This window comes from Scleropages formosus, chromosome 7 (assembly GCF_900964775.1).
Source record: "Scleropages formosus chromosome 7, fSclFor1.1, whole genome shotgun sequence".
NCBI classification, from domain to species: domain Eukaryota; kingdom Metazoa; phylum Chordata; class Actinopteri; order Osteoglossiformes; family Osteoglossidae; genus Scleropages; species Scleropages formosus.
The window spans coordinates 28,284,989-28,429,167 of record NC_041812.1 but is presented as its reverse complement, the minus strand read 5'-3'; the positions used below and the strand labels follow the sequence as shown (position 1 = coordinate 28,429,167).

At 44.0% G+C, this 144,179-nt stretch overlaps 1 protein-coding gene across 3 annotated transcripts; it reads right to left on the bottom strand.

Moving 5' to 3' along the window:
• Window positions 1–63,534: 63,534 nt before the first annotated feature.
• On the bottom strand, window positions 63,535–140,282 carry dusp3a (dual specificity phosphatase 3a). Of its 3 annotated transcripts, XM_018752783.2 has the most exons (3): window positions 139,846–140,282; window positions 124,343–124,575; window positions 118,384–118,852 (listed from the first exon to the last, which is right to left on the bottom strand). In XM_018752783.2, the coding sequence occupies exons 1-3, from the start codon at window positions 140,016–140,018 to the stop codon at window positions 118,644–118,646; spliced, it is 615 nt and encodes a 204-aa protein (XP_018608299.1). In that variant the 5' UTR covers window positions 140,019–140,282; the 3' UTR covers window positions 118,384–118,643. The 3 variants fall into 3 exon arrangements, with proteins under 3 accessions (XP_018608298.1, XP_029109454.1, XP_018608299.1); XM_018752782.1 differs by lacking the exons at window positions 118,384–118,852; window positions 124,343–124,575; window positions 139,846–140,282 and adding exons at window positions 63,535–64,982; window positions 68,956–69,248; XM_029253621.1 differs by lacking the exons at window positions 118,384–118,852; window positions 124,343–124,575; window positions 139,846–140,282 and adding exons at window positions 63,535–64,982; window positions 69,044–69,248.
• Window positions 140,283–144,179: the final 3,897 nt, after the last annotated feature.

Below are 144,179 nucleotides of genomic sequence, written 5' to 3'. Positions count from 1 at the left end.
TATACAGGCTAATGTGTCTCAAAATAAACAAAAGGAGTCAATTCAATTTATTGTTATAGACCGCTCTACTCATACAGTGTAAATAACCCCAGTTTATGTTAAAAAAACTTACCTTCCTTCAATGTCTTCCTCCGTGAATGCCTTTTGTCAAATTTGTTTCCCTTTTGCATTCTATTCCTTTATTTTATCATGTTAGTGTAACAGCACATGGCAATCAAGGGGGGCTTTTTATTTTTACACAGTATCATTATCCTAAATACTTTGCATTCAAGATTGCTGGTAATAGATTAATGCGGTTGAAACTCAGATGCAACTTAGACCAGTCTGTGAATAGTTACACGCTGCTAAAACAAAAGGAATTTGTTTAATACTGTGGCGCACAGCGCCGTGGGTTTGGATGGGGCATAGAAGGATGCATAGGCAGCGTTTATTTGAACACCAGCACACAGAGAAATAATGCTCCCTGTCTGAGGACCCTGTTTCCTCCAGGATCTGTGCTTCAAGCCAGCCTTCCCAGCTCGCTTGGTACGAGACACTGGCAAACAAGGACACCCCATCATTTCCCTAGAGGTTTATTTACAATAAACATTTTCCCAGTTAGAAACGCAGTAATGCAGGTTGTTGCATCGCCCCCCATCAAAAAAATAGCAGCGTCCCTGCTGCTGCCTGTCCCACAAATTTTCCTCTGTCCGGGCTGTCTCATGTGCTTCCGGTCAGGAGTACAGGTCCCGGACGCTCAGCGCTGGTTGGGGAATAACCCGCCATGATGATGCCCTTGCGAGCTGAGGCAGTCATCCTTCTCTCTTGTCCGCCCAGCCTTGGTCCCAACACAGCTCCTTCACGCGCACACTGTGCTAACCAGACTTGGTGGCTCACACATGGTTTTAACCGACCACCTTCTACTGCCTGGAGCTGACCAGCTCTCGCAGGACTGTCAGGTCCATGCTCCGGGCTGCCCCAACTCTGCTGTCAGTTGTGAACACCCCTCCTGCTCACCTGGCCGTCTCACTGCACGGTCACGTTTTGGCGGAGGACCCGGGCAAGGCGGCATGCTTGCCGCTCACATCTCTGCCACCTCGCTGCACACAGAGTCTACTGCAATGCTTGTGAGACCGGCTGTTTCTTTTTGTGCAGCCCTTCCACTTTTGTGGGGTTTGCTCCACCACTCCACCCTTTTAGAAAGCTCGTTGGAGCATCAGGCAGGGTGGGCACTTTCTCCACGAAAACTGCAAAATCTTCATTAGCAGGCAAATTCGCGTTTGTGGGTTCACTCACATCTGCCACGAAGCCCTTCCTGTCCAGCCCGTTGTCCAACCTCCTCAGGAAAGTGTTGCTCTCCGCAGGGTGACTTTTCTCAGCATCTGTGCTCAGCGGTGGTTCACTGCCACGGTTTCTCACTGGGCAGGGAGACCCCAGTGGACCTGCTTGCCCCTCTCCAGCAGCACTTGACAGCTCTTCTCTGCTGTCTTCACCACAGTGTGCACTTCCCCCAGGGTGTCCCTGGACACCCGTGCTTTCCAACAGCTCCTCCACTTTGACATCTACCATCACAGGCTCTTCATTCACCAGATGCTGTCAGGCTTCTGTTCTGGCACTGATTTCCCATTCTTCATCTTGGGTGTTCAAGTGCTTCCAATCCAACTTCTCACCATCCTGCCCCATCCCACTCTGACACCACTGCAGCACAGATTTGGATGGGGTGAGAAAGGATGTAGAATACACTGTAGCATCCCCCCATGGAGCTACTAGAAACTGGCTTGACAGACAGAGTAAAAGAAATGTGCTCTTTATTGAGAGTGTACATATCTCCAACAGCAGTCTTAACAAAGACACTTCAGACAGTACAAGACATAGAACACCTCAGAATCCCCCTGGGTCACTCCCAGCCCCCCCTGCTGCACCCTATGGTTAAGGGGTTCCCCCCGGGACTCCCCAGAATCCCACTCTCAAACACTGAACATAAATAGGACGACAACCAATCAGAAACCACACACAACTATGTACACACACATAAACACTAATGCCAACTATTTACACATTTACTCCCCTCAGCGCTGTTACAATACTGACTGTATATTAAAATGTGGTTGTTCAAGGAAGGAATGGAAAAGTTAAATGTTAAACATCTGTATCACCTTTTTTTCTTACACCAGCTCTTACACTGGTCGAAGTTAACAAGTTAAAGTTCCAATAAATCAACTAACACTATCAGTCAAGTCTTAGACATCACTCAAGTGGATCTGCTGCAGTGACAGAGCATTGAACAAAGGCATAAGACAAATTGACAGATAGTTGTCTGTATGTTCAATGACTACAGCATCCGTGCAGTTATTTAAGCTATAAGTATGCCTACTGGCCACGAAGGAAAGGAACAGAAAACTTCCAACCCAAAGGCAAGAGAGGAAAAAAAAAATAGGCTGAAGATCAGTCAGGTTGAAGTGCAGCATTATGCTGACACTACAAAGTCTTAGCAGTTCTTTAGTTCCATCACGGCTGTTTATGGTCCTCCCAATCCTAGGACTACTCACCTTCTTGTCTCTGACAGCATGATCCTGCTAAAGAACAGAGGCAATCTCACAGAGAGGTGGAGGAAACATTACACCACCTTGCTCAACAGACTCTCCACGGTTGACCAAGCTGCACCTGACCAGATCTCACAGATGTCAACACTCAACCAGCTTGATTTTCCTGTAACGTTGGATTCTAGAAGGCCATCGGCCAGATGAGTACAGACAAGGCATCAGGAAGTGATGGCATCCCTGCAGAGCTCTACAAATCTGCAGGTCCAGAAGACATACATGCTTTCCACAGTATCCTGACCAGCATCAATGAGTTAATGCCTGATCACTTTTGCAATGCTACTATTGTCTTCTTGTACAAAAACAATGGCAACAAGGTCCTCAATCCTGTATGATGAATCACTACATCATCAAGCTGTCTACCAAGATACTGCACCAGATCATAGTACTCACTAGCCTGCTATATGGATGGAAAATGTGGACACTGTACGGAAAGCAAATCTGGCAATTTGAAAAATTCCACGTGTTCCCTATGCTTCATCATGGGGATTCAATGGCAGGACAGAGTGATCAACTCAGAGGTGCTGGACAGGGCTGAGCTAACCAGTGTTGAGGCCATGATCATGAAACCTCAGTTGCAGTGGTCTGGCCACATCATCCACATGGATGAATCACATTTGCCGTGTCAGGTCCTCTGTGGTATGCTGGCACAGAGTAGCAGGAATCCTGGTCATGCCAGGAAACACTTTAAGGACTGTCTGAACGAGCACCTCCAGTATTCTGGGATGCCTCAAAAGAAACTCAAGGTTCAAGCCAACAACAGAGTCAGTTGGACAGCAGTCCCGGAAGAAGCGGTGGCTGACTTTGATTTCAGCTGATGGCGCTAACTTGCCAGTGCAAGGGAGAAGAGGAAAATCCTCTCCTGGGTGTGTCCCTTCGGCCTTGTGCCCTGTGTTGCCAGGTTAGGCTCTGGTTTGCCGTGACCCTGCTCAGGAAAAGCAGTTCAGACAATGTGTGCATGTGTGAACTCATTGATTGATAGTTACATATGTGTTTTACAGCATTTTAGTGATATTTGCAGAAATGGGTTAGACATCAGAGGATGCAGTGGTGCAATGGGTTTGACGGGGTCCTCCTCTCTGGTGGGTCTGGGGTTCAAGCCCTGCATGGGGTGCTGTGCGATGGACTGACGTCCCGTCCTGCGTGTGTCCCCTCCCTCTCCAGCCTTGTGTTCTGTGTTGCCAGGTTAGGCTCTGGTTTGCCGCGACCCCGCTCAGGACAAGCAGTTTCAGACAATGTGTGTATGTGTGAACTCAATAGCTGATAGTTACATACATGTTTTGCGGTGTTTTAGTGATATTTGCAGAAATGAGTTTGACGTTTCCAGGTGGGCTGAAATAAAATAATAATGATAATGAGAAATAAGCAGTCATTTTTCAAAATTTTGTTATCCACATTGTTTTCAGGAAGAGATTAATTTCACAGATCAAGGGATTGCTGTACTTGGATATTATCATTTTATTTCAGTGCCTATGTCATAATTATTAGAGTATTTTGTCTTTTTGAAATCTCTACCAAAAAGAGGAATGACTGGTGGGGAACCAATAGCAAGACATTTTTACTGTGGCAATCATCAAGCAACAAATCCAATTTTATATGTAGTGACAAAATAGATTTTGTTTAATTTTTTGTTCTGGAAATTTACTGTAGTACTTTTTTTAATTATGAATACCTGGATATGTAACTTACGTAACAAAGTCAATAGCTTAATAATAATGGATCTTCCAACAAAAGCCAAATCAACTGACTGAAACTCCAACAGTACAATTTTTGTTTGAAGGTTTCACAACTGATTTTTCCACTTCAGATCTAAAGACCCTATCAAAGTTGTCAGCAAATTGGCTGTACAGAAGCTCTAATTTATGGCTCTCCTGGTTTCAATAACTCTGCAAGCTGCAGCAGGCATCCTTTCATCTGTTCCCTGAGTCCATTCATACTGAAAAATAGGGGACAGGCATTTTTGTCATATGCAAATTGAGGTAAACACCAATGGTTATGCATATATGTGCCTTCATCTGCTTTCTTAGAGCTCATTATGGGGTGATGACAGCAGAGCAGCATTTATTGCTGCTGGCGATCTGCAAAGCACTAACCTTAGACTTCCTCAAGAAAAAGTAAACAGCATGTGGTTCTATTCAATACCTAATGTAGGAAAACTGAGGATTAGATGCCTTCTGGAGTAAGTACTTCTACACCTCTCCCTCATTAATTCCTTGCACTAGAAACTATAAAATACAAATGCACACATATTGACTGAAGCCGCTTGTCCCAAGTGGGGTCACGGCAAGCCAGAGCCTAACCCAGCAACACAGGGCACAATGCTGGAGGGGGAGAGGACGGGATGCCAGTCCATCCCAAGGCACCCCAAGCGGGACTCAAACCCCCGACCCACCAGACAGCAGGCACATGCCAAACCCACTCCACCACCACACCCTCGAAACTATTAAACAGAGAGCTGAAATTAAAATATATATATATCTACTCAGGGGTGCGGTGGCGCAGTGGGTTGGACCACAGTCCTGCTCTCCGGTGGGTCTGGGGTTCGAGTCCCGCTTGGGGTGCCTTGCGGCGGACTGGCGTCCCGTCCTGGGTGTGTCCCCTCCCCCTCTGGCCTTACGCCCTGTGTTGCCGGGTAGGCTCCGGTTCCCCGTGACCCCGTAAGGGACAAGCGGTTCTGAAAATGTGTGTGTGTATATCTACTCATCTCTCAGACAACTGCAATGAAGGCAGAAAGAACAGGAGTCATGAATATTTAATTCTCTAGCAGAAAACAGTTTTCCAGATTTCAGTTAACCAGTTTGCAGCTGATCGAAAGACTATATATTAATTTTTATGGTGTGCTACATTTGTAAAGTAAAAAGAGTTGGAATTTGAAGAATGCCGTGATAAGGGACCAAAAACAACTAAATATAGACCACTAGGCTGGAATCAAATTCAGTTCTGTCAAGTGCAGTAGAAAACTTTTAGAACATCACTGTGCACCAGCTGGAATATTTCACCCTAGTCATATTACATACTCTTGTACAGTGACCAAGTTAGGTCAAGTTGCAGCTGGGGAAAAAAAAAAAAAAACACAGATGTAAACTGATCCTTTCGGACTTTCTCTACCGCCAGCGTCTAAAATTGAACTCTATTTGCCCTCTGTGAATATCAGGGGTGTCTTAATGTAAAATACACTCATTAGGCTTATAATCCACACTGCTAGGTAATGGGAGCTGCTTAAATTTAAGTACCCATCCAATATTTTGGGATTGACCAGACAGTGCTGAGGGGAAGCATGACATACGTTAAGCAGTCTAAATGGCTTCCATCATATGTAAAGCAAACACCATGCAAGTAGGTGACTACAGACAATACAGATTCTCCTTTCTTTCTGGTCTGGTGGTAACCCTGAAGGACTGTGACACAGGACAACAGAACTTGAGAAAAAGAGGCTTTATTTGGAACAAAAGCATGACAAAACACAAATCAGATGACTTCCAGGCAGAAGCACTCAAACAAAACCTAGCCTCCCCCCATACCCAGAATGTCTACAATCGCATGTCCCGTGTGGGGTTGGGGCAAACCAGAACCTAACCCAGCAGTGCAGATCATGGGGCTGAGAATGGAGAGGACATGCCCCAGACAGGATGCCAATCTACTGCAAGGCACTCCAAGCAGGACTTAGACCCCAGACCCACCACAGAGCAGGCCCCTGCCAACCTCAATGTAATCCCCCTCCCTTCTCCAACACACTACTCAATAAATAAAAAAAAAGCCAACCAAAACACCATTCTCCTATTCCTCAAGCCAGCTGCCTTTATTCCCAGCTCATTAGTCCATTAGTGGGTGCAGCTGGCAGTCATTATTCAATTCAGACTGGAACAGGTCCCTGGGAGCTATTCATCACAATACTCCCCCCTCATACCATGCAGCAACTACCAGCTCAAAGTATATTTTTCACTGCTATTAAAAATCATCCCAAAACTCTATGATGGTTTTATTGATAGTGCTGATAACAGTGATTACATTTACTCACTTAGTAGACACTTTTCTCCAAAGCAACTTACAATGGATACTATGTAGTGATACCTGCCCACACACCTTATTTACCACAGTGACTTATACTGCAGGATACACTACTTACAATCGGTCACTCATTGATACATCAGTGAAATATACTCTCTCTGTGTCACTCATACACTATGGGGGAACCTGAACAACATGTCTTTGGAGTGTGGGAGGAAACCAGAGCAAACCCCTGCAGACACAAGGAGAACATGCAAACTCCACACGGACTGAGAAGGGATCAAACCCATGTTTTCTCACTCTATCCAGGCACTGTGAGACAGCAGCACTACTTGCTGTGCTACTGTGATTTCTGCAACCTTTTATTTCTTGCTGGTCATGGTGATGATAGTTTAGCTATAGTGGTGATGGCTTTGTATGGTAATATTGTCAGCAGCTTGCTTGTTTGAGAATAAACATTTTGGCAACACTTTAGAATATGGTTCCATACTTAATAGGTAGTTATGCAGGAACTAATGCAGAACTAATAGGTACATTAACACTGCATTTACTACTGATAACTAATAAGGAAGAGTGATTAACTAATCAGTAGGTAATGTTTAGGGTGTATAACAATTACATAATTATTACTTTAGTAGTTACTAATTAGTAAATGTATGCCTCCTAGAGTGATACACATTAACTGAGGTTCATTTAAAATAGCTATGAATTAACTATTCATCAACAGTCACATACAGCTATCTATGGTGAGAAACAGCCTATATATGGTCCTGTATATTATTAACAATTCAATTTTTAGATTACTCTTTTACCTCAGGAGGTTGATCAGAGTATTTTGAACCTTGTATATCCCCTATCACCAAAATAAGGGAAATGTGGTGTTGTAGTGGGCTGGACTGGTGCCTCCCTGTATGGCAGGTCTGAGATTCAAGCCCTGTTAGGGGTGTATGGCAGCTCTATATTTCCCCTGTGTTTGCCTTCCCCCAATGTGCAGAGAGAAGACCTGGCAACCCCCTTGCCTTAAAAACCATGCAAGTGTCCACTATGGGCTGGGTTTCACTCGGCATCTTGCATGCACTACTGTACTGAATAGACTAAATAACTCATTAAGATTGTATATTGCCATCAATTAAATGTTGTTCTTTAACCAGAAATAAACCCCCTGTTAATTGTGTCTTGTGGAAAATCATCACTCGCCAGCTGACCTCGTAAAAACTATACAGGTTCCATGTGTTATACCTCCATTTTCTTTGGAACATCTCCTTATTATGCTTAATGAGTAAATTAGATAATGGCTGAAGGTTAGATTTTTATTATTGACTACTAAGAAAACCCTGGTAACCTATTAGTAATTACTGAGTAGTTACCACACCGGTCTTCAGGAATTACTTATAATCTCTCTCTCTCCCTCTCTCTCTCCCCCCTAATTAAGTATGGAACAGTATTCTAAACTGTTGCAAGTATATTTTTTTATTTTATTTTATTTTATAAAACTTTACACAGTATTTGCATTGTCATTATTTAACAAATAACTTGTTTAACATTTGTCCCTTGCAGCAACCCAGAATTTTGTTCTGTTTAATAAGTAACAGTGTTCCTTTCAATGTGTTATTTGTTTAAAGCTGCCTCTAATGTTTCTAAAAGTCATAGTGTAATAAAACCACAGTGCATTTTATGTAGCCTATATTTTACACTGAATCATTACTCTATTTAAATTAAACTAAATTAGGCTTTCACTCACCAAATAAACACCTTAATCCTTTGAGCCACATAACTACTCAAAAATACTAAAATTCTGTCTAGGGTGAAAGTGAATGATATGGATTATGTGATACCTTCACTGTAATTTCTATACAGATTATTTCCTGTTGGTATTGTCCTCAATAATAGTTTGAAATAATAATAGGATGCAACCCATCACTGCTAAGTTTGGTCGTAGCTCTTCAATTATCTTTAAGAAATGTTTATGAAAATTTATGCAAATTTAAGGGGAACTTGATTTACTGTGTTTCATCAAAACGCAAGGAATGTGCTCTATTTTCATTATTTTTTAATTATTTAAAATTTTGAATAGTTGAAAGCTGTAGGGGGGTGTGGTGGCACAGTGGGTTCGAGCAGTACCTGCTGTGTAGCCGCTCTCGAGCTTAAGCCCTGCTTGGGGTTCTTTACGACAGACTGGTATCCCGCCCAGGGCGTATCCCCTCCCCTCATCCGCCCTGCGCCCTGTGTTGCCGGGCGAGTCTCCGGCTCACCAAAACTGGGCTTGGGACAAGCGGTTGTTGACGATGGATGTAAGATGTAGGTAGCTGGATTTATGATTTAATTTAAGTCAACCTGGTCCTAACCATGAAGTATTCACCATTCACTGTATGCCTGATGAACAGTGTGAAACTGTAATCTAATTTATGGGCCCTTCTCCTTCTCTTATCATGCATACCCCCTACCCTCTATATGATGCAGCCTGTCTCAGGGGTACCACTGAAATGCAGCTTTAGGACATTAGCCTGAATGATCCTGGTGAGGTATGTGCCCTAACCTTGCCACCTGGGGAGTGGAGAGCTAGTAGAATTGTTGTCTCATGATGCTTTTCTTCAGTGCCCCACAGAGGTGACCCTGGAAGGAATCCTGAGATGGAGGCCAACCCAATCAGGTCTCCCCCTCACTGCATCTTGCAGATATGTTTTCCAGTGACTAAGCACCACCGTAACAAGAGAATGACATTGGTGCTGTTTGTTGGTCTTTCTCTTCAGTCATGTTTGTTTTGAATTTTATTTTTAGTTTCCTCTACTTCCTCCTGGGTTTATAATTATGGTGTGGGAACTAAACACTTGACAACTTACTGTGCAGTCTTGACTGCTGGTCAGTATCAGGGGAAACAATGAAGCCCATCGATCCTTCTGAATTCCTGGTGGAGAACCATTGATCAGAAGGGCTAGCTACTACTTGATGACTGCACCTTGGCAGCTGTGCTTTAATTCCTTGCCTGATACCCTTTGCTGGCATGGCAACAGCAGTGTTCTTCCCCAAACTTATCTCTGTTTTTTTTTTTTTTTTTTTTTTTTTTTAACAACAGAACAGAATTGGGTCACAAAAAAGACTGAGTTTGCTTTCCTTTCCTGGTGGGAAATGTTATGTTGACACACAGCATCTGTTGTTGTTTGCAACAATGTCATGTTTATGTTTTCATGACACTATATTACAGCACTGAGTTGTCTATGCCGATTTTCCAGCCAACTTGAGTTAGTTCTGTGACATGCAGAATGAATGGCAAATGAGTTCAGTTTACCAAAGAAGTCCCTATCTTTTGGTAACACAACTAGAGAGGTATTGATAAAACTTTTTGTTAAACATCTTTTGAATACTTTAATGAATAACATTTTAGTAAGCTTTTATCAGATTACATTCCCAGAATAAATGTAACAAAGTATCCTGGCAAAAACTTATTCTGAGAACAACTCGGGCAGAAATATCCTGTGAAGATGTAATGCATTAAAATAACATCTGTGAATCAACTAGAAATAAACATGATATTTTTATTAATGAAAATTGCAGTATTCATTGTTATTGTAATTCTATTGTTAAAACTAAAGGAAGGAATATAAGTAGCCCGTTATTTGTTTTAAATGCTCTGTTGAGCAGATATGGATTTCTTGGAGCAATGCAATGACTTTTAAGGTTTTTGGGGCACCTGGTAGCCTAGAGGCTAGTGCTGTTGCCTTTGGACCCAAAGGTTGCATGTTTGAATCTTCCCTCTGGCTGTAGTACCCTTGAACAAGTTACTTACACTGCTTTGCTCCAGTAGAATGGTGTAAATGGGTAAATAACTAGATAGACTAATATAGTAAGCGATATCAACTAAATATGAGAATATTAAAATTATTTTTCCCTTAAAAATGGTAGTAGTTTAAATGTGAACCTCATGTTTTTACTGAAATAGAAAAGTTCAACAATGGAAACAAAGTCTATAATATTAATAAAAACAACAAAAATGACCCAGTGCAACATAATGAAGAAAGGAAGAGAAAGAATAACTACCTACTGCTATCTACCCTGAGCAAAGAAAACTGAACTCTGCAAAAACCCCAACATCTTTTCACCAGAACAGTAACAGTTTTATTTGTGGGTCCCAGGTGGAGACTGAACAGTTGTCTCAAAAGCCACTATAATTAAAATAAAGTAAAATTCCCTCATCAAAAAACAGAAATCGAGTATTCGTCTTGAAAGTCTGATTTTTAAAGCTATTCTCACTATCAGTTATAATATAACTATCTGTAGTATACTACAGAAAATTTCAGTAATCACAAAAGAGGTCTAAAGTTTATTCAGTTTGGCACTGACATTTGACAGCAGAGTTTTTGCATCATCTGGTGAAATATAACTCTGATTTGGCCAAGTATCTCTTTCATTCATAATACAAACTGTTTATTTGACACTGTGGAAGAAATTCGACATAAGTCAAACAAAAGAAGCTAGACAGGAGAAAGAAGCTTACTTTATTTCACCCCAGCTGGATGGAGAGTCACCATTCCCTATGCTAGAGTCTAAGGAGTCTCGTCAAACATCCAATACAGACATATTATACAGTTCAAAAAACACATGTGACATCTATAAGAACATTTGTCATTGGCTTTCTTTCTGCACGATAACCATGTGCTCAGCTCATGTATGCTTCTGATTTGTTACTTATCTACTACATTTCGTATTCTTACATTGTCATTTAGCAGACGCTTTCTCAAAAGCAATGCACATCTGCATTACATTAGCAAAAAGAGACTTAGATGCAGATGTGTGATTGTAAAGTACAGTTATTGTGTTACTTTCCATTGAAAGAATCAATGTACATCACACGAGAAGCTGCATAAAACTTTATCCAAATATCGTCAGTTTCTCATCACATGCATAATAATGTAAACATTCACATTACATTACAGGAGTAGCTGTGTGAAGGTTTATCCACTGAGTAACAGTTATGATGACAAATTTATAGTGCATCAATATTTACACATTACATGAACTTAAGAGATCATTGGTGAAGTGAGTCTGGAAGAGATGAGTTTTATAAACTTTTTTAAATGTGGACAGAGATTTAGCAATTCTGAGTGAGAGGGGGAGGTTGTCCCACTACGTTGGAGCCAGAACCAAGAACCTTCACGCTTTTGCTTTTCAACCTTTTGCGCATGGGACCACCAATCAAGCAGAGGTAGAGGAACGTAGCAGTCTGGTGGGGTGTAGTGGATGATCAGGTCTTGCAGATATCTGGGAGCAGTTCTATATATGCTTTTGTAAGCCATAACCAGAGTCTTGAATTTGATCCGGGCAGCTATAGGAAGCCAGTGCAGAGAGGCGAGGACTGGAGATATCTCAGAACACTTCAGCAAGTCAAAAACAACTCATGCAGCAGCGTTCTATATCAGCTGTACAGGTTTGATGGCAGTACATGGATGGCCAGACAGGACAGAGTTGCAGTAATACAGATGGGATATCACCATGGCCCAGAAAACTAGTTGCGCAAAGTCTATTGTTAGATAAGAATGGATCCTGTGGATGTTATGCAGGATGTATCTGCAGGCTGGAGTTGTGACTTCGATGTGCTGAGAGAAAGACAGACTTGAGTCAATCATTACTGCCAGACTCTTAGCTGCTTCAGCTTCTCTCAGCCTGCCAGCATTATTTATTTTTTTTAGTTCCAGCTAGTGTTGGTTACGAGAGCGCGGTGGTGCGGTGGGTTGCACCACAGTCCTGCTCTCTGGTGGGTCTGGGGTTCGAGTCCCGCTTGGGGTGCCTTGCGACGGATTGGCGTCCCGTCCTGGGTGTGTCCCCTCCCTCTCTGGCCTTACGCCCTGAGTTGCTGGGTAGGCTCTGGTTCCCCGTGACCCTGTATGGGACAAGTGGCTCTGGAAATGTGTGTGTGTGTAGTGTTGGTTACCCTTTACAATTGGGAGTGCAATTTCAGTACATCCAGCTTCTTGCACAATGGGCTTTCTGCAGCAGTTACAGTACACATCAGTTTTACATTTAACGCATATCATCAAAAAGTATGACTGCAAGTTGGTCTCTTTTCTTTAGCTCCTTTTTTCTGGCCAGTTGTGTTTCTGAGAGCATGAGCACACACACACACACACACACACACACACTTTCAGAACCGCTTATCCCATACGGGGTCGCGGGGAACTGGAGCCCACCCGGTAACACAGGGCAGAAGGGACACACCCAGGACAGGACGCCAGTCTGTCGCAAGGCACCCCAAGCAGGACTTAAACCCCAGACCCACCGGAGAGCAGGACTGTGGTCCAACCCACTGCGCCACTGCACCCCCAGCTTCTCTGAGAGTGCATTGTAGATAAAATCAGATGCCCTTGGACTGAGACATGGCAAAATTTCATCTGAATTTTCTTTCTTCTTTTTTTCTCTTTTCAACAAAGGAAGGGAATGAAAAATCAAAATGATGGATTTCTATGACAGAAAAATTCAGAGACTGTCCTTGGTCAACACCAAACAGCAACTTTCTCTGTTTTTTGATGACTGGTTTCACTTGTAAAAAATTTGAGATTGACTTGGAAACAACCAGCCAACATCAACTACCACTTGTCTCAAGTGGGGTCGTGGTAAACCCAAGCTTACCTGGCAACACGCTGGTAGCGTTGCTGTCTCACAGCGCCTGCGTGGTGTGAGAAGCCGTGGGTTTGATCCCTGCTCAGTCTGTGTGGAGTTTGCATGTTCTGCCTGTGTCTGCATGGGTTTCCTCCCACAGTCTAAAGACACAGTGTATGGATGAGTGACCCATTGTAAGTAATGTATCTAGCAGTGTAAGTCACCTTGGTGAATAAGGTGTGTGGGCTAGTAACACTACATAGTGTTCATTGTTAGTTGCTTTGGAGAAAAGTGTCCGCTAAGCAAGTAAATGTAACACAGGGTGCAAGGCTGAAGGGGGAGGGGACACACTCAGGATGGGATACCAGTCTGTCGCAGAGCACCCTGAAGCAGGGCTCAAACCTCAGACCCACCACATAGCAGGCACCTGCCAAACCACACTGCACTGCCTCACCCACTTGACTTAAAGACAGTTCCTGGTTTTAAAGGCGGAATTTGTTCTGTAAAAACTGGATTTCTGGGGTATGAAGTACATACTGAGTTTCATCACAGCTTCAAACAAAAGTTTTGCTTTTTCATCCAAATTTTCATATACAATTAATATATAAAAACTCAAGTGATTTGTTTCTGATTTGGAAAACACTTAAGTTTTTATTTTCTTCTCAACTAAGTAATATAAATTTGTTTTACAAAATGGAAAGAAGTGGACTTTGTAGAGGTAAATTTCATGTCATATTTCAGTTTTAATGCTGAATTTAAGGGAAGCCAGCCAGCTGTACTGATTCTGATTGTCAGAAAAAGTGTTGTGTCAAATCAAATCAAATCAAATCACTTTATTGTCAACCACAAGTGTACAGGTGGTGAAAATCTTATGTGTGTTCACTGCAGCTGTTCAGCATAATTTACAGATATACAGACATTCGCCCCCTCTGCGTTCACAACCTGCATCTCTTGTCCTTTACCCTGTGTCTGTCTTCTCACCCCATATCCTGATGTCCTAACCTTGACCACGGCTCCAACCTGCGACCACAACCTGGGATCATCCTTTCGTATGACGCTTGCACCTCAATTCATTGACACAAGCTCATCCCAGACCATAAACATTGTCTCGTCCTTCAGAAAAGTAATAAAACAATCCTACACTTGGGTTCTACCTCTGGTCTCCTGCACTCATGTCCCTGACAGTTACCACTGTCATCCAAAGTACTATAAAGAACAGTACTGCCAACAGAGCCAAGATCTTTCAGAGGGAAAGAAATAGTACTGGTTTAACTGTGAATATTTGAAGTGCAACTTACCTGTGAATTATATGTAATGACTTCAAACCACTAAGATTAAGCAAGATAATTGAGTTTGACCACTTTTAAAGTGATGAGGAGTGAAGTTCCATGGGATCGCAGAATCACTGAGACACCATTTATTTCTCTGTGGATATTTAAATGGAATCAATTAAAATCTGGTACACACCAGGTGTACCAGGCAGTGGGAAAGGGCGGAGTGGTTCATGGCGTTGCGGGCCCTCGCGATAGAAACTGGCTCTTGGCACATGGAATCTAGCCTCACTTCGGGGAAGGAGCCGGAATTGGTGTGGGAGGTTGAGAAACACCAACTAGATATAGATGGGCTCCCTTTCATTCACAGTGTTGGCTCTGGAACCAAACTCCTCAATAGGGGGTGGTCCCTCTCATACTCAGGAGTTGCATGGGGTGAGAGGCGCCGAGCGGGTGTGGGGATACTCACAAGCCCCCGGCTGGCTGCCAAACAGTTGGAATTTGTCCCGGTGGACGAGAGGGTCGCAGAGAGGACAACTTTGACTGTTGTGTGTGCTTATGCACCAAACAGCAGTTCAGAGTATTTGGCCTTCTTGGATAGGGTGGGTGGAGTTCTGGACAGGACTCCACCAACCATTGGAGCATTAACATTGTTATTAACATTAACCATTAGCCTGTTAATATTATTATTAACAGTATTATTGTAGTCTTTACTGTGTATTTCACTGTGTATGGGATATTTTACTGTGTACTATGTGTGTGTTTTGTATCTATTGTGCATTTTATTCTTGTTCCCCCCTTTCTTAAAGTATTTGTTCCCTGTTTTTAATAGTATTTCCTCCTTTTTTAGTATTTACCTTCTCTATTAATGTAGTAGTTTTATTTATTGTATTGTTGTAGTTTTATTTATTGAAGTTTTAGAGTATTTATTGTGTACATGTTGCTTATATGTTTGACTCTTTCAGCATCGCACAAGAATTCCTATGTGCCCAGACCATGTGTATGTGTACAAATAGCAAATAAAGTTCTATTCTATTCTATTCTATTCTACAGACTCCATAGTCCTGCTGGGGGACTTCAACGCTCATGTTGGCAATGACTGGGAAATCTGGCAGGGGTGACTGGGAAGAATGGCTTGGCCGATCTGAACCCAAATGGTGAAATGTTATTGGACTTCTGTGCTAGTCATGGTTTGTTCATAAGAAACATCATGTTAGAACACAAAGATGCTCATAAGTATATTTGGTACAAGAGCTCCTTGGGCCAAAGGTCAATGATCAACTTTGTAGTCATTTCAACTGACTTGAGGCCACATGTTCTGGACACTCGAGTGAAGAAAGGTGCTGAGCTGTCAACCGATCACCATCTGGTGGTAAGTTGGATCAGATGGCGGGGAAACTGATGGGCAGCCCCGGTAAGCCCAAATGTTTAATGAGGGTGTGCTGGGAACAACTGTCAGAGGACCTTGTCCAGAATGATTTTAACTCACACCTCTGGGAGAGCTTCTCCCAAGTCCCGGAGGAGGTAAGAGACATGGAGTCTGAATGGACCCTGTTCAAAACCTCCATTGTGGAAGCAGCTAGGCACAGCTATGGCCAAAAGCTTGTTGGTCCCAGTCAGGGCGGCAACCCAAGAACCCGCTGGTGGACACCAGTGGTGAGGGAAACCGTCAAGCTGAAGAAGGAGGCCTTTAGGCTCTGGTTGGCTCTGGGGGCTCCTGACTCAGCAGACAGGTACTGGCAGGTGAAAAAGGCAGTAGCAGCTGCGGTTGCAGAAGCAAAATCTGGGGCATGGGAGGAGTTTGGAGAGGCCATGGAAAACGACTCAGAAAGGTTCTGGAGAACCAGCCGGTAGGTCAGAAGGGGTCGGAGGAGCTTCACTCAGGCTGTCCTCAGCAAGAATGGAGAAACTCTGACTTCTTATGAGGACGTTGTCAGGAGGTGGAAGGAGCACTTTAAGGAACTCCTAAACCCGAGAGATGTAACTCTCTAACAGGAGTCAGGGCCAGCAGTTTCCACGATATCAGTGTCCATTTCCCTGGTGGAAGTCACTGAGGTAGTAGGAAAGCTCCATGGTGGCAAAACACCGGGGGTGGATGAGATCCACCCAGAACTGCTTAAGGCCCTGGATGTTGTGGGGCTGTCATTGTTGACACGCCTCTGCAATGTAGCATGGACCATGGGGAAAGTGCCTTTGGATAGGCAAACAGAGGTGGTGGTCCCTATCTTTAAGAAAGGGGACAAGAGAGTGTGTGCCAACTATCGGGGTATCACACTTCTCAGCCTCCCTGGGAAAGTCTATGCCAGGGTGCTGGGAAGGAGGCTCCGGCCAGTAGTTAAACCTTGGATTGAAGAAGAACAATATGGATTCCACCCTGGCCGTGGAACAGTGGACTAGCTTTTTACCCTCTCACAGATAATTAGAGGGGCATGGGAGTTTGCTAATCCAGTCTGCATGTGCTTTATGGACTTGGAGAAGGCTTATGACCAGGTTCCCCGAGAAATTCTGTGGGAGATGCTTCCAAAGTATGGGGTACCGGGGCCACCCATTCGGTCTCTGTACTTATGGAGCGAAAGCTGTGTCCGCATACTTGGCATTAAGTCAAGCCTGTTCAGTGTGGGTTTTGGACTCCACCACAGTAATGCAGTCACTGTACTGGACTGTAGTGGTGAAGGGGGAGCAGAGCCATAAGGCGAAAGTCACCATTTACTGGTCGATCTGCATCTGTCGTGGATACAAGCGGCTGAAATGAGTTTTCTCTGCTGGGTATTGGGACTCACTCTCCGTAATAGGGTGAGGAGTTCAGACATCCAAAAGGAACTCAGAGTAGAGCCGCTACTCCTCCACGTTGAGAGGATCCAGCTAAGGTGGTTCGGGCATCTCCCTTTAGAGGTATACCAGGCAAGGTCAACTGGGACAAGGCCCCGAGGTTGGTCCAGGACCCGCTGGAGGGATTATATCTCCCAGTTGGCCTGGGAATGGCTGGGGATCCCCCAGGCTGAGCTGGAGAAAGTTGCAGGGGACAGGGGCGGCTGGGCCTCTCTGCTCTCCCTGCTGCCACCGCAACCCTATTGGGACAAGAGGGATAGAAAATGGATGGATGGATGAAGACAATTAAAATCTAAAGAATTTGTGTTGCAGAGCAGTCATTCAGTCACTCTCAGATCCATTGTTTCACCTGTCTTCATATTTTCTCTTAAGAAAATTTCTTGATAGCCATGGTGAAGATAAGTACCATAGTAAAATGTCCATAGGTAGAGGGGTGGTAGTTTTGATGGAAAGGATATCCAAATTTCACAGGTATAACCAAATATTAATTTTTAACTCATCTTGTCCCAAAGGGGAGGTTGATCTGAAAGTTTGCATGAGCTGGAAATATATTACGCTATCATATCCTGCAAGAAATTCTGAAAGGTCCCTGTGCAAGCCCCAGTTAGACAATGTATTAACATAAATTTCTTAATTAATTAAAATTTATTAATATAAATGTCAAGTCTGACTGTAGTTTCAAATAAGTTACAAAAGTTGATGTCATGATTCCGTCCGGGAAGAGGGTCATCAGACCCCAATGCAGCGCAGAGGCGCACAGACTGAGGGAAGGATCCGAGAGTCGTTGTCGAGAAACTAGCGAGAGTCACATGTTGTTACGAGAAGAATCCGGAAACCTTGAGTTGAAGAGCTGGCGATGGGTCGAGGGAGATGAAGAGGATGAGGAGATTCAGGAGGAGGAGGGACAAGGAAAGAGGAATAAGAATGAGGCAGACAGGGAAGAGGTAAGCAAATCAATCCAAGAAGTGTGAGCGAAGAGCAAGGCTGAACAAGATTCCGCATCTTCCAGCGCTCTGGGCTGTCCTTTTAAGTGCCCGGACCCTGATCAGCCACAAATGTTCCTGGTTGCTGAGGCAGAGGGCGTGACGGTTGAACTTTTTTAAATTTCTCAAAATTTCCAACCACTTCAAAGTTCCAAACATTTTCTATGCAACTTTTCCAAAATTTCACAAAACATTTCCACTCTTTGCAACCCAATGAAGCATTTGCATTCAGCATATTACCGCTCAGCAAATCAGTTATGAACTTGAAATGTCTCTCTTGGTCTGTTTCCAAGACTGGTGACCAGTGGAAAAAAAAACATGTAAAATGACTGTCATTTACATTTATTCGTTAAGAAGACAATTTTCCCAAAAAATAACTTACATCTCAACGAACAGCACCACCCCTACAGAAGGAGAGCTCTAGATGCAAGTGTGATTTTTGAGTACAATCTTTATTATTACATAGTTCTTAAAATCCTGTAGTATTTACATGAAGGCACTATCATTCCTAATTTTGTATACATTTCCAAAGTTTCAGCCGTTGTCATGAATTAACATAGAAAGTATAGATAAAAGAACACATTTTAACATTCTAGCATAAATATACTGTTAAAATAAATAAGCTGTTAACAGCATGTACAGGGTGTATTTTAAATATCCTGGCCCTATAGTATAGTCCCAATAAGCAGTCTTGATTGTCTAGTAGCATCATGTGGTTTGGCATGCTTCAAAAAAATTTGTACGAGAAAAGGATCATGGGCAAACAATCCAAAGGGAAGCTGATGTCAGAACTTGGGCACGTAAACGTTATTTAACTTCCATGCTTTAGTCTCACATCTCTGTGAGACTGAGAGAGTTTCTCGCAATTAAAATAACATAACCAGAGCCTGGACAAGAGTTAAGTCCTGAAGGAATTTCCAAAGCATGCTCCAGAACCAGTGACCCAGAGCCTTGAATGAAAATATTTTGCCTTAACGACTTTGACACCAGTTCACCTGTATTTGGGTTTGCTAAAAGAGTGAAGGATGATACCCAGCTCTTCCTGCCCTTTCCACCTGGAGCATCAAGCATTTCCACATGCATTGCTGCCTGCCTGTCAGACATCTTTGCATGGATGTCTGCTCACCACCTCCAACTCAACCTCTCCAAAACAGAGATTCTTCACCTCCCAGCTAACCTGTCCTACTGTCACAATCTATTGATCAAACTGGACAACTCACTCATTTTGCCTACCTCCTTGGCTAGGAATCTGGGAGTGACGATTGACTCAAGTTAACCTTTCTCTCAGCACATCGAAGCCACGACCTGGTCCTACAGATACATCCTGTATGATATTTGCAGGATCCGTCCTTACAGTCACAACTGACTCTGCCCAACTACATAAACCAGGTCATGGTGACATCCCGTCTGGACTACTGCAACTTTTTCCTGTGTGCCCTTCCCGCTACTGCTATCAAACCTCTGCAGCTGATACACAATGCTGCTGCACAAGTTGTATTTCACTTGCCAAAGCGTTCCCATGTATCTCTTCTATTCATTTCTCTGCACTGGCTTACATTTACATTTACATTTATTCATTTAGCATATGCTTTTGTCCAAAGCGACATACATCTCAGCAAAAGTACAATTTATGCATTGCATTGAGAGAAGGAGACATAGCTGCAGACATGAAAGTCTCAAGCAAACCTAGTTTGTTCCCCACCACTTGCTACACCGAGGTTATTGTTCAAGTAGGTGCATAAGACACAGACAAATCCCGATACCCACACCAATTTTTTTTTTTTTAATTTTTTTTTTTTTTTATTAAATATTATAAGATACACAAATGAGCAGTACAATACCAGAGTAAAGGCTGAATAAAGGTTGTATCTGGGGATGCTTCTGGAGTTACGATGCGTGAACAGTTACACCATAGATGATCTGAAGAGATCTTGGGCAAAGTGGATCTGGAAAAGGTGGGTTTTCAGACCCTTCTTGAAAGCAGACAGAGTTTCTGCAGTTCTGAGTGACAGGGGAAGGTCATTCCACCACAACGGACCCAGAACCGAGAACCGCCGAGCTTTGCCTTTCACGCGCGGGACCACCAAGCGAGCAGAAGTAGATGAGCGAAGGGGCCTGGCGGGGGGGGTACCGGTCGATCAAGTCCTGTAAATAGCCAGGAGCAGTTCTATTGATGGATTTGTACACAGTAACCAGGGTTTTGAATTTGATACGGGCAGCTATAGGAAGCCGGAGCAGAGAGATGAGTAGAGGAGATACATGGGAGCGCTTTGGCAAATTAAACACAACTCATACAGCAGCATTCTGTAGAAGCTGCAGAGGTTTGATGGCATTAGCCGGAAGGCCACACAGAAGAGAGTTGCAGTAGTCCAGACGGGAAGTCACCATGGCCTGGACAAGTAGTTGGGCAGAGTCAGTAGTGAGGTAGGGAGGGATCCTACGAATATTATGCAGGATGTATCTGCAGGACTGGGTTGTGACTTCAATATGTTGAGAGAATTACAGACTCGCATCAATCGTAACTCCCAGATTCTTAGCAAAGGAGCTAGGCGAAATGAATAAGTTGTCCAGTTTGATCAAGAGGTCGTGACAGGAGGATAGGCCAACTGAGAGGTAAAGAATCTCTGTTTTGGAGAGGTTGAGTTGGGGGTGGTGATCATACATGCATGAAGAGATGTCCGACAGGCAGGCAGCAATGCGTACGGAGATGTCTGACGCACCAGGTGGAAAGGAAAGGAAGAGCTGGGTATCATCAACATAGCAGTGGTATTTGAATCCATGGGAGGCTATGACCGGACCGAGGGAGGAGGTGTAGATGGAGAAGAGAAGAGGACCCAATACCAAGCCCTGCGGAACACCAGTAGAGAGAGGCAGAGGAGAAGAATGAGAGCTCCGCCAGACCGCTTGATAGGATCTGTCAGAGAGGTAGGACTCAAACCATCTGAGTGCCGTACCTTTGATCCCAAGCTGGTTAAGAGAGGAGAGTAGAATCCGGTGATTTATAGTGTCAAATGCTGCAGACAGATCAAGGAGGATGAGGACCGCGGAGAGGGAGGCAGCTCTAGCAGCTTGGAGAGCACTAGAAAGGCGGTCTCAGTAGAGTGACTGACTTTGAAACCAGACTGATAACCATCAAGGAGATGGTTCAGGGTGAGGAAATTGGACAGTTGATCACAGGCTGCCTGCTCAAGGGTTTTAGACAGGAAGAAGAGGAGGGAGACCGGTCTGTAATTTTCAACCAGATTGGGGTCCAGGGAGTATTTTTTTTAACAGAGGTGAAAGAAGATGTGCTGTCCTGATCTAGAAGCGCTCTTCATCAACTGTAAGCCTTTCTACTCGCCGCGGGAGTTTTCCTCATTCATTTCGTAAGTGTTTATATTCCACTGCAAGCGTGTGTGAACACAGCGCTGAAATAGCTGGCCAATCAAATCACAGACACAGAGCAACAACACCCGGACTCTGTTATAATCATTCTCGGGGACTTTAATAAAGCAAATCTCTCCCGTGAACTGCCAAAATACAGACAGCATATTACATGTCCCACCAGAGACAGTAAAATACTGGACCACTGCTACACCACAGTAAAGGATGCATATCACTCTGTTCCACGGGCAGCTTTGGGGCTCTCTGATCACTGCCTGGTTCATCTTATACCGACCTACAGGCAGAAACTGAAATCAGCTAAACCTGTAATAAGGACTGTTAAAAGATGGACTGAGGAAGCAGAGCAGGACTTACAAGCCTGCTTCGAGTGCACTGATTGGAGTGTTTTTGAGGCTGCTGCTAGCGATCTAGATGAGCTCACAGACTCTGTAACATCATATATCAGTTTCTGTGAGGATATGTGCATCCCTACCAGGACCCATTTAACATACAACAATGACAAACCGTGGTTCACTGCAAAACTCAGACAGCTTCGTCAGGCCAAAGAAGATGCCTACAAGAACGGGGACGGAGTCTTCTATAAACAGACCAAAAACACACTGGCAAAGGAGATCAGAGTGGCTAAGAGAAACTACTCTGAAAACCTGAAGAAACAGTTTTCAGCCAACGATCCTGCATCAGTGTGGAAAGGCCTGAAAGACATTACAAATTACAAGACACCATCCCCCAGCACCGTGTCAACTCAACAACTGGCCGACGATTTGAATGAGTTTTATTGCAGGTTTGAAAAACCCTGTCTCACACCCCACACCCACTCTGACCCTCTCTCCACGAATCAATTAACACCTCCAGTAACCCCCACCTTCCCCCCTCCTGCACCTTTGATCTGTGAAGAGGAGGTGCATTGGGTCTTCGTCAAACAGAAGACAAGGAAAGCACCAGGCCCAGACGGTGTCTCACCGGCCTGCCTAAAAACCTGTGCTGACCAGCTGGCCCCTATCTTCACAAAGATCTTCAACAGATCACTGGAGATGTGCGAAGTTCCTTCCTGCTTCAAACGCTCCACCATCATCCCCATCCCAAAGAAACCCAAAATCACAGGACTTAATGACTACAGACCTGTTGCCTTAATGTCTGTGGTCATGAAGTCACTTGAAAAACTGGTGTTGGACTATCTGAAAGACATCACTGGACCCTTGCTGGACCCCCTGCAGTTTGCTTACCGAGCAAACAGGTCTGTGGATGATGCAGTCAACATGGGACTGCACTACATCCTGAAACATCTGGACAAACCAGGGACTTATGCGAGAATCCTGTTCGTGGACTTCAGCTCAGCCTTCAACACCATCATCCCACACCTCCTCCTGTCCAAATTAACCCAACTCTCTGTGCCCACCTCCATCTGTCAGTGGATCACCAACTTTCTGACAGACAGGCAGCAGATAGTGAGGCTGGGAAAATTCTCATCCAATACTCGTAGGATCAGTACTGGCGCCCCCCAGGGATGTGTGCTCTCCCCACTGCTCTTCTCCCTGTACACCAACGACTGCACCGCTAAAGACCCCTCTGTCAAACTCCTGAAGTTCGCAGACGACACCACACTCATTGGTCTCATCCGGGATGGTGACGAGTCTGCTTACAGACAGGAGGTCCAAGAGCTGGCTGTCTGGTGCAGTCATAACAACCTGGAGCTGAACACCTTCAAAACAGTGGAGATGATCGTAGACTTCAGGAGAAACACCTCAGCATTACCCCCACTCACCATCATGAACAGCACTGTGGCAACAGTGGAGTCATTCAGGTTCCTGGGCACCACCATCTCACAGGACCTGAAGTGGGAGCCCCACATAGACTCCATTGTGAAGAAGGCCCAGCAGGGGTTGTACTTCCTTCACCAGCTGAGGAAGTTCAACCTGCCACAGGAGCTACTGATGCAATTCTACTCCGCAGTCATTGAGTCTGTCCTCTGCACCTCTATAACTGTCTGGTTCGGCTCAGCTACGAAGTCAGACATCAGAAGACTACAGCAGATAGTTCGGACTGCTGGAAGAATCATCGGCACATCCCCCCCAGCTCTCCAAGAACTGCACTCGTCCAGAGTCAGTAAAAGGGCTAGCAAAATCATTCTAGACCCCTCACATCTGGGCCACTTCCTCTTCGAACCCTTGCCATCTGGCCGGCGCTACAGAGCACTGAGCACCAGGACACCCAGGCATAAGAAAAATTTCTTTCCTCAGGCCATCTACCTCACGAACACCTAAATCTCTCCCCTAGAGAGTAAACCAGTGCAATACATAATGCTATTTATATTTATAACTTTTTATCACATCATATCTCTTCTCACACTCCCTTGCATTTGTAACTAGTGACTATTTTTGTATATAATATTGGGTACTGTATATTTTTATATATTTTTCACCCCTTATTCACATATTTTATCTTCTCATCTATCTTGCCACTGTCATTCTGTCTGTGCTGTGGAAGTTCCTGTCACCAAGACAAATTCCTTGTATGTGTGAACATACTTGGCAATAAAGCTCGTTCTGATTCTGATATTGACAATTCAACCATTTTGTCTCAACATTTCCCGACTAAAGACTTACATGTTTCCCCCAACCTTCAGTTGTGTCACGCAGAACACAGGGAGCCGGGATGGCTGAACCCAAGTGCAGCGTTGTTCGTCAGAAATTGAGGGGAGAGGCGAGTTCTCAAAACCAGGGACAGGCGAAGGGTTGGTCGATCAGCGAACAGGACAGGAACGAGGATTATTCTGTCCTCAGTGCGTGTCTAACGCAAATCGACAGATAGCTAACAAGCTTCCAGAGAAAGTCAGAGGCTGGAGTAAAGTTGAATGCCTTTACTGTTGTCTTCCTTCTCATGAAAGTACAGTCTTTTTTGTAAAACTAAAACAATACAAAGCGACACTAATTACTAAACGTTATTTACATATCGTTACATACAAATACCCATAAATACACAAATAATGTCTACACTATTAACATAACGTAAATATTACATTCACGCTACTATAATTTACTAAAAACGTAAATGCAACTTACAAGCGATGCTTTCCAAGGCACAAACAAGGAGGGAAGGCGCTGGAGCCGCAAGCCGACCGCATGGCACACATCGACTGAAAACACTTCCCGATTCTTAAACCATATCTATGCCTGTGTCACATGGCCCATCCATCCAATAATGTAACAGTACGAAATAACGTAAAGAATAACGTTACTCTCCTAAATGACCACTAGGTGGCAGAAACCCAAAACAAATCTAAAAATATCTCACAGAACAGTACACTCCCCGCCTGGTATTAAAGAAATACCACTATCTAGAACAAGGGGAATAAAGGTTAGTCTGTTGCTTCAGCACTCCTGAGTAGGACTATCTCAGAGACAGGCCTCAGAAAGGTCTTAGCTGACCCAGATCTTGCGACCTTGAGTTCCACCTTTCTGACCTTCCCATCCTGGTCGGGGAAGGTTCTTGTCACCAAGGCCATGGGCCACTCATTCCGCTTCACCTGGCTATCCTTAAGCAGGACCAAGTCACCGTCTTTAAGATTAGGCCGTGCATCCTGCCACTTGGCCCGGCTTTGCAGAGTCGGAAGGTACTCGCGCCTCCATCTGCTCCAAAAGGTGTTAGCTAAATGTTGCACCTGCCTCCACTGTTGACGGTGGAGATCTTTGGCGTCAAAGTGCCCTGGAGGTGGAGGGTACATACACGACTTTTGTGTTAGGAGAGAAGCAGGAGTCAAAAGAAAAGGCGACTCTGGATCTAGCTGTGGTATTCTGTGAGCAATGGGCTTAAGATGACTGTGGTGCTGTGCGACTTCTGGAGTTGGAATCTCTGACCGATCATCTGGCATGTGATTGCACTCAATGAGTGTGGGGAGCACGACACTTGTCTTACCATCCAATGATTCCGCCATGAATCCTGTGGCTCTCCTCCCAAATGTCTCGGTGATTCCTGAGCATGTGCGGAGAGTATATGGTGAGTGTGACCCACCGATGTGGAAGAGGTTAAAGAATTCAGATTTTGCCAATGATCTATTACTCTGGTCGTCCAGAATAACATAGACTTTAATGGCCTTTCCTTGGTGTCAAATGAGATAGATCTTCACCAAACAGATTTTAGAGCAAGATCTAGGTCCTTTAGCTTCATCACAGACCTCTGTGCACGTCAAGGTGACCACGGACTGAGAAGGCTCTTGTTCACCCTCCCCGCCATGCTCTGAGGAGGGGTCTGCTACATTCCACGGAGGCGGTCCAGGGTGAAGCGCAGAAATGTGAGCGTCACTATCACATTCTTTACACTTTAAAGCTGCCTTACAGTTTTTTGCCAGGTGAGTAGTAGAAGAACAGCATCTGAAACAGATACTGTGTTCCTTAAGAAAGGTCTTGCACTCTTCAAGTGGTTTGCTCCGAAAACCTCTGCACTTTTTTAGAGGATGAAGTTTCTTGTGAATAGGACATTGTTTGTCGACGTCACTCGGCTTTCCACTTCAGCCATCTTGCTGAGAAGCCTGTTGATGTGATGTGACTTCAGTCTTGTGAGCAGAAACCTGAGTCTTGAAATATCCCGATCTCCTCTCTCCTCGTTCGTGTTTTGGTGATCCTGATGAAAACCTGTAGGAACTGTCTGGCGGAGTGGTAGAGACTGTTGAGAGAGTAAAGCTAGGGTCATTCCTTCTGCGTGCTTCACTACATACAAAGTTCGTGAAGAATGAAAATGGAGGAAATGAAACATTGTACTCTTCTTTGTATAATGAGCCTTGAACTAACCACCTCTCTCGAAGACCAGGTGGCAACTTTTCCACTATGGGGTTGACGCCCTTGGCGGTGTCTAGGTAGGAGAGCCCAGGCAAATAGCCTTCAGACTTAGCAGACTCTAGCTCCTTAAGCAGGTCTCCTAATTCCCTGAGCTTTAAGGGATCCTTGTGACTGACTTTAGGAAAACTCTCTATCCTGTCAAAAAGAGCTCTTTAAATTACTTCGGGGGACCCATAGCACTCCTCTAGGCGTTCCCAGGCCATCTTCAATCCTGTAGAAGGGCTGGCAACATGCACGGAACGGACTCGCATTACGTGCTCTGAAGACTGTGGGCCTAACCATTTTTGTTAAGAGGTTGAGCTCCTCGCTAGCAGTTAAGTTTAGCCCTCCAATGGTGTTGCAGAATGAAGACCTCCATGCCCAATAATTTTCTGGTCGATCGTTGAACTTGATGAGACCAGAATTCACAAGCTCTCGGCGTACCAGGTAAGTTGCGATGTCACTCATACCAGTCCTGTCGTCCTGCAGCTGGAATGAGGTTCTGTTGAAAGAGGGAGGCTGCAAATGAGCAGAAGGGTACTGACGATTGGGATGGTGATGAACTGCAGGCGTTGGTCCTTCAGGTAGCTGTACCCTGTGGTTGTCGTTGTCCCTCGTGATGTGTTGACAAGCCACTGGTGTTGACCTCTCAGGCTGCCTTGCTGCATGTTTAGGTAATGTGTGAGGAGCTCTGCTGTGATCAGGAGTCTGCTGCTGTGCACCTGATGTAGCTTCGGGTTTGGTGTTGGGCAAAGGAGATGGTGAAAATGGCTGAAGCGTTGGGGGTTCTGTATCACTATCAGATAGCTGGGAATGTTGTTTGACATAGTCGCGGGCACGCTGCATGGCAACACGAGCCGTTGCATGGTAACTCCCGCCGTCCTCTCGACCCTCCATCTCTGCTGCTGCCTCAAAGACTTCAGCTTCTGCTACAGCTACTGCAACTTCTTTCTCCTGCGCCAGTGCTGACAGCTCGGCAGCTATGCGTGCTTCTCGGACTTTCAACTCGGCCTCGTGCTGAATGAAAGCTGCATGAGCGCGTGCACCTTCAACTTTGGCACGAGCTCTGACTGCAGCTAAGCTGGCTGAGGAAGATTCGGATGAAGTAGAACGTTGTGATTTTGTTTCACACACATTGTCCCATCATGAAATGCCCTCATTGGCAATGGACAATCGTTCAAGTTCGGCTACTGGGGTGTGCGACATCATGAGCTGCGTTTCCCTTGCTTTCCCGTTACTGTAGTGCCCACTGTGAAGTCGCTTTTTTACTATTCTGTCCTCAGTGCGTGTCTAACGCAAATCGACAGATAGCTAACAAGCTTCCAGAGAAAGTCAGAGGCTGGAGTAAAGTTGAATGCCTTTACTGTTGTCTTCCTTCTCATGAAAGTACAGTCTTTTTTGTAAAACTAAAACAATACAAAGCGACACTAATTACTAAACGTTATTTACATATCGTTACATACAAATACCCATAAATACACAAATAATGTCTACACTATTAACATAACGTAAATATTACATTCACGCTACTATAATTTACTAAAAACGTAAATGCAACTTACAAGCGATGCTTTCCAAGGCACAAACAAGGAGGGAAGGCGCTGGAGCCGCAAGCCGACCGCATGGCACACATCGACTGAAAACACTTCCCGATTCTTAAACCATATCTATGCCTGTGTCACATGGCCCATCCATCCAATAATGTAACAGTACGAAATAACGTAAAGAATAACGTTACTCTCCTAAATGACCACTAGGTGGCAGAAACCCAAAACAAATCTAAAAATATCTCACAGAGCAGTACAAGGATCCATGGACGTAGTCGGAGAACGAAGGAAGGAGTCAAAAAAACCGGAGATCGTGAACAGAGCAAGAGTGGGTGTAGTAACACGAAAAAAAGGCAGTTGTCCCAAACGAGATTCCGCAGCGGTACGGGAGCTGAAGAGGGTCTTTATAAGATGAGTGATTACTCATGAGTTAGTGCAGAGTCAGATGTTGTTGCTTGTGCTGTGGGCGTGGACAGGACAAGTTGGGAATTTTTTTCCTTTCCCTGGTGGCCAGTAGGTATACTTATAGCTCTGTAATAAGTTCTTCATTATGGTAGCCATTGGTTGAATGTCTTCTTTGTTTGTATTTGTTTTTCTTGTTTTATGCCTGTGTTAAAATACTCTGTGTCACTGCGTGAGAAGAGCGCTCTAAAAAAATAAATTGAATTGAATTGAATTGCTCCTGGGGTTGGGTGCGGTGGCGCACTGGGTTGGATCGGGTCCTGCTCTCTGGTGAGTCTTGGGCTCGAGTCCCGCTTTGGGGTGCCTTGCGACAGACTGGCGTCCTGTCCTGGGTGTGTCCCCTCCCCCTCCAGCCTTATGCTCTGAGCTGCCGGGTTAGGCTCCAGTTCCCTGCGACCCCGTATGGGACAAGTGGTTCAGACAGTGAATTGAATTGCTGCCAGGGAGGGTGCGGGGGCGTAGTGGATTGGACCGAGTCCTGCTCTCCAGTGGGTCTGGGGTTCGAGTCATGCTTGGGGTGCCTTGCGACGGACTGGCGTCCTGTCCTGGGTGTGTCCCCTCCCCCTCCGGCCCCACGCCCTGAGTTGCCGGGTTAGGCTCCGGTTCCCTGCGACCCCGTATGGGATGAGCAGTTCAGAAAATGTGTGTGTGTGTGTGTGTGTGAATTGCTGCCTGAGCAGCAGCCTGCAACAACTGCTCAGTGAGTTTTTAAGCATCATTTTGTTTCTGTTTTTGTCTTTTTTTTTTTTGGAAGGGTGCATTGTTTCTGATTTATCATTCTTCAACGGTTTTTAATAGCAAAATATCTCAATGTACTTTTTCAAAACAGTGGTTCAATGGATATATTTATTTATTTATTTATTTATTTATCCATCCATCCATCCATGTTCTGTCCCGCTTGTCCTAAAAGGGTCGCGGTGGCAGCAGGGAGAGCAGACAGGCCCAGCTGTCCCTGTCCCCTGCAACTTCCTCCAGCTCAGCCTGGGGGATCCCCAGCCGTTCCCAGGCCAACTGTGAGATATAATCCCTTCAGCGGGTCCTGGGCCAACCTTGGGGCCTCATCCCAGTTGGCCGTGCCTGGTATACCTCCAAAGGGAGCCGTCCAGGGGGCATCCTTATCAGATGCCCGAACCACCTCAACTGGCTCCTCTCAATGTGAAAGAGTAGCGGCTCTACTCTGAGTCCCTCCCAGATGTCCGAACTCCTCACCCTGTCAAGAGAGTGAGTCCCAACAACCTGCGGAGAAAACTCATTTCGGCTCCTTGTATTCGCGATCTTATTCTTTCAGTCATCACCCAGAGTTCATGACCATAGGTGAGGGAAGGGACATAGATCAACCAGTAAATGGAGAGCTTCGCTTTATGGCTCAGCTCTCCCTTCACCACTACAGTCCGGTACAATGACTGCATTACTGCCGCCGCTGCTCCCAGTCTGTGGCCGATCTCACGCTCCCTTCTTCCCTCACTCGTGAACAGCACCCTAAGATACTTGAACTCCTTCACGTGGGGCAAAAACTCTCCCCTTAGCTGGAGGGGGCATACCATCCTTTTTCCGTGAGAGAACCATGGACTGAGACTTTGAAGTGCTGATCTTCATCTCCACCGCTTCACACTGAGCTGCAAACTGTTCCAGTGCGTGCTGGAGGCAACCATGTGACAGTGCCAAAGGGCCAACATCATCCGCAAAAAACAGAGACGTCACCTTTCGACTCCCACACAGAATGCCCTCCTGACCTTGACTGCGCCTTGATATCCTGTCCATGAAAACCACAAACCGGAGTGGAGACAAGGCACAACCTTGCCCAACACCCACATTGAACAGGCTTGACTTAATGCCCAGTATGCAGACACAGCTTTCGCTCTGTATGTACAGAGACCAAATGGCCCACAGTAGTGGCCTCGGTACCTCATACTTCCTAAGCACCTCCCACAGAATTTCCCAGGGAGAACGGTCATAGGCCTTCTCCAAGTCCACAAAACACATGTAGACTGGATTAGCAAATTCCCATGCCCCTCTAATTATCTGTGAGAGGGTAAAAAGCTGGTTCACTGTTCCACGGCCAGGGCAGAATCCGCATTGTTCTCCTTCAACCTAAGGTTCAACTATCTGCCGGAGCCTCCTCTCCAGCACCCTGGCATAGACTTTCCCAGGGAGGCTGAGAAGTGTGATACCCCGATAGTTGGCACACACTCCCTTGTCCCCTTTCTTAAAGATAGGGACCACCACTTCAGTTTGCCAATCCAAGGGCACTGTTCCCGAGGTCCATGCAACATTGCAGAGGCGTGTCAACCATGACAGGCCTGCAACATCCAGGGCCTTAGGAATTTCCAGGTGGATCTCATCCACCTCCGGTGCTTTGCCACTGTGGTGCTTACCAACTACCTCAGTGACTTCCACCAGGGAAAAGGACTCTGATAGCCCAAAAGCCTCTTGCCCTGAATGTTGTAAGGGAGGCATATGACTCGGGTTTAAGAGTTCTTCAAAGTGCTCCTTCCACCTCCCAACAATGTCCTCATCAGCTTGACGGCTTCCTTGACCACAGGTGTCCACCAGCAGGTTATCGGGTTGTCGCCCCGGCTGGCACCCATAAGCTTTTGGCCACAGCTGTGCCTGGCTGCTTCCACAATGGAGGATTTGAACAGGGTCCATTCAGACTCCATGTCCCCTACCTTCTCCGGGACATGGGAGAAGCTCTCCTGGAGGTGCGAGTTAAAATCATTCTGGACAAGGTCCTCCGACAGTCGTTCCCAGCACACCCTCACTAAACTCCTGGGCCTACCGGGTCTGTCCATCAGTTTTCCTCGCCATCTGATCCAACTCACCACCAGATTGTGATCGGTTGACAGCTCAGTGCCTCTCTTCATGCGAGTGTCCAGAACATGTGGCCTCAAGTCAGATGAAACAACTACAGAGTTGATCCTTGACCTTTGTCCCAAGGAGCTCTGGTGGGAAGTATACTTATGAGCATCCTTGTGTTCAAACATTGTGTTTGCTATGGACAAACCATGGCTAATACAGAAGTCCAATAACATTTCACCATTCGGGTTCAGATCGGGCAGGCCGTTCTTCCCAATCACCTCCCGCTAGATTTCCCAGTCATTGCCAACGTGAGCGTTGAAGTCCCCCAGCAGGACTGTAGAGTCTGTAGGTGAAGCCCTCTCCAGAACCCCCCCACCTTCTCCATCCAAGAAGGCCGAGTACTCTGAACTGCTGTTTGGTGCATAAGCACACACAACAGTCAAAGTTTTCCTCTCTGTGACCCTAAGTCATATTGAGGCAACCCTCTCGTTCACCGGGGCAAACTCCAACTGTATGGCAGCCAGCCAGGGGCTTGTGAGTATCTCCACACCCGCCCGGCGCCTCTCACCCCATGCAACTCTTTAGTATGAGAGGGACCACCCCCTATCGAGGAGTTTGATTCCAGAGCCAACACTGTGAGTGGAGGTGAGCCCAACTATATCTAATTTGTATTTCTCAACCTCCCGTACCAGTTCTGGCTCCTTCCTTCCGAGTGAAGTGTCATTCCATCTGCTAAGACCCAGTTTTCATCGCGAGGGGCCAGGACCCCATGCGCAACCCCGCCCCCTCACACCAGCAGGTATACATTGCACCCGACCCCCATGCTGGACCTTGCAGGTGGTGGGCCTACATGGACCCCCACGATGCCTTTTTGGACTGATCCCGGCCAGGCTACGTGGGCTGCCCGACCACCAGGCACTCGCCTAGGAACACTACCCCCAGGCCTGGCTCCAGGGGTAGGTCCCGGTGACCATATTCCTGGCAAGGTAAACGTTCTCTTGTTTACTTTTTTCATGGAGGTTTTTGGATCGTGTTAGTCTGGATATTCACTCCAGACCTGTTCGCCTTGGGAGACCCTACCAGGAGTATAATGCTCCCAACGACATTGCTCTGGAGATCCCTAGATCACGCAAGCCCTTCTGCCACGCCAAGGCCCCGATCCAGGAAGGGTCAATGGATTTATTGTCTAGTACAATTATAAGTTGTAAATGCTGATCATATTTGTCATCATTATCTTTTTTGGCATAACTGTGAACCTTGTTACATGCTGCATTGAGCTTCTGAAGTATGTGAATTTATCTGCAGGGATTAATAAAGTACCATTCTATCCTAACTTTTCTGTTTGGTTTTGCTTATTTCTTTTTTCTTTTAATATGTGTCTAGTGACATGTTTAGTTCTTTCGGTCTCTGTGCATGTGACAGAATAGGTTTTTGTGTCTTAAAATAAATGTCTCATGAACATTGAAACAAATGAAACAGTACTTATCTCTCAACTTGCTGTGTTTAAAATTAAAATACATTAATAGATTGTAGCAATGGGGGAGAGGGACTTCCCATCACCCCTTACTGCTTTTTATGTATTGTGTTTTAAAAGCACGGGGGTGCGGTGGTGCAGTGGGTTGGACCACAGTCCTGCTCTCTGGTGGGTCTGGGGTTCGAGTCCTGCTTGGGGTGCCTTGCGACGGACTGGCGTTCTGTCCTGGGTGTGTCCCCCTCCCCCCTCCGGTCTTATGCCCTGTGTTACCGGGTTGGCTCTGGTTCCCTGCGACCCTGTATGGGACAAGTGGTTCTGGAAGTGTGTGTGTTTTAAAAGTATTCTGATATGTTTGTAGTACTGAGCTTAATGTGACTGACTGTTGTGCTGATGAGAATTACTGGGTGGTAAATTTGGCACATGTTTTACCAATGTTGTATTCCCAACTGTTCTTTTTTGTTTCATTGCCTGTCCTGACCCCCCTGAGTTGTGGTCTAGCTGGTGGATATGAAACTACTGCCTACACTACAGTCTTATATAAATTAGTATAAGTCCTATTTTTGAAATAAATGAATGGCTATTACTTTTCTTGAATTCTTCAGCATTTTAATATGAATCTTATTAGCTATACAGTATAGTAATACCTGAGGATATATCATGTCTTTCATGTCTTCTTCTCTTAATGTAATGCATAAATTGTAGTGTTGCTGAGATGTATGTCGCTTTAGACAAAAGCGTCTGCTAAATGAATAAATGTAAATGTAAATGTATAGGTGACAGCATCCATTTTCTTATACACAACAATACTTTCAACTAATTTAAAATGTACTGAAGTACTAGCAGTCAGATGAGTTAATTGTGTCTGTTACATGTCGGGTCTGGGGAGTGACCACAGATGTGGCAGCACACAATAGACTTAAACGATTTTATTATTCCCACCCATATTTGTAAAACTAAACAAAAATTGCACAAAATAATTAAATCACCCATCCAACACTAATAATATGAAAGGGTCAACAAAAACTAATCAAACATTGGCAGAACTAAAAAGTAAAACCCCTTTGTTAGACCATTATGCTTATAAATCACCCATATTCGATCTTGAAAAACTTCTTCTAAATCAAATATATATCATAACTTTCCAGCTGACTGTTCCCCAGTCTTCCCTTCAGGAGACTTGAGGTTTATTTCCTGCACCTGGTGCTTGTTCTTCCTTAATTTGTTCTGTCCAGGTGCAGCCATTAGTCATAAGCCGGTGGGGGAATTATTTTTTCCTCAACCTTCTACATCATAATCACTTTATTTTCCTTTAACATTCAGTTCTTGAATACCGTTTATTCAATGAAATTCATTCAATTTATTCTATTCTTTTACAGTGCTTTTGTCACACAGAGTGCTGAAGAAAGGATCAGTATACAAATACAAAGGACACATTATAGAAATAAAATGTTGGTAATACAATACATTACTACAGTTTATTAAATCCCCCCCAATGGTTGCACACTTTATTGACATTTTTCCTATTATACAACTGTTTACAATAAACGCATTCCCTATTTGAACTCGCAGTAATGTGGGTGGCTACATTGTCCCCCGTCAAACAGAATAGCAGTGTCCCTGCTGCTGCCTGCCCCAGAAATGTCGTACAGTCTGGCAGTGTCTTTCACGTGCCTCTGGGCACAAGTGCAGGTCCTGGATGCTCAACGCTGGTTGTTGGGGCAGGGAAAATTGAAAGAGCTTGCCATGGCAGTACGCTTGGGGATCGAGGCAGGCATCCTCGTCCCTTGTATGCCTGGTCTTTGTCCCAACACAGCTCTTTCACATGCACATGGCACCTACCAGACTTGGTGCCCACGTGGTTTTTGGCGACTGCCCTGTGCTTACCATAGCTGATAGGCTTTTGCAAGACTGTTGAGTCCATTCTCCGCAGCTGCTCCACGCTGCCCCAACTCCACCATCAGTTGCGAACACCATCCCTGTGGCGTGCCTGGTCGTCTCACTGTGCTTCCCGCCATTCGATCACCTTTTGGTGGAGGACCCGGGCAGGCCATCCTGCTCACCACTTACATCTCTGCTGCTTTGGTGCATGCCGAGTCCGCCGCAATGCTCATAGAACCTGCTGCTTCTTGTTGCGCAGCACCCCTGCTTTTGCAACGTTATAAATTGGTCTGCTCGTTGGGCCTTCAGGCAGGTTGGGTGCTTGCTCCACAAATGGGGTGATATCTTTACCCATGAGCAAATTCATGTTCGAAAATTCGCTCACCTTGATTACATAGCCCTGCCTGTCCATTGTTGAAGTACTCTGTTCCACGTTATCCAGCATGTTGTCCAACCTCCTCAGGAAAGCATCACTCCCCATGGGGCAACTTTCCCCAGCACCCACACTTGGCTTCAATTTGCTGCCTCCTTCTGCTGTGTTTTCCCTGGGTGCAGGGAGACCCCACTCAACCTGCTCTCCCCCCTCCAGTGGCACCTCGTAGCTCTTCTCCACCATCTTTGCTACAGCATGCACTTCCCCGAGGTCCCCCTAGACACCCATGCTCTGTAACAGTTCCTCCGCCTTGACCTCCACAGTTGACCTATTCTTGTGCCGGATGCTATTCCATCATCCCGGTGGTTTCTCTCCTCACGCCATTTTCCTCTTTTCTGTTTTTAGTATTGCACAACTCCTGCATCCTGCCTCATTCCACTCTGGCACCAATGTGGTGAGCAGCACTCTGGGTTTGGAAAGAGCAAAGAAGGATGCACAGGCAGAACTCATGTTCAACATTTTATTAGAACACTAGCACACAAGAAAATAATGCTCTTGGTCCAAGGACCCTGTTACCTCAAGGACCTGCCCTTCAAGCCAGCCTTCCCAGTCTATCTAGCACCACCCACCCACTTTCTCTCCTTTCCCTGACCAACAAGATCACCACTTTATTTTGCCCATAAGTTCCCTCAGTGGTTGCACACTTTATTCACATCTTTTCCCATAATGCAACTATTTACAATAAATGCATTCCCCACTCAAACTTGCAGTAACGTGGGCTGTTCCAATATGTTCTGTTTGTGTATGTGTTGAACGTTTATGCATTATATAAAGAATATAGCCAACTCAGTGTGGGCACCAACTGACTTAACTTAATGAATGAGGGATTTTTCTCATGACCCCTGCTGTGTGTTGTAATGTGTTAAACCTGGGTTTTAAAGCTGAGACAGACTGAGCACACACACACACTTTCTGAACCGCTTGTCCCATACGGGGTCGCGGGGAACCGGAGCCTACCCGGCAACACAGGGCGTACGGCCAGAGGGGGAGGGGACACACCCAGGACAGGACACCAGTCCGCCACAAGGCACCCCAAGCCGGACTCGAACCCCAAACCCACTAGACAGCAGGACCTGGTCCAACCCACTGTGCCCTCCTACAGGCTGAGCATTCATAACAATTGGCAGATTATTACAAAGTAATAGCTAAAAAGCCCGCCTTCCTACAGTGACCTTTTAGCTCTTTAACTAAAAGCATGTCCTCCTTCAGAGACCTTATCGATCACAAGTATTTTAAGGAAATCCACATCCACTGAACAAACACAGTGTTCTGGGCAAGAAAAATCAAAAATCTCACTAAATTAAGCAGGAGCAATGCCATTTACTGCCTTGGTCAAAAGTAAGTTTTTTGTAATCTATTCCAGACTTAACTGGAAGCCAATGCAGTGATTTCAGAAACGGTGTTATATGGTCATACTTCTTAGTTCTTGTTAAAATTCTAATAGCAGCATTGTGTGTTAACTAACTTGGATACAGTCTAGTGAGAACAACCCAGTAACAGAGCATTACAATATCCCACCTTACTCAAAACTCAAATCAGTTTCTCAGCATCCTGCTTTTGTAAAAATCGTCTCTATTTAGCTCTGTTTCTTAACTGATGGAAGCATGACCTAGTCCAAGCAGCAACATTAGACATGAATGACAGGCTCCATTTCCAACAAGAAAACCCAAGTCTTCAACACATTTAATATGCATGAAGCTTAATCCATGAGTGGTAAAGATTGATCTGACTGTGTAAAGGGTTTCAGTACCCTCATCCACAGAGCAAATACATCTATTTTATTGGCATTCAGAGAAATCTATATATACACATGCATACTTAAATATATATTAGTAAAACAATTTGCAGAAGACAAATATGTGATAGGTCATCAGCATGCAAGTGAAAACTTACATTATGCTTACAAGTAATACCACACAATGGTAATATACAGAGAGAAAGCAGTAACTCACCCTGCACAGAGGCCAATCTTCATAAGAACGAGCCAGGGTACCAGGCTTCCCATTAAGAATACTGAAGCCTGCAAGGGCAGACGATGATTTAAAGACTATGGAGGTGTCGGGACACATTGACTCCAAGCAGGTCTCTGTCTCTCATAGAGATCAAATTCTCTATGTACCCCTTTAAATCGCAGACTTTCTGTATCAAGCCATGTTTGCAACACATTTTGAGTTTGCAAAATTATTAATACTAACTAACCAGCAAATACATTGGAGCCATACATATTACAGGACACACAATGCATAAAGCATCTGACAATACGTTCAGGATGGAGCTCACACACGCACACACACACACACAATGTCTACAACGTCTTCTCCCAAGCAGGGTCTTGGCAAGCCAGAGTCTAACCCAGTAATACAGGGCACAAGACCAAAGGGGGAGGAGACACACCCCAAACAGGATACCAGTCTGCCGCAAGACACCCCAAGCAGAACTCGAACCACAGACGCGCCACAAAGCAGGCCCTGGCCAAACCTGCTACCCCACTGTGCCTAGGATGGAGCTGATATTATATAAGGATTCCATCATTCCTTAGACACCCACTCAGCATACAGTGCTCAGCTTGCAGCTGAGGTTCATTGAATGTTGTGCTCTCGGGCACTCTGCCTCGCTCTCGCATAAATCTCGTAACCAGATGGGACCGTCTGTAATATCAAGTGTTGTTTAATTACAGAAATTGTTTTCAGTCACTGAAAATTTTTAAAAATATTGAATGAATATATTTATATTTATTTGCCAGAATATTTTCTATTAATTATGCAAAAACTAGGGGGGTGCGGTGGCGCAGTGGGTTGGACCGCAGTCCTGCTCTCCGGTGGGTCTGGGGTTCAAGTCCCGCTTGGGGTGCCTTGCGGCGGACTGGCGTCCCGTCCTGGGTGTGTCCCCTTCCCCCTCCGGCCTTACGCCCTGTGTTGCCGGGTAGGCTCCGGTTCCCCGTGACCCCGTAAGGGACAAGCGGTTCTGAAAATGTGTGTGTGTGTATGCAAAAACTAACAGATTTAAGAGGAAAACCTTAGTTCAAATCCCACAGAGCAGCTCTGACAAGAAGTTGTTTCTGTCATTGTGCAGTCATATTATTTAAAGATGAACATGCTTACAAGATGCTTAGTGGACGTCCCCAAAAAGTCTAAGTATCCCACCTGAACCAGATAGATGATTGCCCCCTGTAATTTTTCCATGTACTATGCCACAAGCATTTAGTATTTCTGCCTCTTCTTGTCATGGGCTGCCTCTAAGCTTTATGACTGTTCTGACTGTTTTAGACAGTACCAGGATATCTGGCCTTAGAGTGGTCTTAGTGATTTTTGTGGAAAACCGGAGTTGCTGATCAAGATCTACCCTCATATACCAGTTGTTCCTAAAAAAGATTGTGAAACTCTGAGCTACCTCAGCAAGTAACACATGCACAATCCAGACACATTAACAAATACCTGATGATTCCATATTATGGACAAACCCCTCACTGACACACCAACCCTTATAGAAGTTTGTATGGTCGACAATCAGTCAAAAGCTCATCACTACTACAACCTACAAAGAGAACTGAAGTCCTCCACTCCTGGACACTTGGTAGTCCTGATGACACAAGCTCTGAAATCTAAAGTCTATAAGTTCTGTCTTTTACATTTATTCACTTTACAGACACTTCCAAAGTGACGTGCATCTCGTAGAAAATACGTGTGCATTACATTTGTAGAAACAGACTGAGATACAGAAACGTGATTGTAAAGCAGAGTTCATTTGTTACTTTCCACCATATGAACCTATGTACATCACACAAGTAGCTGCATAAAAGTTCATCTGAATTTCAATAATTCCTAATCACAGTCCAAATTTATTATTTTTTTTTTAAGCATTTACATTACATTACATGGGAGGGGGGAAGCAGGTTCAGCCGATGCCTGCTGTGTGGGGGGGTCTGGGATTCAAGCCCTGCTTGGGGTGCCTTGCGACGGACTGGTGTCCAGTCCTGGGTCTCCCCTCTCCACCTCAGCCCTGCGCCTTGTGTTGCCAGATAGGACAAGTAGTTGTTGATAATGGATGGCTAGAGGGATTACATTACACACGGAGATGTGTGAAGGTTAACTTGTTGTTTAACAGGTATGACCTCAAATTATAAAGCATGAACATTTACACATTACATTAACATAAGAAATCATGGGAGAAGTGAGTCTGGAAAAGATGAGATTTAAGACCCTTTTTAAATGTAGACAGGGATTCAGCAGTTCTGAGTGAGATGGGGGAGATCATTCCATCACATTGGAGCCAGAACGGAGAACTTTTGTGCTTTTGGATCTTTTGTATCTAGAACCACCAAGTGGGCAGATGTGGAGGAGCATAACAGTCTGGTTGGAGTAGAGCGGATGATCTGGTCTTGTAGATATCTGGGAGCTGTTCCATTTATGCTTTTGTAGGCCATAACCAGAGTCTTGAATTTTATTTGGGTGGCTATAGGAAGCCAATGCAGAAAGTTGAGGAGGTGAAATATGTGGAAACCCTTCAGCAAGTCAAACTCAACTTGTACAGCAACGTTCTGTATCAGCTGTAAAGGTTAGATGGCAGTAGCTGGAAGGCCAGGTGGGGGAGTTGCAGTAGTCTAGGCAGGATATCATCATGGTTTGAACAAGTAGTTGCACAGAGTCAGTTGTTAGATAGGGATGGATCCTACAGATGTTATACAGGATTCACTGTATCTGCAGGTCCGAGTTGTGGTTTTGATGCGCTGAGAGAAAGACATACATGAGCCAAGGTGGTAGGCAAAATCAGTGAGCTGTCCGGTTTGATAAAGAGTTCATGACAGGAAGACAGACCAGCTGTAGCGTTTATTTGCAATTCTGTAGCCAAAACTGAAATACCAGCTTGCTTTGATTTTGTGTGCTTACCGTACATGACTGTTGGACAAATTACATGTCATTAACCGGAATATATCTCCCTTCCAATGGTCCAATGATGGATAGAGTGCCTTCTTCTGACTTGGACTGATGTGATATTGTTTAATGCTCAGTACTGGAGTACCAGTGAACGAAACTGATTTAATCAGAAGAACTGAACTTTCATCAAGTGATTTTCAAGATGGTGGCACTCAAAGATTTAGCCGCTACTCATGTCTAAAATGGCTAGTAGGAGCACTCAAAAATGGTGTGAGAATGCTATGGTAGTCCTCAAGCACTGTTCATCAGTGGTAGAATTTGTTGTCAGGAAGTGCTGGCCTTATTATCTGCTCAAGGAGTTTACAGTGGTTGTGATTGTGATTGTATACTTGCGTCTGAGTGCTAACATGTCAGAGGAACTAAGCAAACTCCATGGTGACATTACTGAGCAGCAAACAACACACCTCAATAGTGTCATGCCCACAAGCCAAGCAGCCGCACCTGATGGTAATCAAGACTAGGGATAAAGGCAGCGCTGTCCCAGCACAAAGTTGTGGAATTTTACAATCCCCTGGCTTGCTGATTCAGTGAGTCGATCCCTTACGCCCTGTTCCTAGTTCTTGTGTTCACCTGGCTTTTGACCTCTGCTCGCTTTCTCATGTACCGAGTATTGTCTTGCCCCAGAAACGATGTTTGCACCCCGGACAACCCACGCCTGTCCCCGACCATTGATTTTGCCTGCCTCTGTGTTTTCAGATTCAGAATAAACACACCTTCACTTGGGTCCAAAACACCTACCTCCCGCCTCCCGTCCCTGATTGTCACAAACAGATTTTTAATAATCACTGAGGATTTGAATCGTGTCAATTTAAAAACCGTGCTACCGAAATTCCACCAGCATGTCAATTTTGCAACCAGAGAGGAAAATGCATGACGTCTGTCTTAAATGAAGAAAAAAATGCATATAAAGCCACTTCTCCACCCCACCTACAATACTCACACCACATCTTAAATTGCTAATCCCACTATAAAGACCATTTCTGAAACTCAGCTTGAGCAAGCTGGCACTGTTGTGAAAATGGCCCACATTTGGCTCGCTGTCAACGTTGCGAAAATGTCCCTCATTTGGCTTGTTATGGAGTTGCGGCACGTTGCGCTACATGTCATTATGTTTGAATCATGTCATAGCGTTGACATCAGCACGTCAGCACATCAGCACGTCAGCTCGTCGTTAGAGAGCCGTGCTACTGGACATGTATTGAGCCAGCAGGAAAACAACAGACACCAGCCAAGCAAGACACCGGCTCAGCAACAGTGTGAGCAGAGTGTGCGGGAGGCTGCAAAATCGCCTTCGGCAACCTTGGAGCCTCAACCATCAACTTCTCGTGCACCCGACATAGCCGTGCAGTACGAGTCCATGCACGTGGATGCAGCAGCAACTGACCCGATATTTGGCTGAGTGGGTCAGGGCTCACCACCCACACGTAGTTCTATGTTAAGACATTCAGCATAGTAAAGCTATGCACCTGTGATTTTTCTTCTTTTCCCTTGCCTTTCAGTTGGGAGTTTTTATTTCTTTCCTCTGTGTCCAGTAGGTAAACTTTTTTATCTATTTTCCCAGCGCTCTGTGTCACTGTGTGAGAACAACACTGTATAAAAATATATTGAATTGAAAAAATTGAAAACATATTGTGGCACGCAGCACCGTGGGTTTGGATGGGGCGAAGAAAGATGCAGAGGCAGCATTCATCCCGAATGTTTAGTTGAACACCGGCACTAGGTAAATAATGCTCTCAGTCTGAGGGCCGCCTTTTCCTCCAGGACCTGCGCTTCTAGCCAGCCTTCCCAGCCTGCTTAGCACCCCCAGGCTCCCTCTGTCAAAAAGAATAGCAGTGCCCCTGCTGATACCTGCCCCACAAATGTCCGAGTGTCCAGCACTGTCCAGCACTGTCCCTGCTCCTTGGTGGGAGCAAGCACCCCTCTTGTGTCTTCGGTCTTATTGCCACTTGGCCATCTTTCGGCGGAGGACTGGGGCAAGCCACCCTGTTTGCCGCTCTCGCCTCAGCTGCCTCACCACACGCCGAGTCTGCCATGAAGCTTGGGAGACCAGCTCCCTCTTGTAGTGCAACCCTGCTGCATTCACGGCTTTTGCTCCGCCGCGCCATGCTAACTTTGGAAAGCTCATTGGGGCGACCGACAGGCTGTGCGCTTTCTCTCCAGAATCCCCCTGGGTCCCTCCCAGCCCCTCTACCACACCTCATGGAATTCTTCATCACTGAACATAAATAGAACGAAAACCAATCAGCACAACACACACACAACTATGTACATACATAAACACTAATATCTACAAAATTATTTACACAAAGCTGTTATAACTCCCCTCAGCCCCATTACAATATTATTCTAATAAATAATATCATCAAATGGTAACATTTAGAATGAAAACATTTATGGACCCAACACAGCGGCCTGAGGCACACCATATTCACCCACAGACAAGAACGAACAAAAGCAGTCATCAGATTTTTGTATCAATAATGGGCAATGAAAATCACACTCGCAGGAAATGTAAAGTTTTATAACATCCTAATGTGAAGGAGGAATGTGCTTGTACCACTGCCAAACGTGTGGTTTAAGGAGGGAATTTTTTTCAAATTTATTTCTGCATTGCTTAGAAACAGAATATATTTTGTATGCAAAAATGCAGACTTTTACTCTTCATGTAGCAAAGTGATTTATCACTAAAAGTGCAAATGAGAAAATAGTTTTAATATAGCCTCTTGTACAGGCTGCATTTTGCATAGTGTTGGGACAAAAATCAGTCAAGCTGCTATTGTACATCTCTCTCCCAATGTTAATTATGCAAGAGAGAATGATGAAAGTTTATGTTGTCCTGGTAACACACACACTTTCGAACCGCTTGTCCCATACAGGGTCGCAGGGAACCGCAGCCTACCCAGCAACACAGAGTGTAAGGCCGGAGGGGGAGGGGACACACCCAGGACAGGACGCCAGTCCGTCACAAGGCACCCCAAGCGGGACTCGAACCCCAGACCCACTAGAGAGTAGGACCCCTTCCAACCCACTGCACCACTGCACCGCCACACCCCCTCGTTCTGGTAACAATAGAAGGAATTTGACTGCATCCTGGTTTTCACGAAGCAGTAGTCTTGAATATATTTAGTGTGTGTAAGGACATTATCAAGCTGAAATTTAGAAACATCATGATGTTTTTGGTCACCTGTCACTTAAAATTGCTTTACAAACCTTAGCCATTACATGACAATGCAGAGTTATTATTTTTCCATATGAATCTTTCTGTAGCAACAGTCATACCCTGAAATACTACGATTTTGATTTTGAGAATTCAACTTCATGAGGAATTTCATTTATTTTTCCAGCATCAGCTTATGAGGTATTTTGAGGCATTCCTTTACATTCATTAAAACTAAACGGATTTCACACTCCAGCAACTGAGAAGCAATGCAGATATTGTTTGGCTCATGATGCTTTACATCTACGTTTACTTTTATTCCTTTAGCAGATGCTTTTCAACAAAGCAACGTACATCTCGGAGAAATATACAGTGAGTGTCTTTACATCAACTGAAGGAGAGAGATTTTGATGCAGACGTGATTCTGAAGTAAAGTTAATTTGCCGCATTCTCCCGTAGGAACCAGCATACATCACATGAGTAGCTGCATCTATTATTCAACATTTTTCAATGACAGAATTATTAAAAATTAACATTTACATGTTTTTCATGCTCTTAAGAGATCAGGGGAGAAGTGAGTCCAAAAGAGATGAGTTTTGAGACCCTTCTGGAATGTAGAGAGCGATTCAGTAGTTCTGGGTGAGAGGAATCATTCCATTACATCACAGCCAGAATCAAAAACCTTCATTTTTTGATTTTGGACCTTTCGTGTATGGGACCACCAAGCGGACAGAGATGGAGGAACATAGCAATCTGGTCGGGGTGTAGCAAGTGATCAGGTGTTGTAAATATTAGAGAGCAGATCCATTGATGGTTTTGTAGGCTGTAACCAGAGCCTCGAATTTTATCCTGGCAGCTATGAAAAGCCAATGCAGAGATGAACAGGGAATGGCAACACTTTGGCAGGTCAAAAACAACTCGTTTATCAGTGTTCTGAACTTTAAGTTCTTAACCTGCTTGCTACTTTTGTCTGTTATAATCTTGGTATTCATAGCTCCTGTTTGCACAATCTATGCAATGCAAACTTGCTCAATAAGTGTGAGTTCATTGGCATTGTTTTGCAAGATTTTGTCTTTACTACTTCACTGTAAAGAGTCGGGTGGTGGTGCAGAAGACTTGACCATGTCCTGCCGTGTGGCAGGTCTGGGGTTCATGTCCTGCTTGGAGTATCCTGTTGTAGACTTGCATCCTGTCCGGAGTGTGTCTTCTCCTCCTTTGGCCTTGCACCTTGTGTTGCCAGGTTAGGCTCCAACTCGCTGTGGTTTTGGACTGTGTGTGTGTGCTTCATGAAAACACTGTGAAGTGCAAGAGATTTGCAGCTGTCAACCTAGTGTTATATGTTACTTGTTTACAATGGTAACCAAAACAAACAAGCAGATGCGATTAATTGATGGAGAAACCACCCACTCTACAAGATGGATACAGAATTGTTTAGCTTTACATGCACCCTTACAAACCACAAATAGAATTAAATAAACACACACACACACACTTTCAGAACCACTTGTCCCATATAGGGTCACGGAGCCTACCCGGTAACACAGGGCATAAGGCCAGAGGGGACACACCCAGGACGGGACACCAGTCCATCGCAAGGCACCTCCAGTGGGACTTGAACCCCAGACACACCAGAGAGCAGAACTGTGGTCCAACCCACTGCGCCACTGCGCCACCGCACCCCTCATAATAAACAAACAAATAAATAAAAATACAACTGACAACCACACAAAGAATTGCTTCTATCTATTTGTACAACTGCACAAGAAAAGCTCGCACCGGGATTTAGCGGTAGCAAGAAATAAACTTACCTGAAACATGACAAACTGCTGCGATGGACCTCTAATGCAAAACGTAATGCACAATATGGAGGAATAACTCATTGTAATTAATATATCTAGCATTGTAAGTTACCTTCATGCAGTAACAGAACAAATGGTGAGCAGGGCAGCTGGTAGCATAATGCTTAGAGCTGCTGCTTTCAGACCCAAAGTTCATAAGATGAATTCCCAACTCCACTTTGAGAAAATGTGTTGGGGAACATGTAGAACTATTAAAAACATTAAAATTGATAGAAATTAAAAGAGATGTAACACTTTTACCAAAAGTATCAGATGCCATATCAATAAGTTAAAATGATTCATCATGGTTGCTTTTTAATGGGTGATGACTAGATCAGCTATTAAGTAACAATTTATTAAGAAAAAAGAAGACTACAGCCCAGGCGCAAGGTTAGCTATACATTGAATTACTACAGTATGTCAGGGACGAACACTGGAGACAGGTTCGTGGAGGACCCAAGTGCGGGTGAGTTTTTATTCATGCAACCAGGTTCCAGGGACAAGGCGAAATCAAGGTTGGGGTCAGACGCAAAGGGAATGCCCTTGAGTGGCCCAAGCTTAAACCCAATCAAACATCTCTGAAAAGACATTAAAATTGCTGTCCACCAACGGTCCCCATCCAACCTGACAGAGCTGGAGAGAATCTTTAGAGAAGAATTGAAGAAAATCCCCAAGTCTGGGTGTACAAAGCTTGGCATATCATCCCCATGAAGCCTTGAGGCTGAATTTATTGTCAAAGGTGCTTCAACTAAGTAATGGGTCAGAATACTTATGTCAATGTGATATTTCAGTTTTTTGTTTTAAATTAATTAGTAAAAAAAATCTTTTTTTTCACTTTATGCGGCAGGTTTGGCCTGTGCCTGCTGTGTGGCGGGTCTGGGGTTCAAGCCCTGTTTGGGGTGTCTTGCGGCAGACTGGAATCCCATCCAGGGTGTGTCTCCTCCCCTTTGGCCTTGCGCTCTGTGTTGCTGAGTAGACTCTGGCTCGCCACAACCCTGCTCAGCACAAGTGTTTGTAGACATTGGTTGGTTGGTTGTTTTCCCTTTGTCATTATGGGGTACTGAGTGTAGACTGATGAGGGGAAAAACAAATTCAAATGATTTTAACATAAGGCTGCAACATAAAGTGAAGGCATTTGAATGTTTTCTGAATACACTGTAGCGATATCTAAAGCTAAAAGACCAGCACAAAAATCTTTCTCTCTGCCTTCATAACTGGGAGTGTTTTTTTATTTTTCACAAATCTGGTGCTAGTTGGCTTTTTTGTCTAACCCTGCGTCACGTTCCTACTTTTATTGTTCTGTATGCTGTATTACTCATTGCTTTTGAATTCTGCTAATGTTTGTGCTGAGTCTCAGTTTCTTAACATGTATGAAGGACTCCTTGAGGAGACAAACTCTTTCATGCTCCCAGCTGGCATGCAGCCAGCAGAAAAAGTGTGTCTTGTTACTGAAGACATTTCTTCATGTCATTTCCAGGCGCTGGTCCCCATGGGTAGCTTGTTGAATGCAGGAAAGCTGAAAACCAAGGGAATTTCCAGGAAAACATGGCCACTATGCTGTAGAAGTCAGTGTCAAGGAGCCATTTTCTGTTTATCATGTTGTGTCGTATCGTGTCCTGACCAGCTGTCTCACCGTGTGGTACGGGAACCGCATAGTCTCTGACCACAAGACACTAAAGTGATTTGTGAGAACAGCTGAAAAGACTATCGGAGTCCCTCTACCCACCATCGACACCTCGTACAAAAACTCCTGCATCCACAAAGCCACCAGCATTGTGGATGACTCCTCTCACCCCTCTCATGGACCTTTTTCCCTTTTGCAATCTGGCAGAAAGTACAGGAGCATCCATGCCACCACCAGCAGACTCCATAACAGTTTCTTCCCTGAGACAGTCAGATTACTCAACATCCTGTTGCCTCCCAATGCTCAGCTGGCACAGTCAAACAGATAACCCAGCACAACTCCATACATTACAAACTGACTACAGTTCACAGCCCATGTCCGCATCCACATCCTGACCTGTGTATTTATTTACTATCTTGTACTCCTGTTCTGTGTTGCACCATGGTCTTTGGAGAAACAACATTTTGTTCCACTGTAAACAAGCTATATAGAGGAATGACAATAAAAACAGCGAAAAAAAGCAAAAAAAATCTCTTGACCTCAACTCTGATGGCTCCGTGAGGTCTTACAACTTGTTCCTGCACCACCTTCTCTATGATGCAAAATATGCACCAGTTTGTGGTTATCATGTCAGTCTGCAGCCTGCACTCATGCACCTAACAAGACTAACATGATAACACTCGGGACAAGTGGTTTCAGCCTGCGTGTGTGATTGTGTTGTTTTTTTTTTGGTTAACCAGGTCATAATCAAACAACTTAATTTGTCAGGTTGTGGAAGTAGAGTAACAGCAACTTCAGGCAAAGCATATTTCAGATTGATTGTATAAAGTTTTCTGGCAAAACAGCCTCACAACACCTCTGGTGAGAAAAAGTCAATGACTCTTCATTAGCTTATTTTCAAACCTAGAGGAAGACTATAACAAATGAATAGCATTTTCTTGGCCCCAACAATTGTTTGTCATTTAGAAGCCCCTTCAAGCTTAGGTGTTGTTCAACGCTTATAGCTGAGCCCTTAAAGTTAAGCCAGGCCTTAAAGTTGAGCCAGTGCCTGTTGTCCTCAAACTCAAGTGCAACACCTGCGCTGGCCCATAAATGCTCCCTGCTTCATTAGCCACATCAGGGGGGTGACAAGGGCAGCCAAGTTCCTGTGGAGCTAGAGTTTGGCTTTCACTGAAGGCTTGATAGTTGTCAGTGTACACAATGTTCATTTTCACCAAGGCCTCCGCAGGACATGGGGATCCTGGAACATTCAGGATCCATGTCTGAGGTTTAATGAGAGGAGTATAGGGAATAACGCGTGCCACAATTCCAGCTTTTTGGCTTTTTTAAGACTGAGACATTGACAGATATAGGAACCATGTATATGTAGCTCAATGCTTAAATCCTGATTTCATTTCATAGTTTTTATATTTAAAGCATATGCATGCTATAGTTGGGGGGTGCGGTGGCGCAGTGGGTTGGACCGGGTCCTGCTCTCCAGTGGGTCTGGGGTTTGAGTCCTGCTTGGGGTGCCTTGCGATGGACTGGTGTCCCGTCCTGGGTGTGTCCCCTCCCCCTCCAGCCTTACGCCCTGTGTTGCTGGGTAGGCTCTGTTTCCCCGCGACCCTGTATGGGACAAGCAGTTCAGAAAATGCATGCATGCTATAGTTGGGGGGGGGCGGTGGTGCGGTGGGTTGGACCAGGTCCTGCTCTCCAGTGGGTTTGTGTTTCAAGTTCTGCTTGGGGTGCCTTGCGATGGCCTGGTGTCCTGTCCTGGTTGTGTCCCCTCCCTCTCTAGCCTTAAGCCCTCTATTGCCGGGCTAGGCTCCGGCTCCCCGTGACCCTGTACGGGACAAGTGGTTCAGACAGTATGTCTGCGTGTTATATTTTATCCCATTGTGTAATAAGATGAAGAGTTGCAATGAAGTTTGTCCTAGTGGCCCTTCAATCTTGATTTTTATTTCGCTGTTTGGAGGGGGTCATTTACTGGTGAAGGTCCTAGTGTGAGCTGTTACTGTAGCTCTAGCTTTAACTCTATGCTTATCTTTGAGTTGTTCCAGTAACACATCTTACTCTTTAAATAATCAGCCAATTACATTTACCTACACTAAATGAAAGCAGTAACTAAGGAAAACAATAACAACAACAACAACAACAACAACCATAATACATGCACAAGCCTCTCTTCTGTCTTCATGCCTCCTCTAAACCAAGAAATTTGGATGGTATTTCACGCACTGAAGCCTGTCTCAAAATTGTGAAACACCTGGTGTCGAGAAATTGATTGGATGTGTTTGCTTGGACCAGTCAATCCATGGTCTTTCCACATAGCTATCATTTGAGTGCTCTGAGGTATTTGGTGTCCAAGGTAGTTTCTTGCAGTCCTGCCACCGTGGAGCTTTTGAGAATCGGACCAGATGCACCAACCTGGGAGAGGTGGATAGCTCCTGGCTTTGTTCTGTCTCATGACATCTGAAACAGGCCATTTGATTGTAAGTGGTTGCAGCTGCACGCAGTTGCAGTTCATACTGCTCATATAACATCTAAAATATACTTTCTTTCAAACCCCAGAGTGATCTATTAAGCATTTACAGGAACCATATTTCTCCATCTGATTAATCTCCATTCTGAGCTCATCATAAAAAAATGTATATAGTGGTGTCCCAATAACACCTCAGTCTGTATTTTAATGTTATGAATTTTAGTGTTCTGTGATCATGGGTGAGAATGACTGCAAAACTGATACTAAAGTGTACAAAGGAGTGAACTGGTATCCACTCACATTTGGCACTCTCAAAAAATAACTTCACAGAAGTGAGGGAGTGAAAGCATTAATTCTGAAGACCTATCCAATTTTATAAAAATAACTGCAGCTCTTTATATGTCCTTTTCAAAAAAGCAAATTACAGCTGATGGGAAAGAGGCTAAATCAGAGTGGATAAGAGAGGAACACGAGAATTGACTTTGTCACAGTATTGACAAATATAGATTTCCATTCCAACAATGCAAATGATGTATTCCACCTGGCTGGCAGCACTACAGCCAGATAGTGATGGGGACAAATTCCACACTTTATAGATATTGTTAATTTAACATGAGACAGGCTAAACAAAATAAGTTTCTTCTTTGCCTTTGATCTCCTTGGCAAATATTTTCTGCTTTGTCACATGTAAACGATGGGCATTCCCCAAAGCCAAAAACCTGGAGTGTGGATGCAGTGCCTTTCACCCTTCTGCTAACTGAACCACTTGATGACTATTACTAATACACAATCTAGCAATAGATAAGGAGCAAGGGATTAGATTTAAGATTTCAGATTTTTTGCAGTGAACATTTTTCAATATCATCAGAGATGATGTTAAAAAATTAAGAGAATCTGCATTGTTCCTCTTCGATCCAAGGTTCACCTATCAGCTGGAGCCTCCTTTCCAGCACCTTGGCATGGACTTTCCCAGGGAGGCTGAGAAGTGTGATACCCCGATAGCTGGCACACACTCTCTTGTCCCCGTTCTTAAAGATAGGGACCACCACCTCAGTTTGCCTATCCAGAGGTGTGTCAGCCATGAAAGCCCCACAACATTCAGGGCCTTAAGCAGTTCCCAGCAAATCTCATCCAACCCTGGTGCTTTGCCACTGTGGAGCTTTCCAAGTACCTTAGTGACTTCCACCAGGTAAATGGACACTGAAACTGCCAAAGCTGCTGGCCCTGACTCCTGTAAGGGAGGCATATCTGTCAGGTTTTGGAGTTCCTCAATGTGCTCCTTCGAGCTCCCGACAACATCCTCATTTGAGGTCAGGCATTCTCCACCTTTGTTGAGTACCTCTTGAGCGAAGCTCCTCCGACCCTTCTTGAGCCGCCTGATGGTTTTCCAGAACCTCTTTGAGGCCGACCGAAAGTCATTTTCCATAGCCTCTCCAAACTCGTTCCACGCTCCAGATTTTGCTTCTGCAACTGCACCACCACCGCCTTATTTTTTGCCTGCCCGTACTTACCTGATGAGTCAGGAGTCCTCAGACCCAGCCAAGCCCTAAAGGCCTCCTTCTTCAGCTTGATGGCTTTCCTCACCACTAGTGTCCACCAGCAAGTTCTTGGGTTGCCACCGTGACTGGCATCCACAAGCTTTTGGCTACAGCTGTGCCTGGCTGCTTCCACAATGGAGGTTTTGAAAAGGGTGCATTCTGACTTCATGACCGCTACCTCCACCAGGACATGGGAAAAGTTCTCACAGAAGTGAGACTTAAAATCATTCCATACCGGGTCCTCCGACAGTCATTCCCAGCACACCCTCACTATTCACTTGGGTATACCTGGTCTGTCCATCAGTTTTCCCCACCATCTGATCCAGCTTACCACCAGATGGTGATCGGTTGACAGCTCAGCACCTCTCTTCACCCGAGTGTCCGGAACATGTGGCCTCAAGTCAAATGAAACGACTACAAAGTTTATCATTGACCTTTGGCTCAAGGAGCTCTGATCTTAAGTACGCTTATGAGCATCCTTGTGTTAAACATGGTGTTTGTTATGGACAAACCATGACTAGCAAAGAAGTCCAATAACATCTCACCATTCGGGTTTAGATCGGGCCCTGTCCAGAACCCCACCTACTCTCTCCAAGAAGATTGAATACTCTGAACTGCTGTTTTTTTCATAAGCACACACAACAGTCAGAGTTTTCCTCTCTGCGAGCTTAAGTACCATTGAGGTGACCCTCTCATCTACCAGTACAAATTCCAACTCTGGAGCCAGCCGGGGGCTTGTGACTATCTCCACACCCACCCGGCACCTCTCACCCTGTGCAACTCCTGAATAGGAGAGAGACCACCCCCTATCAAAGAGTTTGGTTCCAGAGGTGACATTGTGAGTGGAGGTGAGCCCAGCTATATCTAGTTGGTATCTCTCAACCTCCTGCACCAGTTCCCACTCCTTTCCACATAGTGAGGTGACATTCCACATGCCAAGTGCCAGTTTCTGCTGCAAGGCTCTGCAACGTCATGCACCGCCCTTCCTCCCGCTGCTACCTAAAGGCTTTTCACCCAACCCCTGTGTTGGAATTTGTGGGTGGTGGGCCCACATGGCCTCCCCACGTTGCCATTTTGCCCGGCCGGGTTACGTGGGCTGCCCGGCCACCAGGCGCTTGCCCAGGAACACTTCCCCCAGGCCTGGCTCCAGAGGTAGGTCCCAGTGACCCTATTCTGGGCAGGGTACACGTTGTACTCTCTTAGATTTTATTTTCATTTAAAAAAATCTTCTGAGGTATATAATGTTAATTTCCTATTTTGACATGCACAGGCATTCATAGCTCGGAAGTAACTTCATTGAAATTCTGTTCAATCAGCATAATTGCTAAAAGAAGGGGCTTTTTATGGGCACGGTAATCAATCAGCGTGTAGCGTCCGGATGGGAGTCCGACACGGACGCGCGTTGCTATTACGTCCAAACACGGACGAAGTACAAAATGACCTCACGTGCAGTGTGATGTTAGAAGTGCACTGTGCGTATTGTAAGACACTCGGTGAAAGTGAAACAGGAAACACGAGACCAGGAAACACACACGATGTTTGAACTACGGTGAACAGTGAAACGCTATTCAGTGAGTTTGACCACAACCCCGAGACGTGACGAAATACCGGACAGGAACGATGGACCAGGACTGGAGAACAAGAGGCAGGGACTGACAGGACGGGCACTCGGGACTGGAACATGAACACCTAGAAAACAGACTGAGGGAACAAGAGACTACTAATCGCCAAGGGAGCACAAGAGAACCGCTGATTAAGAATCCGCAAGTAGTTCTGCTCCGCTGGCTCCTTTTATACCTCCGTGTCCTACGAGACTGTGAGGTGATACGTAAGCATTAACTAGCGGCACTGAGTGGCGCCGCCTCTGACCAGGAGGGGCAGTGACCCTGTGGGACGTGACACAGCGTAACCAAAATACCTCAGTGAAAACAATATCCATCAGGAATTGGAATATGTCTTTATAGGAAATTCTCTTAAAGCTAATAAAAAAAAAAATCATCCTCAAAATATATGTCACATAGCCATTCTAAAATTCAGATTAAGAGCACTGTACACTCCATGGAAAAAATTTCACTTGTTTTCAGACATCATATTATTGTGGTTGCCAAAATTTAAGAAACCAGGCTTTTCATTTACCTCAGATAATCTATTTTTGGTTTTGTTTTGTATGCATGATTCCTCTTAAGTTGTGGTACATTGGAACCTTAAATTTTTATGCATTCTCAGACCAGACCAGACCTCAGTCAAGGACCTGGGCAGCCTGTCAGCAAAGTAAGGAATGCAAAGGAAGCTTTTAAACTTTGTCACATAAAAGTTAGTCATGTTTGCATAAATATGTGGAACTTGGTCAAAATCACAAATAGGCTACAACCCATATTAAGCTGAAGATGACCTGATTCTAAAACTAAACCTCGTTAAAAACCGTTAGCTATACGCAAGATAAGCAGAAGTAAACTGTGCTTTTAACCAACTTTTTTATGTGCTTATATATCTTTTATGTACCCTTCATCACTGTATAATGTATTCTTAATTAATTATAAGAAACTTGTAAAAACTGTGAAATTGAATTTGTCATGGGTACACTGAGACCCAATGCCCAGTGAAATGGGAACTGAATAAACCTCCTGCAGTGATTCCCTGTCAATCTGTCCACATTTCTCTCTCTCCTTCGTTTAGTAGATGAAAATATTGGACACATGCTTGGGGGGTAGTCTTCTCTTCCTGGAGCCATTCAGCTGCATAAATATATGGGTCATAACCCTATAAATACCAAATCCCCAGGAGCATGAAGACAGTGACAGACAAACATTAATTTGCGGATTCTTCATCAGGTCTTTCTTGCTTGTCTTAGTGATCTCATAGTCCTCATTCTGTGTCTATTCACATACATCTAAAGTTCTGTTCACAGTGTGTTAGTGTTTAAGTCCAGAGCTTCAGTCCTGTCTTCATTTGTTCTCTGTACTCTTGCTCCAGTCTTGTGTCCCTGTCCTGTTTGAGTCACATTTCTGTATAGTCAGTCTTTCTCTCTTATGAGAACACTCAGTGTGTATCTTTGCTATGTGCTCCTTGTCTCACTTCAACACTTTTTTTCTTTGAATGGTGCACATGCAGTTTCACTCTGCTTTTTGAACATCTCCGTTTCCGTCCACATTTGCATGCACAGCAACACGCATCTGAGTCCGTGTTATCTCCGGACGTGGTGCTTACGAAACATTTCAGTTTTACATTTTATTTTTGAATATCTGAGGAAAAATAACTAATTTTGTTTTCTGAAATAAACTTTTAGCATGACATAGATCTCAGTAAAAATGGTGATTGGGAGAATATTTGTATGTATCTTTTGAAATATAGAAAATAATGGTAAGTTTCAAGGAGGTTGAATACTTCTGCAAGGCACTGTAACTGAGAGGCATCAGCGTATGAGGTGAAAGCTTACATTATGCTTACGAATAATATCACCCAATGGTAACATATAGAGTGAAAAAAATAATAGATGTTACGCAGAACACTGAGGCATATCAAACTGACATATAGATGAGAACGAAGGGATAAAGTCATCAGATTTAAGTACAAACTGTTTACTGTTAGATAAATACAAACGGAACCACTTCACAACAGTGTCCCTTAGTCCAGTCAGAGGTTCAAGTCCACTGAGACTGATATTATGGTCAACAGCATTAAACAAAGCACTCAAGTTCAGTAACATAACAACTGAGGAATGACTACCATCAGACTACCATGAGATAAGAAAATCAAACATGGGTGAAGGCCGTTTCAGTGCTATGACCAGGGTAAAAACCAGGCTGAAATTTTTCAAATATATTATGATGATTAAGATGATTTACAATTTGAAAAGCTACAACCTTTTCTAAAACTTTACCTAAAAACAACACATTAGAAATCTGTAATTAATTGCATCATTACAGACACGGTCGAAATTCATTAGGAACAGTCCAATAACAGTGACTTTAAAATCATTCAGAACACAGCCATTAAGTAACAAATTATTAACGGCATTAGTTATAGAAATCTGTGTATGAGTGACAGAGTGAGTGTGTTTCACTGATGAATGAATGAGTGACCCATTGTCAGCAGTGTATCCAGCAGTGTAAGTCACCTTGTTGAAAAAGGTGTGCGGACTGATAACACTACATAGAGTTCATTGGAAGTCGCTTTGGAAAAAAGTATCTGCTAAATAAATAAATGTAAATGTAAAGGCACAGTGAGAATGGAAATTGCAGCTTTCAGTAATTTAGTAGGGATTGAGTCTAAAGGACAGGAGACTGATTTATGTAACAAAATTAGCACGGTAATTTCAGTTCACACACACTGTCTGAAACCGCTTGTCCCAAACAGGGTTGCAGCAAAATGGCGCCTAACCTGGCAACACAGGGTGCAAGGCCTAAAGGGGAGGGGACACACCCAGGACGAGACGCCAGTCTGTCGCAAAGCACCCCAAGCAGGGCTTGAACCCAAGACCGGGACCCAGCCAAGTCCGCTGCACCACTGTGCCCCTGCACCCCCGACAATTTCAATTCCATTCAAATCAAATTATTTTTATAGAGCACTCTTCTCACGCAGTGACACAGAGCGTTTTAACATAGGCATAAGGCAAGAAAAACAAATAGATCAGATAAAGAAAAAAGAAGACAGTTGACTGACTAGCTGTAAGTATGCCTACTGGCCACAGAGGAAAGGAACAAAAACTCCCAACTGAAAATCGAGGGAGAAAAAAAAATCCTCTGGGGGTCCAAGGGCCAGTGGCTGCCCACCCCTCCTGGGCATTCTAGATTAAGTAACAATTCTAAGCCAGTTAACAAGTAATAATGATATTGCTGCTATCCGGTAGCTTGAATCCACAGCTCAGCATGGTACGTCTCGTCCATCATTGCAATTGGTCATCATCTTCAGTCAGTCAGTACAATTCGTCTAGACTGCTAGCCGGCCTCCTCGAGTCTTATGTAGGGAGACAATGCTCAACAAGGAGAAAGAACAGAGTTAGTCATTTGTAACTTAAACAATTCAATTTAATATGCATTGGTATGAAAGTGGTAAAAACAAACACAGGTAAGTGGAATTGCATTTTGAGGTGGAATGGCTGAGTATGCATGTAAGTCTTTAGTCTGGATTTGAAGACAGAGACAGACTGGGCATTTCTGACAGTAACTGGTAGAGTAGCAAGTAATAATGATTATGTAGCTAAACGGCATCTTGGATCCCCAGATCAGCATGGAACGTTTTGTTCGTCATGGCAGATGGACATCATCCTCTGTCAGCACGGGATTCATCTGTTACCACTGGCTGGCCTCCTCAGGTCTTATGTACCGAGGTAGTGCTCAACAAGAAGATAGAGCAGAGTTAGTAATTTGTTACTTAAGTAAATTTAATATGCATTTTTATAAAGGTGATAAAAAAACAACCAAGGCAGGTGGAATTACATTTCGAGGTGGAAAGCCTCAGTGAACATATAAGTCTTTAGTTGGGATTTGAAAACAGAAACAGACAGGGCATTTCTAACAGTAACTGGTAGACTATTCCACAGTTTAGGTGCTCTATAACTAAAGGCGGGACATCCTACTGAGGTCTTATTAATCACACGTACTTTAAGGTAACCTGCATTTAATGAATGAAGATATCGTCCTGGGATATAAGAATCAATGATCTCACAAAGGTAAGTCGAAGCAATGCCATGTACTGCCCTATAGGTCAAAAGTAGGATTTTATAATCAACTCTAAATCCAACCGGGAGCCAATACAACGATTTTAGTGTTGGTGTCATATGGTCAAACTTCTTAATTCTAGTGACAATTATCACAGCTGCTTTTTGTACCAGCTGTAGCCTGGATATAGTCTGGTATGGACAACCTGATAATAGCATTGCAATAGTCCAGCCTGCTTGAAACAAAAGCATGAACCAATTTCTCAGCATCCTGTCTACATAGGAATCGTCGTAATTTAGCTATGTTTCTTAACTGATGAGTTTATAATTACATGGGTTAATACAACCCAGATACAATTCCTTCAGCAGGGGTCTAATAACGGCAATTTCAAAAGCTTTTGGAACACAGCCATTAAGTAACAATGTATTAACAATGACAATGTTGACAATAGGTCCTCTAAGCATGGAAACTGTGGCTATCAGTAATTTTTTGGGGATTGGGTCTAAAGGACAGGTAGTACCTTTCACAGAGGAAATTAGCACGATAATTTCCTCTACAATTATTACGTCAAAGCTACAGAAACGGTGCTGACAACTAATATTATCATCGTCAGAACTGCTTATGCTGGCTAAAGACTGAACTAGAAGGTGCTATGGATTTGCAGGTATTCTCTAATTTCTTATTGAAAAACAATATAAATTCATCATTAGTAATGGAAGCAGAAATACACTGTTTATGTTTGTGTTTACCAGTTACGTGAGCGATGGTATTAAACAGGAAGTGAGGGTTCTTCCAGTTTTCATCAATTAACTTTGCATAGTATTTAGATCTGGGATGAAAGAGTGCTTTTCTATAATTTTTTAAACAATTGGATCAGGCTACATTATAAATGTTGAGTTTAGTTGAGAACACCATTTACGCTCTAATTTACAACATTCTAACTGTATTCCATGAGTTGAATAGTTGAACCACGGCAAGTTTCTTACAGTTTGAATAAGTTTAGTTTTTGGTGGAGTCACAGAGTCTAGGGCGAATTTTACCACTGAATTATACGCAAAAATCATTTGATTAATATTTACGCTTGTTCCAGAATGTGAGCTTCTAATACAATTAATAATTTTAGCAGTAGTATTTTCATCAATATGCCGCACAATTTTGGTCTTACTGCTGTCAGACGGCACCAGCAGGTGTAGATCAAAGGTTAATAAGGAATGATCGGAAATAGTCTCGTTTAAAGGAATAATATTTACATGATGAGCATCTACACCGTAGGTTATGATGAGATCGAGCGTATGGTTATGGGAATGAGTAGGACCGTTAACAACTTGAGTAAAACTGATGGAGTTTAACAGAGACAAAACGATTAGTGAGAGTATCACCCATCAACATAATTGCCATAAGTAATGACTAAATCGGTTATAAAGCTACTAAATTCCTCAAGAAAAGAGGAGTACGGTCCAGGTGGATGGTAGATAAGGGCTATAATTACATTGTGTTTTGATTTGGCGATGGGGGGTGCAACCCAGGACTGGACGCCAGTCCATCACAGGGCACCCTAGGTGCGACTTGAACCCCAGACCCACCAGGGAGCAGGACCTGGCCAAGCCCACTGCACCCGCCTGGGACAGAATAAATGAACCCCTCCAGTTGAGGTGTACGTTATCATGTGTGAAAAACATGGGCCTTTCCCAGAAATCATCCTAGTTATTAACAAATGATACGCAATAAGAGCGGCGCCACATCTCCAACCACCTGTTAAAGGACACCAGCTTACTGTACACTATGTTCCCCATGAAGAGTCTGGGTAAAGGAGCAGACACTACTAGATTATGACATTTCCTTCTGGTTTTATTACACATAGAAATAAAGTGGCTCTTTAACACCTCAGACTGCTGGTAACGAATATCATTACCACCAACCTGCACCAACATAGTTGACACTGCATTATCGCTCAGAGAACTGACATGAGCCTTGATGTCGGACACACGTGTTCATGGGAAACACTTCACCTTTACACTTCAAATCCCAGGTCCCCGAGCCTTAACATTTCAGATAGCTGAATCCCCCAAAATAAGCACATTATTATTGGGTTTGGATGGGACAACCCAAACCAGGAACCCATGGCTTAGGCTTTGCTTCATTTGACTTACTCCGAACAGCTTCTCATTAGCTGTACTGGCGCCAGTAAGTGTCAACGCTGAGTTCGATACTACAGAGGCATGAGGACACATTGAGTGCAGCCAGCTCTCTGTTTAAAACCTGTACAACTCCTGAAAAGAAGAGTACTGGTAGCCATGATGAAACCCCTTAAAAAAGAACTCCAGAGGAGAGGAATCATTGTGCCACTGGAGAGGAGTACAGATTGGATTAGGAGTATGCTAGTGGTACAGAAACCCACTTTTAGACCAAGCATTGATCCAAGACCCCTGAACAAAGCTTTAAAATGTAGCAATTTTCTTCTATCAACCATTGAGGACATACTCCCTGACCTATCGAAAGCCAGAGTGTTCACTGTATGTGACGTCAAAAGTGGGTTTTAGCATGTCAAGCTGGAGGAGCAGTCCAGCTGTCTCACAACATTCGCTACTCCTTTTGGAAGGTACAGGTGGCTCAGGATGCCGATGGGCATAAGTCCAGCTCCTGAGATCTTTCAAAGAAAGATGACACTCGCATTAGAGGACATGCCGAAACTATACGATGTGCTTATTACAGGACAAAGAGAAACCCCAGAAACAGCAGAGCGAGACCAGAATGAAAAACTGAAAGCATGTCTGACACAATGCAAAGAGAAAGGCATTAAACTGAATATTGACAAATTCAAACTGTGACAGAAAGAAATCTCCTATATTGGACACTTCTTGGCATCGGATGGCCTGAAGATAGACCCCGACAAGGTTTGAGCCATAACACACATGTCTAAACCAGTAGATGTCAAAGGTGTTCAGAGATAGTTGGGAAAGGTGAATTACCCTTCGAAGCTTTGTGCACACCTCTCAGACCATTATAAGGAACCTACAATCCAATGTGATGCCTCTGACACAGGTCTTGGTGCAGCATCCATACAGGAAGGTATGCCAGTAGCATTCACAAACAGAGCATTAACACAAACGGAATGGGGTTATGCACAAATAAAGAAAGAATTCTTGGCTGTAGTTTTCAGTATGGAAAACTTTCACCGCTACGCGTATGGATGGACAGTAACTGCACAAGTGAACAAACCGTTAGAGAACAAAAAGGGAAAACCACTGCTGAGTGTACCAAAAAAACTTCAGAGAATTATGCTGAGAATTCAAAAGTATTGTGTGGATGTTGTCTGCGTTCCAGGCCGAGACATGCTGTTAACAGATATTCTGAGCAGAGCCTACTTGACTGAGAGTTCACCCACTGGATCTGTGGAAACTGAAATAGACCCTGGTTATTGCCTACAGATGCATCAATAGAACTTCTCCTAGCTACCTAGCTATTTACAAGACTTGGTCAACCACTACACCCCAACCAGACCGCTTTGCTCATCTACTTCTGCCTGCTTGGTGATCCAGTGCATGAAAGTAAAGCATGGAGGTTCTTGGTTCTGTCTCTGTTGTGATGGAACAACCTCCCCCTCTCACTCAGAACTACTGAAACTCTGTCTACATTCAAAAAGTGTCTGAAAGATCACCTTTTCCGGACTCACTTCATCCATGATCTCTCAAGCTCATGTATGGTGTAAACATTCATGCACCATAATTTTATGATCATGTCCAGATAAGCCTTTTCACAGCTGCTACTCCTATATTGTATGTAAATGTTTGTACACCTTTAAAAAAAAAAAAAAAGAAAAATTGTAGTTAGGTGATCAGGATTCGTCTATCCTGAGTTTTATGCACCTACTCGTGCGATGAACTTAGGTGTATAAAGTGGAAAAAACTACTGTATTTAAGAATCACACATCTGCAACTATTTCTACCTTTCTCCTAATGTAATGCACACATTGTATTTTCTAGAAGATGTACAGTACGTCACTTTGGACAAAAGTGTCTGCTAAATGAGTATATGTAAATGTATTGGTTTCCTTGTTTGATGTATTTATTTGTTTGCTCTGTGCCTGTGTTCAAGAGGTCTGTGTCACTGCATGAGAAGAGTGCTCTATAAAATATAAAATTAACTGAATTGAATTGAATTGAAAGAGGGGGTGCGGTGGCACAGTGGGTTGGACCGGGTCCTGCTATCCAGTGGGTCTGGGGTTTGAGTCCCGCTTGGGGTGCCTTGCGATGGACTGGTGTCCTGTGCTGGGTGTGTCCCCTCCCCCTCTGGCCTTACTCCCTGTGTTGCCGGGTAGGCTCCGGCTCCCCGCAACCCTGTATGGGACAAGCGATTCAGAAAATGTGTGTGAATTGAATTGAGATAGTCTTGCTTAAAGGAGTAATATTTACAGTGTGAACAATTACACTCTGAGTTAGCACAGAGATTAAATGTATGTTTATGCAAATTTGTAGGACCATTAAAAATTTGAGTTAAAAAAAGATGGATTTTAAAACACCGATAAAACATTTGGCAAGAGTGTTGGGTGACACATCTATATCAATATTAAAATCATTCATCAAGAGTACTTTGTCATAGCTGAACATTGTAAAGTTACTGGGAAAGTAAGAGTTTGGCCCAGGTGGATGATAGATAAGCAGTATAATTACTGTATGTAAACTTCAGATGTAAGATCTGGAGCTATAACTTCAAAGAAAGTGAAGTTATCATGATTTCTGGGGGTTATGTCATCCATTATTAAAAACAATGCTGACTCAACAACATACAGAGTAAAATTCATGAATACAATTAAACTGGTCTGAGGAGTCTTCAGTTAGCGGGATCATGTCAAAGTCACTGTGCCAGGTTTCAGTAAGAAAGAACAGATCTGACTTATAACTAAACAGTAGTAAAAGATAATGTGTGTTCTAGAAATTAATTTTTAAGCAATCTGCATTAACAGTTAAGTATAAAATGAAAATTTTAGCACAAGATTATTACTAGTGTAATACATTAGCACATATTCATAGATAAGTACAAAATGAAGCAATCAAATCTCCGTAAAAATTTATAGAATTAATTTCTTTGGGAGATCCTTTGGGTTGTGTTAATCAAGATGCCACCAGGTTGGTGGTCCACCAGGGATGATTTTTTTGTGAATTGTCCTTTTTGTTTTTATAGATGAAGTCCCATGAGATTTAATGACCCTACTGTTACAGAAGTCATCAGTCACACAAGGGTCAGTGGTGTCACATAGCACATTCCAAGATCGTGATGGAACTGCTTGAATTGCGTCATGTAACTCTCCCTCACTTGACCGCCAGCAATGGAGTTCATGACGCACATGGATGTCATATCTCAAGGCAGAAGGTCAGTCAGCCCCAATTTATTTAGTCACTGTTCATGTTTCACGCTCTAGAATTTCTGAGCAGATTGCTTGGAAAAAATCACTCCATGTCCAGAAAACCATTTTGTCAGCAGTTTCATAGACTAAGGCAACCAAATTAAAATTGTCACTCAGATTTGGGAGCAATTAATGATGAATTTATTTAATTTAAATTGTTATTGATTAAATTATTATTATGCCTTTGATTTTAAGCTTACACACACACACTGCCTGAAGCCACTTGTCCCGAGGTGAGTTGGAGCCTAACCCGGCAACACAGGGTGCAAGGCTAGAGGGGGAGGGGACATACCCAGGATGGGACACCAGTCCGTCGCAAAGCACCTCAAGCAGGACTCCCAGACCCACCAGAGAGCAGGCATAGGCTAAACCTGCTACCCCACCACACCCCTCTGATTTTAAACTTGATTTGTATATTTTTGTAAGTTGTTTCTGTAACCTTTCTGTATTGCTTTAAATAAGGTTTCCACTTTTGCAAAGAATATTCAGGAAATGCTGGTCTTGTGTCAGTTTAGAGAATTGGAAGCAGCCAGTATGCAAGTAAAGTTCAATGTAAACATTTTCTTTAGTGTCACGTGTTTGGATGCTGTCCATTGTGTAATGGGGGGCCCCTCATCAACTATCAAGAATGCCCTTCAGGACAAACAAGTTTGTAAGTTCAGGCTTTCTCCCCACAAAGCTTATGACCAGAGAATCATGGAATCCTCAAAGCTGAGACAAATGGCTGAGTGTCTGATAATGGCACATTAAAATAAAAATAAAAATCACTGCCTTTAGTCTGTTGCTCTTGCTGAGAAATGATGACTTAACTGTTTTTGTGAATTCTTTTGTGTAAATTTCTGTTTTCTGCCCCCACCCATGAATGAATCCAAATATTCAAAGAACCACAGGGCATGACCATGCTTAAGCACCCACTGTATTTTTCTCTGAGATGTACATCGCTTTGGAGACAACCATCTGATAAATGAATATCAATTGGTCTTCATTATCCGGAATAGAAACACTGAGAAACTAATGTAGTGTACAGGTAACAGCAATAACAAAAATAGCAGCTTTTTTTTCCAAATATACTTTATTCAATTAATCTTTATGTTTGAACTTGGAAATTGTTTTTTACAGGAAAATAATGGCCATCAAACAACTACAAAAGCTGCATAAATAATTTAAATGAAATAAAAATAAATACTACTTTTTTAAAAATAATAAAAAAAAATCTCTGTAATGGTCCTTCACAATGCGAGAGGATATTTAGCCTCCCCATGACCTTTCACCACCCTCATCCCCTTTTTGGGGCATAGCAAGCAAAGGAACTTGCAGACCACACAGTACAAGATATACAATGTAGTTACATCATTTTGGTAAGACATTAAGCACTCTACACAGCTGTTCTACAAGACAAAATCATTTCTGGTGAACCTTACAAACACAGATGAACAAAAGCAAATATTGGCAACACTGATTGAAAAACAGAAAGCAGAGAGAAAAATGTATTCCGTTTGCAATAAGCTGTGGAACCAAGAGTCAGGAAAGGTATTCCAAATGCTTTCTCTCTTCATCCTCTGTGAAATCAACACACACACATTTTCAGAACCGCTTGTCCCGAGCGGGGTCACGGGGAACCGGAGCCTACCCGGTAACACAGGGCATAAGGCCGGAGGGGGAGGGGACACACCCAGGACGGGACGCCAGTCCGTCGCAAGGCACCCCAAGCGGGACTTGAACCCCAGACCCACCGGAGAGCAGAACTGCGGTCCAACCCACTGCGCCACCGCACCCCCCTGGAGATCGAAATCAACACAAATTATCATAATTTAAATTGATTTGTTTCTTTTCCATGTCTCTTTTTCTTACTTCACCAAGCATGGAGAGCTCATTGTGTTTCCAAGAAATGTTGTGCTAACAGAATGAAGTTATAATCCTTCAGACTGCAGTTGCCTGGTTTGCTAAAAAGGGATTCCCATGTACGTACAAAATAGTCAAAATGTGGTTCTAAGTGATGACAAATCCAGTTGTCAGAGCACTCTTGCGCCACATGATTTTGTTCTCCTGTGAAAAACAGGAACTGATTATGTCTAGAGGGAAGCAGCCTTTAATTACTCACATCCTAAATAGTGGAGTGGTATCATTTTGTAATTAAGAGGAATCACAGTTCAAGTCCACAGACTGCCCTCTCTGCAGTGACCTGAGGTATACAGGTCTCTTGCTGCTTCAGTAAGTGATCTGCCCATCTGGAGCTTTGGTCACACTCACTACAGACTGCAGGGCTGCATAGGGCAATGCCAAGACACAGGCTAACTTCAAATGTCATGAGGAGATATGGTCTGAAGCATGTAAGCACAATACACCTCCCTCCAAGTCTATTTATCATTGCACTTCCAGAGGTGGAGAAGAACAGGTAATGATGGCATTTTCTCACACATTCAGGTGCTGGAGTCAACATACCAAAACACGTGCTCTTCTCCAGAAATAACAGCTGATGCTGATCCTTTTGGCAGTAGGTTTTGGTTTCAGCAGACAGCTTGGCACTATTGGTACACCAAGATATGCATCAGAATGAATCAACAATAGACCTTCTCAAAAAGGACAAACTCACTCATTCCATCTTCACCCCATTTAGAATGTCAACCTCAACTACTTGTGAAGTCACATCCTTCTTTTCTTTGGGGTATAACAGCTAAAGAGTTCATACAGTCAGAAGCAGAATGCAGTGATCAATTGTTAGATTTTTGGTGCAATTTGAGGGAAATATGCACAACCTGGAAGTTCAAAGTACATTTAATTTTTCTTTTTAGGTCATGCACCCCTAGCCTGTCTCTGTCTGCTGAGAAGTGTTGTGCATGTGGTACATACGTGTGTCTACATGCCCATGTATGATTGTGCACAAAAAGGGATGCAGCATTAGTAGGCATTGCCTGTCATCCTACGGTTGCTGCCTCTGCCTTGCGGAAGGAGTAGGGTACGCTTCTTGTTGCGGCGGGGCCTTAAGCCAGCAGGGATATCCTTGGCCTCAGACTGGTTGTGGAGGTTGCTGTAGCGCTTGCACTTGCAGGAGGTGACTGCACGGACCTTGTATGTGCGCCGGTGGCCATGTGGGCAGTGCAGCTGCACTCGCTGGGTGCGTATGTGTGCTGGGACGCAGCGGTAGTCAGAGGTGCTGGTCTTCCACCATTTGGCTCGCAGTATGGAGTTTGGGAGCAGGTGTGAGGTCACACACTGGCCTGAACACATCAGTTCCTTCACTGGCTTGGTGCTGCGGCATGAGCCGTCTGTAATGTACCGAGTGGAGCGCAGCTCCTGACAGCTCAGCTCAGATGCATCTAGAGCAGGAGAATAAGGAGAAATATACTGTTTTACTAATATTGCTCGAAATGCTGAAGAGATAAGGTCATACAGAAAAGTCATGAATGTGCTTGTCACAGTAAAGGGGCAATAGCTAACAGGAATAAAATATTCCCTGGGCAAAAACCTGCAATGGCCAACAATTCAAAGTAATGTGCATTTGAATGTCATGTTTGTATGTGTATTTGTATGGGAATATGTGTGTGTGTGAATATATATGCCTGCACATCCATGGTTATTATTTTTCATTTTAGTTTGGACATTACAACAAGGAATGATAAAAATTGTAAGGTAATTAAAACAAACACTGTGTATCATTATTCTGCATAATGAGAGAAGGATTACATTGGAAAATTCACTGTAGGCTTCAGTCCACAGCTTCAGGAAACATTCTTCAGCTTTATATACCGCCTTGTGTATTATCTGGCCAAAATGAGCAAACTTATATCAATTCAGAAATGGAAAAATTATCAAATTCATGAGTCTGCTATAATTTCATTACACCTTAGGTCATTAGAGCCAGAGTCTGAGAGACAAAATCTATTTTTTGTTTTTAATGGCACTTATTCTTTTGAGGGAAGCGTGGTGGCACGGCTGGTTTGGCTGGCTCCTGCTCTCTGGTGAGTTTGAGGATTCAGTCCTGCTGGGGGTGTGTTGCGACAGACTGGTGTCCTGTCCTGGGTGTGTCCCCTCCTCCTCCAGCCTTGCGCCCTGTGTTGCTGGGTTAGGCTCCGGCTTGCTGTGACCCCACTTGAGACAAGTGGTTTCAGACTGTGTGTGTGTGTGTGTGTGTGTGTGTGTGTGTGTGTGTGTGTGTGTGTGTGTGTGTGTGTGTGTGTGAGAGAGAGAGAGAGACTGCTCTGAGCAATAATTGAATATGTGGCTTTAGTCTTTGCAAGTACAAATGTCCTTGAATTAAGCTGAAATATTTGTTTTCAACTAGAAAGAGTTTTAACCCTATATTTGGACCTGAGGGGATCTAATAGAAATTGTCATATACCCCAGAATTTTCAGTTTGTTTTAGTGTAAAGGGCTAAACAAAGATACAGTTTTATTTTCAATACCATACTTAAAGACATTAACTAAAACTATTTATCTTGCTCAAATGCAGGATTAAGTGTTCAGCTGTCCAGTCATGCAGACTTGAGCCCAGTTTTAAACTTTTTTTCTTCAAAAACATTTAAAAATATTTTACATTTTGTATATAGATAAGATCTATAGTATGAAAAAAACACTGATCATTTTCAGACATGGTAGGGTTCCAAAAGCGATTCCTATGTGCAATACTTCAGATTGTTCAAAGTTGAAAGATGTGCCAAGAGGGGATCCTTGCCATTTCATTACAATTTTGCCCTCAAAATCATGACTGCATGCTCTATACAGTGAAAAAGTTCAATTTAAACACTGTGCAAAGCCTTGAATTTGTGTTAGGTCATCTGCTGTTAGGTCACTTCAAACATTTTCCAGTGGTAATGCTTGCTTATATCACTCCTTCAGACAATGAAAAAAGCTGTGAAGAGTGACTTCAGAGACTACACAGTGATGACAAGGTTTCTGAGATGCTGCTTTTCTATAACATTTTCCATTCCACTGCTGTCTTGGTAAATCATGGAGGCACATGGAAGCACAGCAAGTAGCGCTGCTGTCTCAGAACACTTGGGTGGTGTAAGAGGACATGCATTCAATCCCTGCTCAGTACGGAAAACATATGTATTGTTATGTCCCGTGTTACTGTGGGTTTGAGTGAGAGAACGCGTCCATTGGATTTGTTGAATTTGGGTGACATAGGGGGAATAAAAGAATCAAGGGAAATATTAGTATATCTAGAGTTGTAAGTCATCTTGGGTGAATAAGGTATAAGCTAATTCTGTTACATAGTGTTCAGTAGGGTCGCTTTGGAGAAGAGCATCTGCTCATCTCAAATAAGTAAATGTGAATTACAATAAGCTGGTATGGTAGTAGCGGGGTGCGGTGGCGCAGTGGGTTGGACCACAGTCCTGCTCTCCCGTGGGTCTGGGGTTCGAGTGCCTTGCGACGGACTGGCGTCCCGTCTTGGGTGTGTCCCCTCCCCCTCTGGCCTTACGCCCTGTGTTACCGGGTAGGCTCCGGTTCCCCGTGACCCCGTATGGGACAAGCGGTTCTGAAAATGCGTGTGTGTGTGTGTGGTATGGTAGTGGTTAGAGCAGTTCTTTTCAACCAAAAAGTTGGAGGTTTGAATCCTACCTCTACCTGTAGTACTCTAGAAAAAGGTATTTACCCTAAACTGCCCCAATAAAATTACCCAGCTGTATAAATTTTGCAAAAATGCATGTGATTTTAGAGGAAAGCATCAGCTAAATGTAATAAACACTCCCATCACTTGGGACTTACATGGTAGCCACAGATTGTACACTCTCAGCAAACCGTCCTGACACAGTACTGCACAGGAGTAAGAAAAGGAACATCTGCCTATGGATCAATATAACTATTCCAGATGATCTAAACTTTATGGCTGAACGAGGCTGAAAAACTTTGCAAGAATAAGGAGCTGGAAATTGAGGTCAGTACAACTGAAAATACAAAAACAAGGTGGTACCAGTAGTGTGTTGTGGGAAGGATTATCCAAATGCACCCGAAGTTCAGAAGATTGCACTGAAGAGAATTGTTACAATAAGAAAAGTTAACGCAAACATTTCTCATCAATTTTTTTTTTTTTTTTTTTTTGGGGGGGGGGGGGGGACAAAATACACACACACACACACACACACACACACACACACACACATTTTTTGAACCGCTTGTCCCATACGGGGTCACGGGGAACCGGAGCCTAACCCGGCAACTCAGGGCGTAAGGCCGGAGGAGGAGGGGACACACCCAGGACGGGACGCCAGTCCGTCACAAGGCACCCCAAGCAGGACTCAAACCTCAGACCCACTGGAGAGCTAGACCCGGGCAAACCCACTGCGCCACCAGGGACAAAATATCTGATGCAGAAATGATATCAACAGAGCAATAGAATTCTTCAAACAATATGATGAATCGAATAAATAGTAGATTGATTATGATCCCCCTGGCCGCTATAATTTAGTGAAAAGTTGAAGTTCAATTCTCATACAGTAAGTACAAGTACTGTGTACATAGTAGTATGAAATTCTTATTTGAGTGCTTCTCCACAGACTACTGAACTTTTGCAGCTGTGTATTATTGTTATTGCTGATAATCACACCCGGGCTGAAACCGCTTGTCCCGTGGCAAACCGGAGCCTAACCCGACAACACAGGGCGCAAGGCTGGAGGGGGAGGGGACATACCCAGGATGAGATGCCAGTCCGTCACAGGGCATCCTAAGCAGGACTCGAGCCCCAGACCCACCAGCGAGCAGTACCTGGCCAAGCCCGCTGCACCACCACACCCCCCTGTTGTTGATATTGATGATGTTATTTCCATTTCATTGTTTCTAAACATTTTCTTACGGCAGGTGTTGGTAACCTGTTTTTCAGAGAAGTGCTATTCTCGGAACTGTGAAAGTGATGTTCTTCTGCCAGCCACACCAAGTCTATTCTTAAAGAAATCAAAGGAACATGTTTTACTTGTTCTCTCATTGGTTTGAAATTCATTTAGTCTGAAAAGAAGACTAAATAACTTGTCTTTGACTTTCCTGTCAATGAGCACTTTACTTAAACATTAACGTTTTTTTTTTTAATCTAATACTAATTAGATGTAAAAATTAACTAATTTTTTTTAAATCAACTAAAAAGCCCCAAACGGTAAAAGCCCCAAGAAGCTGTATTCAGCTCCTTCTATATGAACTAGGATGGGAAACGTTCACATTACAACAGCTGTGTGCTACAGTGCTGGTAGTCCTATGCACACATAAAGTACAGTGCACATAAAGTACAGTACGCATAAATTACAGGCACCGCACACAAAATACAGTGTGCTAAGAAATGAGCAGAATGTGAACTCTTACCCAACAAGGGTGTCTCCTGCACTCTCCTCCTCACGTGCCCTGGACGGTTCATAGTGTTATTTGACAACTGTGGCTCTTCGAACGGTACCTTCTGGTCTTCGCTGTCTTCTGGGATGATTTCCGTAGCATCGTTTCTGAACACCTTCCATCCCTGGCTCCAGCATCCCTGCAGCAGAAGGATCAGGATGAAGGTGGAGGTGGACCACCAGAGCATTGTGATGTGCCTTGTTCTTTCCTCCACCAGACACATGTACAGGGGCCGTCGTCTTATTCAGTTATGGTCAGACACTAAGAGCTGTGAGTATTTAAGGAGCTCTGGTTCCGTAGACGCCACACAGCTGAGCTCTTATACCAAGTGGGAGGGATCTGGTGTTGGCAGTTCATCAACATATCTGTTGGTGGTATAGAGTGCTTAGATATTCGTGAGCTGCTATGACATCCTCCACTATCCAACATCCTGTTCTCTTACAATTATTGTGTTTTTTTTTCCTTCTCCGCATTTTTCATATGCGGTCTAAAAAAAGCAATGTTTTTTTGGGAATCATATTTTTGAAGTTAGGGGGTGCGGTGGCGCAGTGGGCTGGACCGGGTTCTACTCTCCAGTGGGTCTGGGGTTTGAGCCCTGCTTGGGGTGCAACAGGTGGTGAAACAGCTCTGTTATACAGAATTCTCACCAGTGCAATGTAACTGGCCAGGGTGATATATATTTGCAAATGCATATGACCTTAATATAGCCAGGAGATCAGTAATTAGAAAACTGATCTAACAGCAACACAGGATGTGGTTAAAGTTCTGTGTTGATGTTCTGAATTGTACAAGATCATCAACATTTTCAGATAAGAAGTACCTTTGTATAAATGCTGCCCTCTTGAGGTTAAACAACCACATCCAAAATACTAGTTCATAGTATAGTTCTACCAGTGATTCATTCCCAGATAATCTCATACTGAAAAAAGTATAATCAGCCTAATGCTGTATTTTTGGCAGCTAATGGTACCTATAAAAACAGATTTATTATTCATTCTGTACTGTCCTCTACACAAGGGGGGGTGCGGTGGTGGGGTGGTGCAGTAGCGGGTCTGGCTCTTCAGTGGGTTTAGGGTTCGAGTCCCGCTTGGGGTGTCTTGCGACGGACTGGTGTCCCGTGCTGGGTGTGTCCCCTCCTCCTCCAGGCTTACGCCCTGTGTGCTGGGTTAGGTTCCGGTTCCCCGTGCCCCGTATGGGGCAAGCCGTTCGGACAGACTGTCCTCTACACAGCCTTAGTGGTTTGACAGTCAGCTAAACTCTTTTCTTTCACATGACTCTGAAGACAAGTACTCTGGACCCTCTCCAATTTGCATACAGACGGAAGAGATCCACAGAGGACACCACCAGCACAACAATACACACTGCCCTCACCCACCTGGAAAACAAGGACAGCTATGTTCGAATGCTGTTTATTGATTACAGCTCAGCATTCAACACAGTGATACCTTTGAAGCTCATCAACAAGCTTCACAATCTTGGTGTGCCACCCATCCTCTGCAACTGGTTTCTGGGCTTTCTAACTGGCAGACCCCAGTCCATTAGAATTGGGAACCACACGTTCAGGTCAATTACCATAAACACAGGAACTCCGCAGGGCTGCTTGCTGAGCCCCATGCTCTACGCACTCTTCACCCATGATTATGTGGCCTCTCAGAACAACATCAGCATCATCAAATTTGCTAATGACACAACAGTCATTGGACTGATAACGGGAGGCGATGAGTCGGCATACAGGAGGGAAGTGGCTGACCTAGTGAAGTGGTGTCATGACAACAATCTCTCCATAGGCTAGGAGTAGCGGCAGCAGTAATGTGGTCGCTGTACTGGATTGTAGTGGTGAAAGGGGAGCTTAGCCATAAGTCAAAGCTCTCCGTTTACCAGTCGGTCTATATCGCTACTCTCACCTATGGTCATGAACTCAGGATAATGACCGAAAGAATAAGATTGTGGATGCAAGTTGCTGAAATGAGTTTTCTCCACAGGGTGGTGGAACTCACTCTCCATGATAGGCTGAGGAGTTAGGCCATCTGGGATGAACTTAGAGTCGAGCCCTTCTCCTCCACATTGATGGGAGCCAGTTGAGGTGGTTCAGGCAGCTGGTAAGGATGCCCCCTGGGTGCCTCTCTTTGGAGGTATACTGGGCATGGCTGGCTAACTGGGATGAGCCCCCAAGGTTGACCCAGGACCTGCTGGAGATTATATCTCCCAGCTGGCTTGGGAGTGGCTGGTGATGTCCCAGATTGAGCTGGAGGAAGTTGCATGGGACAGGGGCATATGGGCTTCTCTGCTCTCCCTATTGCCACCGCGACCCTAGAAGGACTAAATGACCAAGAAAATGGATGGATGGATGGATGGATGGATGGATGAATAGACATAATAAAATGAATTCATATTAAGATAGCTCATTCTAATATTTATGAACCAATTAAGCAATATCTGAGTTTTCTTAATGCTACTTAATGTGTTTTTCATGTTTTAGCAATGGTGGTGAGGAGGGATTTCCCATCATCTCTTACTACTTGGCACCTTTCATTATGTTAATTGTATGGTTTAGAATTTTTCTTTGGGTTTTTCGTGTACAGTCAGAAAGTTTTCTTCTTGTCTTCACTGTGAACCAATGTTCACCACATGAGTAGGTGTATAAAACTTTATCAGAATATCCACAATTCCTGATTATCTTCCTAGTAATTTTTTTTTTTTTTTTTTTTGGAAAATACATATAAACATTTGTGTTAGGTTATAGGAGTAGCTGGGTAAGGGTTTATTTAGGTAGTAATGTGTGAACATTTACATCTTACATTAACTTAAGAGATCATGTTCGAATCCATGAATGTCTTGTGCCGGTAGTCCACTTGTCATCTGGTTGGTCTGGTTCCCCAACACCTGATGCAGACCTTGTTAATCTGGGCGACATGCAAGGTGGTACGGCTTCAGTTATATTTCTCTCACTCATATTCCGAGGTAGGCTTGTGTATAGTATTAGGAGCGTAAGCCTAGGGACTCCTACGGGAGCCTGACCCTGAGTGGGATTCAAAACCTGGTCTCCTGCACCAAAATCAATGACACTACTTACAGGACATTCAGTTGCTACATAGTTTGGATATAACTGAGTAGCTGGGATAATGTACAGGAATATCTGTGCAGAATATGGACTGGAAGTCCCCAAGTCCAAATGGGAGACACTACCAAAGGTGGTTGAAAACAGCAGACTTAAAGTCCTGTGGGACTTCAAGTTTCAGACTGACAAGCAGTTGCTGGCCAACAAACCAGAAATAGTGATGGTTGACAAAGAGGAGAAGAGGGCAATTTTGATACATGTGGCAATCCCAAGTGATAGCAATATCAGAACGAAGGAGCATGAGAAGACTGAGAAGTACCAAGGGGTGAGGGAAGAACTGGAATGGATGTGGAAGGTGAAGTCTAGAGTGGTCTCAGTGGTAATAAGAGCACTCGGGGCTGTGACCCCCAAACTAGGAGAATGGCTCCAGCAGATTCCAGGAACAACATCTGAAGTCTCTCTCCAGAACAGTGCAGTCCTAGGAACAGCTAAGACACTGCACAAGACCCTCAGACTGCAAGGCCTCTGGTAGAGAAGCTGAGCTTGAGGAAGACACCCACACACACACACACACACACACACACACACACACACACACACACTCACCATCCCATGTGGGGGTGAGAGGGAGTTTATATACATATATAAAACATTGCCTTCATGCATGTTGTATTTACATTTATTCATTTATTTATTCACAATATATATGACATGGTGACGGAGCTCAGGAAGGTGACACACTCAAGTCAAGATTGCGTTTTCCTTTTATTTGGAAAACAGGGAGCAGGCCAGAGAATGGTCAATGGACAGGCAAAGGTCAGACGATCAGCGAAAGTTGTTGAAAGGACGAGACAGGAATCGAAGTCGAGACGAGAACAGGCAGAAGGTTGGTAATCCGGAGCGAGTTCCAATAAACACGGATTGACAAGGAGGTAGAGGTCACTCAAAACTGAAGTTCTGTATTGAGTACTCATCGGAGTTGCCTTTTATCTGCTATCCCATCAGGGAGCAGCAGGTGTCGCCGATGTGCTGGCAGATGGGGTCGTGACAGTATAATTTTATATACTGTATATGCCACGCACATGCCGCCGGAGCAATGCGGAACACCTGGGGCGCGGCCCAGACTGATGCTTAAAAGGCTGCGTCAGAGCAGGAGCTGACGCAGAACCTTGTTCAGCCTTAAATAAACTCCTTTCAGATCCCTTCGCCCTCTCTCAGTCCCTTTGCCCTACTCCTTAGTCATCGTTATCTCTTCATGATCATCGACCCCTTGCTTATTTACTAACCTTGCCTTTTGGATTGCCCCTTCAGCGACGTACGCGCCTCAAAGACCTTTTGCCTGTCCTGCGACAACGTTTCTCAGATTTCCCATAATAAAGCCCTTGTTCCACTCCGCACTTGGGTCCGCACATATATATATAAACTTAAAAGAAAAATTTCCCCACTAGCCCCCTTTTGCGGGCGGTCTTACTCCTTCAAGCTCGGGTCCACTACCAGAGGCCTGGGAGCTTCAGGGTTTTCTGCAGTATCTTCGCTGTTCCTAGGACCGCGCTCTTCTGGACAGAGATCTCGGATGTTGTTCCCGGGATCTGCTGGAGCCACTCTCCCAGCTTAGGGGTCACAGCCCCAGGTGTTCCAATTACCACGGGGACCACTGTTGCCTTCACCTTCCACATCTTTTCTAGCTCCTCTCAGTCCTTGGTATTTCTCAAGCTTCTCATGTTCTTTCTTTCTGATGTTGCCATCGCTTGGGATGGCGACATCTCTCACTACGGCTTTCTTCCTCTGTTTGTCCACCACTACTATGTCCGGTTGGTTAGCCATTACCAGTTTGTCAGTCTGGATCTGGAAGTCCCACAGGATCTTAGCTTGGTCATTCTCGACCACCCTATATATATATATATATATTATTTATATATATATATATATATATTATTGATTATTATTATTATTATTATTATAGATTATTTTTGAGTTCCAAAGTTGAGTCATGACATTGAATGATGACACAACTTTGGAACTCAAAAATAATGCTGGGAAGGCTGGCTGTAGGCGCAGGTCCTGGAGGAAATGGGTTCCTCAGACCAAGGGCATTATTTCCCTGGTGCCAGCGTTCTGCTAATCATTCTTCATGAACGCTGTCTCCGCGTCCTTCTTCGCAACATCCAAACCCATGGCGCTGCATGTCACAATATGTTGTACATTGTATGCTGTTGCAACCAGAAAGATTTTCCCTCTAACTCATTTACAGAGTAATATTTACTGGTGTAATTCAGGGTAAGAGATATGTTCAAGGGTTCTACAACAGAATGGAGGATTGCAGACCTGGATCCTTTGAGAGGAAGTAGGTGGCACTCACTACTAAATCACCTCCTGGACACAGTATAACAAACAACTCCTTATGCAACACAGGACACTCTGTCTCTGGACTGTGAGAGGAAACCAGAGCACCTGGAGAACATGCCAATTCCACACAACCTGAGCAGGGGTTAAACCCATGCCCTCTCGCATTACCCAGGTGCTGTGGGACAGAAGTGCTGTTGGCTGCACCACCATGACTGCCACTTTTTGTACCCCAATTAACATCCCAAATGTTTCTTTTTTTTTACTGGAAACTCAGCTTTACTTTAAAGTAGTTAACCAAGAAGTACAGTTTGTCCAATTGTCAGACAACTAAACCATGTGACTTTGTGAGGTGGGAAACAGAGAAAAAGAAAAAAATGAAAAAAGAAAAGACAAAAGAGGGGAAAGAAGGTTAAACAATAACAAAACTTTAAAACAAAGAGCAACATCCCCCCGTAGAAAATCCATCAGCTAATAACTATATTTATGCATGTCTATGTTTACATTGAGGTGGTGCGGCAGGTTTGGCCAATGCCTGCTCTTGTAGCAGGTCTGGAATTCAAGGCCTGTTCAGGGGGGCCTTGGGGCAGACTGGTGTCCTGTCCAGGGTGTGTCCCTTGTGCTCTGTGTTGCAGGGCTGGCTCTGGCTGGATCTGACCCCGCTCAGGAATAACAACTCTAAAGGTTTGTTATATTTACTTTACATATACACAAACAAAGAAAGTGGCTAAAGTCGCTTGTCCCAAGCAAGGCTGTGGTCAACCAGTGCCAAACCCAGCAACGCAGGCATAAGGCTGAAGGGGGAGAGGGCACACCCAGGATGGGGCTCAAATCCCAGACTTGCCAGAAAGCAGGCCCCAGCAAATCCTGCTGCACCACCAGGGCCCCTACGTTATATACAGTAAATATGCATTTTATTCTGATATACAGACTCCCTGTTTACAAATTTTCTGCATGAGAGCCCTTAGAAAAGATACAGCTGGTAGTGTGGTGGTTAGAGTGACTGCCTTTGGGCCTAAAGGTTGGTGGTTTGATCCCCTTCTGGCTGTAGTGTCTCTGTGTATGATACTTACCTTTGTTACCCAACTGTATAGACAGATAAATAATTGTAAGCTTGTACTAATTGTTGCTTTGGAGAAAAGCCTCATATAAATGTAAGACCTTAAAAATTCAATTTATTTTGTACAGCACATGCTACTCACACAGTGACACAGCACTGAAGAAAGGGTTAAGACAAATAAATAAGACAGTGAACTATATACTACAGTAATACATTATCCATGCAGTTATTAAAGCTATAAGTATGCCTACGGATCACGGAGGAAAGGAACAAAAAACTGAACTGTCAACTGAAAGTTAAGGGAGAAAAAAACCTCTGGAAGTCCAAGTGCCAGTGGCGGCCCACCCCTCCTAGGCATTCTAAATTAAAAAAAAAAGACTTCTGAGTCAATAAAAAAGTAATAACATTTTAGCTGAGTGTTAACTTGTGATAGGGGGGTGCGGTGGCGCAGTGGGTTGGACCGGGTCCTGCTCTCCAGTGGGTCTGGGGTTTGAGTCCTCCTTGGGGTGCCTTGTGATGGACTGGCGTCCTGTCCTGGGTGTGTCCCCTCCCCCTCTGGCCTTATGCCCTGTGTTGCTGGGTAGGCTCTGGTTCCCTGTGACCCCATCTGGGACAAGTGATTCTGAAAATGTGTGTGTGTGTGTGTGTTAACTTGAGATACTCAACAGTTACATATGTATGTCTTGCCCATCATGGCAGGCAGTCATCAGCTTGAGTCAGCAACATACTGTATATCTCAACATATCAAAGCCACAATCTAGTCCTTCAGTACTCATGGGATCTTCCTTTATCTTGCAAAAAACTGCATCTAAGTCTTGAATCAGGCTTTGCTGATGTCCTACCTAGACCACCGCAACCCTCTCTCTCTGGTTTTCTGGTCTTTAGGCCCAGCTCTAATTCAAGACACTGGTAATGGCATATAAAACCTTCAATGGATCTACTCCTTGGTATGTCTTCTTTTTCTTCTTCGGTCCTTAGCTGGGGGGCAGGTCGCCCTCTCAACCAAAACACTGCTGTAGATGCTGCTGGATTCCGTATGTCATTCAGGATACGTTTCCACTTCTGGCGATCGGTGGCGATAATTCTAGCCTCGTTCATGGTCAGTTGCTGGTTCTTTAGGTTTTCTTCAACATGTTTAAGCCATGTTTTCTTTGGCGCTGTTTGTTGAACCCTCCAGTGGACAGGTCACTCTCACCAGAGGAGCTTTCTCACCAGAATGAGTTTTTTCGAAATTTCATGTGGTTTCTTGCCTGGTTTCCCTGGTTTCCCAGTTCTGATCACTGCGGCAGGGTGACCACCCTCCTCCTTTTGCAGTTGGTCTTGGGACTGTCCTTGGCGGAGTTCCTTGCTATGTACAAGATGTGATCACTCTCTGCAGCCCAACCAGACTGCTACGTTCCTCCATCTTTGCCCATTTGGTAGTCCCACAAACAAGAGGTGCCAAATCAAAAGCAAAAAGGTTTTCAGTTCTGGCTCCAGTGATGGAATAAAAAGAAAGAAATTACAAAAGAAATTACCTTATTTCTTCCACCACGCAGGAGAGAACTGACTTCAACCCGCTTGTTCTCCAACAAGCATACCAAGGATTTTAGCACTTCATTCATTATGCCTCCAAGTATATCTTCCCTGAGATAAACAACCTAAAATGCAGACTAAATATGCCTCAAAGAGGCTATACCACCACACAAGCTGCAAGTCGGCTCCGTACCGTTAAGATTCTGTGGAGTAGGGAGAACATTGTAGGTGGCTCCAATGAGAAACTTAATATGACCGGTGTCCATCGCCCACAGATCATGCCAGCTGATCTTCCGTTTCTCCACATGCTCCCAAGCCAAACATCGCCCTTGCACACCATGTGACGTCGCAGTTGCCCGCCTCGTCTCCTCTTCCTGTTCACGGATAAAACCAATCACCATCTTTCTCCTCTCCGGCAACTTAGCTTTACTCCACAACTTTATTCGATCGCTGGCACCGAGCCCCGCCCTACCTACCTGCACCTGACCGACCACATCTCTGTGCTCAAGCGTTGTCTGCGCATGCACAACAGCTTCCCGTGGATCCCACTTACGTCCTGTTTTTAAACTTACAGGAACCAATCTCACCACTGGGTCTCTTGTGCTTGACAATGTTAATTCCAGGCCAACCTTGGCACACTTGAATTCTTCTACAAGACTAGTCAATGGTAATTCCAAAACTCCCTTTCCATACAAAGCCACACTACTCAAACAATGAGGAATCCCCAACCATCTCCTAATAGCTTTGCTCATAACCCTTTCCAGTCTTTCAACCCCTGACATAGAAACCTCGTATATAGTTAGCGGCCATCTAATACAAGGCAATAAACTAAACTGCAGGCACCAAACCTTCAGCTTCCCTGGTAAAAAAGATTTATCAATCCTATTAATTGCCTGCACTACATCCTCCCTTAATCTTTTAACCTGCTCCCTGTCACTTAGTGAGAAATCATACCATCGACCTAAGCTCTTAATTGGGCTTTCAGCCACTGATGGAACCTTTTCCCCATCAATATGGAAATTCTCCTGCGATAACTTTCCTTTAACTATTGACAAGCTCCTGCACTTGCTAGGTTTAATTTTCAATCCGACCAACTTTAGATTCCCATTCAGCTTCGTTAATAAGCAACAAGTACACAGGGCAGTAGTAGTAAGCACAGTCATATCATCCATATACACTCTGATTGGCAGAAGGCAAGAACCATCCTTCAGCCTCATACCCCCAACCACCCATCTCGAAGCCCTTATTATCACTTCCATAGCCATGGTAAAAGCCAGAGGTGAGATTGTGCATCCGGCCATTATGCCAATCCCCAACCGCTGCCAAGTTGTGGTGTATTGTTTGGTACAAAAATAAAACTGGATGTCTTCAAAATACACCTTAACCAGTCTCATAATACACTCTGGGACTTCAAAAAAATCAAATGCCCTCCACAACAAAACACGCAGCACTGAACCAAAAGCATTCACCAAGTCCAAAAAAAATCATGAGGTCTTCACCTTCCATCTTGGCCTCCTTTATCTGGTGCCAGATCACACTACAATGCTCTAAACAGCCTGAAAAACCTGCAATTCGTGCTTTCTGCACAGATGTGTCAATTAAATTGTTGGCCAACAAATATGCAGACACCTTCTGCACCACAAAACTATAAAATATATTCCCTTCAACATTAAGAAGGCATATTGGCCTGAATTGCTCTATTTCTACTGCATCTTTCTCTTTGGGTATAAATACCCCTCCTGCTCGCCGCCATTCTTTTGGAATGATACCTTTTTTCCATACAACCACCATCTGCTTCCACGAAAACTTTAGGACATTCAGGGCACCTTAATAAACCCCAGTAAGGAACCCCATTGCGTCCTGGAGCAGATGCTGCCCTCGCACGCCGTACCACCTCTTGTACTTTTTTCAACCTTGGAGAACACATGTCCATTTGCGCCACAATCTCCCCTAATGGAGGAATATCTGCAGGTCCTTCAAAACCCTCTCGCTTTCACCATCGGTGTGCATTTCCTGCAGATAGCTCTCCAATTCCCTCCTTTGAACATTTTAAACAAGCAGACTTCTCTTGCTCAAGCAAGGACTTCACAAATTTAAATGGGTCCTTAAAAAATGCCACCCTAACCTGCTCCTTCCTCTTCCTCCTCAATCTAAGCTTTTCCGCTCTCCTCAACACTGCTAATCTACATTTCAATTCTTCCTGCAAAATATTAATACCACCTCTCCCTTCCTCATCTGCTCATTTCCAGAGCTTTTTAAAGTGTCTTCTTTCCTGAATCAGCTTCTCAATTTCCATCTGCCGTCTTGACCTTAACATGCTCTGCTCACGCTTACGTTTCTTCTCGAACACCCAAAATCTCTTCTTTCCATAGTCGTATATAATCTCACCAAATTGGTTTGTTTTAAACTCAGCCATACCCTTCAGACCATTTAAAATCCCACTGAAGTCATCGTTAACAGAGGTCCACTCCTTACAGTCAGTGGCGCCTGGCCATCTCACCTTAGGTTTTTTTGTTCCTTACGCCTTTCCTTCCCTGTCTATTTTGGTATCATCTGCCCCGCATCCTCCCCATGATCGATGCTGCCTTGTGCATCCATGTTTGGTCTTGTCTCCTCTGAGATAGAGGTATTGATGTCCTGTGGTCTTTGGTGTGCAACCTGCCCCTGGACTTCACCTGACTTATTTGGACCACTCCGTAGGTCATGGCGATCAATGCGGGGCCCCTGCCCTCGTCCCCCCAAACACTTCTTCTTGCCTTGATGAATTCTTCGGCCTCTCACTGAAGCCACCCTCCTCCAACCACAAATACACACCTGCAGCACCGATCCACCCCTGCTTGGCGTGGTTGTATCCATGCTTTCCCCCTTATTCATGGTCAAGCTCACGCCAAGGTCTAAAGCCGTTATATTCATCGATGAGTCATCTTCCATCCCTCCTCTCGCTGACTCTTGGGGTATTGATAACATTTGTGTGTCTGTAGCTTAAATAGGGCGCACCCCCTGTTACACAAGAGCATAAGATGCTGCTGACACAGGTTGCTAGCCCATGTCAGCCCCAAGTGGGGTCTGTTCCCTCCTGCTAGCAGTCTCTCCTTGCTGTCACACGATCTTTCCCATGCCGCCAGCTGCCCTGTTCACAGCAGTCACTAGTCACCTAGAACAAACATGCAATAATACACAGGGAAAGATATTCGTGCCAAAATCATGGGGGCTGGACACAAACCAACCACGCTACCAATACTCCATCCCTCCCAAAACCCCACATACCCCTCACCCCACACCAAACAGTTCCCTCCACTTAAAAAAAGAAAATAACTAAAAATCAGCCCACATCATAGGCAAGCGCCATCCTCCTCGCCGGGAGCCACCGTGAGAAGTTTGTTGGGGTTGTCAAGTGGGCACCTTCCTTCGTTGATTTTTCATTGAATTGAGCCCACGACACCTCCAGAAGGCTCAACAGCGAGATTTGGCGTCCCAGACCCACCCTCCTCCATGCCCTCAGTGCCATCCCGGCGACTCCACCCACCAAAGGACCTCCCACCCCAGCCATACATTAACCACCAACAAACCAACCAACACACCACATCAGCATATGGAGGTGACAACAAAACTCGAACCATGTGATGTTCACATAGGCGAGTACTCCCCACTCAAGTGTGCTTCCCCCAAACACTTTGCTGCCTCCTCATTAACAACCACTGACTGGATCTTTCTGCTACCTCTGACAAGCTTTTAATCGCTGCTCTTAAGGACTGACCCCTGAAACCAAAATCCAACAGTAGCAACGTGCTTGATTTTGCAACAAACCCTCTTGCATCAGTCTCCATCTCTCTCATATGTTGGTATGTGACAAACTGAGTGTACTCATGAATTACATGTCTCCATCCAAATAGCTCCTGTTGATAAGTGTACTTTTGTACTGTTTTCTGTCAAGTGCGTGGCTTTGCAGAAAAACGACTGCAAAATGAATAAATGTAAATATAAATGTAATTTCAATAAATCAAGAAATAAATTAATAAAGTATTCAATTCATTTATTAACACTGCTGGTGGCACAGTAGGTTTGGCCTGGTGCTGCTCTCTGGTGGGTCTGAAGTTCAAGTCCTGCTTGGGGTGCCTTGCAATGGACTGGTGTCCCATCCAGGGTGTATCCCCTCCCCCTCCAGCCTTGCACCCTGTGTTGCCAGGTTAGGTTCAGGCTTGCCACGACCCTCCTCAGGACAAACGGTTTCAGTCAGTGTGTGTGCATTAAGTAAGCCAATGGGTCAGAGAGTACAGGAACAAAAGAACTGCAAACCAAAAGGCAAGAGGAAAAAAAAAAAAATCTAGGGGTCCACATTGACTGCCCATCCATCCTGGGTATCCTAGATTTAAAAAAAAAAAAAAAGATTTTTAAGTGAGTTTACAGCTATTTATAATATTGCCAATAGAAGCTAATAAGCTGTTTACACTGGCAGGTCTTGTCCATCATGCAGTCATCAGCTTCCGTCAACATGGAGTGCTGGTATCATTGCCAATCTCCTCAGTTCTTGCTACGTGGAAACAATGCCAAAAAAAGTAGTGGCTAGTATCTGACGAAATAACAAAGTAAGATTAGAGTTTTGTACTGAAAAAACAACACAACAAACAGTAATCACATCAATCATGGATATACCAGAGTGAACATATTCATAACATCTATCTTTAGCAAAGGTTTAAAGGCCTCTTATTGTTGCTGCTGCATACAGTAGTGATTTGGTAAAAAGTTGAGCAGGGGTGCAATCCCAATTCATTGTTCTGGCACCATTGACAGTTCTCTGATTATTTTCACAGAAATTTTTAGACTTAGGTTTATTGATCTCTATAGCACAGACTATATTCAAGAATGCATGACTGGAATATGGTCTAGGGAAAAGGCAAAGCACCAGGACTTTAGAAGTGTTTTCTCTGGTTTCTCTCTGTTGGTTATCTCCTTCTTACTTTGAAGTGAGGTTTCAAATAAGGAGATTTGGGAGCCCTGACAATTAGATGTGTTTGCTATTGGTGCTAGATATACAAGGGAGGCATAGTAACCATAGGCATAGAGAAAGGTTTTGATGTCCACCCTCATATGTTACAGTATAATAGTACAGAGATTACTTATTGTCTAGTGTTTGCATGCGTGAGTGACTCAGTGTGTGCTTGTTCTGCATCCCATACGGAATGCACCCTATCTTGTGCCCTTTACTTACGCAACCCTACACTGGACAAGAAGTTAATGACTAAAAATGTAAAATTTAAAAAAAAAAAAAAGTTCAAGGCAGCAAGTTCTTTCTGCCTTGATTTCAAAGGACCTAAGTTTGAATCTTGCTTCCTGCTATAGTATACCTGAACAAGGCACATGCCATAAATTACTCAAGTAAAAATTACCCACCTACATAAAAGTGTGGGATGGGGGGGAGTGTAGGGGCGCAGGGGGTTTGGTTGGGTCCCGCTCTCTGCTGAGTTGGGGGTTCAAGTCCTGCTTAGGGTGGCTTGTGACAGACGGGCTTCCTGTCCTGGGTGTGTCTCCTCCTCCTTCAGTCTTGCACCCTGTGTTACTGGGTTAGGCTCTGGTTTGCCACAAACCCCACTTGGGATAAGTGGTTTCTGACTCTGTGTGTGTGAGTATATATAAGAGTACAGTTTAATTCACCATTCAAAAATTAAGCTAATATAAACATATTATACACATTCCAGTGAATCTGCCTAGAGCAGGCTGTTCACAAAAACTGAGTATTCATGCCTAAACAGTACTTGTGTGAGAAGCCCCTGCCAACTCTGAAGCATTTCTCATCTTCCATTGCTTAGATGGAAGAGACTTCTTGGGAGCTACAGCTGTCGCTGATTTATGAGAGAGAGGCAAAAAGGAAGCCATTGTTGAGGAAATTAAAAAAAATGGTATACTGGCTAGTATTTGCAGCAACACATATGGAAGATGTTGGAAGAAGGTCTATGGTTTGATAATCCCACAATAGAGTTATCGACTATTGAAAAAACTAAACACTGTGTTGTTAACATGACAGATGTATTAATTCTAACTTTATTGCTGACTCTCTTGATAACTCAAGGCTGCAAGACCTAGATCCTCTTCTAACACTCTAACTTATAGCACTAATGGAAGCAATGTTGATAATTATAAATATAGATTTATTTGTTGTACATTATTTTTTTCTGAGTGCATTCTTTGACTCTGAAAAAAGCAGAAACTGAGCAGAGTATCCACTGAACTGCAGCTGCTAGCCAAGCCAAGCACCAGCAGCCGAGTGCGGCATTGCCAACTGAGCCGTGTACCACCAGCCAACTATTTCAAGCCAACATCTGAATGATTATGGATTCTCTATTACATGTCAGTTCTATCCTCAGCATGTCTTCAGAAATTGCTCTTCTGTGTTCTACAACATGTATTGCTTAGTTACACCTGTTGATGCTGTGAATGATTTTAGTTTTTCAAAATGTGTAGCTAATATTAACTTGGTGGGGAAAGTTTGGCATTTTGAAGAATGTATACACAAATTTAATGTCTAAAATCAGAGTTGGTTGGGCTCAATGTGTCCTGATAATTCAGTGGTGTTGAACTCAACATTGGCCCCAGCAGGTCCCACTACAGTTAGAGGCTTGCTGGGTGGGTGTCAGTGAGCAAGAGATCTAGTAAAGCCTATGTCACTGGTTCCTGGTTATCCCATTCAGACACAAAATACCCTTAGTAGTTTTTTAAGACTTTAAGGTTTATTTAAGGCTAAGCATGGTAATAATAAAATAAAAACAACTTCCTGATTTTTGGAAATTCAGTAAGCCGGAAAGTGATCCTTTGGAAAAAAATAAACACAGTGTTGGTAGCATGATGGGACATCACCAGAAACATACCACCTCTATGATGGAGAACAGTGGTGCTGACATCATCTTGCCGGGATGCTTCTCTGCAGTAAGGTCTGGAAGGCTTGGTAGATAAAATGAACAGAACAAAATAGCACTGGGAAATCCTGGACTCAAAACTACAAGATGGAGAAAATTTTATCTCCAGGAGGACAATGACCCAAACCGCAAAGCCAAAGTAACAGGGGAATGGCATAAAAACAAAAATGTCCCGTGTTGGTCAAGTCCAATCCAATCCAAAGAAGAACTTCTAGCATGTCTTGCAAATTGCAGTTGACTGGCAGCCCTCATCGAACTTGACAGAACTTGAGCAGTTTTGCAAAGAGGAATAAGCAAAAATTGCAGTGTCAAGATCTGCAAAGCTGATGCCTACTTGTCCAGATAGACTCAATATTGTAACTGCTGTAAAGGGTGTTTGAAGGGGTGAATTTTGAATTGAAGGGGTAAATACTTAAGCATACAGTTATTTTATATTGGTATATTTGTAATTAATTGAACACTTATTAGAAATATTATTTCACTTTGGCATTAAAGAGTACTTTTCTATTGATGAGTCTGAACATAACTTAAGTAAATCTATCATGATTCAATGTTAAAATAATAAAATATGGAAAAGTCCACAGGGTGGGGTCAATACTTTTATGGGTAGTGTATCTGCAAAAATCACCAATGAGCATTCAGCTTTCATATAAAAGCCAAGATACGTGGAATTTTATATCAAAAGGCAGAATAACAATATAAAAAATGTTTGCCATCAATTTTAAAAGCCATGTTACAGACATTAATGTTCACTGAGCCCCTCAGGGTCTTCCATAGTGCAGGGGTAGTAAAAAAAAAAAAAAAGTCTGGTCAAGTTAAGTCTCTCAAGAACTTAGCAAAAACTCCTTCATTAGATATTAATATCAATGTCCAGAGAAACACAAAGAGTGCTACATGCAACAATGTAAAATATGACTGCCCCTAAATGAGACAGATCACAAGAACATCATTGAAGAGGGTGCAACAAATGATGTGTAGAACAACAAGGGAAAGCTATAAATGTCAAGCAGAAACCAGAATAGTTAAAACAGTCGAAAACACACACATTTTCTGAACCACTTGTCCCATACAGGGTCGCGGGGAACCAGAGCCTACCTGGCAACACAGGGCGTAAGGCCGGAGGGGGAGGGGACACACCCAGGACGGGAAGCCAGTCCGTCGCAAGGCACCCCAAGCAGGACTCGAACCCCAGACCCACTAGAGAGCAGGACCCGGTCCAGCCCACTGCACCACCGCACCACCGCACCCCCCTTCCACTGTCAAAAACAATTTTTTTTTTATTAATTAATGCCTGAAAAAGTGTTTTGTGCTTTGGTCTACTGGCCACCCCAACCCCCAACCCCTAACTCCCAGAAATGCAGGTCATTTACAAAGCATGAGAACAGCAAGGAGGCTTGTGGGCCCAAGCATGCCGCTGAGGTAGAAAGAATGCCATGGACTCCATGGCAACCAAGATGAGTACATTTCTGGAAAAGAAAACTTGCTGTTGGTTCCAGTTGTTTTATGCAGACCTGTCTGTTTTCATACATCAGGGAGCTTTCAGTCATTTAGAGATTATATGAAAAATCTGCATTTCACAAGTCTCCTTCCAGACAGTGTAACTCCCATGCTTTAGTTAAAATAACAAGTATGAAGTACATATGGTTATAAATTATGTAAAGGACATAATATTTTATACTTACATAATATGACTTGTGATTTGTTTTAGAGAGTACTAATCTTGCTTGATGTGTCTCATGAATAGGCATACAGTGGTTTTTGGTTACAACCAGATGAAGTATGCTGTATAGATGTAAAGGCAGTTCTTTGAAAGTATTTGCCTCCACTTTATGAAGAGGACTGCAATACTTATCGAAGTATAAAGATGGTACCAAATATATAGAACACAGAATAGAAATCAGGGCCACCTAGTTTATGAATCCCCATAAGGCTCATGGCAGTTATGCATAATGAATTCTAACTTTATTACTGACTCTCATGATAACTCAAGGCTGCGAGACCTAGATCCTCTTCTAACATTTTAACTTATATCACTAATGGAAGCAATGTTGATAATTGTCAATATAAGTGTTATATAAGTACTTGTCATGGATTTTTTGTTGTACTTTTTGTTGTATTTTTTTATGAGTGAATTCTTTGACTCTGAGAAAAGCAGAAAGAGACTGAGCAGAGTATCCACTGAACTGCAGCTGCTAGCCAAGCCAACTGCATTGCCAACTGAGCTGTGTACCACCAGCCAACTATTTCAAGCCAACATTTGAATGATTATGGATTATCTGTAAATGTCAGTGATGTCAGTTCTATCCTCAACACGTCTTTAGAAGTTACTCTTATGTGTTCTGTTTTCTGCTACATGTATCGCTTAGTTGCACCTGCTGATGTTGTGAGTGATTTTAGTTTTTCAAAATGTGTAGCTAATATTAACTTGGTGGGGAAAGTCTGGCATTTTGAAGAATGTATACACAAATTTAATGTCTAAAATAAGAGTTGTTTGGGCTCGGTGTGTTGATAATTCAACGGTGTTGAACTCAGAGTTGGCCCCAACAGGTCCCACTACAGTTAGAAACTTGCTAGGTGGGTGTCAGTGAGCAAGAGATCTTGTAAAGCCAAGCCTATGCCACTGGTTCCTGGTTATCCCATTCAGACACAAAATAGGTATTTGACCCTTTGTAGTTTGTTAAAGGTTTTAAGGTTTCCTTAAGGCTAAGCATAGTAATGATAAAAATAAAAATAAAAATTTCCTTATTCTTGGAGATTCAGTAAGCCAGGATGTCATCCTTTAGAAATATGTAAATGGAGGTGTTAAAGTTAAAGTGCAGTGTCTCCCACATGCCTGTGTGTCTTAAATTAAGATCCTTGTAAATTCTCTGGCTGAAAACAAGATGTCCACTTTAATGCTGCATGTTGGCAATGATGATATTCACTACCATCAGTATGAGATGTTAAAGAGGTGCATAATTTTTATGTGTAATAAAGCCAGAAGGAAGAATTAGAAACTAATAGGGCTTCGTCTTATACCTATTTTGATTATGGGGCATCTAGTTAACGGACTAGTGTCCTTTAACAAGTTGTAAGTAATGTGGTGCCACTCTCTAATCATAACATTAATGTTTTCTGGCAATGGCCAGGACTTTTCGGCAGTGATGGTGTACACCTTAATTGGAGGGGTTCTTTGGTACTATCTTTGAACTTGGTCTGTGTTGTAACATTGACTTAGCCTTGGGTCATCTCTAACATCGCGCTGTGCTCATGGGTCTGTTACTCTTTCTGCTATTAGTAGTTAGTTCTTGTGTGATGTGGTTTAGTGTGATCTTTTGTACTATGTACAAAAATGGTCCTTACTACTATAAATAAAAAGTGTAGTCTTAGAAAGAGATCATTATAATACCATGGCATTTAACTATGTTCAGCAATAGGAGCACTCGTGCTGGTGATATAGAATATATAAACAGGACTAAACTCAGTTTGCTACTGGTATCATGTAAAAATCTAAAATTCTGTATGTTAAACAGGGGATGCGGTGGTGCAGTGGGTTGGACCGCAGTCCTGCTGTCCGGTGGGTCTGGGGTTCGAGTCCCGCTTGGGGTGCCTTGCGGTGGACTGGCGTCCCGTCCTGGGTGTGTCCCCTCCCCCTCTGGCCTTACGCCCTCTGTTGCCGGGTAGGCTCCGTGACCCCCTATGGGACAAGCGGTTCTGAAAGTGTGTGTGTGTGTGTGTGTGTGTGTGTGTGTGTGTGTGTGTGTGTGTGTGTGTGTGTGTGTGTGTGTGTGTGTGTGTGTGTGTGTGTGTGTGTGTGTGTGTGTGTGTGTGTGTGTGTGTGTGTGTGTGTTAAATAGTCATTTGTGAACTAATAAAGCTGCATTGGTAAACAGTTTAAAACTAAGTTAAAAGTTACAATCTACAAGTAGGATAGCTGGTAGAGCATCAATTAGCACTATAGTGTTTGAACCCAATGTTGTGGGTTTGAATCCCACCTCAGGCTATAATGTCCTTGAGCAATGTACTTACCCTAAATTGCTCTAGTTAAAATTACCTAGCTGCAAAAAATTACAAATACTGTGGCATGCAACACCATAGGTTTGGATGGGGCAAAGAAGGATGCACAGGCAGTGTTCATAACAAATATTTTATTACAAAACCGGCACACAAAGAATAGTGCTCTCTTTCTCCTCAAGGACCTGCACCTCAAGCCAGCCTGCTCAGCATCCCCACACTTTCGCTCCACTGGTAAACACGGACACTCCTTTATTTTGCCCGTAAGTCTTCCCAGTGGTTGCACATTCTACTCGTTTTTCCCAGAACTCACAGTAATGCAGGTTGTTACATTGCCCCCCCTTCAAAAAAATAGCAACATCCTGGCTGCTGCCTGCCCCAGAAATGTCCCACTGTCTGGCACTGTTTCTCACATGCCTCCGGTCATGAGTGCATGTCTCAGATGCTCAGCGCTAGTTGTTGGAGCGGGGACAGTTGAACTAGCCCACCATGGCAGTGCACTTGGAGACCGAAGCAGCCATCCTCGTCCCCATCTGCCCGGCCTCACTCCCAGCACAGCTACTTCACTCGCACATGGCACATACTAGACTTGGTGGTGCCTACGTAGTTTTCGCTGAGCGCTTTGTACTCCCTGCAGCTGACCGGCTTTCGCGGTACCTTCGAGCGAACTCTCCACCACTGCTCCATGCTGTTCCAACTCCACCGTCGGTGGCAAACACCATCCCTTCCGTTTGCCTGGTCATTTTACCGTGCCTCCCGCCACTCGGTCACCTTTCGGCAGAGGACCCAGACATGTCACCCTGCTCGCTGCTCATACCTCTGCTGCTTTGCCACATGCCAGGTCTACTGCAACGCTCCTAAAAATGGCCGCTTCTTGTTGCACAGCACCCCTGCTTTTGTGATGTTATAAATTGCTCCGCTGCATCGACCTTTTTTATGAAAGCTTGTCAGGGCTTCAGGCAGACTGGACACTTTCTCCATGAAAGCAGCGAAATCTCCAAACATGGGCGAATTCTCATTAGCAAGTTCGCTCACCTCGGCCACAAGGCCCTGCCTGTCCACAGACGAGATATGCTACTGTGTGTCGTCCAGCATGTTGTCTGACCTCTTCGGGAAAGAGTTCGTTCTCCGGGAGGCAACTTTCCCCAGCACCCATGAGAGACCCCACTCGACCTGCTTGTCCCTCTCAGCTCTTCTCCACCATAGTGTGTGCTTCCCTTGGGTCCCCCTGGACCATGTGCTCTATAACAGTTCCTCCTCTACAATCTCCACCGTTTCAGGTGCTCTCTTGGCCAGTCACTATTCTTTCGCCCTCCTGGCTTTTTCTCCGCATGCTGGTTTCCTTTTCGTCATCTTCAGTGATCCACACCTCCTAAATGCAGCCTGTCATCATCCTGCCTCATCCACCTCTGAGGGACACAATGCTGTGGGTTTGGATGAGGTTAAAAAGACACAATAACAGCATTCATAATGAACATTTCATTACAACACCAGCACTCAGGGGAAAGAATGCCAAGTACGCCATTTCCTGAAATATAAGTGCCTCAAGCAAGCACTTTGCACCCCCAGACTTTCAATCTCTCCCCAAACATGGACACCCCTTCACTTTGCCTGTAAGTCCCCCAGTGGTTGGACACTTTACTTATTTTTCCCATAATGCAACTATTTACAATAAACACACACACACACGCACATTTTCAGAACCGCTTGTCCCATACGGGGTCACAGGGAACCGGAGCCTACCCAGCAACACAGGGCATAAGGCCAGAGAGGGAGGGACACACCCAGGACGGGACACCAGTCCGTCGCAAGACACCACAAGTGGGACTCGAACCCCAGACCCACCGGAGAGCAGGACTGTGGTCCAACCCACTGCGCCACCGCACCCCCTACTTACAATAAACATTTTTCTGCTAATGTGGGTCATTACAATACCTTAATACTGTAAGATGCTTTGAAGAAATGTGTCAGCTAAATGAATAAATGTAAGTGTTTATTAACTTGTTTTTAGTGGTTTGTTAGGGCACACGTTCACCTAAACAATTCTGTGTCCCATAGTGTGGAGTGGGCGTGAGTCTGTCGATCAATTAATCACGTGTGTTTGTTTGTTTGTTTTGGTTGTCATTGTTGGAATAGTTTTGATTTTGATTGGGAATCTCAGCTGACAGGAATTAGCCCAGTTTAAATAGCTGTTGGTGGCCCGTAGCGGCAGCTTCTTGGTGCGAAGACTTGGGGTGCATAGATGAAAGAATCTACCTGTGGGAGTCCCCCGAGGGAGGCCACTGACTTGTGTTCCGCAAGGCATCATGCGTGAACCATGTTGACCGTCAAAGTTCTCTACGACAACCAAGCCGTGCAAAGTCGCCACCACCGGACACCTGGACATTCTCGCTGATACAGTAACCTGGTTTATCCTCACCTGTTAAACCCTCCATCCTACTTTAATTTCTCTATGGGAGTCTGTCAGTCTGTAGTAAGAAAGGCTGACTTCATACCAGCCTACGCCTTCCACCTCTCACTGGACCTTCTGGCCCTAACTACAACCTGGATCACCTCAGACAACTCAGCCACACCCACAGAACTCTCCCCTAACTTCTCCTTCTCTCACACTCCTCGTCTCTCCAGCAGAGGTGGAGGCACAGGCCTGCTCATCTCTCTCCAGTGGGAATATTCTATTTTCCCTCTTCACCCGCATGGTCTTTCTTCCTTTGAATAGCATGCTGTCTCTATCGCTGCCACAATCACTCTTGTTGTGGTTGTTCTTTATTGCTCTCCTGGCTCTCTCGGATACTTCTTGGATGATCTTGACATCTTACTGTTCTCTCTCCCTGGGGATAATCCTCCATTGATTCTCCAGGGTGATTTCAGCCTGCATGTTGATGACATTCATGCAAGCGGCCTTCTGTTGCTCTTACAGTCCTTTGACCTCTCCCTGTCCCAATCCCCTGCTACTAACAAAGCAGGCAATTGTCTTGACCTTGTATTTTCCTGCAACTGTGGCTTTCCCATCCTCTCTGTCACTCCGCTGCATGTCTCTGATTATTTCTTCATTTCCTTTCAACCCTGCCTCACCACTAGTTCCTCGCCTCTTTCTGCACCCGTTGTCACCTTCCACCGCAACTTAAAATTTCTCTCATCTTCCTGCTTTGCCTCTGCTACGCTGTCTGCTCTTCCTTCAGCTGCACAACTCTAGGATCTATCAACAGATGATGCCACTAATATTTTCCTCTCCGCCCTATCTTCCACCCTTGAGTCTCTTTGTCCATGGTCTTCCAGACCAGCATGCCCCAGTGCCGCTCCATGGCTGACTGATACGTTACGTGCTAACAGGACCAAACGCTGGGCTACAAAGCGAAAATGGCGAAAATCCAGGACTTGCTCGGACCTGGATGCCTACCAATTACTCTTAGTTACTTTTCATTCTGCTGTCTCTTCAGCTAAAACCTCCTTTTACCACAACAAAATAAAGTCTGCAACTCAAAAACCACACAGACTCTTTGCCACCTTCTCATCCCTTCATCTCTCATTGTTGATGACTTTGCTTTGTTTTTCAGAGACAAAGTCAACGTAATCACTGACAAGTTCTCAGGATCACACTGCCCGGTTCATGCTGGACCTCCCTGCAATGCCATGCTCCCCAAATTCAAGCCACTCTCCGAATCTGAAATATCCGACCTCCTGATTTGGCACAGAGCCATCACTTGCTCACTTGATCCGATCCTATTGTCACTCCTACAGAACATTTCCCCGCAATTCTCTACCTTCACCTCTAAGATCATCAACTCCTCGCTCTCCTCTGGCTGTTTCCCATCTTACATCAAAACTGCTTTCATTTCACCTCTGTTAAGAAACCCTCCCTTGATCCAAATTTGGTCCAAAACTAAAGACCGGTCTCCCTCCTCTCCTTCCTGTCCAAAACTCTAGAACAGGCAACCTGTGATCAACTATCTGATTTCCTCACCCAGAACCATCTCCTCAATGGGTATCAGTCTGGTTTCAAAGTTCCTGACTCCCCTGAGAGGGCACTTCTGGTGGTGTCTGATGCTCTCCAATCTGCTAGAGCTGCCTTCCTCTCCTCAGTCAGTCCTCATCCTCCTCGATCTGTCTGCAGCATTCAACACTGTCTACCATTGGATTCTACTGTCCTCTCTTAGTCAGCTTGGGATCAAAAGAGCAGCACTAAGATGGTTTGAGTCCTACCTATCTGACAGATCCTATTAAGTGGTCTGGCAGAGCTCTCGTTCTTCTCTCTCAAATGGTGTCCCATACGGCTAGGTGCTAGGTCCTCTTCTCCCCTGGATCTAGACCTCCTACCTCGGCCCGGTAATAGCCTCACATGGATTCAAAAACCATTGCTATGCTGATGATACCCAACTTTTCCTCTCCTTTCCACCAGGAGCATCAGACATTTCCGCATGCATTGCTGCCTGCCTGTCAGACGTCTCTGTATGGAAGTCTGATCACCACCTCCAACTCAACCTCTCCAAAACAGAGATTTTTCACCTCCCAGCTGGCCTGTCCTCCTGTCATGATCTATCGATCAAACTGGACAACTCACTCATTTTGCTTACCTCCTCGGCTCAGACTCTGGGAGTGGTGACTTACTCAAGTCTGTCCTTCTCTCAGCACATTGAAGCCGCAACCCAGTCCTGCAAATATATCCTAGATAATATTCGTAGGATCCGTCTCTACCTCACAACTGACTCTGCCCAACTACTTGTGTACTTATCCAGGCCATGGTGACATCCCATCTGGACTACTGCAACTTTTTCCTGTGTGGCCTTCTCACTACTGCCATCAAACCTCTGCAGCTGATACAGAATGCTGCTGCACGAATTGTGTTTGACTTGCTAAAGAGTTCCCATGTATCTCCTCTACTCATTTTTCTACACTGGCTTCCTATAGCTGCCCGGATCAAATTCAAGACCCTGGTTTTTGTCTACAAATGCATCAATAGGACTGCTCCCAGCTATTTACAAGACTTGATGAACCATTACAGCCCAGCCAGACCCCTTCGCTCATCTACTTCTGCTCACTTGGTGGTCCCGCAGACAAAAAGTAAAGCACAAAGGTTTTCAGTTCTGGCTCCGTTGTGGTGGAATGACCCCTCCTTCTCACTCAGAACTGCCAAAACTCTGTCTACATTCAAGAAGGGTCTGAAAACTCACCTTTTCTGGATTCACTTTGCCCAAGATCTCTCCAGCTCCTGTATGGTCTAAATGTTTATGCACCGTAACTTTATGATCATCCCCAGATAAGCCTTTACACAGCCGCTACTCCTACATTGTATGTGAATGTTTGTGCACCTCATAAAAAAAAAATGTAGGAAGGTTTTCAGGATTCATCTATCCTGCGTATATGGTAAAGCTTAAGTGTGATTTGTGTATGTGACCTGAAACTAACCCAGGCAAGAGTAAACACAGCTAAGGTATATGCCCTGGGATGAGGGCACATTTAAACCAGTAACAATCAGTCAAGGGGATCCCTTGTAGGAAGTTGTGCTTGTGAAACATTATAGTGAAGTAGTGAGAACAGCATGTGAGGAAGTAGAATCCCAAAGTTAGGATCTGTGTCAAGATAAGAATCAGGCAGACTATAGTAGGCGCCACTGTGACTGAAGGACCATTAACCAAAACAGCTGTACAAATAATGGCCAGATCCAAGGGGGATCTGGACCACATAGAAAGGGAGTGTCTGGTTAATCCAAAATTGTATAAAAGGTACTGTTTGTGAGTTGTCTGGCAGTTGCTCTACAGACCAGCTCGGCTTTGTTACTCTGTAATGAAGTCTACTTGCAGTTACAAATTACCCGAAGAGTCTGGTGTGTTGTCTCTGGAAACCATGAGACGTTTCGTGCACCTACTCAAGAGATAAACATCGATGCGTCAGGTGGGAAGTAACAAACTAGGTTTACTTAAGAATCACATGTCTGCAGCTATCTTTCTTTCTCTTAATGTAATGCACAAATTGTATTTTTGCTGAGATGTACGTCAATTTGGAGAAAACCATCTACTAAATGAATAAATGTAAATGTGAGCTATTCTTCCTTGCTAAAACCAGGATCACTATTTCCACTAACTGGAGCCACTCTGGACAGAAATGAGTTCCATACACACACATTCTCAGAACCGCTTGTCCCATACGGAGTCACGGGGAACCGGAGCCTACCTGGTAACACAGGGCATAAGGCCGGAGGGGGAGGGGACACACCCAGGACGGGACGCCAGTCCGTCGCAAGGCACCCCAAGCGGGACTCGAACCCCAGACCCACCGGAGAGCAGGACTGTGGTCCAACCCACTGCGTCACCGCACCCCCTGTGATCTGCAAATAAGGCCCAGAAATTGTAATAACTTTACAATTAAATACATGTCAAGTCTAAACAATTATACTGTTTATCTATCATCTGCCTACCATCATATTCCATATTGTTTTTTCCTCACCAAATTTAGTGACATTCTAATCAGTTTCTCCAATCAATCTATTCATCTCCAATGGAAAAATAATCATAATTGGTGATTTTAATATTCAAATAGATGTGGTGTATGATACTGTTGGTAAAAGTTCTGTCTTTTAAATTCCATCAATTTTACATACCCCTGTAACCACATATTTATTCATTTAACTGATGCTTTTCTCCAAACTGACTTATAATGCTAAGCTACTTTTTACAATTATTTACCCATTTATACAGCAAGGTAATTTTGTGGAGTGCGCATGACTCTGTCTACTTGATTAATTGTGTGTGTTTGTTTGTGGGGTAGCACGGTGGTGCAGCAGGTTTGGCCAGGGTGTCCTCTTTGGTGGGTCTGGGGTTCAAGCCCTGCTTGGGGCTCCTTGTGGTAGACTAGCATCCCATCCAGGATGTGTTCCCTCAGCCCTGCATCCTGTGCTGCCAGGTTAGGCTCTGGCCTGCCGTGACCCTGCTTGGAACAAGCAGTTGTAGACATTGTGTGTGCATATTTGCTTGTTTGTTTTGGTTTCCATTGTCAGAGTTGTTTCAGTTTTGATTAGGAATCTCAGCTGAGGTGAATAAGCCTGGTTCAAATAGCAGCTGGTTACACGTAGTAGAAGTGGCAGCCTCTTGGTGAAAAGACAAGGGAGTCTACCTGCGGGAGTCCACCAAGGGAGGTCTCTGCCACCACGTAAATTCTGCCATCACCATTCTGTTCTGGGAGGGATCATGGGTCAAACATTTCGAACAGCAAAGTTTTCTACAGCAACCAAACTGTGTGACACCACCATCGCCATCAGAGTCTCAGACTCTCTTGCTGCTACAGTAACCTGGTTTATCCTCATCTGTCAAGCCCTCCATCCTGTTTCAACCTCTCCATAGAACTCTGGAACTGCCAGTCTGCAGTGAGACAGGCTGACTTCATACCAGCCTTTGCCTCCCATCTCTCATTGGACCTCCTGGTAAACCTACCTCAGACAACTCAACTACACCTACAGTCCTCTTCACTAACCACTCTTTCTCCGACGCCCCCCGTCCCTCTGGCAGAGGTGAAGGCGCAAGCCTGACAATAGTCTGTTCTCCCTCTCCACCTGCATGACATGTCCTCCTTTGAATTGCATGTTATCGCTATCACTGCCCCAGTCACTTTTGTTGTGGCTGTTCTGTACCCCCCATCCCCCCCACTGACTGCTTCCTGGATGACCTTGACATTATGTTGAGCTCTCTCCCAGGAGACAACTTGGTTCATTCTCCTGGGTGACTTCAACCTGCATGTCAAGGATATACATGCAACTGGCCTTTTGCCGCTCCTACAGTCCTTTGACCTCTCCCTATCCCAGTCTCCTGCTACTCACAAAGCTCGCAATTGCCCTGACCTTGTCTTCTCCCGTAACTGTGGCTGTCCTGTCCTTTCTGTTAGTCCACTGAATCTCTCTGATAATTTCTTCATTTCCTCCCAACCATGTCTCATCACTAATCCCTCTCCTTCTTCTGCACCCATTGTCACCTTCTGTTGTGACTTAAAATCTCTCTCGCCTTCCTGCCTTGCCTCTGCCACGCTGGCTGTCTGAACTAGGCTGTCTGCTCTCCTTTCTGCCGCACAATTCTCAGATCTATCAACAGACAATGCTACTAACATTTTCCTCTCTGCCCTGTCTTCCTCTCATGATTCTCTCTGTCCACTATTTTCTAGACCAGCATGCCCAGTGCCACCCCGTAGCTGACTGATACATTACATACTAACAGGACCGAACTCTGAGCTGCTGACGATGGTGAAAATCAGACTCGTATGGATCTGGATGTCTACAAACAACTCTTAGCTACTTTTCTCTGCTGTCTCCTCAACCAAAACAACCTTCTTTCACAACAAAATACAGTCTGCAACTAAAAAAGTATACAAAATTTTCACCACCTTCTCATCCCTATTGAGTCCTCTGCCACCCGTCCTCTTCTTTTACTGCTGATGACTTTGTTTTTTCAGATACTGTTTTTTCACAATCATGGACAAGTTCTCAGTATCACACTTCCCTGTTCTTGCTGGACTTCCCTGCAAACTTACGCTCTCCAAATTCAAGCCACTCTGAGAATCCGAAATCTCCGACCTCCTGATATCACACAGACCCACCACCAGCCCTCTATAGCCGATCCCATCGTCAGTCCTACAGACCATCTCTCCAGGACTCTCAACCTTCATCTCTAATAACATCAACTCCTCGCTCTCCTCTGGCTGCTTCGCATCTGCCTTCAAAACTGCTCTAATTTCACCTCCGGTAAAGAAACCCTCTCTGGATCCTAACTTAGTCCAAGACTATAGGCTAGTCTCCTTCCTCTTTTTTTTGTCTACAATTCTAGAACAGGTGGCCTGTGATCAACTATTTATCAACTATCAACCATCTAACTTTCTTCTTTGTTTCTTTATCTGATGTATTTGTTTTTCTTGCCTTATGCCTGTGTTAAAGCGCACTGTGTCATTGCATTAGAAGAGCGCTCTATAAGAATAAATTGAAATGATGAAATGAAAATCTGAATTCCTCACCTTGAAACATCTCCTCTGTAGATATCATTCTGGATTCAGAGTTGGTCACTCCACAGAGGCAGCGGTCCTGGCATTGTCTGATGCTCTCCAGCTGGCTAGAGCGGCCAGTCCTCACCTCCTCAACCTGTCTGCAGCATTCGACACTTTCAACCACCAGATTCTACTCTCCTCTCTTAGTCAAGTTGGGATCAAAGGAACGGCACTAAGATGGTTTGAGTTCTACCTATCTGACAGACCCTATCAAGTGATCTAGTGGGGCTCCTGTTCTTCTCCTCTGTCTCTCTCAGCTGGTTTCCCACAGGGCTTGGTACTGGGTCCTCTGCTCTTCTCGATCTACACCTCCTTCTTTGACCCTGTCATTGCTTCCCATGGATTCAAATACCACTGCTACACTGATGATACCCAGTTCTTCCTTTCTTTTTGACCTGGAGCATCAGACATGTTTGTGCACACTGCTGTCTGCCTGTCAGATGTCTCTGTATGGATGCAAATACTTCCGCAGGATACGTCCTTACTTCACAACAGACTCTACACAACTACTTGTCCAGGCCATGGTAAATTCCCGTCTGCACTACTGCAACTCTTTCCTGTCTGGCTTTCCTGCTACTGCCATCAAACCTCTACAGGTGATACAGAACGCTGCTGCCCGAGTTATTTGACTTGCTGAAGCATTCCCATGTATCTCTTCCACTTGTATCTCTGCACTGGCTTCCTACAGCTGCCCAGATAAAATTTAAGACCCTGGTTATGGCCTTCTTATGGATCAATAGAACTTCTCCCAGCTATCTACAAGATTGACCATCCTCTCCACCCGAACAAGGCCTCTACTTTCTTTCATATCTGCCCACTTGGTGGTCCCAAGCACAAAAGGTAAAGTACAGAGGTCCTTGATTCTGGCTCTGTTGTGGTGAAACAACTCCCCCCCCCCCCCCCCCCCCCCCCCAAGAACTGCTGAATCTTTGTCCACATTTAAAAATAGTCTTAAAACTTATTTCTTCCAGACTCACTTTGCGCATGATCTCTTAAATTCATGTATGGTGTAAATGTTCATGCACTGTAACTTTGAGATTGTGCCTGTTATTTTATGTTGAGAGATATTTACATTTACATTTATTCATTTAGCACTTTTGTCCAAAGCCACATACATCTCAGCAAAAGTACAATTTATGCATTACATTAAGAGAAGGAGACATAGCTGCAGACATGAAAGTCTCAAGCAAACCTAGTTTGTTCCCTACCACTTGCTGCACCGAGGTTCATCGTTCGAGTAGGTGCATAAGACACAGGATAAACAATTCCTGATACGCTCATACAATTTTTTTTTTTTTTTTTAACATTATAAGATACACAAATGAGCAAGTACAATGCCAGAGTAATGGTTGAATAAAGGTTGTATCTGGTGATGCTTATGGAGTTACGATGCGTAAACAGTTACACCATAAATGAGCTGGAGAGATCTTGGGTGAAGTGGATTTGAAAACGGTGGGTTTTCAGACCCTTCTTGAATGTAGACAGAGTTTCAGCAGTTCTGAGTGACAGGGTGAGGTCATTCCACCGCAACGGACCCAGAACCAAGAACCTCTGAGCTTTGCCTTTCGTGCGCGGGACCACCAAGCAAGCAGAAGTAGATGAGCAAAGGGGCCTGACTGGGGTGTACCAGTTGATTAAGTCTTGTAGATAGCTGGGAGCAGTTCTACTGATGCATTTGTACACAGTAACCAGGGTTTTGAATTTGATTTCGGCAGCTATAAGAAGCCAGTGCGGAGAAATGAGTAGAAGAGATACATGGGAGTGCGTTGGCAAATCAAACACAACTCGTGCAGCAGTATTCCATAGAAGTTGCACAAAGGTTTGATGGCATTAGTAGGAAGGCCACACAGGAAAAAGTTGCAGTAGTCCAGACGGGATGTCACCATGACCTGGTTTATGTAGTTGGGCAGAGTCAGTTGTGAGGTAGGGACGGATCCTATGAGTATTATGCAGGATGTATCTGCAGGACCGGGTTGTGGCTTTGATATGTTGAGAGAATAACAGACTCGCATCAATCGTTACTCCCAGACTCTTAACGAAGGAGCTAGGCGAAATGAGTGAGTTGTCCAATTTTAGTGAGAGGTCATGACAGGAGGATAGGCCAGCTGGGAGGTAAAGACTCTCTGTTTTGGAGAGGTTGAGTTGGAGGTGGTGATCATACATCCATGAAGAAATATTTAAAATAATACTAATTACTATCAATAATATCTAATTACTTGGAAGATGATTAGGAATCGTGGATATTTGGATTAAGTTTTATGCAGTTAAGAATCACACTTCTGCATTGCTGTCTTTCTTTATGCTATTGTAATGCACGCATATTTTCGATGAGATGTATGTTGCTGCTAAATGAATAAATGTAAATGTACAAAAAAGTAAAAGCGCAGCACTAAAAAGTAAGCCTGAATTCAGGTGTCTATGCCATAGTAGGGGTGCTGCATGATGTCACAGTCTGTAAAAAATAATTGCTGTTATGTTCTTATGTCATCAGCTACTAACCCCTTCTTGTTGAGCATTGTTTCTTCATGATGAAACCTGAGGGGGCCGGCTGTGATACCATCATTCCATGTTGATAGAAGTTGCATGCTATGATGGATGAGACCTACCTATGCAAACTGGGACATCAATTATTTGCGTCTAGTGACAATGTTATTAATAGCTGTAAATTGGCTTAAATCTTTTATCTAGAATGTTCAAGAGAGGTGGGCAGGCACTGGAACTTGGATTCCCAGAGATTTATTTTCACCCTTGCCTTTCAGTTAGGAGTTTTTTTTGTTCCCTTTTTTTTCTGTGCCATTTTGGCTTCCTTACAGCTTTAATAATTACACAGTTTTTTTTTTTTTTAATTAAATGTATACCCAGCCCTTTTATTTGTTTTATGCCTCTAAGCCTTTTTTTAGCACTGTGTGTCATTGTGTGAAAATAGTGCTGTATACCAATTAATTGAATTGAGATGCACATGTCAATAGGTCATTGTCATGCAAACCAAATTAACATGCTTGAAAGATTAGATATCCTAATGCATGGATGTGGGGAGATTTTTGGATGATTAATGTAATTGCAATTATATAATTATTGAGAGATTATTATTTTAGGATAACATAATTTCTGCAAAGCATATATTATCAGTTTTCAGGGTATCTTCAGTATATTTATCACGACCCACAGGGATATTACCCCTATGGGCCAGAGGAGGTGCCACACAGTGCCTCTAGGCCAAACCCATGCACGTGGTCACAATCTGCTAGTTTCGGAGCAAGCGGGGGAGGATAGACTGTGGATTTGTAATCAGTGTTTCTACTGAGTTCTCTTGGTGATCATTAGATCCCTGTTTCCTCAGTTTGTTCAATAGGGTGTTAATGTTCCAGTCCCGAGTGCCCGTCCTGTCTACTCCTGCCTCTTGTTCTCCAGTCCTGGTCCAGTGTTTCAGTTCAGTATTTCGTCATGCCTCGGTGTTCAAGTCCTACTCACAGATTCACATTTCACTTTTCACCTTTGCGCAAATATGCTGTGTGTCTCTTTGTCCTGTGTTCATTGTTTCATCTTCACCTAGTACTTTACAGTTTGTACTGTGCACTTCTAAAACCACTCTGCACGTGGGGCCATTTTACTTTCTGTCAGCGTTCGGATGTAACAGCAACCTACGTCTGTGTCAGACCCCCCGTTCGGATGCTACAATGCTGAACTCCTGAACTGTATTATTTAACAGATAATTAAAAGGGGGAACAGTTTATAGGGGAAATATACAAGAAAACTGGATTGGGAAAAATGTATACTTTCTCTTTAAAGAAACTTCGCACACAAGGTTGGAATTCTCATATTTTAATGTGTAACATAAAACCCCGCACAGAGTTTTTCTTTTTTTTTCTTTTTTTTTTTTTTTAAGGTAAGAAAAGTAAACAAAATCAGAAAAAAAGTCTAATGCACTTCAACAAACAATTTATCTTTGTCAGCAAAGGACAACAGGATGCTCTGAATTTGTATAGTTTAACACACAAAATGCAGATTGATACTATATATATATTATATGCACAATACTGTGCAAAAGTCTTAGGCACTTAGATGTTTCACAAAAATATTTGTTTTAGATTGTTATTTAATGTCTTCTGCATTAGTGTCAGTGGGAAAGAGCATTTTTTTTAGATTTCCAAGCATTCTTTTTTCAAAAAGTTACAATATTACAGTAACGGTTTTGTATATCGTTAAAGAAAGTACACACACAGTCTGAAACCGCTTGTCCTGAGAAGGGGTTACAGAAAACTGGAGCCTAACCCAGCAACACTGGGCACGAGGCTGGAGGGGGAGGGAACACACCCAGGACGGGATACCAGTCATATCAGTCATGCCATACAAGGCACCCCAAGCAGGACTTGACCTCAGACCCACCAAAAGCGGGACCCAGCCAATTCCACTACAACACTGCATGGGACAAGTGGTTGTTGATGATGGATGGTTATTAAGCTTTGTTGGAAGTTTTTAAGAGCATTATTTTTGGAAGCATTTTCACTTAACAGGTTTTTTCCCCAACCAGCTGCCTAAAACTTTTGCACAGTACTACATATATATGCTAACATGAAAGCATAAAAAACCAACGTTATCATGTGAACCAAAGCTAGCAATCTCAAGCCTGGTATCGGGTTACATACACATTGCCTTTTCAACACGTACAGAGCCTTCTGGCATAGATTACTATAGCTTTCACAGACAATATTCTTGTGCCATAGCAACTCAAGTATGGTGAAATGTTTTTAGGGATATTTCCAGAGGTGGTGCAGCAGATAGCACTGAATCCTCACACTGACTAGGCTACCCAGGAATCATTTTGAATTCAACTCAGTCTGTATTGAGTTTGCATATTATCCCACTGTCTGCATTGGTTTCCTTTGAATTCTCTAGTTTCCTCCCACAGTCCAAAGTATGCTAAAATGTGAATGTGTGTGAATGGGTGAGTGAGCGTATTGTAACGGCGCTGAGGGGGGGCTGATGTAGATTAATGTAAATAAGTGGTGTTAGTGTCTATCCCTGTACATAGTCCTATGTTCCGTTCTGATTGGCTGTTATGTTGCTTATGCTTAGTTTGCCAAGGGTGAATTTTTTGGGAGGGGAATTCAAGGGGTGACCGACTAACCATTGTGTGGAGTAGGGAGGCTTAGATTGGCTTGGAGGAATTTTCCAGTGTTTAGGGAGTGCTTTGTACTGTCTTGGTTAGGAGTATTATTGAAAAGACATGTATGCTGTCAATAAAGAGCATTTTCCTGAAACTCTGTTTCCTAAGCCTTTTTCTGGTAGCTCTGGGGGAGGGCACTACATCATGTCAGAAACAGGACAGTGTAGGATTCATGCAGGCAGACCAAGAGTTGTGCATTACAGATGCAAGATATGCAGTAGAGGATTATGGAGCTGATGGCTGCTCTTAAACAGCTGTGGGAAGAAACCAATGTGCCCCAGCCAGCCCCCAAAATGACCGCCCCAGAGGAATTGTCACAGTTACCCACACGACATCTTCCATAATGTTTGGGAGTGGAGCTGTGGGAGACCTATGAAGTGCAGCTTCGGCTAGTAGTACAGCACAATGGCTGGAGCACGGCAACTACGGCAACACAGCTGGGACTAACCCTGGAAGAGAAGGCGTTGACTGTCCTTCTGGATGTAAGAGCGGACCAGCATCATGAGCTGTCTGCACTCATGGCTGCCCTGAGGCGTCACCTTGGTCACCAAGAAACAGTGGACTATTACCGTGGACAGCTTGCAGCCAGACGTTGCAGTAAAGGACAAGCTTTAGGAGCACTGGATGCTGACATCCAACTTCTGGTGCGGTCTGCATATCCTGAATACCCCTCAGCCATCCAGTAAGACTTGAGGCTACAGGCATTCCTCTGGGCACTTGTCCTGGAGTGTCTGCAGCAGCATGTCAAGCTCACCACCCCAACTAAGCTAGATGCAGCACAGCATGAAGCAGAGCAAGCAGAAGCCATCCTGAGGAATGTGATGAAGCCTACATGCCTAATGACAAGACAGAGGAAGAAGTTTCCCTCCAAGTTGAAGTGCTGGCGTTGTCAAAAGTGAGGGCACTAAATGTGTCATTGCATGCAGTCTGCCCCCATCTCGTCTCAGGAAAATGCCAGAGGGGTGATGCTGTGAGGGGGGCTTCACTCTGTCACTATCACCCTTCTCAGGACATACTATTCTTCCCTGTGAGTGATCTTGGGACACTCCGCTGCCTCCATCTGCCCTGCCTCATAAAGGGTGTACCCTGAAAAGCTCTCCTGGACACAGGGTCTACGATCTTCATCACCGACATCAGGGTGTTGCCCGGGACTGCATGCCAACCCCCTAAAGGATGGATCGAGGTGTTGGCAAACCTGTACACGGTCATGAGAGAGACTGTGCCGTTGTGGGGAAGAAGATTTTTGTGTGTGGCTGCGGGCAGCCTGCAGCTGGAGCACGAGTTCTGGCTCGCAGAGATCCAGGATCTGTGCATTGTGAGGATAGACCTCCTAGCCAAGATGGGAGTGGTACTGGATCTAGACAGACAATTGCTCCAGCTTGCAGAGGAGACTATCAGTTTCATTCCGCCTCCATGGCAGTGGCAGACGCCTGAGGCACAGGTTTCCCTCCCCAATTTGCAAGTGGATGAGACTGCGGTGGAGGTGAGACTGCGGTGGAGGGAGACCCAGGCACACAGAAAGGTGGGACTCGGATGGTGCAGTGGGGATGCCGCAGGGATGGCATGTGACGCAAAGTGGTGCGAACGCTGTGGCAGTGCATCGGGGCAGGATTTGAGGAGGGTCAGCAAAAGCAGTTAAGGGAGCTCCAGGACTGATCTGGTGCAGCACCACATCGAGATAGGTGACGCGGCCCCTGTTCACTTATAATTGCATTGCCTGGTGCTGGCGAAAAGGCAGATTTCAGAGGAGAAAGTTAAGGACATGGATGCTGCAGGCATCAATAAACCTTCTGACAGCCCCTGGTCACCTCCGGTGATCCTAGTGCAAATAGGAACCGCTGCTGGCAGTCTTGAATGGACGTTCGTTGCCTAAACGCTTTGACCGAATAGGACTCAAATCCACTGCCATACATTGACTGGACTGCATTGCAGGATTGCAGTGGTTCAGCTCTCTGGATCTGCCAAGTGGCTACTGGCCGACTGCGTTGGCATCAGAGGCGTTCACCCTGGGGTGAGGCTTCTGGCACTTTACAGTCATGCTTTTTGGTCTCTGCAATGCAACCGCCTCCAAGTGGCTGATGGAGCAGTTCCTGTCAAATGTGCCCAGGAATTGGTGTATTGTTTATCTGGAAAACCTACTGGTCCATGCTTCTTCCTTTGAGTCTGCCCTGGCAAACTTAAAGGAGGTCTTTACTGCTCTCCGTGCAGTTGGGCTGAGGCTGCACCCTGCGAAGTGTACTCTTCTCCAGCAGCAGATGAATTTCCTGGGCCACATTGTAGACGTGGATGGAGTGACTACGGACTCCGATTAAGTGCAGCAGGGGCAAGGCTGGCCCATCCCAGAGGACATATCAGAGTCAAAGTGTTTCCTCAGGCTGGTGTCCTACTACCTTTGCTTCAGGTGTGGTTTTGCCAACATCGCTGTGCCGCTGCACCACCTTACCGTTAAGGCCCTGTTTGAGTGGGCCTCCAAGCGTGCTGCCACCTTTCACTGCCCAAGAGAAGCCCTGGCATCTACCCCTGTCCTGTCCTTGCTGATCCCAGGGAAGCCCTTCATCATGGATGCAGACGTCAGCGATCGGGGCATCGAAGCCACACTGTTACAGGTGGGAAGTGAGGGTTTGAAAGTGGTTGCATTTAACAGGTGCCAGCAGAGCTGCCTGGAGAGGAATTATGGTGTCACCCGGCATGAGCTCTTAGCCGTGGTGGCAGGTATTAAGCATTTTTGACCCTCCAGCTATGGTACCAGGTTTCTACTGCGGACCAACTACGCCTCACTCACATGGCTCCTGAACTTCAAGGAGCCAGAGGAACTGATCACATGGTACGACTCCAAGGTGCAACACCACCCGGGACGCTTGCACACAAATGCCTTTTTCTGGGGCCTCTGCAGTGCAGACTCATGCAGACACTGTAACTGGCTGGAGGAGACCTGTGCTGTGCTGGTAATGGACATGGCGAGCAATGGGCTGTTTGCTGATTACATGGTACTGTTCTCCTAGCCCCAAGAGACCAACCTGTTGCTGACAGTGGTGCGGGGCTTCCTGCAGTTGGGGCAACATCTACCTTGGACTACCGTGACCTTGAACGGACCCACAGTCCAGTCATACTACTCACAGTGGGACAGCCTTGCCCTACAAAGAAGGCTATTGTACTGGCAGTGGGAAGGGCTGGTGTGCGGTCAGGTCCTGTGGCAACTCTTCATCCCCCCTAGCCTCACAGAAAATGTGTTGTGGTGTGTGCATGGACCCGCCGGCTTCAGGCACTTCGGCACGATGAAGACATTGCACTGGCTACACCAGCGATTCCACTGGGCGGGATGCCGTCAGGATGTGAAGTTGATCATACACTGCTGTGACACCTGCACAGCACGTAAGGACCCCAGAGACCGGTCTTGTACCCCCGTGCAATGGCTTCAGTCAGGCACCTCGATAGAGCATGTGGGAATGGATGTCCTGGGACCCTCATCCTCTACCTTCAAGGGGTGAAGTCCTAACCATTGTGTGGAGTAGGGGGGGCTTAGAGTGGTCCAGGGAACTCTCGAGTTGACAAGGATTGCTTTGTACTGTTTAGGGTGTCCTTGTCAAGACTGCTTTTGAAAAGACATGTATGTGGTCAATAAAGAGCATGTTCCTGGAGTCTTGACTTCTAAGCCTGCATGAAGTAGCTCCATGGGGGTACACTACAGTATGTTTCTGCAGTTTTCTTACAATGAATTGGCATCCATCCAGTATGTACTGCCTTAGCTTTGCATCCAGTGCTTTTAGGATAGCTACTGGTTTGACGGGATGTGTATTTCCCATAATGTGTGGATGTGTAAGCTGCATTGCGATGGATCAGTGTCCTGTTCAGGATGTACATGTACTAGACCAACACCCAGAGGCTCTGGACTGCAACAACCCTGACAAGGATGATTAATTTAATAAGACATATTTCTAATGTTAGACATAACAAAAGGCATTGGTGTGACAATGTGGAAAAGCTCAGGGGAAAATACAGTCAGTTCAGTGTTTGGAGCAACAAACACTAGATAACATTGCTAGGACGTCACAATAACAGGCAAAGACTATTTTGACAAGTCAACAGAAATATCCATTATTCTATCAGTGCAAATCTAATTCAGGTACGGGAAAAGTAATAACATTACCTTTTTTGTCACAATGATGGAGATAGCACATAACAAAGCAACACTTGACAACACAAAAAACAAAATGAAATGCCCAAATTAGACAAGAATTAGCCTCAAACATTGAAGGGCAGATGTTTGCCATTTTCAAGAAAACAGGAATTGTCTGCTTTGTACTTTTAGTGTTTGTTTGAGAAGTCTCTCTCCACAAAAAAAAAAAAAAAATTCTCATGTGAAGAAGCTCAATGTTCTGCAGCAATCCTTCAGATTCATGTTCATATATTTCAACACTATATTCATATGTGAGGAATATAGTCATTTTTGCCCTAAATGCGAGTGAAATACACAGCAGAAAGGAAAAGCTAAAATCAGACTCCGTTGATAAAAACAGTACAAAGAGAAGAAAAATCATTGGAATAGTTGAACAGCAGGTGGCAGTGTTTATCTCTTCTTTGAATAAGACATTTCCATAAGGTCCATTTACTAAAAAGTGTTTATTTTGACATTTTTAGCCATTAGGCAAGGACAGTGCAAGAGGTAATCTGCACTGTAATGTTCTGCAACAACACATTATGGTCCATATACAAAAACACACATAATTATGCAGAGTGAAAGGAAAATATTAAGATACATTTCCTTACACCCACAAACTGCTAATAACTTCCCATATTAGCATTACAGAGGAACGAAGCAAAAAACCTAACATGACTGTAGCTTAAAGCAGAACATTCCATAAATGGGTATTCAGTCACTGTAGCTTCTATTAATGTACAAATGCAACAGTTATAGCTCAGGGTATTCCTAGCAAACAGAAGTCACACAGCCAAATACAGACATTATTGTCTACTTTGGTAATGATTTCTACTTGGCTAGTTTAGTAGCTACAGCATTCTTCACTTGGATTGCTAAAATGTTTTTAGAGCATTCTTTTAAAATTTTAAAGCGTGATTACTGCAATACTTTTTTTTTGTTTGTTTGTTTTGCTGACAATGCATTGCCTGCACACAGATAAAAGATATTTACTTTAGACCCTCAGAAAAAAACTACGTCTCCATACAAATCTCTCCTTCTGCTGATATAATGCTCTTTTTGCATTGCTAAATTAATGAATTTAGAGCTAAATGAATAGCTAAATTAATTAGTATAAATGTAGCAGTACTGTTTAATAGATGTACTTAGGGTTTTTAGTTCATACTCCAAATGTTGTGATTACAAAGAAGTGTATTTGAGCAAACAAAGAAAATGTATACTGGGATCAATTACTGTAACTCCCATGTTCCACAGCCTAAATGTCTGCACGAGAAATTACACAGCAGAATTTTTTTTTCTTTATACTTTTGGTTGGTTAAACCTTTCAATATATCGATCTCCAGATTGTTTAAAAAAATACTAAAGGAAATTTCAGCAATAAAAAAAGGTTTGTCCAACAGGAGTGGTTATGATTAGTTAATGGCAGCCTGCAACTAGTACTGGTAGAATGATAGCATGATGATGAAGGGCCCTGAGAGAGAATGGACAGGAAAGAATGAGTCTTAAACTCACTGTAGGAACACGCCATTGGATTAACAGTTTAACTGCATAACAGTAGATGAAAAATATGTTTTGTCAGCCGCTACCTACTATTTTGCATTATTACTCCCATAAAAACACAATTGAAAAGATAGCCTTTATTTACATGTATTTACTAATGGCATGTAGAACACAAAAGAAAAATCATTAGGACACAGAACTGCATTGTTTGTCATGACGTGGGCAATCTTCCTGTTGTCACGTCCACGCCCACAACACAGTCAACAGCACCTGACTCCAGTTCAGCACCTACCCTTTAAAAGACACTCCACAACTCCCAGACCTTTGGAGAATCTCGTCAAGGACAAACTGCCCTTTCTCGTGACTCTTCGTTCACAAGCATTGCTAGCTCTTCATTCACGCCCTCCAGTTTCTGACTCTTCACTTAGTTTCCAGACCACGTCCACAGATCCTCATTCCCGTCCTGTTCGCCGTTCGACCGACCCTTCGCTAAGTCCCCCGACCTCGCCCATGGATCTTTGCTCTGACCCTGACCGCCGATCGACCAACCCTTCGCCTGTCCCCTACATCGAGAACTTGCCTCATCCCTCGTCTCCGGACGAACGACGCTGCACTTGGGTCCAGCCATCCTAGGCCCCTATGTTTCGTGTGACACCTGTCAGCTAGTGCAGGCCTTCCAACAGAGCTCATTGTTATGCATTACAATGCAGCCTCTGATACCATCTACAGTCGGATCCATAAGGATTTGGACAGTGACACAGTTTTCAACATTTAGCCTCTGTACACCACCACAATGGATTTGAAATGAAACAATGAAGATGTACTTTAAGTGTACATTATTAATAGACCCCTAGTTTTAAGTGCTTAAAACTAATTGGACAAACTAACAATCATAAATGAAACTGTCATTTCTAGTACCTGGTTGCAAATCCTTTGCAGTCAATATTACCAGATGCTGGGTTTCTTCACTGGTGATGCTTTGTCTGGCCTTCACTGCAACAGTCTACACTTTTTTTGTTCTTCGGCTGTTTTGCCTCCAGCAAGTGAAATTCATATTAAATTCAATTCAGGTCAGATGATTGACTGGGCCGTTGCAGAAAATTATATTTACATTTATATTTTACATTTATTCATTTAGCAGATGCTTTTCTCCAAAGTGACATACATCTCAGCAAAAATACAAATTTGTGCATTACTTTAGGCGAAAGGGACATAGTTGCAGACATGCGGTTCTTAAGTAAACCTAGTTTGTTATTTTTCAATTGATGCACTGATGTTCATCGCTCGAGTACATGCATAAAACACAGGATAGATGAATCCTGATAACCTTCCTACAATTTTTTTTTAAGGTACACAAACATTTACGTACAATACAGAAGGAGCAGCTGTGTAAAGGCTTATCTGTGGATGATCATAAAGTTACGGTGCATGAACATTTACACCATATATGAGTTTTCAGAGCTAGAAATGAGAACCTTTGTGCTTTACTTTCTGTGTGCTAGACCACCAAGTGAGCAGAAGTAGACAAGCGAAGGAGTCTGGCTGTCGTATCGCGGTTGATCAAGTCTTGTAAATTGCTGGGAGCAGTTCTATTGATGCATTTGTAAGCAATAACCAGGGTCTTGAATTTGATCCAGGCAGCTATAGGAAGCCAGTGCAGAGAAATGAGTAGAGGAGATGCATGGGAACGCTTTGGCAAATCAAACACAACTCGTGCAGCAGCATTACAGTAGTCCTAACTGGATTTCATTATGGCTTGGACAGGTAGTTGGGTAGAGTCAATTGTGAGGTAAAGATGGATCCTACGAATATTATGCAGGATCTATCTGCAGGACTGGGCTGTGGCTTCAATGTGCTGAGAGAGAAAGATAGACTTGAGTCAATCATCATTCCCAGACTCTTAGCTGAGGAGGTAGGCAAAATGAATGAGTTGTCCAGTTAGATTGATAGATCGTGACAGGAGGACAGGCTAGCTGGGAGGTGAAGAATGTCTGTTTTGAGAGGTTGAGTTGGAGGTGGTGATCAAATATCCATGCATACGGAAGCAATGCGTACGGAAATGTCTGATGCTCCAGCTGGAAAGGAGAGGAAGAGCTGGGTATCATCAGCATAGCAGTGGTATTTGAATTCATGGGAGGCTATGACTAGGCCGAGGGAAGAGGTTTAGAACGAGAAGAGAAGAGGACCTAAGGACCTAATACCAAACCCTGCGGGATACTGGTTGAGTGAGGCAGAGGAGAAGAACGAGAGCTCCGCCAGACCACTTGATAGCATCTGCCAGATTGGTAGGACTCAAACCATCTTAGTGCCGCTTCTTTGATCCCAAGCTGACTTTATTTCTTTGCCTTAAACAAAAATCTTGGGTTGCTTCCGTAACCCAAATCTTCCGTAATATGCTTTGGATCATTGTCCATCTGCACTGTGAAGGACTATCCAATGAGTTTTTAAGGATTTGGCTGAATCTGAACAGACAGTATAATCTTATACATCTTATACAGAATGAAATTTATACAGAATTCATCCTACTGTTTTTGTCAGCAGTCACATCATCAATAAATACGAGGGAACCAGTTCCTCTGGCAGATATTCAAGCCCACAACATACCATATACTTCCATGCATGCTTCGCAGATGAGGTGGTATGTTTCGGATCATTAGAAGTTCCTTCCTTTCTCCATACTCTTCTCTTGCCATCATTCTGGTACACGTTGATATATCTCTCATCTGTCCACGGGATGTTGTTCCAGACTTGTACAGGTTTTTTAGATGTTTCTTGGCAAACTCTAACCAGGTCTTCCTGTTTCTGAGGCTTACCAATGATTTACAGCTTGTGGTAAACTCCCCGTATTTACTGGTGATACTTTGTCTGGCCTTCAGTGCAGCAGTCTTCAGTTCATGTTTGTTCCTTTTGATTGTTGTCCAGTTTATGAAGTTTCCTGTTTATTGTTGAATTTGACACAGAGAAGCCTGCCTGCTGGAAGATGTTCTTGATCTGGCCAGCTGTTGTGACAGGGTTTTTCTTCACCAGGGCAAGAATTCTTCTGTGATCCACCACAGCTGTTATCCATGGTCTCCCTGGCCTTTTGGTGTTCCTGAGCACAACAGTGTGTTTTTTTTTGTTTTTTTTTTTATGAATGCACCGAAGAGTTGATTCGGCCACACCTAATGTTTTTGTCATATCACAGATGGGTTTGCCACACCAAAAACAAATGTTACACTTCAGCTCTAGATGTTTTATCTGCTTACACACACTTCCAGAACTGCTTGTTCCATACAAGTAGGGAACCGGAGCCTACCCGGTAACACAGGGCGTAAGGCCAGAGGGGGAGGGGACACACCCAGGACTGGACGCCAGTCCATTGCAAGGCACCCCCAGCGGGACTCGAACCCCAGACCTACGGGGGAGCAGGACTGTGGTCCAACCCACTGCGCCACTGCGCCACCACACACCCCTTATCTGCTTACTTGTACATGAAATAATGAAGGAATAACACACACCTGACCATGAAACAGGTGAGCAGCCAATTGTCCAAATACATTTAGTCTCTTAAAAAGGGGAACCACACATACAGTTTTATGCAAAAATTTGGGCACCCTTCATCAAAGTACATGTTTTTTTTTTTTTTTTTTGTGAAAAGTAGTAATTAACACGCTGCAGGAAACACACACACACAACCGCTTGTCCCAACCGGGGCCGTGGCAAACCGGAGCCTAACCCAACAACACAGGGCGCAAAGCTGGAGGGGGCACACCCAGGACAGGATGCCAGTCCGTCACAAGGCACCCCAAGCAGGACTCAAACCACAGACCTGCCAGAGAGCAGGCCCCAGCCAAACCCGCTATACCACCACACCCCCTGCTGTCATGTGGAACTGAGGATGTGAGAATGACTGGACCCAAGTACAGAAGTTCAGTTTGTCAGAAACTAAAGGGTGAGGCGATTTCTCATTGTCGGGGATGGACGAAGAGTTTATCGGTGGTCAGAGTGGGAGCAAAGATCTCTGGACTTAGTCAGGAGACAAGACAAATGGTCAGAAGCATTGGAACGAAGAATAGGGACTGGGAACAAAGGAGATTGGGACATGAGAGCTAAGTAGGACAGTTGTCTCATTGAGATTCCGCGAGTGTGAAGGAGCTGAGGAGGGTCTTTTAAAGCCGAGTGATCTAATTGTCATCAGGCTCTTGGTCGTCGTCAGGTGCTGTCCGTTGTGGTGCAGGCGTGGACATGACACCCATCTGCTGGAAACAGTGTGATTAAAAAAGAACATATTTGCAATTGTTAATGTCCAGTTACTTATTATTTCATGAATTTTAAAATACAGGAACAAAGAAATAGTAATTGTGGCATGTGCAAAAGTCTGGACACCCTAGTAAGTCAGTATTTCGTAGCACCCCCTTTCGCACAGATCACAGCTTGTATTCGCCTTTTGCATCCAGCTAAGAGTCTGCCAATTTTTGTTGCAGGGATTTTTGCCCACTCTACCTTACAGGTCACTTCTAATTCTGAGATATTCTTGAGCCGTCTTGCATGCACAGCATGTTTAACATCTACCCACAGATTTTCAATGATGTTATGTTTGAGGATTGTGAGGACCATTCCAAAACCTCCAGTTTGCTGTTCTCCAAGTAGCTCATGGCCAGTAGTAGAAACCATCCCCTTTTCAGCTTCAGCTTCTTGGCTAACTGTTTAACATTAGCATCCAGAATTTGCTGATATTTACAGGAATCCATTCTTCCCTTTTCCTGTACAGTGTTCCCAGTGCTACAGACTGCCACACATCTCTAAAACATAACTGATGCACCGCAATGTTTAACAGTTGGCAAAGTGTTTTTCTTCATCAAATGCGGCTCCTTCTTTTTGCAAACAAACCTTTGTTCATTGTGGCCAGATAGCTCAATTTTGAATTCATCAGTCCACAACACTTGTTTTCAAAAGACCTTTGGCTTATGCTATTTTGCACACCTCAGACATTGACTTTTGTAATGAGATCCCAGGTAAGGGTTGCTCCTGATGACTCTTCCATGCAGATCATTGTGCAAGCAATGGGAATTTATTACGCTTGAGAAATTTATTAAGCTCTGCAATTGTCAAGAGATGACAACTTATAATGGCTAAGGCCTAATGAGATTATTAGGGTCAGGGACTGTCATGTCTGGCTCTGGAAGGAAGCGGCGAACCCAAGTGCAGAGCGGTATACGTGGTGTCTTCGGGGAAATCCAAGAGAGGAGGTCAGAGAACAGGCGATTGGTCTTCAAGGTGCGAACGTCGTAACAGGGAGAATCCAAAAGGCGAGGTCGGTACACAGGCAAGAGGTCGACGATCATAAAGAGGCACAGGATCGTGGGAACAAGGGACGGGATCGGGGAAGGCGTTCGGGAACAGGAATTGGCTAGAAGGTCGCAAACGAGAAGGCTGAACAAGGTTCCGCATCAGCTGCTGGTCTGACGCAGCCCTTTATGCCCCGGTTTGCGTTGCATCCCAGGTGTTCCGTGTCGGCTCAGAGGTGTGGGCATGGCAGGGACCTTGCAAAAAAGTTTTCATCACTGGACAAGTGGAAGAGTGTCCAAACTTTTGCACATGCCACAATGCCACAATTACTATTTTCTTTGTTCCTATGTTTTAAAGTTCATTAAACAAAAAGTAACTGTGCGATAACATTTGCAAATATTTTATTTTAGTTCTTTAACACGCTGCTTCATGCAGGACTTGTTTATGACTTTTCACTTAAAAACTAGCTAAATATGTCATTTGGCCAGGGGTACCAAAACTTTTGCAGAAAAATGAAACAATAGCTGTAATTCCTACTTCATTCTCCCACTTTGGATGTATACACACACACACTTTCTGAACCGCTTGTCCCATACAGGGTCGCGGGGAACCGGAGCCTACCCAGCAACACAGGACATAAGGCCGGAGGGGGAGAGGACACAGGGGACGCCAGTCCGTCGCAAGGCACCCCAAGTGAGACTCGAACCCCAGACCCACTGGAGAGCAAGACCCGGTCCAACCCACTGCACCACCACGCCCCCCTAATTTGGATGTAAATACCCTCAAATTAAACCTGAAAGTCTACACTTATAGCACATCTTGACTGTTTTTTTTTTTTTTTTCAAATCCATTGCTGTGGTGTACAGAGCCAAAAGGATGAAAATTGCATCACTGTCCAAAAACTTACAGACCTAACAGAATCATTGCATTCCTTTATACAGGTTGGAATATAGCTTGGGCTTTTCTGGTACTGTACTGAGGTGGTTTGGACCCTACACTGCAAAAAAAATTTGGTATGCATTTTCAATTCAATTCAATTAATTTTTACAGAGCACTCTTCTCACACAATGACATGCAGCGCTGAACAAAGGGATAAGACAAATAAAGAAATAAGACAGTTGACCATATACTACAGTATATGTATATGTTAATGACTTTTAATCTCCGTCCACACTCTTGTCTGTAAGTATGGAATACCTCACGGTTCAGTGCAGAGACTGCTACTGTTCCCATTATATATGCTGCCATTAGATATTATCTGTAGCAATAATATTATTAATTATGTTGACTATACTGGACCTGTACTGACTACTTGTGCTATAAATTCCTTCTTTAACCATTTTAAATCATGATATTGTCTTTTACGTCAGTATTTTTTTTTTGTCTCTATTTTTACACTATTTGTCTTACAGTTGACTAATACCAAACTGTTTTGCTCTGGTTTTAGAATCATATGTCAACATGAGCATTTACATTTTATCTTGAGGTTATCTGGTTTCTTCAGATCATGACATTATACACTAACTGTTATGAAAAAACTGACTAGGTTCCACGCCTTTATACATGATAAGCCATAAATGTTGCCCAAGAAGCCTGATATTTGAATTTTGATGTTATCTTCTTACCCACCTGATTATAGTTACCACACTGACCGTTAATGTACCTTTGGGTTCACTCAGTTTTGAAATGGTAACATCAGGACAACACACTCAGCTCAGTGAAAATGATAAAGACTGAGTTTAGGTGAGGCAATCCAAACGGTTACTACACTCTCAAACACACACCACCTGAACTGCTTGTCCCATACAGGGTTGTGGGGAGCCAGAGTCTACCCAGCAACATAGGGTGTAAGGCTGAACATAAAGGGGACACCAGTCTGTCACAAGGCACCCCAAGTGAGGCTTGAACTCCAGACCCACCAGAAAGCAGGACTCAGTCCAACCCACTGTGCCACTGCACTCTCAAACATTTATTTAATTCACACAAAGAATGGATGCCTTTTGGCTAAATGATTTATCAGCATGCACATATTGTCTTTGCTTTCGATGACATGTCCAACATTACTGTATCATCTTCAAACAGTTGGTTGTCTGATATTTACGAAGTCATAATACATACATGACACATGTCCTGTGCACTGTTTACAAATGTCTTGCTGTAGTTCAGTCAAAACTAGTTTGTTTACTAGGTTTGCGTTGTGCTCCTTTTCACCCTAAATATTTTCTTCATTTTGCCCAGGGACTGATTCTGAATGATCATTTTTTCGTTTATTGCATGTAACATCCCCTATGAACGATACCTAGAATCTGTGGATAGGAAAAGGGTTTTTCATAGAACCAATCTGAAATTTACAGTGGAAGTTCATATACCTTCATGCAAAACTGTATGTGTCTACTTTCCCTGTTGCCTCCCACCTGCTGAGGAAAACTTTCCACTGTATCTGGATATGTCAGTACCCCCCAGGTTTCCATCAAATGTTGATGAGTGGATGTCTTTAGGGGACTTCAAATACAACTCTTTCCTTTCTGTCCTAGCCCAAGTGATTATAGCTATCATCTTCAGAATACTGTCTCTGTAAAGAAGTGGGATACTACCCAGTGTGCATTCTCTATTATCCTAGAAAGGAACATTCTAGAGTACTTTTGAGCTGGGACCTAATTCTGCTGTGCACCTTGTCAGAGAAAAGATTTAGAAAAGAGTCAAAAACACAGGCTCCCAGGTCAGGTACTACAATGTCCATAGTCATGATGAGGCACTCATCTTGTAAGGTATCCAGGAGAGCATATAACTAAGCAAGATAAGTGGCTACCGATGACATGAATAGTTTGTCTGCATTCTTGTCAGATGGTGAGAACTCTGTGTCTCAGCCAAGACACACCTCTCTCCCCAATATTATGGTCTGTCTTTGATGAGGGTAAGCATGACAAGTGGTGTGTTTTTGGAACATGGTGAACACACATGTTCCAGTTTCATACAGCAACTGCTGAGGGTGGAGAATAGGATGGATGGTGATGGTGGGGGGTTGCAGCACAAGGATGCTGCATTAAATTGCATTAAACATTAACCAGGGCCACAGAGGACAAGAGGGGTCATCAATACTGCAATGAGCTGAGCTGGACACCCTGCAGGACCTGCAACAAACAAGAGTTCATCTGCATATTGAACTGCTTAAAACAATGGGGAAGTATGTTCAAGGCAGAGGATGCTTTTCCATTTCCCATGAAATGCAGAAACACAGTTAAAATGTGCTAAAATAATAGTGAAGCATTCTTTGAAATACTTCAAAATGCAGCCAAAGAGTAAGGGAAATTAATTTCAGTGGAAGGAGTACATTTTATCAAAAGGGTATGAAACAAGGCTAAAAAGATGACAGATTACAAGCTGCTTTCAGTCCATTTACAGTATCTTCAGGAAATATTTAATTTTTTTTCATATTTTGTCTCTGTTGCACCTCTAACACAAATATTATTTTTCTCGTCAACAACACAATCTATTCAATGCATTTACAAATAATAAAGAAATGTCATATTCAAGGATTATTTGTTTCTCCAGAATGAAAGACATTTCTGACTTACAGAAGTACCTTCCATTTAGTCACTCTGCCAAAAAAAGCCAAATCTGTGAAGTGCTGAATTGCCCCCTTCTTGGGCAGTTGCTTAATTTGGTCCCATAGCCCGATTTTGTTAACATGTGGGATTTGTCATGTTTTTTTCTTTGCATTTTGTTACAATGGACTTCAGTGTTCCCTGAAAGATTTAAAGTTGTACTAATCTTTCGTTAACCTGCTCCAGCTTTTCCCCTCCTAACAGTGTTATCTCAGAGTTCCACAGGGAGCTTCTTGATCTTCATGACAGTAGGACTGACCTAATCTGCTGTTTAAATTATGAGACCTTATAAGACAACTCAATTAAATTAGACTTCTGAACAATTAGACATCTACTTAATTTTAATGTGATTGAGAATTACTTCTGTAGGGCAAATGGTAAATGGTAACATGGTAAATCCCATTTAAATAAGCTTTTGTAACACAGCAGAACAAGAAACCATCAATGACAGGGCAAATAGTTTCTGAAGGCACAGTACAATGCATGTTCCCGATTTTGGCATTTTGCATCTGCTGCACTACATGATGTGTGACTGAAAAATCTTGAAGACATGTTGATTACACTACATGTAAGGCCTATTCAACTGTCAAATGTCAAACTAGTATAACAGAAAGGAAAGACTTAATTTTAAGGGTCCATTATATCACAAATATGGCAGTTTTGGTTTGGTCCTTGAAAAAGAATTCAGTAATAGAAATAACACTGAAAATAACTTTGAAAATAAACCTTTGTCTTTCTTGATTAAATAAATTCTTTTGACAAAATGTTTTTCAGTTCATTTATGGAATGCTTTTTTAGTTCCAGTTTGTTTTTCTAATTGTCTATAAATACTATGTCCATACAGCCTCAAAGTATCTTTTCTGGTAACAGCACTGGTACCTATCTTTTCAGGAAGACAAAATACTGTATACCTAAACTCTGACTACTGCTGGCTGAATTGTAACTACAGTAAATTGTTAAAAAAAAAATCAAGACTAAGGCTCATGACCCAACAATAAATATTGTCTATTCATAATGTATTGGACAACAAGTCAAGACTGATGGAATGGAGGCACATGCTGGTGTACTTCCATTGCTCTGTTTATTTACTTTGCTATGGAATACCTCAAATGAATGACTGATTTAGTTTTTTTTTTCTTTTTGTTAAAGAGGATGATGTAGTGTAGACCAGCTCCTGTGACAGCATGCTCTCTAAATATTAATGATGTCCAGCTCTATTCTTGAAGAGGCCAGCATACCCACTTTTCTTCAGAACAAGCATCTGGACACTACTGTAATCCAACAAAAGATGAGGCAACATGGCCTCAACATGCAAGGCAGTGAGAAACAGTAAGAATTTATTGTGCTGTACTTAAAAAAACACCGTTTTAGTGGTGTGACTATGGTTGCAAAAGTCATATATGAGAGATGCTGCCAACTGGTACAATCAGCTTCACTCTATAGAAAATGGGCACCAGTGTCAGTGATACCTTGCTATTTCTCAGCCAAGAACCACATTTTCTGCAATTAGTGAGCATGATTTATTGAGCAAATGGTTGGACTGAAGTGCAGTGGAAATCAGATTTTTTGCACACATGCTTTTAAAAAGACTCTCCAGTTTCAACTTCAAAAGAATTTCCTTAAAAAAATAAACAAACCATATTTAATTCCACATATTGATGGAAAATTAATAGCTTCTGAATTGAAAAGTTTTGAATTTATACGTAGCAAAAGCTCAAACAGATAAATCAAGGGATTCAACAAACCACCCTGTGAAAACAAGCAATGGGATTTTTCTGGTAACAAAGGAAATACAACAGTAGGCGGATTATGTCACAATCCAGTACAGAACAGGCCCCTCCCCTTCAGTTTTCCCAAACTCACTCTATCCACATTGGTAAGGCTTGTGGAGGTTCTACCAGCCAGGCTGACAAGCAAGAAGTATGATCACATGAGGATGTCTGGGTAATGATTAATGAGCATCAATGTGCCAACAAAACGACTAGTGGATGCAAGTGTGCTGGCATAACTGGACACATGGGGTTCAGCACCCCACTGCAGAGGGCAGTCAGTGACTTTTAAATGCTCTCATTTGGATTTTAACTTGCCCTCTCTGGCCAGCTGCTCATTGAGCTGGCATAGTTGCAGGAGGAATCCGTCATTGGGGCCGATTTCTCGTTTGTGCCGCACTGTGGCAACTGCTGTCTGAACGTCCATCTTGTGGCGTAGCATGAGGTAGGCGATAACCAGTGTAGGCGAGCGGCTGTACCCTTCTCTACAGTGCACATACACCTTCCCTGGAAGGGGCAGAGAAAGACATCATAGCGTAGCATAACAAAGGGTAGTGTAACAATGGAGGCAATGAGGTGGAAGTGAAACAGAAAAAGCAACTATGTCCAAAACTGCCTAGAGAAGCACCTCCAGCACCAAGTGATGCAAATGAAGGCCTGACCTCCAGACCACAAGAGGAATATTGATCACAGTTTATCTCAACAGCAACTGTTTGACACAGTATCCACCCCACATCTCTCTTTTGCTTACATTTGATATGTCTGTGGAGACACTTGCCCTGCCAGTCTTTTCACTGTTCTGTGCATTCTATAATGTGACTGAAACCTTATGTTGGTTTGTTGGTTTTTGGTTAATGTGCACATGCAACCATGCAAATGACCCAGCAAATTAAGACACACACACACTGTCTGAACCACTTGTCCCATACAGTATCACAGGGAGTCAGAGCCTAACCTGGCAACACAGGACATAAGGCCAGAGGGGGAGGGGACACACCCAGGGCAGGATACCCACCCACCACAAGGCACCCCAAGCAGGACTCAAACCCCAGACCCACTAGAGAGCAGGCCTTGGTTCAACCCACTGTGCCATCACACCCCTCTTCATTAAGATGTAGAGAAACTCTTTTTTCTCACAGAGCAACATCAGAACAATTGAAAAGGCAAGCAGTCTTGGGCAGGAGGATGGTATTTTTAATAAAAATAATGTCACAAGCTCTCATGTATTAAACATCCTTTCCTACCTGGGTGAAACCAGTAAAGAAATTGCTGACAGAGGACATGTCAGCAAACTGCAAACCTAAGATTTTTTCTGTTGTTTCGCCAACAACCCCAATTCCAAAAAGTTGGGTCAGTATGGAAAACGCCAATTAAAAACAACAAGGATTGATTTGTAAATTTACTGTGATTTTTATTCAAACACAAAGGTATTTGCGTTGAAGTATAAACACAAGGTATTTCATGTTTTACCTAATCAACAGCATTGTTGTTCTTAAATATGTAAGTTTTTTCTGAAACTGATGCCTGCAGTTTGGTTTATTGCCTCGTATTAGATGGTCGCTAACTATATACGAGGTTTCTATGTCAGGGGTTGAAAGACGGGAAAGGGTTATGAGCAAAGCTATTAGGAGATGGTTGGGGATTCCTCATTGTTTGAGTAGTGTGGCTTTGTATGGAAAGGGGGTTTTGGAATTACCACTGACTAGTCTTGTAGAAGAATTCAAGTGTGCCAAGGTTGGCTTGGAATTAACATTGTCAAGCACAAGAGACCCAGTGGTGAGATCAGTTCCTGTAAGTTTAAAAACAGGACGTAAGTGGGATCCACGGGAAGCTGTTGCGCATGCGCAGACAGCGCTTGAGCACAGAGATGTGGTCGGTCAGGCGCAGGTAGGTAGGGCGGGGCTCGGTGCTGGCGATCAAATAAAGTTGTGGAGTAAAGCTAAGTTGCCGAAGAGGAGAAATATGGTGATTGGTTTAATCCACAAACAGGAAGAGGAGACGAGGCGGGCAACTGCGACGTCACGACGTCGGTCGTATTAAGTTTCTCATTGGAGCCACCTACGATGTTCACCCTACTCCACAGAATCTTAATTGCTGGGTAGGTATGGAGCTGATTTGCAGCTTGTGTGGTGGTATAGCCTCTTTGAGGCATATTTTGTCTGCATGTAAGGTTAGTTTATCTCAGGGAAGATATACTTGGAAGCATAATGAAGTGCTAAAATCCTTGGCATACTTGTTGGAGAACAAGCAGGTTGAAGTCAATTCTCTCCTGCGTGGTGGGAGAAATAAGGCAGTTTCTTTTGTGCGGGAGGGGGAGAGCGTTGCATGTCGCACGTGTACGCGGCGGTACGAGTTTTAAGTGGGGTGAAGTTCGAGACTGGAAGTTGGTAGTGGACGTAGGAAAACAGCTGCAGATGCCGCAGTGCATTGCGGTCGCGGCATTGAGACCCGATATTGTGCTGTACTCCGAGGGCACACGGATAGTGCACTTCATTGAATTAACGATACCCTTCGAAGACGCATTAGAAGATGCCTTTGAGAGGAAGAAACTGAAGTACACTGAGTTGGCTGGTGAGGTGAGGGAGCGAGGCTGGCAGTGCATTATTAGACCGGTGGAGATTGGTGCAAGAGGGTTTGTTGCAAAATCAACCACGTTGCTACTGTTGGATTTTGGTTTCAGGGGTCAGTCCTTAAAAGCAGCAATTAAAAGCTTGTCAGAGGTAGCAGAAAGATCCAGTCAGTGGTTGTTAATGAGGAGGCAGCAAAGTGTTTGGGGGAAGCACACTTGAGTGGGGAGTACTCGTCTATGTGCACATCAAATGGTTCGAGTTTTGTTGTCACCTCCATATGCTGATGTGGTGTGTTGGTTGGTTTGTTGATGGTTAATGTATGGCTGGGGTGGGAGGTCCTTTGGTGGGTGAAGTTACCGGGATGCCACTGCGGGCATGGAGGGGGGTGGGTCTGGGATGCCAGATCTCACCGTTGAGCCTTCTGGAGGTTTCGTGGGCTCAATTCAATGAAACATCAACGAAGGAAGGTGCCCACTTGACAACCCCAACGAAGTGCTCGCAGTGGCTCCCGGCGAGGAGGATGGTGCTTGCCCATGATGTGGGCTGATTTTTAGTTACTTTCTTTTTTAAGTGGAGGGAACTGTTTGGTGGCGGGTGAAGGGTATGTGGGGTTTTGGGAGGGATGGAGTACTGGTGGCATGGTTGGTTTGTGTCCAGCCCCCCTTGATTTTGGCACAAGGGGTTGAACATCTTTCCTTGTGTATTATTGTACTACAACACATTTCAAAAAAGTAGGGACAGTTGAGTGTTTACCACTGTAAAATTACAATGTCTTTTAATAACACTTATTAACCATTTTGGGCACTGAAGACACCAGCTGGTTAAGTTTAGTAAGCAAATTTCCCTTCATTCATCCATTATGTAGGTCTTCAGCTCTGCAATTGTAGCTGTCACGTCCACTCCCGCATCACAGTTGACAGCACCTGACACCAGTCAACCACCAGACACCAGTCAGTACACGCACCCTTAAAAGACCCTCCTCAGCTCCCATTCCCTTGCGGAATCCTGCTGAGACAACTGTACCGTCTGTGCTATTTCCTGGTCTTCCTCATCCTCTGCTTCCTGTCTCCCTTCCCTGGCTTTAGACCCTTCGCCTCGTCCCTTGACCATGTCCATGGATCCTCACTCTGAACGCCGATCGACCGACTCTTCACCCGTCCCCGACTACGAGAACTTGCCTGATCCCTTGGTTCCTGACGACCAATCCTGCACTTGGGTCCAGCCGCCCCCGTGTCCTCGGTTCTGCATGACAGTAGGGGGCCTTTGTTGCTGTATTTTCTTCATAATGTATTATACTGTATTATACTGCATAACGTGCCACACATTCTCAGTTGGACACAGGTCAGGACAGCAGGTAGGCCAGTCTAGTACCAGCATTCTCTGCTTACGCAGACATGCACTTATAATCTGGGCAGAATGCAATTTGGCGTCCTCCTGCTGGAAAATGAAGGGATGTCTCTGGAAAAAATGGCATCTGTGTGGCAGCAAATGTTGCTCCAAAATTTGTAAACATCTTTCTGCATTAATAGTGCCCTAACAGATGTGCAAGTTACTCATGCTATGGGCACTGACAATAGTTATAGAAATTGTTAAGCATAGTAACTGGTAATATTTTTGTACTGGGTTTAAGGCTGTGCTCTGTTGTGTGAGAAGCAGGCTGTACCAGGCACCAGGTCAGAGGTTATGTCATAAAAGGTCAGTGGTCCTGCCTTGCCTGGAGTGAGGTCAGTTTAAGGTAAGCTGGATGATTGGGGTTGGCTAGTTCAGCTTTAGGATGAGGAGTTTTAAGAACAAATGAGTGGAAAGTTATTAGGCAAAAAGATAGGGAAAACATTGAACACACCTGTTGTAACACCCTGTAATGAATTATGTATGAGCTTGGCAAATAAAAGCAGGCAATAAAGACTGATCGGGGCACTCCCATTGGCCAAAGTTGTTGTGAAAGGTCTTTGTTTCTTTCAGTCTCCTATGGCTGAAATGGGAAAGGGAAAAATTTTTTTTTCCCCATCACCTTGGCATCAAAGGAACAGCACTAAGATGCTTTGAGTCCTACCTATCTGATAGATTCTATCAAGTGGTCTGGCGGGCTCTCGTTTTTCTCCTCTGCCTCTCTCAGCTGGTGTTCTGCACGGCTCGGTACTGGGTCCTCTGCTCTTCCTGATCTACACCTCCTCCCTCAGCACTGTCATTGCATCCCATCGATTCAAATACCACTGCTATGCTGACAAAACCCATCTCCGCCTCTCTATTCCACCGGGAGCATCTGACATTTCCGCGCACAGTGCTGCCTGCCTGTCAGACATCTCTGCATGGATTTCTGATCACCGCCTACAACTCAACCCTGCCAAAACAGAGATTCTTCACCTCCCAGCTAGCCTGTCTTTGATATCTCTATCAAACTGGATGACTCACTCATTTTGCCTATTTCCTCAGCTAAGAGTCTGGGAGTGATGATTGACTCAAGTCTGTATTTTTCTCAGCACATTAAAGCCACAACCCAGACCTGCAGATACATCCTGCATAACATCCACAGGATCTGTCCTTACCTCACTACTGACTCTGCCCAACTACTTGTCCAGGCCATGGTGACATCCCCTCTGGACTACAGCAACTCTCTTGTCTGGCCTTCTGTATCAGAATGCTGCTGCCCGAATTATGTTTGACTTACTGAAGAGTTTGCATGTATCTCCCCTACTTGTTTCTCTGCACTGGCTTCTCATAGCTGCCCAGATCAAATTTAAGACCCTGGTTATTGCTTACAAAAGCATCACTGGAACTGCACCCAGATATCTACAAGATCTGATCATCTACTACAAAGCAACCAGATGGCTACGCTCTTCCAGATCTGCCTGCTTGGTGGTCCCACACATGAAAGGCAAAGCACAAAGATTCTCAGTTCTGGCTCCGTTGTGGTGGAGCGACCTCCCCCTCTCACTCAGAACTGCTGAAACTCTGTCTACATTTAAAAAGGGTCTGAAAACTCACCTCTTCCAAACTTTCTTCGCCCATGAACTCTTAAGTTCATGTAAGGTGTAAATTTTCATGCACCATCACTAGAACTGTTTTAGCAGAATATCGCTGGTTCCTAATCACCTTCCTACATCACTAAGAAGGTGATTAGGAACCGGTGATATTCTGGTAAAGTTTTATGCAGCTACTTGTGTGATGAACCTCGGTGCATAGGGTGATGGAAACAAACTGTACTTAAGAGTCACACATCTGCAGCTATGTCTCTTTCTCCTAAGGTAATGCACAAATTGAATTTTCTAGGAGATGTGCATCGCTTTGGAGAAAAGCATCTGATAAATGAATAAACGTAAATGTAACTTCCATCTTAGACACAGAAGTAAAACATAATCCCTAAAACATGGCAATGAAAGATTTTCAGGATTATACAAACTGGGGGATGACGGGTGTTTTGTCATACCTTTTCCATCTTTGTATGCCAACGCCTTATCAATGAAGTCAGCCCCCTCCTCAAAGAAAGCACTGAGGTTGAAGTGCTCAGTGTCATTGGCCTTAATGCCAAGGTAGGTGATGCCAGAGCCAGCATAAAATTCAGCGTTGGTGTTGACGTGCATGAAGGAGCTTCCCTCGGCAGCATTAAGGATGTGTGTGACCCCCAGGCGCTGCAGCCGCATCACGTTCTGAGCCACAAACCTGCAGGATGCAAGCAAGGGAAATAACACCATACGACTGAACAAGGCACTTCACTTTAATCATGTAAATAAACAGCCAGCTTTTATTCATTTTTTTTAGTGGAGCGAGAGTAGGAGGATTTATCAGCTAAGCATGTTACCAGTCTACAGTATATGTACTCCACTGGACAAGCAGCTCCTTTGCAGAGGTCAGAAAAAATTTAATCATTATTTACCAAGCCATAAATAAAATACGAAGTGCATAAAACTATCTTTCTTTTTAAGGTAGATCAAAAAAAAAGTAAACATCACATTTTGTGCAAACAATGCCATGTATAGTAAACTAACTTGTAAACCACTTTGTAGACATCAAAAATAGTGAATCTTACCACTTGGTTACCAATTTAATTATATAATTGCACTAATTATATCATATTCTTTAAAATGTACAAATTTCTGTGCAGTAAGAAATGTAAGGGCATCTGTGAGTAAGTCACAGTCTAATCTTGCATTTTGAAAAAACTCAAACAGTATGGTTTAAGTCAGAGGCTTTTACAGACACATTTCCAAATGACATAGATTGGTCTGACATTACAGCTACAGAGTTATAATATTACACAAAGCATATGGTGGATCAAAATGTGTGTTTATCAATCAGAATGAAGTCATGTCAGCATCATATCTGACCCCATTCCCCCCATGTACAGGTGGAATGACAATCAAGTTGACTTTTGATCTAGGATCAAATCCTGACTTCTTCCAACCCTGTGTCTGTCTGTTGAGGACTGCACAGACATGCTTTGCTGAAACTTGAAGGCCATAAGCAGTTGAACCACGTTCAAACAGCAAAGATGTCTGCCTAAGATAGCAAGACTAAGGGGAAGAGGATAGTGTTCCACACCAATCTCAAGGGGATCTTGGCTGCTACCTAGAAACATTTAACTATCTATAGCCTGTGTACGCAACCACGTAATGTATGGTGCCCTGAGAGAGCAACAAAGAGGGATCTGGCATGCTGTACTTACACCTTCACCTCCACTAAATGCACTTGGCCCACCCCAGAATTCCATCTTTATCTCCTCCCTTTGTAGCTCTAAAACATTCAAACAATCCCCACCCACTGCCATACAATGAAGAAGTAATCTTCCAAATTCCACGTAGAATGGAATGCAGTGAATGTCCAACAATGGTTTTTTGATCACCCCTACGCCATTTGGGTTGACCATTGAGGTCTTAGCTGGTATTCTTCTAATAAAATGTCTGCGAAAGTCTACCGTGAACCCTTCACTCCAACTGCAGAAGAAAATCCTAGTGGCTCTCTTTAACAGAAGAAAACATATTCAGTGAGGAATTGTTCTGTACCAGGTAAAATTTGGCAGAGCCATTTGTCTCAATCATACATGCCCTCCTTTTGCAGTCTGCTGATATGTGATGGGACCACTGACAAAGGACAGTAACACTCCCACAGTCCTGTAAGACCTTGGGTGGAGATTATTAGAGAGCAACTAGCAACTGTATTTTAACCCCACAGCAGGATCCCTAACCAATCTAAATTACCTTAGTCTAGCACAACCATGTTCCTGGCAGACACCCACCTATGCACAAAAGGCATGGCTCAAACTGCCGTTCAGCAAAAACACAATAAGTGTGGCAGGTTACAAGGCAAAGCATAACAAGAGCCAATTTGTACAACAAGGTGTTTCAGCGTGATGTATCTATTAGCTAAGCCATTTTGCAACAAGAACTTTATAAAGTAAACTGACTAATTCTCCAACAAGAAAAATCCCCATTCGGTAATTATTATTGAATGGACTGCAGCATGCTGTACTCTGCACTCTATTTACAATAAACCCATTTCCCGCTCAAACTCATGTAACGCAGGTCATTACATTGCACTGCTTAAAATCACAGCAAATTTGAAGAGAGGAACTGGGTTGCATGATTATTTGTCAGAGTATATGTTTAATTACAGTGCTTGGGCGACAGCCACATGCTGAAGAATTTCCCATTCATTACAACTCAGGGAATGTGTCTGTAAAACTATGTTCGGTACTAAAAGTAGCAGTACACAAAAAGCAAATACCCTCTGAATGAGCAGAAGTTGTTCCTTATGTCCACTTTCTTGTACCAAAAGTTATCTTTCACAAGCATGTAAGACGACTAACCCTCATTGTTCTTTACTGCTAAAACGCACAACTTTATTAATTTTTGTAGTCATATAACCCGCAGTAAAAACTAAAGAAGCTAAAATCAGTACAAAGCTAATTAAAAGACTTAAACTATCAGCCCTTTACATTCTCTGATTCTAAGCAGCAAGGAATGGAGAGTCGACTCGATCCCTCACAGTAAAATTGATTGCGTGTCCGACAAAAGTTGTGCTCACCCTGCTCCTGCTGGCACAGACTATGTGAGGAGAGAGAAGTAAAAGAAGAACTTTAGTTCAGATTCAGCTGTCATTTAGAAATTCCATTCTCTACACAATAAGTATCAATAGTTTGGCTGTACTTTACTTAAGGAAAGTAGAAAAATAAAGTAAATTGTAGCATTTGTAACTAAATGCTGACATTTAATAAAACATCACCACCAATGGGGATTATCTAAAGACTACCCACCCCAAGAAGTTGACAAAGTAAGGTCAGGTACAGGTTTAGCCCCTGTTATCGAGCTAATTTAGCCAATCCTCCAAGTTACGGCACTGTATAAAGTCGTAGCTTACCAATAATGTTTAAATTACCAGGGACAGCTGTTAGCATAATTATTAGAGCTGCTGCCTTTGGACCTAGAAGTCACAGGTTGAAATCTCACCTCTGACTATAGTTCCCCTGAGTGAGGTAAATTGCTCCAGAGAAATAAAACCATTACCCAGCTGTACTAATGGGTAAATAATCGTCAGAAGATTAACATTGTAAGATGCTGTGGAGAAAAGCATCACCTAAATGAGTAAATATAAATTATTTTAGGACAGATTTATGTGAATTTGTGATCCGTACCAAATAATTTGGCGAGTTTAACTAAATTGTTAGTGCTGGTGTCAGTTTAATTCAGGCATGGATTTACCATACAGGATGTTTTGCTAAATCACTGTTAGGCTGAGCATAACGACAGCGTAACACACTGTTCATATGAGAGGACAATAATTTTGACATCTATCTTATAAATTATCTTATGTTGCAGATGAAGACTTCCACCTCAGAAGGCCACTGGTCTTTGCTAATCTTACTGATCATCTCAACATTTCCCATGGACTAAAGAAAAAACTGAAAATAACTGACAACATTTATTTATTTTTTAATGAAACAAAAAGGCCTTAATGCATGTCTGTGTATCATTTCCATTTGCACTTCCATAAAAACTTTCCACATCAAATGTTGTCCTGTCACTTTCTGTGATCACTGTATGGAAGTATAATATTCCATCAGTCTATAATACTTCAGCAATCAACTAGCAATGAACTAAGAAATTGCATTGTTTCCCTTTGTTATATTAATCTGTCGTGCAGTATTCTAACTAAATCTACAGGTTGATTCAATGGAAAAGTAGACTTGTATCTTCTTCTTCTTCGGTCTTTAGCTGGCGATTTGGGGGGCAGGTTGCCCTCTCAACTAATACGCTGCTGTAGGTGCTGTTGGATTCCGTATGTCATTCACGATACACTTCCACTTCTCGCGATTGGTGGCGATAATTAATAGCCTCATTGATGGTCAGTCGCTGGTTCTTTAGGTCTTCTTCAACATGTTTAAGCCATGTTTTCTTTGGCGCTGCTCGTTGAACCCTCCAGTGGACACGTCGCTCTCGCCAGAGGAGCTTGTGTGGCAGCCGATTGGTGTTCATTCTGCATACATGGCCAAAGCATCACAGTCTGCGTGTTTGGATTTGTTCTTCAATTGAGGGTTGATTGTCGCACTTTTTCCAAATTATCTCGTTACAATGGTGATCACGAAGAGAGAAACCCAGGATCTGTCTCAGGCATCGCATTTGGAAGACTTTGAGCTTGTTGATGTCTGATTTGAGCAGAGTCCACGTTTCCGATCCGTATAGGAGGATTGGCAGGATCAGTGTTCGGAGGAGGCGAATTTTGGTCTTGGTGGCGATGTTAGCCTTCTTCCATAGGCACTATTTGAGCGAAGTGAACACTGCTGTTGCCTGGCCAATCCTGCTGTGGACTTCGGTGGTGGATGCCACTTTCTTCTCCTGCACCAGCGATCCCAGGAATTCTTGGACCTGCTCAATTTGGATTCCATCGAGGTGGACGTTGGCTTGTGATCCATTGGTGGTCATAACTTTGGTCTTGTCTGCATTGATTCTTAGACTGTAGGATTAGGCGATGCAGGCAATTTGGCACAGAATGTCGGTGGCCTCTGCATCTGTGTCGGCGAATATGGCACTGTCGTCTGCGAACATCAAGTTGGTCAGGAAGTTGTTTACGTCGTATTGAACTCCGCATCTGCCCTCGAATGCCTTCCTCATAATGGCATCAATTGAGAAATTGAAAAGCAGGGGAGAAGCGACATCTCCCTGGCGGACTCCAGTCTGAATAGGAAATTCCTCGGATAGTTCGTTTCGGACCCACACGCTGCTGGTTGAGCCATTGTATGATGCTTGGAGAAGTTGGATGATCTTCAGTGGTACGTGCTTGTTCTCCAGCGCCCTCCACAGGGCAGGCCAGTGAACACAGTCAAATGCAGATTTAAGGTCGATGAAGACGATGACGGTTCGCTTTCCACACCTGATACTCTCCTCCACCATTTGATGAATTGCGAATACTTGATCGGTGCAGCCCCGTTGTGGTCTGAATCCTGCTTGCTCTTCTCGACTGGTCTGTTCACGATGTTTCTGCAGCCTTGATTGTATGATCCTCATGAATACCTTGCCAATGATTGAAAGGAGGCTGATGTCACAGTAGTTCTTGCATTCCCAGCTATCTCCTTTCTTCAGGATTGGCACGATGATGGCTTTCTTCCACGCTGATGGGACGCGTTCTGAGTGCCAGATGTGTGTCAGGAGAACGTGGAGCCGTTGCAGAAGGATGTCTCCTCCGGCTTTGATCATTTCGGCAGTGACTTGGTCCATTCCAGGAGCTTTTCCATTCTTCAATGATCTTATCACACTCTTCACTTCATTGACTGATGGCTCATCGTCAAGGAATGGATTTTCCGGAGGGTCGATGGGTGGTGGCTCTGGCGGTGGTCCCTGAGGCGGATTGTGGTTACCCAGTTGTTGGAAGAACTCTTTCCACCGCTGCAGGCATTCACCAGGGGATCTCACGAAGGTGCCATCCGCTTTCTTGATATTGTCGTTGGTCGATTTAGATCTACCACTCAATTTCCTGAGGGTCTGATACAGAGTCCGGTATTCGTGCCTCGATGCTGCTTCTTCCAGGTAGGTTGCGACTCTATTCCAATAGGCTGTTAAGTTGCTGGTACTGTTTGAAGTCGACATGTTTGACTCGTTTTCGTTTTTCCACCAGATCTAGGCATTTGTCCAAAATCCATGGCTGTGTCTGACGGCGGATGGGTGGACACAGAGGGGCGGCGCATTCTAGGATGGACTCCAATAGCTGTTTTTCTTCTGCATAAACATCCAATGGTTCAAGTGTTGAGAACTTGTTGGATAGGGCAATTTGAAATTCTTGTCAGAGCACCAGATCCCTCAGACATGCCCAATTCAGTTTGGCTTGTGGAGGTGCCTTGTGCTTTGCCTGTTTTAATCGCAGCTGTACCTTGGCACAGGCGAAGTAGTGGTCTGATCCACAGTCAGGTCCCCTCATTGCACATATATCTTTGAGCAACAATCAGAATCTGGAGTTGATCAGGATGTAGTCCAAGATGGCTGAATCTTCACCAGATGGGTTGCACCACTTAAGCTGATGTTTGCAAGGGTGCTGAAATTGGCTGTTACAGACTACCAAGTTGTTTGATGCAGCAAAGGACAGCAGGCACAGTCCATTGTCATTTATCTCACCATGACCAAATCTGCCCAGCATTTGTTCCCATCCAGTTCTGTCTGCACCAACATGGGCGTAAGGCCAGAGGGGGAGGGGACACACCCAGGACGGGACGCCAGTCCGTCGCAAGGCACCCCCAGCGGGACTCGAACCCCAGACCCACTGGAGAGCAGGACCCAGTCCAACCCACTGCGCCACCGCACCCCCCTTTCTAGATCCAGTGAGGCATAATTTAGATACTGCAACGATTGAGATTTTGCATTTCGACAATTCCATGGTGATGATCTTCTTTTGTCTGACTTGGTGTCTAGTTCGCACATTCCATGCGGCGATGCGAATTTCCAGTTTCGGTGTAATGAATTTGATTCTTCGGCCAGTAGTGCACTTTTCACCAGCACCCTGGGTCCCCAGTGCTGGCGAATCGGCTGCCCCGGATGCGGTAGCATTAGCGAATTAGTTTTTTCGAAATTTCATGCAGTTTCCTGCCTGGTTTCCCTGGTTTCCCAGTTCTGATCACCGCGGCGGGGTGACCACCCTCCTCATTTTGCAGTCGGGCTTGGGACCGTCCTTGGTGGAGACTTGTATGGTTCAGGTAAATGATGCTCAGCTGAATTCGGCTCACAATGATTAGTCGCATGGTTTTCTTGCTAACAGATGGTGTGGAAGTGGTTTATCATTGTCTTGTGCACCTTTGGATTGTGAAAATTTAAACTTTACACACCATCAGCTGGACTGAAAACTATGCTCAAACGAGCAGGCTAGGGCTGTGAGGCATTGGCGTTACTCTCTGCACCACTATGGTGCTATTCATTAAGTTAAAAGAGGCAGATGGATATTTTTTCTTCATAAGCAATAAACTACAATATTAAATAAATGTGAATACCTGTAAAATTATTTTCTGTCAGCAACCATATTATTTAACAGCACTACTGACACACAGTGAATACAAGCTGCTTTCCATCTTTTATTTACTAGCCAAACGGGAAACACATCCTCCAGATATGAAAATTCATTAGCATACTGTCATCATATGATCCCAGCTCTCTCCCAGGAGACAACACACCATTGATTCTCCTGAATGTTTTCAACCTGCATGTTGGGGACATTCATGCAAGCAGCCTTTTGTTGCTCCTGCAGCCATCTGACCTCTTTATTTCCCTGTCCTCTGCTGCTCACAATTTGGATAATCACCTCAGCCTTGTCTTCTTTCCAAATTGTGGCTATTTGGGCTATTCTTTCCAGCCCTCTCCTGCTTCTACACCCTCTGTCACTTTCGACGACAACCTAAAGTTTCTGTCACTCTCTTCCCCGCACTATTCTCTCTCCCTTCAGTTGCACAAGTCTCAGAGCTGTCCACAAACAATGGTACCAATGTCATACATATCTTCCTGTAGAGAAATACTAAGTCATGTTATCAAATATGTTGAGTTACCTCCAAAGAGTGCTGCAGACTGATAAGCCACCTCTGTCTTTTGTATAAAAAACCACTCCCATGTTACTGAGGGAGTCACTCTTCTGAGTTGTCTCCCAGTGTGCTGCCTGCCACTGTTGTATTCACTAAAGAATAAAGGCGAAGCTGCGTTGAACATGAAGATGTGTACAAAATTTTTTGACACTCCTCTCTAGACTTTGACTGTTCTCTAACTTGCAGGTCAGCATGTCCCAGTTCCACCCATGGCTATCAGATGTACTATGTTCCAACAGGACCGAACTCCAAGCAGCAGAACAACAATATCAGAAATCAAAGCTTTGCAGAAACCTGGACGTTTACAAGGAACTGCTGACATCCTTCTAATCTGTTGTTTTCTCAGCAAAAACAACCTCCATCTATGTATTTATCTGTTTCTTTTCTTAAAAGCAACCAACAGTGTTAAGCTATTCACAAACAAACACACACACACACACACACACACAGACACACACACACACACACACACATACACTGTCTGAAATGTCACGGCGAGCCGGACCCGAACCCGGAAACACAGGGTGAAAGGCTGGACGGGGAGGGGTATGGTAAAGCTTAAGTTTGATTTGTGTATGTGACCTGAAACTAACCCAAGCAAGAGTAAACATAGCTCAGGTATATGCCCTGTGATGAGGGTATGTTTAAACCTGTAACAATCAATCAAGGGGGTCCCTTGAAGGCAGTTGTGCCTGTAAAACATAATAATGGAGTGGTGAGAACAGCACATAAGGAAGTAGAACCCCAAAGTTACGATCTGTGTCGAGACAAGAATCAAGCAGCCTATAGTAGGCCCCACTGTGACTGAAGGACCATTAACCAAAACAGCAGTATAAATAGTGGCCAGATTCAAGGTGGATCTGAACCACGTAAAAAAGGGAGTGTCTGGTTAATCCAAAACTGTATAAAAGGTCCTGTTTGTGAATTGTCTGGCAGTTGCTCTGCAGACCAACTCGGCTTTGTTACTCTGTAATAAAGTCTAATTGCATTTACAAACTACCTGTAGAGTCTGGTGTGTTGTCTCTGGAAACCACGACAGGGGACACCCAGGACGGGACGCCAGTCCGTCACAAGGCACCCCAAGCAGGACTCAAACCCCAGACCCCCCAGAGAGCGGGACCCAGCCAAGTCTACTGCGCCCACCGCGTCCCTCTGTTAAGCTATTTGTGGCCATAAAATAAATATTTATCCATTTAAAGAGTAATTATTTACTGGAGCATGGGTACTACAGCTGGGATTCAAACCTTTGGGTCTAAAGACAGGAGCTCTAACCACTACACTACCAGCTCCCCTTGCTTTTCCACAACAAATTATAGTCTGCAATTAACAGTCCTCACAGACTGTTCTCACCCTCCTCATCCTTACTCTACCCTCCTTCTCTTCCCTCCTATTTAACCGCTAACAATTTTGCCTTGTTCTTCAGAGAAAAAGTCAACTCAATCACGGACAAGGTCTCAGTATTCACCTGCCCCGGTCTTGCTGGAGCTGGTTACTGCAAAGTCACATTATCTACATTTCAGCCCCTGTCAAAAACCAAAATTTCCAACCTCTTGCTATCACACAGAGTCACCACTTGCTTCCTTGATCTGATCCCTTCACCTTTCTTACAGGAAATTTCCCTGCGACTTGTCTCTTTTATCTCCAAAATCATCAACTCATCACTGTGCTCTGGTTGTTTTCCATACATTTGCAAAACTGCTCTCATTTCACTGCTGTTAAAAAACTCTCTCTGGATCCAGACTCAGTCCAGAAATACAGGCTGGTCTCCTTACTCCCTTTTCTGTCAAAAATCTATGCTGATAATAGATCAGCTGTGTGCATCCCTCACCTGGAATAATCTCCTTGACAGTTTTCAGTCTGAATTCAAAGTTGGACATTGCACTAAGGCACATCTCCTTGCAGTATCAGATGCTCTCCAGTCGGCAAAAACGGCTGCCTTTTCCTTGGTCTTCATCTTTGTTGACCTGTCTACAGCATTTCATACTGTCAACCAGAAGATTCTATTCTCCTGTCACGGCCAGCTTAGCATCAAATGAACTGCGCTGAAATGGTCCTGCATTGAGTCCTACCAAGCAGTTGGAGGTGGGGGGGTGCTCCCATTTATCCCCTAACCCTCTCTCAACTTTTGTCCTTCAGGGATCACAACTTGGATCCTTACTCTTCTCAATTTACACCCCCTCCCTCGGCCCTGTCATTCCCTCCCATGGCTTCTGCTACCACTGCTATGCCAATGATGCCCACCTCTTCCTCTCCCCTCCCCCCACAGCTACAGACATTTCCTCACACATCGCCGCTTGTCTCTCTGACATTTCTGGCTGAATGTCTGATCACTAATTGAAATCTCAGCTGGTCCATCATCCTGTCAAGAACGACATCAAGCTGGACACCGTGCCCATTTCACCTATCTCATCGAGCAAGAGCCTGACAGTAATTATCGACTCAAGTCCATCTTTCTCTCAACATATCAAAGTCACAGTCCGGTCTTGTAGATACATCTTGCATTACATCTGCAGGATCTGCCCTTATCTCACAACAAAGTCTATGCAACTCCTGATCTAGGCAATGGTGATATCCTGCCTGGACTACTGCAATGCTTTACTGTCTGCCCCCCCCCAGCCTCTCCAGTTAATACTGAATGCTGTTGCATTTGTTTTTAACCTCCCAAAGTATTATCATGTATCCCCCCCATTCTCTCTGCACTGGCTTCCTGCAGCTGCCCATATTAAATTAAAGACTCTGGTTACGGCCTACAAAATCATCAATGGATCTGCATCCCAATACGTAAATGACATGATCACTCATTATACCCCAATCAGACTGCTGCACTCCTCCAGCTCTGCTTACTTGGTGGTCCCACACAAAAGAGGTCCAAAATCAAAAGCACAAAAGTTTCCAGTTCTCGCTGAGATGTGTTGGAATGATCACCCCCTCTCACTCAGAAGTGTTGAATCTCTGTCTAAATTTATGAAGGGTCTTAAAATGTCACATTCAACCAAATGAATGTTTTGAATGTTCTCAAAACTCATCTCTTTCAGACTAACTTCTCCCCTGATCTTATAAGTGCTCATTAAACATGTACAGTATGTTTGTTATTTTTAATAATTCTTAGAAACAGAGTCTGCTAAGTTAATATGTGTAAATGTCACAGTTGTTGGCACACATGTCATATTATGGACTGGTTGCCACTTATGAGAGCCTACAGTATTATCACACAAGAAACCAACAACCAAGCAATGTCAACAACCACTTGTCCCGAGCGTGGTCATGATGAGCCGGAGCAAGGCCGAAGGGGGAAGAGATATACCCGAGAAGGGATACAAGAAACCTTTTATTTCTATATAGTATAGAAGTACAGAATTCTGTAACAATTCAATTTAACTTACATTTAATATTCCTACTTTGTCCTTAGTATGCTTAATTAGTGTTTAGCTAATACCTTTATGCATGGTGACTTACAAAATAAGATACACTGCACTAACCCTACAATCATTCACCTGTAGAGTAGGACATTGAAACACAAAAATATACACTATGGGCCATTTAGAGAAATTAATTAGCTTGGAAATGTTCTTGGGCAGTGGGAGGAAACCCATGCAATAATGAGGAGAACATGGAACCATACACAGACTGAACAATGACCAAACCCACATCCAGTTATCACAGTCATAACGGAATTTGGTGTCTTTGTTCATTGTATGCAAGTTACATTAGAGTATCTGTGATCACTAAGATCTCTGTAGGAGGCCATTCCTTTAGCTATAGAACACCTAAACTTTGGAATAGTCTACCTGTTACTGTCAGGAATGTCTCATCTGTCTCAGCCTTTAAACGAAAGCTTAAGACTTACAGTACATGTTCACTCTGGCATATTAATAACCAGTATAATTCTTGTTTTTTTGTGCTTTTTCCATTTCGTATACAACTCTATAATCTCATTAACTCATCGATTGCTATCAGTTTCCCTCTTGTTAAGCATTGTTTCCGTATGACAGGACTTGAGGAGGCCAACCAGCCATGATATCAGCACACCATGCTGACTGAAGCTGACGACCCCCTGCCGTGATAAACAAGACGTGCCTATGTGAACTGGGACATTAAGTTAACAATCAGCAACAAAGTTATTATTACTTCTAAACTGACTTAAAAGTTTTTGTTTTTTTTCTTAATCTAGAATGCCCATGAGTGAGGGGAGCCACTGACACTTTGATCCCCAGTGCTTTTTTTTTTTTTTTCTCCCTTACCTTTTGTTTGGAAGTTTTTTGTTCCTTTCCCCTATGGCTAGTAAGCATACTTACTGCTTTAATAACTGCATGAATAATGTAGTAATCTGATGTATAGCTAACCATATATTTCTTTATTTGTTTAATGCCCTTGTTCCATACTCTGTGTCACTGTGTGAGAAGAGCACTTTATAAAAATAAATAGAATTGACCTGAGCTTACTTTCAGCCCAGCAGTTACAGTACATACTGCAAACCTACCCATAGCAGTACTGGCTACTGAATAATAAACACTGTATCTAATGTAACTGTAATGCTACAATACACTAACCAAGTAGGGTATTCCATACGACAAATGAACTAATGATGACTGAGAGATAAAAATGTAGCATGAAAAAAAAAACCTCAGCTAAACTCAGTTATAAACCATTTTAATTTCTGAAGAGGATTAAACGTGGTGTTGTGTCTTCAGTAAACGAGGGAAGCACGAGAATTATTCTTCAAAGATTTTAATAAAGATAATGAACAAGCATGGAACATACCAGTAAACATCACCACATGCACACACTCTCTGTCCTCTTTTTCTCTCCTCTGCTATCTCTCTAATCGCAAAACCCCGAACGCCAGCTAGCGGTATGCCAATGCAAGAACACCACACTTGGCATATTACTTCACCTTGTCATTTTCTAAGGAAATAAAGCCACCAGTCTTTGCCATCCTGTTTGCGATCTGATCATTGTTCAAGGACATAATAATTTCTTTCTCTTTAGACATGAACATGAATGCCTCTAAGTGCTCCTGGGTCAAAGAGCTCTATAGTCTGTTTTTTTTTTTACAAACTTGAGAATGTAAAATTAGTAAAAGTGCTTTTGCAATCCTATTCTAATCCAAATGTCCTTGAATATCAAAATAACAGAAATAAATGCATTAACAATAACTGAATTCAATTGTTTTTTTAAATTAAGAAATGAGATGTGTGCATGTCATTTAGGGTGGTACAGAGACAGAGTGAGTGGCACTGCTGGTTAATAGCACCTGGGTTGTACAACAGAACATGGTGTTGGAATTTTCTAATAAATTACAAAATGTGAAAGCTGTGAAGAGGCAGAAAGAGATGAAGAAATGGTAGAAAACATGAAGCAGGGAAATGACGAGAAAATTCAAGCATCAGTATTTGGACAACACAAGGTTGAGATTATGGCCTGCTGTGTGAGTAGCAGAGGACAGACACATAGAGACATCAAAGGACTGCAGCTGTATCAGAAGGCTGGTTGCATCAATGTCCTCAACATACAAGATGAAATCACCCCGGAGAATCAATAGAGTGTTGTCCACATGAAGGGAACCCAATGTTAATGTTTGGTAATTATTGAAATAAATGGGTCCATATTAACAGAATTTGGTTTATTTTACCACAACTGGGTATCAAATTGTGGGGTGGGAAACATAAAGATATTACCATAGATTTTTCTTTTTTTTAAAGGAACAAATTACTCTTCTAAGGTCTGGAGGACTGTACACAAAGATATTGAGAGATTGTCTTCGGGGGAACTGCAGCTACCATTGATAAGACCTATTAAAAATTCATTATTATTTCCAAACAGAAGGCAGGGGTCATCTGCCCAGTGCATTAACTTCTTTTATCAGAGCCATTCTGCTATACTTTGTTTTGCTCTTAGCAGCTTTAAGCACAACAGAAACAGTGTGTGGAAGGGTGTACTTACTCTCATTCTTTTTTCGTGACATCACTGCACAGTCCAGTGTCCCTTGGAAATGACTTTTTCACTATTAAATCATTTTACAGTTGTTTTCCTGAAAATGTTGTACACTCATTCTATCCTGTAACATCACTGTACACTCATGTCCTTTCTACTTTCCTATACACACATGGTCTCAATGTAGCATCACTGTATGCTCATGGTGTCCCGGTGGAATCACTGTACACTCGCAGTTTCCCTTTGAAGTTGTATATGTATAATTTCAGTGTGAAATAACTACAATATTTTTCCCCATTAACACTCTGTACACTTGTGCCATCAGTGCAGAATCACCAGATGCTTATATAGGAGAGTTGGTAGTGTAGTGGTTAGAGTGGCTCTTTTTGGACTCAAAGGTCATAAGTTCAAGCCTCACCTGCAGTTGTAGTACCCTTGAGCAATGTACTTACCCAAAATTGCTTAAGTTAAATTAACCCAGATGCATAAATGGGTAAGTAATTGTCAGTACCTTAACAATGTGAATTGCTTTGGAGGAAAGTGTCAGCTAAAATGAATAAATGTAGTGCTTCTGCCTTTGAACTTAGAGGTTGCAGGCTTGAATTCTACCTCTGGCTGTAGTATCCTTGAGCAAAGTACTTACCCTGCATTGTCCAGCTTTACAAATGGATAAATAATTGTAAGTAGGTTAACATTATCAGATGCTTTGGAGAAAAGCTTCAGCAAAATGAACAAATGTAACTATATCAAACTGTGTAGCTTACACTTGCTGTTTTACTGTGAGGGGTGGCACAGTGTAACTCCCATTCACAATGCCTGGGCTGTAGTGGTATAGGTTTGAATCTGGCTCAGTCTCTGTGGAGTTTGTACATACTCCCCATGTCTGTGTTTTCTCCCACAGTCCAAAGACAGTTGCAGTTCAAGTGAACTGGTAAAACTAAATTGACCATAGTGTGTGTGTGTGTAAAAGGGATGCAGAATGTGTGCGTGTTCCACAACCCTGCAATGGACTGGCATCCACTCCCAGGTGTACAGCCCTAGCCTTGCACCAAGTGGAATAGCCTAAACTCCAGGCAGACAGCATGACCCTGACTAGACAGCAGTTAGCAAAGTGACTGCTTTACTGTGAGTAGCTTTCAGAAAATGGCCAAGTTCTACACATAAAACACCTCTTAAAGGAGCCTAATTGCAAGGCAGCTCTCTTTCCACGCAGGGACAGCTCAAATTGTGAAATCACTCAAAATGATCGCTGTCAGATTCTTAAGCAAATTGAGACGGGCTACGTAGTTTCGTTTTAAACTGCTTTAGAGAAAAACTCACTCGTTCACAACTGGGCAAGAGTCGTAAATTCACCTGAAACACACGTATTTGGACTTTTTGTAGGAAATCGGAACTGGTAATAACAAGCAAAAAATTAATAAATTACAGTAATGCTATAGATAAAAACACAATGGGAAAACAAATGCAATAATATTAATATTTCAACGTTACCTTTTCATGTCTTTTTGTGAAAACGATTACTAAAAAGTCAAGAGGGGGAAAAACGACCAGTAAACCTAGATATATTCAATTCAGAAAATATAATTTCCAGTCCAGGTGCAGTACAGTTGGTTATTAGTCTATTGTTGTGGTAATAATAGTAATATTCATATTGTACATATACTAATGCACAAATTGTATTTTCTATTAGATGTACGTCGCTTTGAGAAAGCGTCTGCTGAATGTAAATGTACAATATTATGGTGACACGCAGATTTAATGGCGATCCGCTGGTGTTGTGATTTTGAATAGGCATGTACTGTCACAATGAATGAGACACCCGAATGTGTAGCTCCGGACAGTAAGCTGACTGACAAAGAGTGGCCGTAATGCGATGGAGAAAAAGAAAAATATAAGGTAGGCGGACAATGATGCGACAGAGTCAGAGACACGGGCAGTAACGGACTCACGCGTTTCCGATGTAGATCCTAGGGAAGACCTCGTTGAAGTGCTGTGTGGGCAGGCTGTAAAAGCCGCTGCCATTAGACAGCAGCTCGTTCAGTTGCTGGACTGAGACCTGATTGTTTGACGTGGTCACTTCAGCCGAGGACGGAGCTTTCGCTGGGCTCTGCTTCCTCTTCATCCTCCGCGGCGGGCTGTCCCCGATGGCCGTCGCTTTACTGGGGGGGCGGCGGCCAGAGAGATGGCAGGAGTTGGTCCTGCTGCATTCATTGCCTTTTGCCTGGAGACACCTTTGCGTGTTTGGCTGTCTGACTCGCAGACACACCCCGTATCGCCCTCAGCAGCCACAGGCTCTGTGACTCACAGTGTGAGAATTAATATGTGCATTATGAGCCACCATCATGACATGCGCGACACCGTTCATCGTATAGAGAACGGGGTAAGATGAGCCAATTTTTATTTGTTCTCTACATTTTGTCCTCTAGCCTAGGCAAGGAAACGTGAGAAAGAAGTAAATAAATAGCGGCGGAGTTACCGGGTAAGTTCCTTTTACTATTTATGGTTTTAAGCACTGAGGTATGTATTCTAGTGCTTTAAAGTTCTGTCATGAGGTATTAGTTGCCCTTAGTGATTTTTATTGTTTTATTTTAGATTTTATTGACGTGACAGTTTTTTGTGATTTATTTATTGAATACAGATTTTAATCGTTGGAAATGATGAACGGAGAAATTTTTACGTGTGGAGTTGGACAGTGTGAGGAACCAGACACCTTTACTTAGTGGCCTGTGTGGAATGAAAGTTTGATTCTAAAGCTTTGCTATGCCTACATGCTTATGTATTACAATGTTTAACTAGTGAAACGGCCTATGCAAGAAAGTGCCACATTCCAGGCAGCAGACTGGTGCCAGTTTGTCCCTTTCTGTGTCAGCTTGTTCCCATAACATATCAGAAGGAATTCACACTTACGTAGTTCCCATGAGACTGTGCGTATTGAGAATGATAATACTGGTGACGGTTGGGAGTGTTTTCATCAAAGGACGGGAGATTGGGGGCACCTTGACCTGTTTGGGATGATGAAACAAAAAATGTATCTCACCCATGCTTGTGAAGAACCACCCTGGAATATGTATAAATATCTACTTGCTTAACTGCTGGGGTGTGATTCTCACTGGGAGGCTCACCCATGTGCACGCATGAATAAAATAATTTTTCTGCAATCTGGCTGTCTTGCTGAACTGAGTCTTTTCTTCCTACCACAGTTTTGGGGGCTTCGTCTGGGATCACAACCTTCTGCCGGGACCGCCCTGTGAGCCGCAAGGATCCTGACTGAGGGGGCGACTGTCCTTGGAGACCCGCTGGTAACTGAGCCTGAGCAAAAGTTAGGGCTGGCCCGTCCCGCGGTACATGGGTCGACTCGGACAGAATACGTGATGAGGTAGGAACAGACAGACCCAGGTTGCAGAAACGGTGTACGGTGTTTTTCTGTTCCAGGAAAGATGGCACGAGGAGTACAAGATTGGTTCGCGACTGTCCGCCTTATACCGTAAGACAGATTGGTGAAAGGCCAGTCTGCTAGTTTGGTTCGAGTCCAGACTATCCGTTGGTTAGAGTCCAGCAGGAAGGGAATAAGAGCAATAGAGATACGTATCGGTTGGCCCAGGGAAACTAAAAAAGGGGAGCCAGGAGTGTATGTTTGTCTTCTTTGTGGTATTTGTCTGTTAGTGTATCAACGATCTACCGCATGCATATTATGTTTTATTGAGAAATTACTTTGCTGCTTAATCAATAGTAGTTGATAAGAAAATTATTATCTGTTCGTCAGCCTTTTGGCCTGTGTGCCTGTGTGTGTGTGTGTGTGTGTGTGTGTGTGTGTGTGTGTGTGTAAGTGTGCGTGGAAAAAAAAAAAAAAAAGGTGTGCATGTGATTGCGAGTGAGAGTAAAAAGGAGAAAAAAACAAATGCATAACCAGTACTAGTTGTAATTCCAAAAGTAAAACAAAGAAAACCAAAAGAGTAAATTGCTGAAACTGCAGAAAAAGAAAGGTGGTGTGTTTAACGGTAAAAGAAAAGCACGATGGAGCAAACTAACAGTAAACCACACTGGGGTCCAGATCTGGCATTTGATCCGGCTGGGGAAACTGAGTTTGAAAGGCTAATGAAGAAGAAAGGCAGAGGAGGAGCGCCACTGGGTTCGAGTACCGAAGACAGAAAAAAGACATGGAGAGAGATAATGGAAATAGAGACGAGGATGACCTTCAGAAAACTGTGTTACAAATGGCATAAACAAACTTGAGGTTATTGGCCACAGGAAGGTTCAATGGACCTAGCAGTAATAAGACAAACTAAGGAAAAATTGTTGGAGAGAGAGAGAGGTTCTTGTTGTGGGTGTAAATGTTCATAACTGGAGAAGTTTAAAGCGTGGAAAACTGCAGTTCAGAAAAGAACACTAGAAACGGCACAGAAACGTGTTGCAGACCTCAAGGTTCAATTGAAGGCTGAAACTGGGAAACCAAAGGCAGAAAAGGGAAAAACTGAAATGCACAATACTGTCTTGACTATGGCTGCTCAATCTTTTCCTGCAGGTGAACACAGCAGAGCAAAAAAGAAAGAAGAGATGCCTCTGTGTCCTGCTCTCCCACCCTCCTATGACGAACAGGGGCCAGAGGGCCCTTTTCCCAGCACCCCACCCGATTAGGAGGAGGAGGAGGATGGCAAAGAGGCCGTGCAGAAGGCCAGTCCCAGCCACACTAGGGCAGGTACCATGTATGGGGGCCCATGTCTTTCTTTTTCTCCCAAGGAGCCCACTGGCAAGATACAGCAGTTTCCGTTAGTCCCGATGCCCTACCCGAGGGGCCCAGATTCACTGGGATTCGATCGGTACGTGATGGTGCAAAGAAACTGGGACATTCAAGAGCTGACTGACGTGACCCAAAGCTTGCCAGACCCAAGACAGGTGGGCGGTGACCGCTTCTGGAAAGAGGTCCTAGACCTTCACGGTATTTATCAGCCAAGTGGGGCTGAATGGACACAGGTACTGCGCTGCCGCCTGAAAGGGGATTGGGCACACATATGTGGGGCATGGCAGGGTCACGACAGAAACCATGGAGACTTCCGCTCACAGTGGGAACAGATGGGAACTAGAATAAAGGAAAAATACAAAAAACAGCCTGACTGGTCAAAGATACAGCGGGAAAAACAGAAGGCCGACGAAAGTATCACAGACTGGGAACACCGTCTCGATGCCCTGATGAAGGATTATTCAGGTATTGAAACAGATGCAGAATGAGCTTGTGCGATGGTGTCTGTGTTTGTGGCTTGATTGCTCTCTCCCTTACAGAAGTCCATGAAACAGACATGCCTCAAATGGGGGCAGGCAACCATGGACACAATTCAAAGTCACGCCCTTCATGCTGAGAATACAGCCAAGGAAGAGGAAGAGAAAAAGGCATGTAAGCTGATGACCGCGCAGACATTGTTCTATCAAGGTGGAGGTTTTCCCTTGCAAGGCAGAGGCAGGGGCCGAGGAAGAGGCCGAGGTGGTCAGGGTGGAACCCGGAGGCCAGGGGACCACCCAGTGTCTGGTGATCCGCAGGGCTGCTTCAAGTGCGGTGCCAGGGACCACTGGAAGATAGACTGCCCGCAGGTGTCCAAGCCCGAAGACCCGAGGGTGGGCTGGCCAGCCCCGCCAGGAGGGGTTGGTGCACTGCCTCCACAATGTGTGCTGCTTCCACAATAGGGAAGCGTGGGGGAGGGCGATGGGAGCAAAAGCCCAGCTCAAGGTCAGTACATCGCCCTTACCCAGTGTCCTCAAACTGACCCTCTGATTGACTTAGAGGTGGACAGGAAGAAGATCAAGTTCCTGGTCGACACTGGGGCTACCCGCTCCACTCTGCTATCCAAAGAGGCACTGGAAGCCCCCACCAGTGGACAATTCGCTAACGTTGTTGGTGCTACCGGACTGACTCATTTCCTTGCTGAAACGTTACCACTAGCCATGACTAGCCCAAAGACTGCTCATGTTGTACATCACGCTTCCCTTCTGAGTGATTTCTGCCCAGTGAATCTCTTAGGAAGAGACTTACTAGCAAAACTTTAGAATCAAACTTTCATTCCACACTAGTGATATGTGAGGAAAAAAAAAGTAAAATAAAAACATTAGTTACATTTCAGGATGTCTGCTATCAACCAAAATTAGAAGAATGCATCTATGGCAAACAACCTTGGAAATATGACTTCTCAAAAAAAAACGGGTTATGTGGCTTAGCTTGCCCCCAGGTTAAAGGTAAGTAGATCCAAGTCATTGGGTAGGTTGAGCCATCTGGGGATAAGTTTACCATCAGACT

Excerpts from the sequence above, each read along its gene's own strand:
- dusp3a (XM_018752782.1), bottom strand. The coding sequence starts at position 69,205 with ATGTGTCTGGTGGAGGAAAGAACAAGGCACATCACAATGCTCTGGTGG. Across the intron at positions 64,983-68,955 it reads GCAGGAGACACCCTTGTTGG|ATGCATCTGAGCTGAGCTGT; the intron begins GTAAGAGTTCAC and ends CTCCTGCTCTAG.